General features: G+C 39.4%; 2 protein-coding genes across 3 annotated transcripts; one reads left to right on the forward strand and one right to left on the reverse strand.

Annotated features, from left to right (window-relative positions):
• Positions 1-45,567: 45,567 nt before the first annotated feature.
• On the forward strand, positions 45,568-72,527 carry Hsf2 (heat shock transcription factor 2). Of its 2 annotated transcripts, XM_021174980.3 has the most exons (13): positions 45,568-45,785; positions 54,974-55,082; positions 55,231-55,358; positions 56,545-56,669; positions 58,478-58,553; positions 60,440-60,501; positions 61,686-61,773; positions 63,609-63,757; positions 64,173-64,409; positions 65,028-65,133; positions 67,912-67,965; positions 70,252-70,336; positions 70,717-72,527. In XM_021174980.3, the coding sequence occupies exons 1-13, from the start codon at positions 45,693-45,695 to the stop codon at positions 71,010-71,012; spliced, it is 1,608 nt and encodes a 535-aa protein (XP_021030639.1). In that variant the 5' UTR covers positions 45,568-45,692; the 3' UTR covers positions 71,013-72,527. The 2 variants fall into 2 exon arrangements, with proteins under 2 accessions (XP_021030639.1, XP_021030640.1); XM_021174981.2 differs by lacking the exon at positions 67,912-67,965 and having other exon boundaries at positions 70,717-72,525.
• Positions 72,528-74,588: 2,061 nt separating this feature from the next.
• Serinc1 (serine incorporator 1) lies at positions 74,589-91,650 on the reverse strand. The gene is made up of 9 exons (XM_021174056.2): positions 91,478-91,650; positions 86,544-86,705; positions 84,172-84,341; positions 83,183-83,262; positions 82,815-82,952; positions 81,845-82,105; positions 78,526-78,670; positions 78,191-78,421; positions 74,589-76,103 (listed from the first exon to the last, which is right to left on the reverse strand). Exons 1-9 carry the CDS (start codon positions 91,514-91,516, stop codon positions 75,968-75,970), a joined length of 1,362 nt encoding a protein of 453 aa, XP_021029715.1. The 5' UTR covers positions 91,517-91,650; the 3' UTR covers positions 74,589-75,967.
• Positions 91,651-144,179: the final 52,529 nt, after the last annotated feature.

Raw genomic sequence — 144,179 nt, forward strand, 5'->3', positions numbered from 1 at the left:
TTGTAGTGTTAGATGTAAGCTCCATGGTGCTTTACTTTCTAACATACATAGCTGTGGTTTAGGAAGTCTCTTAGAGACCTGTATTAAACTGTAGGACACTAGGTTATTAAGATCTGTTTTGATAATGTGGTAATGATAATACAGACTGGTTATTTTCAGAAAAGCCAGTTATCATGAATTATTAAAGCTTTCATATTAATTCATATTACTGAATAGATAATTGATTCTCTCCCACTACCTTATTTCTGAACCTATTAATGTACAGCTGAATCATTTCCTACACAGCACTACGCTGCCCCCCTGTGGCGGATTCTGTGCATGACAGCAAGCGTCCTCTACAATAGTCACGGTAAACATCAAACTTTCCGTATGGTCGAAGCATTTCACTCTACTCCAAAAAAAATATTGCATACGTTAATATTTCTCAAATATATGACATAGCGTCGCCTCAATGATCAAATTATGAAAATATAGAAATAGATTGTATTTTATTCAGTTTCAGATTACAATATAAAAACGTTCCCCTTTTTCCTACTTGTGCTTTCTGCGCCACCTACAGGAAACGTGTAGAACTTTTATTAAACATAAGCAAGTGCATGCCTCGTATAGACAAACTGAACAAGCTCATCATTACTACATTTATAAAACAACTTCATCTCCTATGAGGGTCCTCACGTAGTCTTCTAGAAATGAAGTCAGATGTCGTCTTTCTTAGGAACACTATTGTTGTGGTGAACCACCATGACCAAAGCCAGGTACAGCCTTGGCTACCTCTGGAACACAGCTTCTATGTACTGAACTCTCAGGAAACACTTCCCAGATTTCACCTCAGTGATGCTGGTCTCCTCTAATCACAGCTGATTCCTCAGCTCCAGTGGACCAACATCCATTATCCCAGCAAAGCAAAGGTTTGACTTCAGTGGTTTTGGGTCTCTTGTTAGTCACAGCCAATTCTTCAGCTCCAGCTGAACAGACAGCACAGATTCTTCACATAAATGACCTGGCAGAGTGTCTGCTTCCCTCTGAAAGGTTACAAGACAGGCCTCCATCTTCTGCCCTGCTCTCAACATTCTTATCTTCCAAGCTCACAGAACAGCACTCAACACCCTAGCTTTCCTAACCCAAAGTTCCAAAGACCTTCTTCAGTCTTCCCAATGACATACATGGTCAGGTCTGTCAATTGAAGTGTAATATGTATGCTTACAGTTGCAGTTACTTAAAATTTTATTTTATTGTTTTGATACATACCCTACAACTACATTTTATTTTAGCTTTAAAACAAAGCCTATTTAAAAATTAAACAAAATACTTCTATTATCAAAAATGATTATTAAAAGGAAAGTCCATCTCTACTTGGTTTGCCCTATTAACAACAAAGCTTGTATTGTTGACAGAAAAATCCTAAAATATTGATTACAAAAATTTCTGAGCCAAAATTACCCCCAAAATGAGAAAAGATAAATTGAAATTTTCACCCCGTGTTTCTGGGCCTCAACACATCTATGTAGCAAGATACATTAAATGAATGTCTAAAGTACTTTCTGAGAGTAAACACCCTTAATATAAACCTCAGACACAGATATAGTACTTAATTTCTTACAATAATTATTATTTATGGAAACTATTTTATAAACATTTTGGATATTCTTTTTGATGGTGGTAGTGGTGGTGGTGGTGGTGTGTGTTGAAACAGATTGCTTTCTGGAATTCATTATGTAGCTCAGTTTGTCCTGAAACTCATAGCAATTCTCCTGTTTCAATCCCCTAAGTACTGAGATTACAAACATTATCCACCATGTCTGCCTCAATAAACACACTATTCTAAAACATATTTCTAAGCCTTGACTTCCCAAAACACACTATTTTCTTAATAAATCTCACTCAAAAGTGATATCCATAGTGAATCTATGACACTATGAAATTTGAAAGTCATCATAGAATACATCACTTTCCTTGTCTAACCCATGGTCTAGTCCACTGGCTTAATTTTTTAAAGATTTATTTTTAGTTTATGTGCACTGGTGTTTTGCCTGCACGTATGTCTGAAGGTGCCAAATGCCCTTGAATTGGAACTACAAACAGGTGTGAGCTGCCATGTGTTTACTGGGAATTAAACCCAGGTCCTCTGGAAGAGCAGCTCTTACTGCTGAGCCATCATCTCTCCAGCCTCCACTGAGTGCACACAGAAAATGGCACAAACTAACAATGTACAAGAAAATGGAACAACTCACTGTAAAATCACGTTGGGAAAACCAAGAGCTGGTGATGTCTGGCAAATACAGCAAAGGGACAGATGCAGAAACCTACCTGGACCCACAGATCCCAGGGCACAGAGAAGTTTGAACTTTGAAGTGCTGGTTAAAGCAGAGAGCAGATATGAGCTATGGGATGTAATAGATAAGATTGACTGAAAGATTTCAGACAGAACATATTACCTTCACCCCATCCAAGTTCTATCTCAAGAGATCTAATGGCTGCCGTTGACTTTATCCCAGCCTTGGGTGAAAGAAGAAAGAAAAAAAGCAATAAGAAAAGGAAAGGGAAGGAATGAGGAGGGAAGAGGAAAGAGGAGGGATGAGAGGGAGGGGAGGGCGAAATAAATGTTTCTGTTTTCTCTATAAAGGTATTGTTCATGTGGAAGTCAGGCACCTTGTGTGGAAGTTGAAATGCTGACACTTAAGAGTCCCAAATGACAGTGTTCAGTTCCCCAACCCCATATCCTGGAATAACTCCTGTCAGTGTAGTAAGGGCCCTAGACAAGACTCACTCAGCTTTTGTATCACCTCTTCCTTAAACACAAATGGACAAACAACAAACACAAGAGGTATGACAGGTAAAAACAAAGCTGCAACATGAAAGCCCAATGTCAAACTAAGAAAAAAAGACTCAGGAAAAACCAGGCAATTCACCAGCACAAGGAGAAATGGTTGGAGGGAAGGAAGGGAATACTTTTACTGGCATTCTTCTCTGGGGTATTTGAGAAGCTATTGCATAATTTGCATGTATAGAACAAACAAAATAAGGATAAGTTGTTATTAAGAGTGAAAATGAGACCTGGGTGGTGATGGTGCACACCTTTAATCCCAGCAATGTGGGAGGCAGGAGTATATGGATCTCTGAGTTGGAGGCCAACCTGGTCTACAGAGTGAGTTCCAGGACAGCCTAGGCTACACAGAGAGAACCTGCCTCAAGAAAGAGAGAGAGAGAGAGAGAGAGAGAGAGAGACAGAGACAGAGACAGAGACAGAGACAGAGACAGAGACAGAGAGACAGAGAGAGACAGAGACAGAGAGAGAAAGAGACAGAGACAGACTAGAAATAAGAAATAGAATGTTTCCTTATAAATTAAATATGAATATTAAGAATAGTAAAACTTTAAAAATAGGATCAAATAATAAGCTTAAAAGAAAGCAAAATACATCTGTGTTACTCAGTGATCCAGTATAAGAGAGGCCAGAGACTGTAAAGGCCAGGTGATACACAATGAGTAAAGAAATAGCTGAAGTGTTTCTTCAGTTGAAAGTTTATAAAAAGAAAGATACTCCACTATGTCTGGTACAATGAGTAAAAGGGAAACAATAGCTGAACACATTCACATAAAAACTAAAAACAGGACACCCAGAGACAGCTTGACTCCCAAGATGTCCATCATAATTAGGCTCGCAGGTGAGACACACCCCTCCACCCCAATACCAAGTATAACTGGGACCCCCAAGGGGCCTAGTGGAGGTAGAATCTATCTGCCCTGCCTGAGGCACATCATCCTTCTAGGCAGCAGCTCTGCCTGGCACAGAGGTGGTGCTCCCAATCCCCTCCCACTCCCAGGGACAGCTGGAATCCCAGGAGGTCTGTCATAACTAGAGACAGGTTCCAGTCAGAAACAGCAAGGCCAATTAACACAAGCAATAACCAGATGTCAAGAGGAAAGTGCAAGAACATAAGCAACAGAAACAAATGCCACTTGGCACCATCAGAACCCAGTTCTCCCACCACAACAAGTCCTGGATACCCTAGCATACCTGAAAAGAGAGATCCTGGCTTAAAATCTCATTTCATGAAGATGACAGAGAACCTTAAGGAGAACATAACTTCCTTAACGAAATACAAGAGAGCACAGGTAAACAGTTAGAAGACCTTAAAGAGCTAGCAGGTTAATCCCTTTAAAGAATTACAGGAAAACACAATCAAGCAGGTGAAGGAATTGAACAAATTGATCGAAGACCTGTAAATGGAAATAGAAACAATACAGAAATCACAAAAGGAGGCAACACTGGAGGTGGAAAACCTAGGAAAGAGATCAGGAGTAACATATATACAAGCATCACCAACAGAATACACGACAGAGAAGAGAGAATCTCAGGAATAGAAGATACCATAGAAGATATCGACACAACAGTCAAAGGAAATACAAAATGAAAAAACTCCTAACCCAGGAAGTTCAAAACACAATGAAAAAAGCAAACCTAAGAATAATAGGTATAGAAGAGAGTGAAGATTCCCAATTCAAAGGGCCAGAGGACATTGTGGACAAAATCATAGAAAAAAAACTTCCCTAACCTAAAAGAAAAAGAGATTTCCATAACCATACAAGAAGCATACATAACACCAAATAGATTGGACCAGAAAAGAAAATCCTTTTGGTCTTCCGGCACCGGGGTAGCTAGGGCGCAGGGTCGGCTGACACTCGCCAGCTACCCACAACACCCGCCACAGGATCTTAAGACTTCTGGTGAGTGGAACACAGCTTCTGCTACAATCCAATTGCGCACGGGACCTGAGACTGCATTATTTAGGGAAGCAGAAACCGGCCTGAGTAGGGCCACAGGCCTCATCCGGCCGGATCAGCACCGGTGTAGCTAGAGCACAGGGTCGGCTGACACCCGCCAGCTACCCATGACCCCCGCCACAGGATTTTGAGACTGCTGGTGAGTGGAACACAGCTTCTGCTCCAATCTTTAAACAGTGACAACGACAACAACTAACCCCAGAGATTACCAGATGGCAAAAGGTAAACGTAATAATCTTACTAACAGAAACCAAGACCACTCACCATCATCAGAACCCAGCACTCCCACTTCGCCCAGTCCAGGGCACCCCAACACACCGGAAAAGCTAGACATGGATCTAAAAGCATATCTCCTGATGATGGTAGATGATTCAAGAAGGACTTTAATAACACACTTAAAGAAATACAAAGGAACACTGGTAAACAGGTAGAAGACAGTAAAGAGGAAGCACAAAAATCCCTTAAAGAATTGCAGGAGAACACTGCTAAAGAGTTACAAATCCTTAAAGAAAAACAGGATAACATAATCAAACAGGTAGAAGTCCTTAATGAAAAACAGGAAAACACATCCAAACAGATGATGGAAATGAACAAAACCATACTAGACCTAAAAAGGGAAGTAGACACAATAAAGAAAACCCAAAATGAGGCAACACTGGAGATAGAAACCCTAGGAAAGAAATCTGGAACCATAGATACCAGCATCACCAACAGAATACAAGAGATGGAAGAGAGAATCTCAGGTGCAGAAGACTCCATAGAGAACATTGGCACAACAATCAAGGAAAATGTAAAATGCAAAAAGATCCTAACTCAAAACATCCAAGAAATACAGGACACAATGAGAAGACCAAACCTACGGATAATAGGAGTGGATGAGAATGAAGATTTTCAACTCAAAGGACCAGCAAACATCTTCAACAAAATTATAGAAGAAAACTTCCCAAATCTAAAGAAAGAGATGCCCATGAACATACAAGAAGTCTACAGAACTCCAAATAGACTGGACCAGAAAAGAAATACCTCCAGACACATAATAATCAGAACAACAAATGCTCTAAATAAAGATAGAATACTAAAAGCAGTAAGAGAAAAAGGCCAACTAACATATAAAGGCAAGCCTCTCAGAATTACACCAGATTTTTCACCAGAGACTATGAAAGCCAGAAGATCCTGGACGGATGTTATACAGACACTAAAAGAACACAAATTCCAGCCCAGGCTACTATACCCAGCCATACTCTCAATTAACATAGATGGAGAAACCAAAGTATTCCACGACAAAACCAAATTCACACATTATCTCTCCACGAATCCAGCCCTTCAAAGGATAATAATAGAAAAAAACCAATACAAGGACAGGAACCACGCCTTAGAAACAACAAGAAAGTAATCCCTCAACAAACCTAAAAGAAGACAGCCACAAGAAAAGAATGCCAACTTTAACAACAAAAATAACAGGAAACAACAATTACTTTTCCTTAATATCTCTTAATATCAATGGACTCAACTCCCCAATAAAAAGACATAGACTAACAAACTGGCTACACAAACAAGACCCAACATTTTGCTGCTTACAGGAAACTCATCTCAGAGAAAAAGATAGACACTACCTCAGAATGAAAGGCTGGAAAACAATTTTCCAAGCAAATGGTATGAAGAAACAAGCTGGAGTAGCCATTCTAATATCTGATAAGATTGACTTCCAACCCAAAGTCATTAAAAAAGACAGGGAGGGACACTTCATACTCATCAAAGGTAAAATCCTCCAAGAGGAACTATCAATCCTGAATATCTATGCTCCAAATACAAAGGAAGCCACATTCATTAAAGAAACTTTAGTAAATCTCAAAGCACACATTGCACCTCATACAATAATAGTGGGAGACTTCAACACACCACTTTCACCAATGGACAGATCGTGGAAACAGAAACTAAACAGGGACACAGTGAAACTAACAGAAGTTATGAATCAAATGGATCTGGCAGATATCTACAGAACATTCTATCCTAAAACAAAAGGATATACCTTCTTCTCAGCACCTCATGGTACCTTCTCCAAAATTGACCACATAATTGGTCACAAAACAGGCCTCAACAGATACAAAAATATTGAAATTATCCCATGCATCCTATCAGATCACCATGGACTAAGGCTGATCTTCAATAACAAAATAAATAATAGAAAGCCAACCTTCACGTGGAAACTGAACAACACTCTTCTCAATGATACCTTGGTCAAGGAAGGAATAAAGAAAGAAATTAAGGACTTTTTAGAGTTCAATGAAAATGAAGCCACAACATACCCAAACTTATGGGACGCAATGAAAGCATTTCTAAGAGGAAAACTCATAGCTCTGAGTGCCTCCAAAAGGAAACTAGAGAGAGCACACATTAGCAGCTTGACAACATACCTAAAAGCACTAGAACAAAAGGAAGCAAATTCACCCAAGAGGAGTAGACGGCAGGAAATAATCAAACTCAGGGGCGAAATCAACCAAGTGGAAACAAGAAGAACTATTCAAAGAATCAACCAATCAAGGAGCTGGTTCTTTGAGAAAATCAACAAGATAGATAAACCCTTAGCCAGACTCACTAGAGGGCACAGGGAAAGCATCCTAATTAACAAAATCAGAAATGAAAAAGGAGACATAACAACAGATCGTGAAGACATCCAAAACACCATCAGATCCTTCTACCAAAGGCTATACTCAACAAAACTGGAGAACCTGGATGAAATGGAGAAGTTCCTAGACAGATACCAGGTACCAAAGTTGAATCAAGATCAGGTTAATGATCTAAACAGCCCTATATCCCCCAAAGAAATAGAAGCAGTCATTAATAGTCTCCCAACTAAAAAAAAGCACAGGACCAGATGGGTTTAGTGCAGAGTTCTAAAAGACCTTCAGAGAAGATCTAATCCCAGTTCTTCACAAACTATTCCACAAAATAGAAACAGAAGGTACTCTACCCAACTCATTTTATGAAGCCACAATTACTCTGATACCTAAACCACAAAAAGACCCAACAAAGATAGAAAACTTCAGACCAATATCCCTTATGAATATTGATGCAAAAATCCTCAATAAAGTTCTTGCTAACCGAATCCAAGAACATATCAAAACAATCATCCATCCTGACCAAGTAGGTTTCATCCCAGGGATTCAGGGATGGTTCAATATACAGAAATCCATCAACGTAATCCAGTATATAAACAAACTCAAAGACAAAAACCACATGGTCATCTCGTTAGATGCGGAAAAAGCATTTGACAAGATCCAACACCCATTCATGATAAAAGTCTTGGAAAGATCAGGAATTCAAGGCCCATACCTAAACATGATAAAAGCAATCTACAGCAAACCAGTAGCCAACATCAAAGTAAATGGTGAGAAGCTTGAAGCAATCCCTCTAAAATCAGGGACTAGACAAGGCTGTCCACTTTCTCCATACCTATTCAACATTGTACTTGAAGTCCTAGCCAGAGCAATTCGACAACAAAAGGAGATCAAAGGGATACAAATTGGAAAAGATGAAGTCGAAATATCACTCTTTGCAGATGATATGATAGTATATATAAGTGACCCTAAAAATTCCACCAGAGAACTCCTAAGCCTGATAAACAGCTTCAGTGAAGTAGCTGGATATAAAATTAACTCAAACAAATCAATGGCCTTTCTCTACACAAAGAATAAACAGGCTGAGAAAGAAATTAGGGAAACAACACCCTTCTCAATAGTCACAAATAATATAAAATATCTGGCGTGACTCTAACTAAGGAAGTGAAAGATCTGTATAATGAAAACTTCAAGTCTCTGAAGAAAGAAATTATAGAAGATCTCAGAAGATGGAAAGATCTCCCATGCTCATGGATTGGCAGGATCAACATTGTAAAAATGGCTATCTTGCCAAAAGCAATCTACAGATTCAATGCAATCCCCATCAAAATTCCAAATCAATTCTTCAACGAATTAGAAAGTGCAATCTGCAAATTCATCTGGAATAACAAAAAACCTAGGATAGCAAAAACTCTTCTCAAGGATAAAAGAACCTCTGGTGGAATCACCATGCCGGAACTAAAGCTTTACTACAGAGCAATTGTGATAAAAACTGCATGGTACTGGTATAGTGACAGACAAATAGACCAATGGAATAGAATTGAAGACCCAGAAATGAACCCACACACCTACGGTCACTTGATCTTCGACAAGGGAGCTAAAAACATCCAGTGGAAGAAAGACAGCATTTTCAACAAATGGTGCTGGCACAACTGGTTGTTAACATGTAGAAGAATGCGAATCGATCCATTCCTATCTCCTTGTACTAAGGTCAAGTCTAAGTGGATCAAGGAACTACACATAAAACCAGAGACACTGAAACTTATAGAGGAGAAAGTGGGGAAAAGCCTTGAAGATATGGGCACAGGGGAAAAATTCCTGAATAGAACAGTAATGGCTTGTGCTGTAAGATCGAGAATTGACAAGTGGGACCTCATGAAACTGCAAAGCTTCTGCAAGGCTAAAGACACCATCAATAAGACAAAAAAACCACCAACAGATTGGGAAAGGATCTTCACCTATCCTAAATCAGATAAGGGACTAATATCCAATATATATAAGGAACTCAAGAAGGTGGACTCCAGAAAGTCAAATAACCCCATTAAAAAATGGGGCTCAGAACTGAACAAAGAATTCTCACCTGAGGAATAGCGAATGGCAGAGAAGCACCTGAAAAAATGTTCAACATCCTTAATCATCAGGGAAATGCAAATCAAAACAACCCTGAGATTCCACCTCACACCAGTAAGAATGGCTAAGATCAAAAATTCAGGTGACAGCAGATGCTGGCGAGGATGTGGAGAAAGAGGAACACTCCTCCATTGTTGGTGGGATTGCAAGCTTGTACAACCACTCTGGAAATCAGTCTGGCGGTTCCTCAGAAAATTGGACATAGTACTACCGGAGGATCCAGCAATACATCTCCTGGGCATATATCCAGAAGATGTCCCAACCGGTAAAAAAGACACATGCTCCACTATGTTCATAGCAGCCCTATTTATAATAGCCAGAAGCTGGAAAGAACCCAGATGTCCCTCAACAGAGGAATGGATACAGAAATTATGGTACATTTACACAATGGAATACTACTCAGCTATTAAAAAGAATGAATTTATGAAATTCCTAGCCAAATGGATGGACCTGGAGGGCATCATCTTGAGTGAAGTAACACAATCACAAAAGAACTCACACAATATGTATTCACTGATAAGTGGATATTAGCCCAAAACTTAGGATACCCAAGATATAAGATACAATTTGCTAAACACATGAAACTCAAGAAGAATGAAGACCAAAGTGTGGACACTGTGCCCCTTCTTAGAATTGGGAACAAAACACCCAGGGAAGAAGTTACAGAGACAAAGTTCGTAGCTGTGATGAAAGGATGGACCATTTAGAGACTGCCGTATCCAGGGATCCATCCCATAATCAGCTTCTAAACGCTGACACCATTGCATACACTAGCAAGATTTTGCTGAAAGGACCCAAATATAGCTGTCTCTTGTGAGATGATGCCGGGGCCTAGCAAACACAGGAGTGGATGCTCACAGTCAGCTATTGGATGTATCACAGGGCTCCCAATGGAGAAGCTAGAGAAAGTACCCAAGGAGCTAAAGGGATCTGCAACCCTATTGTTGGAACAACATGATGTACTAACCAGAACCCCGGAGCTCTTGTCTCTAGCTGCATATGTATCGAAAGATGGCCTAGTTGGCCATCAATGGAAAGAGAGGCCCATTGGACTTGCAAACTTTATATGCCCCAATATAGGGGAATGCCAGGGCCAAAAGAATGGGAATGGGTGGGTAGGGAAGTGGGGGGCGCTATGGGTGACTTTTGGGATAGCATTGGAAATGTAATTGAGGAAAATATGTAATAAAAATATTAAAAATTTAAAAAAAAAAAAGAAAAATCCCCCAAAAAAAAAGAAAATCCTTTTGTAACATAATAAACAAAACACTAAATTCACAGAACAAAGAAAGAATATTAAAAGTGGTAAGAGGAAAAGGCTAAGTAACATATGAATATAGACCTATCAGAATTACACCAGACTTCTCAAAAGAGAATCTAAAAGACAGAGTATCTTGGACATATGTCATACAGACCCTGAAAGAACACAAATGTCATCCCAGGCTACTATGCCGAACAAAACTCTCAATCACCAAGATATTCTATGACAAAACCAAATTTACACAGTATCTTTCCACTAACCCAGCCCTATAGAGGATAGTAGAAGGAAAACTCCAACACAAGGAGGAAAACTACACACAAGGAAAACCAAGAATGTAATCATGTCACAATAAACCCAAAAGAAGAGAATCACACAAACATAACATCACCTCTAAAAACAAAAATAACAGGAACCAACAATCATTGGTCTTTAATATCTCTCACCATCAATGCACTCAATTCACAAATAAGAGCACATAAGCTAACAGACTGGGCTTAAAAAGGACCCAGAAGTTTGCTGCATACAGGAAACACACCTCAGTGACAAAGACAGACACTACCTCAAATTAAAAAGATAAAAAAATAATTCAAGCAAATGGTGCCAAGAAACAACCTGGAGTAGCCATTCTTATATCCAATAAAATAGACTTTCAACCAAAAGTTATCAAAACAGATGAGGAAGGACACTTCATTCTCATTAAAGGGAAAAATCCACCAAGAGGAACTCTCCATTCTGAATATCTACACCCCAAATGCAAGGGCATCCACAACTGTACAAGAAATGTTACTAAAGTTCAAAACACACATTAACCTCACACAATAATTGTGGGAGATTTCAACACCCAACTCTCAGCAACGGACAGATCATAGAAACAGAAACTAAACAGAGACACAGTAAAACTAGCAGAAGTTATGAACCATATGGATCTCACTGATATATTCAGAACATTTCACCATAAAACAAAAGAATATTTTGTTTAGCACCTCATGGCACCGTCTCTAAATTTGACCATATATTAGGTCACAAAACAGGCCTCCACAGATACAAGAAGATTTAAATAGTCCCATGCAACCTATCAGATCATCATGGACTAAGGCTGGTCTTCAATAACAACAAAAACAACAAGCCAAGAGGAGTAGACATCAGGAAATACTCAAGCTCAGGGCTGAAATAAACCAATTAGAAATAAAGAGAACTACAGAAAGAATCAAGAAAAAGAAGAGCTGAGTCTTTGAAAAACTCAACAAGATAGACAAACCATAAGCCAAACTAACTAAAGATAGTTAAACCATAAGCCAAATTGACAAAACCAGAAATGAGAGATATAACAACAGAAACTGGAGACATTCAAAAATCATCAGCTCCCCCTACAAAAGCTTATACTCAACAAAACTGAAAAATCTAGAGGAAGTGGATGATTTTCTAGACAGATACCAGGTAACAAAGTTAAATCAGGACCAGATAAGTTATCTAAACATTCTCATAACCCCTAAGGAAATAGAAGGGTCATTAACAGTCTCCCACCCAAAAAAAGCCCAAGGCTGGATGGTATACCAGACATTCAAAGAAGCTAATACCAATACTTCTCAAACTATTCCACAAAGTAGAAACAGAAGCAATACTATCTAATTCATTCTATGAAATTGTACTTACTCTGATACCTAAACCACACAAAGACCTAACAAAAAAAGAAACTGAAATAATGCCATTAATTCTATCTGATCACCATGGACTAAGGCTGGATTTCAATTTTGCTTATCAATATTGATGCAAAAATACTCAATAAAATCTCTCAAACTAAATTCAAGAACCTATGAGAACCATCATTCGTCATGATTAAGTAAGTATGCTTCATCCTCTGGATACGGGGATGGTTCAATATAAAGAAAGCCATCAATGTAATCTACTATATAAACAAACTCAAAGGGAAAAAACATGATTATTTCATTAGATGCTGGAAAAGCCTTTAACAAAATCCAACACCCCTTCATGTTAAAACTCTTGGAAAGATAGGGAATTCAAGGCATATACCTAAACATTATAAAAGCAATATACAACAAACCAACAGCCAATATCAAACTAAGTGGAGAGAAACTTGAAGCAATCCCACTAAAATCAGGGACAAGATAAGGCTGTTCACTCTGTCCCTATTTATTTGATATAGCACTCCAAGTTCTGGCTAGAGCAATTAGACAACAAAAAGAAGTCAAAGGGATACAAATTGGAAAGGAAAAAGTCAAGGTATCACTGTTTGCAAATGATGTGGTAGTATACATAAACAACTCCACAAATTCTACCAGAGAACTCCTACACCTGATAAACAACTTCAGCAAAGTGGCTGAATATAAAATTAACTTAAACAAATCAGTAGCCTAACTCACTCAAAGGATAAATGGGCTGAGAAAGAAATTAGGGAACAACACTCCTCACAACAGTCACAAATAATATAAGATATCTTGGTTTAACTCTAACCAAGCAAATGAAATATCTATATGGCAAGAACTTAAAGTCTCTGAAGAAAGAAATCCAAGAACACCTCAGAAGATGGAAAGATTCCCCCATGCTCATGGATAAACAAGATTAACATAGCCAAAAATGGCCATCTTACCAAAAACAATCTACAGATTCAATGCAACCTCCATCAAAATTCCAATTCAATTTTTCACAGAGGTAGAAAGAGCAATTCTTAACTTTATATTGAATAACAAAAAAATAAAATGGGATAGCAAAAAACAATCCTAAGCAATAAAAGAACTTCTTGGGGAATCACCATCCCTGACCTCAAACTGTATTAGAGAGCAATAGTGATTTTAAAACGCATGGTATTGGTACAGAGACAGGCAGGTAGATCAGTGAATAGAATTGAAGACCCAGAAATAAACCCACACACCTATTGTCATTTGATCTTTAGCAAAGAACTCAAAACCATACAGTGGAAAAAAGAAAACATTTATTAAAAAAAAAAGTTGGTCTAACTGACAGTCTGTATGTAGAAGAATGCAAAATGATCCATTTTTATCTCCTTATACAAAGCTCAAGTCAAAGTGTATCCAGGACTTCTACATAAAACCAGATATGCTAAATCAAATAGAAAAGAAAGTGGGGGAAAACCCAAACAAACATGTTGACACAAGGGAAATTTTCCTGAACAGAACACCAATGGCTCAGGCTCTAAAATCAAAACTTGACAAATGGGACCTCATGAAACTGAGAAGCTTCTGGAAGGCAAAGCTACTTGGTTCTATTTTGTCAACAGAACAAAACGGTAACCTACAGCTTGGGAAAAGATCTTTATGAACCCTACGCCAAAAATATACAAAGAATTAAAGAAGTTAGACTCCAGAAAACCAATTTAAAATAAAATGGGATACAAAGCTAGAAATTCTCAACTAAGGAATCTCGAATTGCCAAGAAGCACCTAAAGAAATGTTCAGCATCCCCAGTCATCAAGGAAATGCAAATCAAAACAACCCTGAGATTCTACCTTACACCAATCAGAACAGCTAAGATCAAATATGTAGGTGACATCAGATGCTGGAGAGGATGTGGAGAAAGAGAAACACTTCTCCTTTGCTGGTAGGATTGCAAGCTGGTACAACCACTTTCGAAATCAATCTGGTTGTTCTTCAGCAAATTGGAGATAGTTCTACCTGAAGACCCAGCTACACCATGACTAGTCATATACCCAAAAGATACTCCAACATATAACAAGGACATATGTTCCACTATGTTCATAGCAGTCTTAACAAGGACACGTGTTCCACTATGTTCATAGCAGCCTTATTTTTAATAGCCAGAAGCTAGAAACAACCCAAATGTCCCTCAATGGAAGACTGGATAGAGAAAATGTGGTACACTTATACAAAGGAATAGTATTCAGCTATTAAAAATAAGGACCTCCCAAACTTTGTAGACAAATGGACGGAAGTAGAAAATATCATCCTGAGTGAGGTAACCCAGATCCAAAAGGTCACAAATAGTATGTACTCACTGATAAGTGGATATTAGCCCAAAAGCTCAGAATAGCCACAATACAACTCTCAGACCATATGAAGCTTAACAAGAAGGAAGGCCAAAGTGTGGATTCCACTCAGAAAGGGAAACAAACTAGTCACAGGCGACAGAGGGAGGGAGGAACCTGGATGGGAGAGGGGAGGGGGAGGGGAAAGGGGGCAGGACCGGGTACAGGAAGAGACAGGAGAGAAGTCCAGAGAGCCAAGAGAACAAATAGAAATAAGTAGCAGTGCAGGTGGGAAACAGGTTGGGGGCTGGAGTGGGGGATCTCTTGAAAGTCCCAGATGTCAGGCTAATGGCGATGATATTAGCCAAAATACTCAACAGAGGGGAGATAGAACCTGAAGAGACCACCTCCAGTACATATGCATGTTCCCCAGTGGAGGGATGGTAGTACCCACACATCTCAAAATTTTTAACCTAGACTTGTTCATGTCTAAAGGAAACACGAGGACAAAAAATGCATCAAAGACTGAAGGCCATCCAGAGACCTCGCACCTTGGGATCCATCCTATCCGGAGGCTCCAAACCCCCACACTATGGCTGATGCTAAGAAGTGCTTGCAGACAGGAGCCTGGTATGGCTGTCCTCTGAAAGGTTCTGCCAGAACTTGACTAAGACAGATACAGATACTCACAGGCAACCATCAAACTGAGCCAGAGACCCCAGTGGAAAAGTTAGGGGAAGGATTGAAGGAGCTGAAGGGAATTGCAATCCCATAGGAAGAACAACAGTATCAATTAAGAGAGCTCACAGGGACTAAACCACAAACCCAAAAGTATACACAGGTGGGTCCATGGCTTCCGCTACATATGTAGCAGAGGATGGCCCTATCTGGCATCAATGGGAGGAAAGGCCCTTGGTCCTGTGGAGGTTTGTTGCCCCCAGAGAAGGGGGATGCTGGAGGGGTGAGCTGGGAGTGAGTGGGTAGATGCGTGGGTGGGTGAGGAAGCACTCTCTTAGAGGCAAAGGGAAGGAGGCAGAGGTGGGGAGGTTGTGGAGGGGAGACTGGGAATGGTTGGCTAGTGCAAAGGTGAAAGCAAATTCCCTTAAAAAGGAATAAACACAAACTATCATCAGAATTGTAAGAACTATGTGGTTGCAGGAAAAAAAAATCGTTTCAAAATTCTGAAGGATGATGATTTTCACCTAGGATTCCGAATTGGACAAAGCTGTCCACGAAATACAAAAATAGAAAAGTATAAACATTTTCAAGCACATAAGCAGTGAGGAAGTTCAGCCCAAAATTTTATCATAAATTTCTTAAATGACAATTAATTAAAGAGTTGCAATATTAATTTTTTTTGTTTTGGAATTAAGTTTGGAGTTTTACGAAGGTATCACAGATTCTCCCCATATTTTCCTCACCCACATCCCTTGAATGCTATTTTGTTAGATTTGTCCATTATAATTTTTAAGATTTATATTTTTATTTATTATAAAACAAACTTTATTATAAAAATCACTTACAAAAGCATTAGCCAAACCTAAAGCCTATACTATTTAATGAACTTATGTACAATTTAGAATTGGTATTCGAAATGGAAACTATAAAGTTTCACATTAAATTTTACATTTTTCAATATTGAATATATTTTATGCACTTATATACCACCAATTGTATGAATGTGGGTGGATGCCCAAAAATAGATATGTGCATCACATGACTGGTTCCTGTAGTAGCCAGAAGAGTCAGATCAGCTAGAGCTGGAGTTACACAATGTTGGGAACTCACCCTGGGGATGCTGGGAATCAAACTTGGGTCCTATGGAAGATACTTAAGTGCTCTTAAAAGCTGAGCCATTCCTTCAGACCCTTATCCATTACTCTTAAACAAAGTGCAGTCCTCAGTGACATTTTTGTGGCATGCTTTCTTGTGACTCTTTTAACTCTAGTATCCATATAAATTCAATTTATTAAATGTTATAAATATATTACAGTTTTGTTTCCCAGTATCTCAAAGGTGACCACAATTTTCAATTCAAGAAATAAATTTTGTAAATTATCTACATACTACAAGAATATCTTGAAATCCCATTTCTGAAGACGAGTCGTGAGCATGGAACATCACCTAGGTAACTTTTGTAAAATCATATCTTCCCAGAGAAATGCATGATGTGTGTTTGTATTTATCATTATGCACAAGGAAACTGACACAAGGGGAGAAATTCTGACCTCAGAAAGCACAAATCCATACATTACCTTCTAAGCATAACTCTCATGAGAACATGAAATTCTGGAAGAGTTAAAAATAAGGAATTAATCAGATTAAGCACCATATTGATGCATCTGATATTGAAAAGTCGGGTTTCTTAGCACAGGGGCTTTTTCTGTACACGTTGATGGGTTCCAGCAGTAACATAGTATGGACAGTAGGGGGAGCGAGAGGCACAGCCATCCAGTGACCATCCACAAACTCTCAGTTCCTCTTAGAACCCAGTCACACACCAAGGATGATGTAGATACCTTACTGTGGGAAATAGTAGATTTCTATATGCTCCGTAGTATGAAGATGTCACTCTGTCTATGGGAGCCCATTCTTGCCAAATATTATATTAAGGCAAATGTGCTTAGGAAAAGGTCGTATATACGTTTATTTTAAAAACATTTTGAAAACACAAGTCTACCACCAGCGAACGCCAAGAGGGGAAGGGCCATGAGACTCCTTTGCATTCCTGCAGACTTTTAAGGAGCCCCTGTTACAGATCGTCCACATCAGATGTGGCAATGCTCTTATTTCTGCTTGCTTCCACTTGCATTTCAATGCACATTTTCTCAAATCTCCATATATCACACTTGCTCACTGCTTTTCTTTAAAATATATTTTCGCCAACAAACCCTCAGCCAAATTAAGTAAAAGGCAGGGAGAGATTATCTTAGAGTTTAGCCACTATGAACAGACACAATGACCAAGGCAACTCTTTTTTTTTTTTCATTTTTTTTATTAGGTATTTTCATCATTTACATTTCCAATGCTATCCCAAAAGTCCCCCATACCCTCCCCCCCACTCCCCTACCCACCCACTCCCACTTTTTGGCCCTGGCGTTCCCCTGTACTGGGGCATATAAAGTTTGAAAGTCCAATGGGCCTCTCTTTCCAGTGATGGCCGACTAGACCATCTTTTGATACATACGCAGCTAGAGACAAGTACTGGTTAGTTCATACTGTTGTTCCAACTATAGGGTTGCAGTTTCCTTTAGTTCCTTGGGTAATTTCTCTAGCTCCTCCATTGGGGGCACTGTGATCCATTCAATAGCTAACTGTGAGCATCCATTTCTGTGTTTGCTAGTCCCCGGTATAGTCTCACAAGAGACAGCTATATCTGGGTCCTTTCAGCAAAATCTTGCTAGTGTATGCAATGGTGTCAGCATTTGGAAGCTGATCATGGGAAGGATCCCTGGATATGGCAATAACTAGATGGTCCATCCTTTCGGCACGGCTCCAAATTTTGTCTCTGTAACTCCTTCCATGGGTGTTCTGTTCCCAATTCTAAGGAGGGGCATAGTGTCCACACTTCAGTATTCATTCTTCTTGAGTTTCATGTGTTTAGCAAACTGTATCTTATATCTTGGGTATCCTAAGTTTTTGGGCTAATATCCACTTATCACTGAGTACATATTGTGTGAGTTCCTTTGTGATTTGGTTACCTCACTCAGGATGATGCCCTCCAGGTCCATCCATTTGCCTAGGAATTGCATAAATTCATTCTTTTTAATAGCTGAGTAGTACTCCATTGTGTAAATGTACCACATTTTCTGTATCCATTCCTCTGTTGAGGGGCATCTGGGTTCTTTCCAGCTTCTGGCTATTATAAATAAGGTTGCTATGAACATAGTGGAGCATGTGTCCTTCTTACCGGTTGGGACATCTTCTGGATATATGCCCAGGAGAGATGTTGCAGGGTCCTCTGGTAGTACTATGTCCAATTTTCTGAGGAACCACCAGACTGATTTCCAGAGTGGTTGTACAAGCTTGCAATCCCACCAACAATGGAGGAGTGTTCCTCTTTCTCCACATCCTCGCCAGCATCTGCTCTCACCTGAATTTTTCATCTTAGCCATTCTGACTGGTGTGAGGTAAAATCTCAGGGTTGTTTTGATTTTCATTTCCCTGATGATTAGGATTGTTGAACATTTTTTCAGGTGCTTCTCTACCATTCGTATTCTTCAGGTGAGAATTCTTTGTTCAGTTCTGAGCCCCATTTTTTAATGGGGTTATTTGATTTTCTGGAGTCCACCTTCTTGAGTTCTTTATATATATTGGATATTAGTCCCCTATCCAATTTGGGATAGGTAAAGATCCTTTCCCAATCTGTTGGTGGTCTTTTTGTCTTATTGACGGTGTCTTTTGCCTTGCAGAAGCTTTGCAATTTTATGAGGTCCCATTTATTGACTCTCGATCTTACAGCACAAGCCATTGCTCTTCTATTCAGGAATTTTTCCCCTGTACCCATATCTTCGAGGCTTTTCCCTACTTTCTCCTCTATAAGTTTCAGTGTCTCTGGTTTTATGTGGAGTTCCTTAATCCACTTAGATTTGACCTTAGTACGAGGAGATAGAAATGGATCAATTCCCAATCTTCTACATGATAACAGCCAGTTGTGCCAGCACCATTTGTTGAAAATGCTGTCTTTTTTCCACTGGGTGGTTTTAGCTCCCTTGTCAAAGATCAAGTGACCATAGGTGTGTTCATCTCTGGGTCTTAATTCTGTTCCATTGGTCTACTTGTCTGTCACTATACCAGTACCATGCAGTTTTTATCACAGTTGCTCTGTAGTACAGCTTTAGGTCGAGCATGGAGATTCCACCAGACGTTCTTTTAACCTTGAGAAGAGTTTTTGCTATCCTAGGTTTTTTGTTATTCCAGATGAATCTGCTGATTGCCCTTTCTAATTCGTTGAAGAATTGAGTTGGAATTTTGATGGGGATTGCATTGAATCTGTAGATTGCTTTTGGCAAGATAGCCATTTTTACTATATTGATCCTGCCAATCCATGAGCATGGGAGATCTTTCCATCTTCTGAGATCTTCTTTAATTTCTTTCTTCAGAGACATGAAGTTCTTATCATACAGATCTTTCACTTCCTTAGTTAGAGTCACTCCAAGGTATTTTATATTATTTGTGACTATTGAGAAGGGTGTTGTTTCCCTAATTTCTCTCTCAGCCTGTTTATCCTTTGTGTACAGAAATGCCATTCACTTGTTTGAGTTAATTTTATATCCAGCTGCTTCACTGAAGCTGTTTATCAGGCTTAGGAGTTCTCTGGTGGAATTTTTAGGGTCACTTATATATACTATCATATCATCTGCAAAAAGTGATATTTTGACTTCTTCCTTTCCAATTTGCATCCTCTTGATCTCCTTTTGTTGTCTAATTGCTCTGGCTAGGACTTCAAGTACAATGTTGAATAGGTAGGGAGAAAGTGGACAGCCTTGTCTAGTTTCTGATTTTAGTGGGATTGCTTCCAGCTACTCACCATTTACTTTGATGTTGCTTACTGGTTTGCTGTAGATTGCTTTTATCATGGTTAGGTATGGGCCTTGAATTCCTGATCTTTCCAAGACTTTTATCATGAATGGGTGTTGGATCTTGTCAAATGCTTTTTCTGCATCTAACGAGATGACCATGTGGTTTTTGTCTTTGAGTTTGTTTATATACTGGATTACATTGATGGATTTCCGTATATTGAACCATCCCTGCATCCCTGGGATGAAACCTACTTGGTCAGGATGAAGGATTGTTTTGATGTTTTCTTGGATTCCGTTAGCAAGAACTTTATTGAGGATTTTTGCCTCAATATTCATAAGGGATATTGGTCTGAAGATCTCTATCTTTGCTGGGTATTTTTGTGGTTTAGGTATCAGAGTAAATGTGGCTTCATAGAATGAATTGGGTAGAGTACCTTCTGTTTCTATTTTGTGGAATAGTTTGTGAAGAACTGGGATTAGATCTTCTTTGAAGGTCTGATAGAACTCTGCACTAAACCCATCTGGTCCTGGGCTTTCTTTGGTTGGGAGACTATTAATGACTGCTTCTATTTCTTGGGGGATATAGGGCTGTTTAGATCATTAACCTGATCTTGATTCTACTTTGGTACCTGGTATCTGTCTATAAACTTCTCCATTTCATCCAGGTTCTCCAGTTTTGTTGAGTATAGCCTTTTGTAGAAGGATCTGATGGTGTTTTGGATTTCTTCAGGATCTGTTGTTATGTCTCCCTTTTCATTTCTGATTTTGTTAATTAGAATGCTTTCCCTGTGCCCTCTAGTGAGTCTGGCTAAGGGTTTGTCTATCTTGTTGATTTTCTCAAAGAACCAGCTCCTTGATTGGTTGATTCTTTGAATAGTTCTTCTTGTTTCCACTTGGTTGATTTTGCTCCTGAGTTTGATTATTTCCTGCTGTCTACTCCTCTTGGGTGAATTTGCTTCCTTTTGTTCTAGAGCTTTTAGGTGTGTTGTCAAGCTGCTTATGTGTGCTCTCTCTAGTTTCTTTTTGGAGGCACTCAAGCTATGAGTTTTCCTCTTAGAAATGCTTTCATTGTGTCCCATAAGTTTGGGTATGTTGTGGCTTCATTTTCATTGAACTCTAAAAAGTCCTTAATTTCTTTCTTTATTCCTTCCTTGACCAAAGTATCATTGAGAAGAGTGTTGTTCAGTTTCCACATGAATGTTGGCTTTCTATTATTTATTTTGTTATTGACGATGAGCCTTAGTCCATGGTGATCTGATAGGGTGCATGGGACAATTTCAATATTTTTGTATCTGTTGAGGCTTGTTTTGTGACCAATTATGTGGTCAATTTTGGAGAAGGTACCATGAGGTGCTGAGAAGAAGGTATATCCTTTTGTTATAGGATAAAATGTTCTGTTGATATCTGTCAGATCCATTTGTTTCATAACTTCTGTTAGTTTCACTGTGTCCATGTTTAGTTTCTGTTTCCATGATCTGTCCATTGGTGAAAGTGGTGTGTTGAAGTCTCCCACTATTATTGTGTGAGGTGCAATGTGTGCTTTGAGCTTTACTAAAGTTTCTTTAATGAATGTGGCTGCCTTTGTATTTGGAGCATAGATATTCAGAATTGATAGTTCCTCTTGGATGATTTTACCTTTGATGAGTATGAAGTGCCCCTCCCTGTCTTTTTTGATGACTTTGGGTTGGAAGTCAATCTTATCAGATATTAGAATGGCTACTCCAGCTTGTTTCTTCATACCATTTGCTTGGAAAATTGTTTTCCAGCCTTTCATTCTGAGGTAGTTTCTATCTTTTTCTCTGAGATGAGTTTCCTGTAAGCAGCAAAATGTTGGGTCTTGTTTGTGTAGCCAGTTTGTTAGTCTATGTCTTTTTATTGGGGAGTTGAGTCCATTGATATTAAGAGATATTACGGAAAAGTAATTGTTGCTTCCTGTTATTTTTGTTGTTAAAGTTGGCATTCTGTTCTTGTGGCTGTCTTCTTTTAGGTTTGTTGAGGGATTACCTTCTTGTTTTTTCTAGGGCATGGTTCCCGTCTTTGTATTGGTTTTTCTGTTATTATCCTTTGAAGGGCTGGATTCGTGGAAAGATAATGTGTGAATCTGGTTTTGTTGTGGAATACTTTGGTTTCTCCATCTATAGTTTTCTTCTATAATTTTGTTGAAGATATTTGCTGGTCCTTTGAGATGAAAATCTTCATTCTCATCCACTCCTATTATCCGTAGGTTTCGTCTTCTCATTGTGTCCTGGATTTCCTGGATGTTTTCTAGTTAGGATCTTTTTGCATTTTCCATTTTCTTTGATTGTTGTGCCGATGTTCTCTATGGAATCTTCTGCACCTGAGAGTTTCTCTTCCATCTCTTGTATTCTGTTGCTGATGCTAGCATCTATGGTTCCAGATTTCTTTCCTAGGGTTTCTATCTCCAGTGTTCCCTCACTTTGGGTTTTCTTTATTGTGTCTACTTCCCTTTTTAGGTCTACTATGGTTTTGTTCATTTCCTTCACCTGTTTGGATGTGTTTTCCTGTTCTTTAAGGACTTCTACCTGTTTGGTTGTGTTTTCCTGTTTTTCTTTAAGGACTTGTAACTCGTTAGCAGTGTTCTCCTGTATTTCTTTAAATGAGTTATTAAAGTCCTTCTTGATGTCCTCTACCATCATCATGAGATATGCTTTTAAATCCGGGTCTATCTTTTCGGGTGTGTTGGGGTGCCCTGGACTGGGCGAAGTGGAAGTGCTGGGTTCGGATGATGGTGAGTGGTCTTGGTTCTGTTAGTAAGATTATTACCTTTACCTTTCGCCATCTGGTTATCTCTGGAGTTAGTTGTTATAGTTGTCTCTGTTTAGAGATTGTTCTTCTGGTGATTCTGATTACCGTCTATCAGCAGACCTGGGAGACAGGCTCTCTCCTCTGAGTTTCAGTGGTCAGAGCACTCTCTGCTGGCAAGCTCTCCTCTTACAGGGAAGGTGCACAGATATCTGGCGTTTGGACCTCTTCCTAGCCGAAGATGAAGGCCCAAAACAGGACCTTTCCCAGAAGCTGTGTTGCTTTGTCAGGTCCCAGAAGCTGTCGGCTTCTGTGGTGCACACTCTCCCCTGTGCAGACTAAGTTCCTAAGTTTGGTGGAGTCCCAGAACCAAGATGGAGTCCGCCACTCCTGAGGCAAAGGGCTCCTGGGCAGACACCTGTCCTCTGGCCTGGAGGGTGGCTGGATGTCTGGGGCCTGAAAAGGGCACTGCCTCAGAGGCTCTGTGGCTCCGCCTGTCCCAGAAGCTGTCAGCTTCTGTGGTGCACACTCTCACCTGTGAAGACTAAGTTCAGCAGAGTCCCGGAACCAAGATGGCGCCTGCTGCTCCTGAGGCAGAGGGCTTCCGAGGCCAGGCGGACACCTGTCCTCTGGCCTGGAAGGTGGCCGGATGTCTGGGGCCCAAAAAGGGTGCTGCCTCAGAGGTTCTGTGGCTCCGCCTGTCCCAGAAGCTGTCAGCTTCTGTGGTACACACTCTCACCTGTGCAGACTAAGTTCCTAAGTTCAGCGGAGTCCCGGAACCAAGGTGGCCCAAGGCAACTCTTATAAAGGACATTATCATCAAGGTGGGAGCATCTAGAGTCCAGGAAAGCATGGTGCAGGCAGAGCTGAGAGTTCTACATCTTCATCTGAAGACTTCTAGGCAGCTGGGATGAGGGTTTTAAAGCCTGTGCCCATAGTGACACACCTACTCCAACAAGGCCACACCTCTTAATAGTGCCACTCCCTGAGCCAAGCATATGCAAACCGTCACAGAGATGATCCAAATTAACAAAATTAGAGATGAAAGGGGGGATTATACCAGACACCAAGGAAATTCTGAGAATCATAATGACATACTTTAAAAATCTGTAGGCATTAAATTGGAAAATCTAAAGAAATGGATAATTTTCTCAATGCAGACCACCTGACAAAGTGAAATCAAGATCAAATAAGCAATTTATACAGGCTTGTAATCACTAATGAAATGGAAGCAGTAAATAAAAGTTTCCCAAGCTAAAAAAAGAAAAAGAAATAGTCCAAGGCCAGATGGTTTGAGCACAGCATTCTACTGAACTTTTGAAGACGAGGTAATTCCAATACTCCTTAAATTAGTCCACAAAATAGGAACAGGGGGAACACAGCCCAGTTCATTTAAGCCACATAAAAATCTAATGAAGAGAATTGTGGAAAATTTTCCCAAATGTAAATATTTTTAATAAAATACTTCCAAACTGCATCCAAGAACATATAAAAAAGATCATCCACCATGATCAGTTAGGCCTTATCCCAGGGATATAGGGATGGTCCAACACACCTAAGTTGATAAATGTAATCCATAAATAAAGTGGAAGTCAAAACACACAGGATCATTAGATGCAGAAAAGGCCTTGACAAACCCTAACACCCCTTCATGATAAAAGTCCTGGAGAGATTAGGGATACAAGGGACATTCTCAACATAATAAAGGCAGTTTCTTGCAAGTCCATAGTCGATATCAACTTAGAGAGTTTTTTTAAAGCAATTCCACTAAAATTAGGAACAAGCAAAGTTGTCCACTTTCTCTCTGTACCTATTCAATATAGTACCTGAAGTCTTTACCTAGGGCAGTAACACAATTAAAGGCAATCAAGGGGATACGAATAGGAAAGGGAAAAAAAAATCACAGAATCTTTATTTGCAGATGAATTCCTAATATACAGAAGTGGCCCTAAACATACCTGAAGACATGATTAACTCACAAAAAACAGTTGCCTTCCTAGATACAAAGGACAAAGAGACTGAGAAAGAAATTATAACAACATCTTTCATATCAACCTCTCTCTCTCTCTCTCTCTCTCTCTCTCTCTCTCTCTCTCTCTCTCTCTCTCTCTCCTTGTTCTTCTTTTTCTTCTTCTTTCTTCTTCTCCTGCTCATGCTCATGCTCCTCCTCCTCCTCCTTCTTCAACTCTAACCAAGCAAGTGAAAGACTTTGATGATAAAAAATTTGAGAGAGTGAAGAGATTGAAGACAATATCTTTGGTGGTTTGGATATATTTGAATACTTAGTCACCAGGGAGTGGAACTCTGATAGAAGAAGAATTCAGGGGTGTAGCCTTGTTGGAGGAAGTGTGTCACTTGGGGTGGGTTCTGAAGTTTCAAAAGCACACACCCAGCCCACTGTTTTTCTTTATTTCAGCCTACAGATGGCTACTTCTCCAACTCCATGCCTGCTCAGCTGCTGCCATGCTCCTTGCTGCCATGATCCCTGCTGTAATAATGAACTAAGTCTCTGAAACTGTAAGCGAGCCTCCAACTAAATACTTTCCTTTCTTAGAGTTGCTGTAATCATGATAATAAAACTTAAGATGATATCGGAATACAGAAAGATCCCCCATGCTCTTGGATTAGTAGGATTACTATAGTAAAAAGTGTCATCTTACAAAAACAAATATACAAATTCAATGAAATCTCCATGAAATTTCCAATTAGAATCAATCTACCTCAAGATGCAACTACATGACTTATATCCAAAGGACACAATCCTACCACAAAAGAAAATAAAAAACACTTGCTAAAATTATATCCATTGCTGTTCTATTCATAATATTCAGAAACTGGAAACAACCTAGATGTCCATCAACTGGTAATAAAGAAAATGTAGTACAATAGAATGTTACTCGGCCATCAAAAAATGAAATCAAGAAATTTGCAGATAAATGGATCCCACCTCTACATGGCCATGGAGTCTACCCTTAATGGTTTGTATCCCCATTGATACTCAGTTGGAGAGAACTAATATTTTATTTGTGAGTGGTTATCAATTAGAAATAGCTTCTGGGTTAAAGATATAAGCTTGTACCCATTTCTTCTCTCCTTCTAGGACCCCATGTGGCCCAGGCCATTGTAGGCCCTGTGCATGCTGTATCAGTCTCTGAGTTCATATGTGTATTTGTCTTAATATCTTAGAGTGCCTTGTTTCCTGAGTCTCTTCGAACACCTTTGGCTCTTACACTCTTTACCTCCTCTTCTTCAGAACTCCTTGATCCTTAAGGGAAGGGATTTGAAGGAGACAAACCATTTAGGACTGTTTAAGGCCTATTTTTGTCAGATATTAAGATAGCTATTCTATCCTGCTTCATGGGAAAATCTTTTTCCAGACTTTTACCCCGAGGTGATATCTATCCTTTATGTTAAGATAATTTTGAGGGGTGCAGCAGAAAAGATGGCTCCTAATTTAAATTCCAATCTGTTAGTCTAGGTCTTTTCACTGGGCAATTGAGACCATGGGTGTTGTGTCATCAGCCAATGAACACTGGTTGTTGACTCCCGTTATTTTGTTGGAGTAGTTTAGGTTTTTCCTTCTCCCATTTTATGATTTGCTGGTTTGGGATGTTTGATTCCTTGTGTCTTCTTGGATGTGGTTAACCTGTTCAGGTTGAATTTTTCATCTTAGATCCTTGTGCAGAAGTAGATTTGTAGTTGCATACTGGTTACACTTGGTTCTATTGTGGAATGTCTCCATCTGTTGTGATTGAAATATTTGCTCACTATAGTAGTCTGAGCTGGCATCTGTGGTCTTTTACAGTTTGGGGAACACAAAGAAGGCCCTTTTTGCTTTTAGAGTCATTGGAAAGTCAAGTATTATTCTAATAGGTCTGCCTTTATAAGTTATGTGCGATTTTTCCTTACAGCTTTTAGCATTATTTGTTTCTTACATTTAGTGTTTTGATTATTGTCATTTGGAATTTCTCTTCTGGGCCAGTCTCTTTTGTGTTCTGTGTGCTTCTTGTACCCCTAATAGATGTGAGGCATTGGGCTCTGCACAGACAGGCTGGTCTCCAGTCAAGCTGAGGTCTGAACCCTGGTGATGATAATTCACCTTCATGACACGGTAGGCATTCCCTTATGCTCCTGGAACTCTGGCCCTTGCCTAAGTTATCTCCCCCCACAGCCCCCACAAGAGAAGCATGGTCAGTAGTCATGTAGGCAATGGTCCAAGCTTCTGACCTTCAGGCTACCCAGCAAGAGTGAAGACCATAAAAAGGGCTATTCAGCCCCACCTCACGCTCTTACTCTCTTGTCTCTCTCACTCCTTTGTTCTCTTACCTCTCACTTCTCTAACTCTTCTCACCTCTTTCCTTTCTCTTTGTCTTCTCCTCTCCTCTCCCCTCCTCTCCTCTCCTCTCCTCTCCTCTCCTCTCCTCTCCTCTCCTCTCCTCTCCTCTCCTCTCTTTTCCTCTCCTCTCCTCTCCTCTCCTCTCCTCTCCTCTCCTCTCCTCTCCTCTCCTCTCCTCTCTCCTCTTCTCTCTCCCTCTTACTCTCTTTCTCTCTAGCCTTTCCTCTTTCTCTCTCGTTTCTATCTTCTCTCTTTCCTGCATTTCTATAATAAAACTCTAAAACCATAGAATGTCTCTGCTCATCAAGGCCCACTGCACTTGGAGGACAGGCTTTCTCCTAATGAGCCGTTTCTAATCTCTGGTTAGAAGACCTTCCTGTGCTCCAGTCAAGATCCCTTGCACTCACTCTGATTGGTGTTGGGAACCTCTTCCCTCATCCCTCTCTCGTATAACCCTGGTGGCTTTAGCAAAGTAGCTCTGGGAATCCCAGGTAGGGCTGCCCCTTGGCCAGCCCCTGAAGAGTGGGTCAGAGGTTTGAATGCCCACTCAGGGATGAGTGGAAAGTGTATGGCAGCCCTCCCACACCTGACATACCAGAGATTAGGTAAACTCTGGCAGGGCGTGGGTCTCTCCTCCCCACTTCTCCTCAGGGCCCTTTTTTAGTTCACAACAAATAGATACCTCCTTCTTTAGCTTTGTCAACTTCTATGATTTTGTGGAAACGATTTCTGTGCCTTTGACCAAGGTGTCTTCTCCCTCCTCTCTTCCTATTCATAGATTTGTTATTGTCATAGTGTCTCAGATTTTCTGGGTGTTTTCTTCCTGATTTTGTTGCTGTTGTTTTTGTTGATTAAACATACTGACTGGGGAACCCACTTCTATTTTTCTTCAATGCCTGAAATTATCTCCTACGTCTATTGTATTCTGTTGCTAAGGCTTGCTTTTGAAGTTTCTGTTTGAGTTCCTAAATTTTTCATCTCCAGTTCTGCCTCTGTTTGGATTTTTAATTCCAATTTAATTGCAATTCAATTCCACTTTAACTCTCATGTCTTGAACTGTTTTCTTTGTCTCCTATTGCTGCTTCTACATTTTCATAGATTTCAATGGATGGATTTACTCAGATCCTCTTTAAGGTCCTTGAACCTAATCAAGGGTGACACTAAGGAATCAGAATGGGATCTTTGTGTGCCCAGAGAATCTGTGGCAATGGGGAAAGAGAAGAAGGAGAGGATACAGCTGCTACAAAGCTGGGAATAACACCCAGGAAATGGGACTGGAGGCCAGCAAGGAGTATGACAGTAGCCTTGACTTCTTGGCTGCAGTGACTTGGAGGGCCTCCTGGAGGTGGAGACTGAGACAACAGGCATACTCCACATTCTTGATCAGTGACTTTTATCCATTTGCCATGCTACCCATACATTTCCCTTCTCCTGTGCTGAAGCTATCAAATCTAAAAATGCATTTCCTTCATGTTTATTAGAAAGAGACTGCTGGGAACTAAAAGGAGGGCCCTGGAGGAGAGGGGGGAGGGAAAACCCACACCCCGCCAGAGTTTAACCTATTCTCTGGTCAGTCAGGTGTGGGAGAGCTGCCATACACTTTCCACTCATCCCTGGGTGGGCATTCAAGCCTCTGACCCACTCTTCGGGGGGTGGCCAAGGGGCGTACCTACATGGGAGCCCCAGAGCTACTTTCCTAAAGCCCCAGGGAGCCCCTGTGTTACTTTTCTAAAGCTAAGGGGCAGGGGTTATAGGAGAGAGGGATGAGGGAAGAGGTTCCCAACACTGTCATGAGTGCAGCAGATCTTGACTGGAGCAGAGACTATCTATGGTTTTAGAGCTTTCTTATAGAAAGGCAGGGGGGGAAGAGAGAAGGTAGAAAGAGAGAGGGTGGAAGGCTAGAGAGAAAGAAAGAGTAAGAGGAAGAGAGGAGAGGAGAAGACAAAGAAAGAGGAGAGAAGGGGTGAGAGTGAGGGGTAAGAGGTAAGAGAGTGAGAAGAGAGCAAGCAGGGGCTGAACAGCCCTTTTTATGGTCTTTACTATTGTTAGGTAACTGGGGAGGAGTTTAGCCTGAAGATCAGAAGCTTGGGACATTGTCTATGTGACTTCCAACCATGCTTCTCTTGTGGGGGATGTGGGGGTGGTAACTTAGACAGGAGCCAGAGTTCCAGGAGCATGAGGGAATGCCTACTGTGTCGTGTTCCGGGGTTCAGACCTCAGCTCAAATGGAGACTAGCCTGTCTGTGCATAGCTCAATGCCCCACAAGGGACTGTCCTTTTGTAAAAATCAAAAGTATATTTCTGTTCATTGATTTACTTTGTAAATGTTTATCTAATGCCACATGTTAGTATAGCATACATAAATGGTATGCTAGGATGTGTACCAGTCACTGTGACTGGTGTGCATGCATACAAAATAAATACATCAAATAAAAAATAAAAAGAGAATGATTTTCTCTAAATCCTATAGTAAATAAGAATAAATTATAATTAAAGCACCACCTTATAGCACCGCCAAAATACACATTTGACATTGCCATAAAAACCCTTATAAGAGGGAAGATGTTGAGGAACCTTAGGGCATGAGTGCAGTGCCAGTGAGAGTTATGAATATTGAATAAGAAAATGAATGAGCATAATGAAGGAAGTAAGGTGATAGCCATTCTTAGGCTGAAGGAGGGTGTTGATAAAAAGGTAGCATGCAGGACCAGTTGAGCCGCAGGTACATTGTGTGTGGCAAGGATAATGCTTACACAACATTCAAATCAGGCACAGCGATTTAGTAACCCCCTTTCATCTTCCGTAGTCTCAATGGAAAAAACTGGAAGTCCTGATTACCACAACTAATACTTCCGTGCTTCCTTTGAAAAGGTCAAAATTAGTACTTTCTTCTTAGGAACTGGGTGAGAATTTCCAGAGTTAACAAGCATAAATTACTCATAACTGTTCTTACAGCACACTGACTGTTGTGACGGTGTTTCTGACTGTTGATGTTGGACTTGCACTAAAGGTTATTTGCCAGGGACTCTTAGAATCTCTCCAACTCACTCGACTCTCTTATTTCACTGTACTCCTAGTCAGTGTGGCCTGGATAACATTTCATTATTCTCTAATTATTTTGTGTGTTTTCATTTTGTGTCTTCACTGGATGGTGAGGTGAGCTCTTCTTGGGCAGTATCCTGTTGTTGTTTAGCTTTCTGTAGAACGAATGCAATTCAGGATATACAGTAGCTAATGCACTCACCCAGCATTAGTGTTTCAAGAGAAGTGAACAGTGTGAGCTATTGATTAGTATATTAGTATATTAGTATATTAGTATATTAGTATATTAGTATATTAGTATATTGATTAGTGGAAGTGAAAATAATGCACAAGGCTGGAAGAGGACTGAGAAAAACTACCCTTACAGACAGAGTTTCCTGTTCCAAGGTTGCTCAGTTATAATGGAAACAGTTGCTTGACATCTACTCTTAAATATTTATCTACACAGAATTTATCATTATAATTTGTATGACAGCCTTGCAGGTTTTGTGAGAGAATGAGATTCACAGAGGTTCTCAGTCATAATGTTATCAGTGTCGGAGGGGCTATGATCCATATCTGCATCTATAAACTAAGTGTGTACTCATTCTTGTAGGCAGGCATCTTCTGCTGATATGAGCAAACTGGAAGTAATAATTCTCATTTTTAGATTAAGCCAATGTGTAAGCCAGAGCAATTGTTAAATGAACAGATAACATAAAAATGAAGAAAAGGGCACACTTACAGAGTTAACTGAGGAAATATTAGGGGAGCTATGAACACAAATAAAATGATTAATCAGAAGGCTGAAAATTCTTATGATTTGTCAAAAGTTCCAGAACACATCAACATTGACATTTTTCAATAGTACAACACACTGTCTCACATGTGATATCAACATTCATTTCTGAGAGTATCAAAGCTCTGAGAACAACAAAGCATTTGAATACTTATGTCATATTTCAAAAACCAGCATCCATCCTTTAGACCCCTGTGAAAGAATTATTTCTTAGCTCTTCCATATTAAAATAATTTTAAAAACCGCAGTCATGCCATGTTCTTCCCCAACCCCTGTCACTAACTTGATCAGATGCTCCATAAAGAAATCTGCTTTTATTTGCACCTCTATTGAGAACCTGTAATGTTCTGACACTTTTAGAATTTTGGAATACACTAATGAAAGAAAGCAATCATTCCTCTTTTCTTCTGAGTCATGGACCTATTATAAAGCACTGGCTGACCAGGATCTCACTAAGTAGACCATGCCAGTCTCAAATTTATAGCAATCCTCCTGCCTCTGTCTTTCTAGTGGTAGAATTGCAAGCATGCACACTGAGCTCAGCAGCAGTTCTGCACCTTAGGAATGGGTGGTCTGCCAGGCAGGACAGAGACTGAGTTGCAATTCAGAATGGGCAATTCAGGACAGACCTCAAGGAAAAGATGAGCCACTGGGACAGAAACTTAGACAAAAAACCCTCTGAGTAAATCTAGGAAAATGGCATGCTAGGTGCAGAAAGCCACCAGGGCGAATGCCCTAAGGCACAGTTCTTCTGACATGTTTGATGAACGATGAAGCACCCAGTACATCTGGACAGAAACAGACAAGACCAGGAAGAGATGAGCTGGCCTGGGAAGCATGTGGGATGGGAGAAGACAAAGCAGTTGGGTATGTGTGGACCTTGAAAGGACTCTGGCTTTACTTGGAGGGAGATAAACAACAGGAGTGACAGGCCCTGATATTATCTGTTGTTCTAAGTGAATAGCACCAAGCCATGCAATTGTTTTTTTTTCTTTTTTTATTAGATATTTTCTTTATTTACATTTCAAATGCTATCTCGAAAGCCCCCTATACCCTCCCCGCGCTGCTCCCCAACCCACCCACTCCTGCTTCCTGGCCCTGGCATTCCCTGTACTGGGGCATATGAACTTCACCAAGGGCCTATCCTCCCGTTGATGGCTGACTAGGCAGGCCATCCTCTGCTACATATGCAACTAGAGACACAGCTCTGGGGGGTTCTGGTTAGTTCATATTGTTGTTCCTCTTATAGAGTTGCAGACCCCTTTAGCTCCTTGGGTACTTTCTCTAGCTCCTTCATTAGGGGCTCTGTGTTCCATCCAATAGCTGACTGTGAGCATCTAATTCTGTGTTTGCCAGGCACTGCATAGCCTCACAAGAGACAGCTTTATCAGGGTCCTGTCAGCAAAATCTTTCTGGCATATGCAATAGTGTCTGGGTTTGGTGGTTGTATATGGGATGGGTCCCCGGGGTGGGGCAGGTTCTGGTAGTGCAGGCCGATAGGATTTGCTGAAGGAGACAGAGGCAAGAGGATCTGGAGTTTGAGGCCAGCCTGGTATTTTTAAATAATAAATCAAAAGCAGGCAATTAGGCCGGGCCTGCTGGTACGGACCTGTAATCCCAGCTATTCGTGTTACTCAGGCAGGAGTATGGCGAGTTCAAGACTAGCCTGAGCAATTTAGCAAAGTCTTATTTCAAAATAAAAAAAAAAGAAAAGAAAAACGGGCTGGAACTGCATCTCAGTAGTTAGGTGCTTGTCTAGCATCTGTGAGGTGTGTGGGTTCAAGCCCTAGAAAACAGCAACAGCAACAAAATAAATAAACTAAACCGAAAACAAAGAAGAAAATGGCCCATTATCCAAAACACCACGTTATTCCCTTAGATATGAAAATGTGTTGAAGCTTTTATAGTAGTTAATATCGAATGATTAACCTTAATTTTAACATGATGGAAAATGCTTTGCTTTATACGGACTTATCATAGTGCTTTCTCATTCACTTTCAGTTATTAAAATGAAAACATGAATAATGATCTTCCAGTGTATTTAGCCAGTAGAAATCAAGTGTCTTGGTAGAATGTGTTCTTAGAGTTGCTTTCACTCACAGAGCAGCCGGCCTCGTGGGATAACCAGACGTTTTGGGTTAACTGAAGGAGGCAAACCTCTGGGGGGGGAGGGGGCTTGTTAACAGTTTCAGCTGCAGGAGAACAGATCTTGGAAGAGTAAACTTGTTTCGCCAGTGTCAGAGGAGGAGCTGCCCTTCAGAGTAGCTGAGACTAGATGGCAAGAAAACCCAGTTGCCGCATTCAGAGGGCACAGAGGACTCTATCTGAGACGGATACCTACGACAGGGAGGTTGAAGGTAGCTGCACTGCTCCATTGCTCAGCTGGTAAGTATGCATTTGGACTGCCACCACAATTACCACTGTGTGTGCTAAACATTTTTTTCCACATATCTGGTTTCTTTGGGGGATATTTTATCGTGGCTTTGGAAATTGTTGCTGTTTCTGTGTCTACACATCCTGCCCCTCAGTCTATACTGCTTCAATCTCCTAAGATCGTTTTGAGAAGATACCAAACATATTGGATCAGGAGCTCCCACATTACCTCAATTGCTTTAATTATATATCCTAAAGGCCTTATCTGCACTACAGTCACATTCTGAGTTACCAAGGAAGAATTCTTCCCAAGGGGGCAGACAAATGAGTCTATAATGCCTACTTTCAGTATCTAAGACATCTGGTAAAAAGAGACTCCAGGTTGGGATACTCAGTTTATTTACATTGTAGATAGACAAAGGAACAAGTACAAGGGGTGGATTTGTTTATTGTAGATTTTGAGATTTTATAAATCATTAAACTGAAACCATCGAGGGGAAAGTAGAATCTTACTACAGTTTCTTATACAGTCTTAATTTTTGAGTGGGCTTTCAAATTTTCGAGTACATTCATTTACCAGCCCATGATTAAGAGCCAAGAAAGCTGACCAGCCACGTGGGTAGGTTTAGATGCCTGGTTAGCAAGGTGCACGGAAAATGGACTACAAATTAGAAAACTAGACATCAACGTATAAGTTTGAGAGGAGGCAAAAAGGGAGGCTTCCATTCTGGATGGAAACAGGCCTGGTAGAACTCATTTCAGATGCATTGGCTACAGCAGACCTGGAATATGAAGTTCATTTGCATTCCTTCAGAGCTGGAGGAGCTAAATCAAAAAGTAGTAGGAAGACAGGCTCTGACACTGCACACACAAATACATACACAATGCCAGTGACCCAAAGATAATGTGAGCAAACATCTCTGGATCTCGATTCTATGACCATCTTTATGAATGCTTGTTCACTTCCGTTTTATCTCATAGCTGTGGAAGATTATAAATTAATCTAATAAAAACTAAAGAAGAAAGAAACTGGCCCCCCAGCAACACAAAATTACATCGTCAGCAACCTGTGTCCAAAATGTTACAAGTAATAAAATTCAGTTATTGGCAGTGCAATAATATCTTATTAAAATAACTAAGAATTAAAGTACTTTCTTTCACTTGTAGCCAGTGATGAAATCTCCCCTGAATTCTCATTATTAGATTCTTTTTTGTGAAGCTTAAACATTGGCTATTGCCATAAAATCACGCTGTTGACATTTCTGGTTGCTAGGCACATCATATCCTTGGAAGCATATATAATAATAGCATTCTGTTGGCTCAAATGGGAGATTTTTTTAATCAGCAGGATTCTGTTTTTTGCCTGCTCTACAATATTAGATTTACCATTCAAATTATACACAAAGACCTAAACCCACTAATGCAGAGAAACATAAGTATTTAAAGACTTAGGTCCAAGAAAATGTTCTTGTATTCCTTGCCCTTAAAGAACAAAGTAAACCTAAGCCTTGAGACAAAGGTGTCCATTGGTAGCAAAACATCTGACGATGGTGTCCTAGTCACACTACAGAATTCCAAGAAATCATTAAAAGGAGCAATACACATATGTTAATTATAAGTAATATAAAAGTATAGATGTGTCAGCTTGAAAGAATTTCTACCATGCGCAGTCAAGAGAGGACAACAAATCCTAGCAAGCTGTGTATATTCGCCAGTGTTCATAGCCAATCATCAAAAATGGGGAGGGGAGCAACTAGTGCCCATCAGAGACAAGCTGAATGTACACTCCCAACGTGACGTTATCCTGCTTTAAATATGATGGAAATTCTGACCGATGCTACAGGTGAATGAATCCTAAGAACATCGTGCTAAAGGAAATAAGCAACTAGGAAAAAGAAACAAAGAAAGAAAAGTAGTGTATGATTGTAGTGGAACTATCTAGAACTGCCAACAATATAAATAATGACACAAAGGCTTATTAATATTTTAAAGCTTAGGCCTTTTGCTGGGCAGTGTCATGCCTGATTAATCCTGGCACTATGTCCCACCATATGGCCAGGTCTACCTCTCTGCTCAGCTCTATCTGTCACCTCCATGCCCACTGAGTGAATCTTCCACTTCTTCTTCTTCTTCTTCTTCTTCTTCTTCTTCTTCTTCTTCTTCTTCTTCTTCTTCTTCTTCTTCTTCTTCTTCTTTTCTCTCTCTCTCTCTCTCTCTCTCTCTCTCTCTCTCTCTCTTTCCTTTTTCCCCTTCTCTGCCCCTCTCTCCCCCTCTCCCTCCTCTTTTCCTTCCCCTCTCCATCCCCTCCTTTCCTCCTCATCCTTGCCCTCGCCCCTCAGAAGTTCTGCCCTCCACTTCCTTATCAGCTATTGGCCATCAGATTTTTACTACAACCAATCAGTAGCAAAACAATCTCTGAGGCATTCTAGATTGCTTTAGGCAGGCAAAGAAGAATGAATATTTACAAAATAGAAAGCCTGGTAATGGGCCATAGAAATGACAATAACAGAATTCTGCCAGCATTTAGCTGTTTTCTGCCCAGAGTTGACAACTGAATACACCTGTAGTCACTCTAAATCCAGCTTCCTCACTGAACTCATAGCTGAACGAAGACTCTTCTCTTCCACCAGTTTGGAAAACTTTGTCACGTTTCCACTCAGAAGAATGAGACTCAACTGATTTCATATTAACAATGACTGGATAGTTTTGGTCCCTCCCAAAGAATTACTGTTAGGGAAGAGGTCCAGTTGTTCTCCCACAATCTTGGGATAATGTGGAATGTTACCAGGCACATAAATCTCAGTTGGAATTCTTCTACGCTTACAAAGATGAGTCAGCCAGAGGTTACAAAACGTCATTTACTAGGTTGATGAACCTACTGAAGTGTGTGGCCTAGAAGACTTTAGAGTGACTACAGGTGTTCTTCCAAGACAAAAGACAGCAGGCAAAGCAGCGCTATTACCTCCTATGGTAGTATGACCTACATGGCCTCCAGTATTTGAATACTTAGTCTCCAGCTGGTGGCATTGTTTGGGTAAGTTTAGAGGGTGTGGTCTTGCTAGAGAAAGCATGTCACCAGGGACAAGCTCTGAGGTTTCAAAGTGTTGCACTATTCACAGTGTGCTCTCTCTCTCTATGCAGAGAAAGATGCAATAAGCCCTCAGCTTACAACTCTAGCTCCCATCTGCTCTGTCATTGTGAAGTCCTATTTCTCTAGAACGGTAAACGCAAGTATACTCTTTATTCTGTACATATTCTTGGTTCATGGTGTTTTATTAGAGCAATAGAAACGTGGTGATTACCCCTTCATATTCTGGAAAGCTGGGTCTCTGCCAGGATTTAGAAAATATCAAAGCCACATCTGAACAATTAGCAAATCACTTAGTAAAGCTTTAAAATGTATGAAGAAACAAATGGATACCCTTCACTTCTTGAGATCATCACTCAGTACTAATGACCTGACTGCTCTGTCCACTCCAGTAATGCAGGACGCCAGGAAAAGTCTTGAGTCTCAAATGCCTCGAATACAAAGGTTACAGGCTATGCAACCTGCAGGGGTCAGAGTGGTTTCACTATAAGGAAAGAATTCACTTCTGTAAATATTTAATAAAATTCGATTATATTCTCAGAACATTAAGTTTAAAGTATCAGGTTTATGTAGATAATTTTATTTTAAAGTTTGAAGTTATTAATTTTATTTATATTTAGTTTGAAATTTTGTAATTCCGGATTTTTATTCACATGAACATAACTTTGTAATTTTCAATGTTCAATATTTACTTTTATATTTTAGGAAGATGTATTTACTTTTTTGTGCTTTGAAAATACTGAGTTTTTAATAATTTGATCAACATAACCAACAAAACACCAGTTTTGTGTTAACTTTAATAAGGACAAACCAGCCAGTGACTGTACTGAAATAAAGATTTACAGCAATAATTGTAATCCTATGACCATAGAACAATAATTATATAACTATAACCTATAGTTATATAATTTAAATTATGTAGTTGGTAATTACATAATTCACAGACAGGTATGGTGGAGAATGACCATAATTCCAGCACCTAGGGAAGCTGAGGTAAAATTCACAAGTTCCAGGCCAGCTTGTTCTACATACTGAGTTCCAGACCAACCAGAGCAACATAGAAAGATCCTGTCTCAAAAAGAAAAAAAAATATTATGAATATCATATAGGGATAGAATAATTAGGATAACTTGTCTGATCGAGGTGGACAGCTTGTATCATATATATATATATATATATATATATATATAATTACATATATATGTAATCCTTTTTTATTTTTTATTTTTTAATATTTTTTATTACATATTTTCCTCAATTACATTTCCAATGCTATCCCAAAAGTCCCCCATACCCTCCCCCCCACTCCCCTACCCACCACCCATTCCCACTTTTTGGCCCTGGCGTTCCCCTGCACTGGGGCATATAAAGTTTGCAAGTCCAATGGGCCTCTCTTTCCAGTAATGGCTGACTAGGCCATCTTTTGATACATATGCAGCTAGAGTCAAGAGCTCCAGGGTACTGGTTAGTTCATAATGTTGTTGCACCTACAGGGTTGCAGATCTCTTTAGCTCCTTGGATACTTTCTCTAGCTCCTCCATTGGGGGCCCTGTGATCCATCCAATAGCTGACTGTGAGCATCCACTTATGTGTTTGCTAGGCCCCGGCCTAGTCTCACAAGAGACAGCTATATCAGGGTCCTTTCAGCAAACGCTTGCTAGTGTATGCAATGGTGTCATCCTTTGGAGGCTAATTATGGGATGGATCCCTGGATATGGCAGTCTCTAGATGGTCCATCCTTTTGTCTCAGCTCCAAACTTTGTCTCTGTAACTCCTTCCATGTTTGATTGTTTCCAATTCTAAGAAGGGGCACACTTTGGTCTTCGTTCTTCTTCAGTTTCATGTGTTTTACAAATTGTCTCTTATATCTCGGGTATACTAAGTTTCTGGGCTAATATTCACTTATCAGTGAGTACGTATCATTGGAGTTCTTTTGTGATTGTGTTACCTCACTCAGGATGATGCCCTCCAGGTCCATCCATTTGCCTAGGAATTTCATAAATTCATTCTTTTAAATAGGTGAGTAATACTCCATTGTGTAAATGTACCACATTTTTTGTATCCATTCCTCTGTTGAGGGACATCTGGGTTCTTTCCAGTTTCTGGCTATTATAAATAAGGCTGCCATGAACATAGTGGAGCATGTGTCCTTCTTACCGGTTGGGACATCTTCTGGATTTATGCCCAGGAGAGGTATTGTGGGATCCTCTAATAGTACTATGTCCAGTTTTCTGAGGAACTGCCAGACTGATTTCCAGAGTGGTTGTACAAGCTTGAAATGCTGCAGTTGGTTGCTGATGGGGCGGGTCTAGAGGCAGAGGCCCAGGGACCAGGCTGGGGCAGTAGCAGGGAAAGCCTGCCAGTCTTTTTAAATATTTCCCACAACACCCCAAAGGTGTGGCTAGCTTCACAAGGTCATAGGTTGTCACTCAAGATATTAGACTCCCTACTGGGCCAGCAATTTAAAAGAAAACACTGTTTTTAGTTGATATAAATAATTTGAACTTTATTTGGACTACCAAAAGGTAAAAATTCATTTCTACATTCATCATCAGAAGTAACAAAACTTTTGATGTTCTTTAAAAAAGAAGAAAAACTAAGATAAGCTTTCATATGGTAGGCATTTGATCCATCTTGCTAATGCTAGTTAACTGACAGAAAAGTATGCATTTATCGTTACAACATTTCAAGTCTTAACTTACACTAGAGTACAGATTACAAGGAGCTATTACACTTCATAATATTATTTAAATGATATTTTACAGCAAAGTCGAGTAACTCTAACAGCCATCACAGAGGTATAAACCTTAAGATTTCTGCTATTAATCAGCAATTATTTCTCATGTCCTACAAGGTCATGATTAAGACAATATCAAACTCTGATTTGATGGTTGCCATTATGGCTAAACAACAAAGTGTTAGGCAGGTTCCCGTCAATGTTACCCTCCTGTTAACACCTCTCAGATCATGACATATACACAAGAATAGTTGTGTCTTCCAGAAGCCAATATTTACATAATTTTCTGGGTATTCAAATTAAGAGTATACTTCTGAGCTCGATCCATACACAAATAATTTAATATTTGAGGTGGTTCAAATAGCTCTGTTTTCAGAGATGTGTGTGATAAGATTATTTGGAATAAAAGATCATTTAAATCCTATTGTTTAGGAAGATGAACTACAAATTCCTTTATCTTCACCTGCACCTTCAATTGGAAAGAAGAGGAATAAAAAATGTAGCCTTAGTCTGATTCTATTCTGGTGAAAATAAGAGAAGGCTTAGATTTCAAGTCACTTACCATCTACCTTTTCCTGAGGCTTCCAGACCTTTCACTTGTCTGGACCTGTTCCTAATCAGCAAACCTCTATCAGTACTTTAAGTAGGACACAGAGATTTCATCTTTATCTGCAGCCCGCAGAAGTGTCTGTGAAAGAGCCCAACCCCTCTGTTTCCAAAAAGGCCAAAGCCTATGTTCTAGTTAGGTTTCTGTGCCTGCGATGAACACTATCATCTAAAGCAACTCAGGGTTGGAAAAGGTTTATCTGGATTACAGGTTATAGTTGGTCATTAAAGGAAGCCAAGGCAGGAACTGAAGCAGTAGTCACAGAGGAATGCAGCTTGCTTCCTTTAACCTTCTCAGTCAACTTCCCGACAGAACCCAGGCTGGCCTTATCCACAGTGGGCTGGGCCATCCTAAACCAAGCAGTAATCAAGAAAATGCCTGACAGACATGCCTATAGGCCAATGTGATGGAGGCATTTCTCCATATGACTCTGGCAGCTCATATTAAAGTGTTTATATCATCTATCCACACTAGATGTTTTAGAGTGAAGGTGATTATGTGGAAGAGTCTAGCTTACTATGTGCAGTGCCACTCCAGGGCTGGGCTGTATAAGAAGACTGGCTGAGCTCACCATAGGAACAAACAAGTAAGCAAGACTTCTCCATGGCCCTGGCTTCAGTTCCTGTTTCCAGGTTCTTTGCTTTGAAACTCCTGCCCTCACTTCTTTTTAGGATGGACTACAACCAGAAGTTGAAACAAAACCCTTTCCTCCCGAAGTTGCTTTTGGTCCTGATGTTTCATCATAGCAGTAGAAAGCAAACTAAGGCAAAAGTTGGAACCAAGAGCAGGGAATGACTTGACAGATCTGGCTGTGTTATTTAGGGGAGGGTTATGGAAGGAGTTTGAACTCTAAGGCTGGCAAAAACAATGTGTGAATGAGTGTTTAGGGATTAATGAGCTGTTGTGGAGACTTGGAAGATAACTGTGAGAACAGGGCATTGTCTTGGAGACAATGGAGGTCTGACTTAGGGCACTTCAGAGGGAAGTTTGAGAATCCCTCAACGTTTCTAGAGGAGCCGTTCATGTGAGGTTTTGTATTAAAAATTTGGTGCTAAAGAATCAGCTGTGATTAAAAAGAGACCAATACCACTGAAGTGAAACTTTACTGGAACAAATGACTCCGGTTAGCATGGGCTAAGTCAGCTGTGTGATTAAGAAGACACCAGCATCATTGAAGCGGAACTATTTTCTCCTGGTCAACACAGAGCCGCTGTGGTCCAGACAGGGCCAAGGCTGCAACTCATGCTGTCAGGTGGATTTGGGACTGTGTAAAAGTCTCCTAGGTGGCATTGCTTTTAAAGGCATGAAGGGATTCTGGAGAGTAGCTGAGCCTTGGCACTGTGAGAGGCCAGGGGGAGGGCATTGGTGAAGGTGCAGCCTCAGTTTCAGTGGCAACCCCAGGATTTAAAGGGTTAGAGAGAGGAGCTGAGGCTTGGCACTCTGAGGCAGGTTCAGAGTCCCTGGAGAGGGCCCACAAGTGGCTATTCGTGAAGGTTCAGCTAAGGTGCAGTACAGACCCAAACATACCGGACACTGCAAAAAAGCAAGTGTCAAATGCTGTTGGCCTATGTTCCAAGGGAAGCTGTATGCTCTGTGAAGGGCAGACCCTGACAGGTGGAGCTGCCCAAGCTCTTTGGAGCCCAGAACATCGTAAGGAATCCGCAGGTGCACGACATTGAGCTATAGGATTTGATTTATACCATTGAAGCTTGGTTTTGTTTTAATTTGATTGTGACTGGACTTTGATTTGTGTCCCTCTTGAAATTGGATGTTTAACTTCTTTTTGATTTTCATGCACCCACAATTAATAAACTTCGAATATTTTAAAGAGATTGGACTTTTAGAATGTTTGAATTTTTTAAACACTGGGGGACGTTTAAAAGTTGGGATGTTTATATTATTATATTGATATTACTATGGGATCTTAGGGATAAACAAAAAAGGAGAGATTACTTTTTTTTAAACTAGATATTTTCTCTATTTACATTTCAAATGCTATCCCGAAAAGTTCCCTATATCCCTCCTCCCCCCGCCCTGCTCCCCTACCCACCCACCCCATTTCTTGGCCCTGGCATTCCCCTGTACTGGGGCGAGTTGTTTTGGTGTGCCAAATTGACAAGGGGCCAATCACTCTGGTTGGTTTTATTTTATTTTATTATTTTTTTTCATAACTTGACACAAGTTAGACTTAACAGGGAAGAGGATTTATCGGCTGAAAACATTCCTCCATAGGACTACGTGTAGGCATGTCTGTAGGGTATTTTCTTGATTAATGATGAATGTGGGAGACCCCAGCTCACTCGGTAAAGTGCTACCTCTGAACAGGTGGTCCTGGGTTCTCTAAGAAAGCTGGTTGAACAAGCTGTGAGGAGCAAGCCAATGAGCAGCATCCCTCCATGGCCTGTGCTTTGGTCCCAGCCTCCAGGTTTCTGCACTGAGCCCCTGCCCTGACTACACTTCAGAATGGTCTACAACTTTAAGCTGAAATGAACTATTTTCTCCCAATGTATCACAGTGATAGAAAGTAAAGCAAGGCATCAGTCTTCTTGAAATTTTTTTTAGTGAACTTTTCTAGTCTTCTTTTGAGTTCTCCACGTGCAGAAATGCCTCCCTAAGGGTGCTTAAGCATTTTGCTACTGGTATTGTTTTGACGTCACAGATGACCTCAAACCTAGGTTTTAATGACATTCCATAATTATCTAGCCTTTTCAAGAATCTGATGTTTTCTTGCTGCTAATAGCTCCTTAGCCATAGAACTCCAATTTGAACTAATCTTAACCACCCCTCCACTCCCAGTTCCTTCTTTAGTCAACAAAAAAGGTTTGTACTGACTGACAATAAGTTAAAAGGGCTTTTCTGGTGATTAGGTAAACTATATCCTATCCAAATGACTTCTTAAGGCTGAGATTATTAATGTGATAAATATTATCAAGCAGTTCCTATGTTATTAGCACTGTGTTTAGTGCTAAATGCATGGGGTACACAAGATAAGTAGTCTACCAGACTAATGAGGGTGCTGCGGAGTAAATGAGCAACTGCAGTATGACAAACTATATGGAGCCAGAGCTCTACAAGCTATGGGAGCCCACGGGAGGAACAGCTAATCCAGAGTTGGAGGTCGTGGAAGACGAAGCAGATGGTCAGCATTTGTCTGCTTATGCATTCATTGATTTATTTAACAAAAAATAGAGAGGTGGGTATACATACACAAGGCATTACAGACACTATGTTTCTATTAAACATTTTCAAAATCTGGTATAAATTCAATAAGTTCTGATAATCTAGCACAAAAAGTATATGGACAAAAAGGTGACATTATGTTAAATGGGATAATACAGCATTAAGGGAGGTTTTACAAAAATATGTATTCTGTAACAGCCGGGGTTCTCTGGAGAAATAGAATTGATAAAATGAATTATAAATTTCTATGCTTTATATACATTATATTATGTATGATTTATGTATGTATTTATGAATATATGATACACACAAGCATACATATGGGATTAATTAGAATTGCTTACAGGCAAGTCCAACAATGGCTGTCTATGTCTGTGGAGTCCAAGAATTCATTAGTTGTTCAGTCCTTGAAGCTGAATGTCTTAGCTGTTCTTCAGTTTATTTTGGACTCCAAGGTATGAGGTTGCCAGCAAAAGCAAGAGCAAGCAGGGAAAACAGCAAGTGCTTCCTTCTTCCATAGTCTATTCAGGCTGCCAGCAAAAGTTTTGGCCCAGATTTAAGGTGGATCTTCCTGCTGCAAAAGATTTGGATTTAGGGTGCATCTTTCCACCTAAGATTATTCAATCAAGAAACCTCCCTCATTGGTGTACCCAGCCACTTGGGTTTTTATTAAATTCCAGATGTAGTCAACCTGACAAACAAGAAGAGTCGTCATAAATTCTGTGTGGAATTATGCTTGTCCCTGCAGGCTAAGCACATGACAGAGCTAACAGCATGCCAGAATTAATAGAGACGTGAAAGAATATGAATTCTTCTTACCTGCAGTACAGCTATCAAGTGTGACAAAGACATGAACAGAGATTGACAATGAGTGGACAGAAAGATGGTAATGGCATCACAAAAGATCTGTGCCATTATAACAGGGCAGGACTTATTCTAGAAGCATGGGACACCATTGGGTAGTTTCCAGTCTGCAAGTGGCTGTTTAGATTTGTATTTCCATATTTGTAAGCATGCAGTGACGGACCAGAAGAGGAAACACTTTCCTAGGGCTTTACCTTGTCATGTAACTACAGCAGGATTTTCACTGCCATTTTATCTGTGAGGCTCTGGGACTGAAACTATTCCCAAACTGAGATAAAGCAACCCACCATCGCATTGGAATGTGCTTGGAAACTTCTAGCTAACCCACTCTGGGAATCTGGCTAGAGTTGGTTCCGATTAGCTTTGTGTAACTGGTTGAATAGAATTTGTACCAACCTGAATCAGGCCCTTTGAAGCTTCCTCTTTGGGTTGCTGTGAGGATTAAATATGATAAGACATGCAAAGCCCTTGTCACATAAGAACTCATCAAATATTAGTCTTTTTTTTAATCACAGTTACCCCATCATATATCCGATTTTTATGTAGCAAACAGTGCTTTATATGACTATGTTCAGTATATGCTTACTGGAAAAGTTTTATATGTGTGTGTGTGTATATATATATAAATATATATATATTATTAATATAGCTACTCTTCATGGGTAGAAAGTCTTATTGTCAATGAAGAAATGGGAAATTGCGCTCAAGAAGCTGTTCCGAATCACATTTTGCCCGAGGAAACCTCTGTGAGGTACATGCAGAACAATCATTTTGACTCAGATACTCTAAAACTAGACTAGTTGCTTTTGAACTGGGCTTATGGCAGGCACCTGATGCTTGCTGAATTGAGAAAAGCATGTAAGATGCTTTTAACAGATGCTGGCTTCTAATAGTACACACACACATACACACATAATAGCAAGTACTTCACAAATAGGGAACTATTATTCATGCTTCAGGTTTTGATAAAAGTGTCATTAAATGAGCTATTTTTCTCCCCATGAAAAATGTATAGAAAAGCTCATTGTCTTTAAGATAGTTTCAACCAGGGGCCTAGCACATCTGCTCACAAGCAGCTCACTGCCCCATGTGATGTATTTCTTCCTTTAGACTGGAGCAAATTACTCTTCGCCGGCCAAACTTATGAGTCAACTGCCCTTGGGCGTCTCTGCACTCTGCCAGCCACAGCCCATGCACCCAAACCCTTTCCATGCGAATCCACTAAACAAGGTTTCCTTGGACCCAATATCATTCCCTTAACAGAGTACCCTGCCTAAAAGGTAACAGAGAAGGCTGAACCACTCTTGGGCCCACCCTCCTCGCGGCATCAGCCAATCGCTTTGCTCCGTGGTGCATCCGAAGCCTTGGATTGGACTCGTTGAGGCCGGGCGCGGGAGTAGAGCTCAGGGGTGGAGCGCGAAGCCTTGTCCATCACGTGCGGCCGCGGGGTCTCTCCGCCTTCACCGCGCGCCCCGCGGCGCCGAGGGGGCGGAGCCCGAGACCCGCCGCGCCTGCGTGGTGTGCGTTTCCCCGGAGCAGCAGCTGCTGCCACCGCCGCTGCTGCCGCCGCCGTCGCCGCCGCCGCCGCCGCCGCTGCGACCTCCGCGTTCGGGAGTAGAATTCGGAATCCCTTGCACCGGGCTAACAATGAAGCAGAGTTCCAACGTGCCGGCTTTCCTCAGCAAGCTGTGGACGCTTGTGGAGGAAACCCACACCAACGAGTTCATCACCTGGAGTCAGGTAGGGTCGGGGACGCGGTGGCCTCGGGTCCCCCTTGTCGAACCGACTCGGCTCGGCTCGGCTCGGCTCGTTTCGGCTCGGCTCGGCTGGACTGGGTTGGGCTGGGCTGGGCTGGGCTCGGCTTCTCCCGCGGCCTGCGGCGGCGCGCGGCCTCCCCACCTCGCGCGGACCCCCGGCTTTGTGTGCGCGGCGAGCCGGGCCCCGCAGGCTCCGTTCTCCTCCGGCCGCGCGCCGTGGGGGAGGGGCGCCCTGGTAACGGTCCCGCCGGCCCGGGGAGCTCGGAACCGGCCCCGGCGGCGCGTTCTGCACACTCATCCTCCCCTTCTGCTCGCCGCGGGGCGCAGAGGTCGCGGAGCCCCGGCGACCCGGCTAGTGAGCGAGCACCGGTCTTATCTAAAGAAATCACCTCCGCGGGGATTGCTTGCCCCGGCGTCTGGGATCTTTTATGATGATAATGGGAAAATGTGCAGACTCAGACTGCTCTTGCCTTGAGCTTTTAAATTTTATTTATGTATTTTATTTATGTAGGTTTAACATAGAAATTTCCCAGTTATTGTTTTGAGGCAGGGTCGTTTCTTTAAAATAATTCAAGTTAAAGTGCCTCTAGACTATGCTTAGTAACTTAGCGGCTTGGAGTTAAAAAACGAGTCGTTAAATTTCACAGAATAGTTGCCGGCATAGTAGTTTGTGGTTGCCTTGATCAGTTTGATCCAGATCCTCCTTATAAATAAAGATGACCTTAATCAAGCCCGGTATCTTGCCTGGTCTAAGTTATGTGTTAGATTGATGCGTTGCCTAGGTGACCCAAGACCCCCCTCCCCCCAGTTCCACACAAAGATTCTTTGCAGAGTGATTATTTACATCACTTGTGCCTTTCCTTTGCTAGACGCGCAATGCTTGGATTGTTCGAATCACTTCATGAAGGGGATCGGCTCCTCTTACTGGAGTTGATGACTTATTCAGGGTATTTTCATGTTCACAGTTTTTGAGATGAGTAAGTGGGAAATACCTAGCTATATGTCAAATAAATGTTATCTCCTCCGTTTCATTTGTGCCCTTTTCTGTTGTTAAAACTAGTTTTCACCCTTGCCTGCTTTTAGTAGGTAACAGCAATAGAATATACCTGATATTTGGACAACTATGTCACTGAATTTTGCTGGGTATTAGTGCCAATTTTTAAAAATTTCTTTCTAGGATTTAATTTTCGTGTGTATTGTTACATAGGTGCCCCACCCCGAACCCCTGCTGGTTGTGTAGACTAAGCAATTGATTAATTTGATACATTGGTACAAAGAAGTGAAAATAGGAACGGCAGCTACTAGCATGAACTTAAAATAAACAGACGGCTCATGCTTTTCATCAGGCAGAAGGATTAAAGGTTGACGAGGCTGGATCAGTGCAGACGGCTCCTCAGCTGTCTTTTAACATTAGAAACTGGACTGAAATATATTCTTTCCCCCCAACCAAGCTGAGGTCATTGAACTTGAATTTGCAAAAGGCCATTTATTTGTATTGTCTATAAATTCTATACAAATGTATTGTTCTAATTAAACAGTATTGTACAAGTGGCCTGGTAACTTCAATTAGCCAAAACATTTTAATAACTTTCTTGCTTTTTTGATCGGTAAGGACTGTGGAGAATTTAAACTTGTGCATAAGTGTGAATTCTTAATTGTAAATGAAACAAGCTACTTAATGATTTTTAATTATCGTATTAAGTCTCAGTTTATATTTTTAATTGCCCATTTCTAATACACCAATAGGACAGTCAACGTGTAATTAAACTCAATGGGGTATTGGTTCTAGAGACACAGTTGGTGCCTTAATATTTGTGTCACTGAAACTATTATATTTACAATGTAATGGGTTTGATTGGAATGGAGAAACAGGTGTTCTGAGATAGATATGAATGTGGCCCAAAACATTTGTAAATGACAGAGTGTTGTATTGTCAAAGGTGGGACACCCCAGATGGGATACTATTTGGAATGCCAGTACTGAAAGGTACAACTTTAAAGCTAATGTTGATGGAAAGCCAAAATAAGTCTTTTTTGTTGTTGTTATCTTTCTAAAAAGATTTTATTTTTAATCATGTCCTTGTCTGTGTGTGCATATTGCATATTTGAATGAAGGCAGAAGAGGGAAGCCAGACTTCCAAGTCTTGGACTTTGGACTGTTTTGAGCCTACCCACATGAGTGGTGGGAACCAAACTGGGGGCCTCTGTGAGCAGTAACTCTCTCTTAACTGCTAAGCCTTCCCTACAGCCTTGCTGTGCTCTTCTAAAAGTTTGTTTGTGTGCCTAGCTTCCTTTACATTTGTATTGAGTTGTAGAGGTGATTTTTAGCATTTACATTGGCTCAGTGGCTATTACTTTAAGGCCTTTTAAAAGCAGAAGCTCTTGGGGACTAAGCAAACTTTTATGCATCCCCTATCCTCTACACTGATAGACAATCATATACTCCGTTAGCTTGAGTTTAAAGGTTTCTTTTGAAAGAAACCTTTTCACCTGTATTCTGGAAAGCTTGACTTAATGGTCCTACAGCTCTGTATAAGTTCACTTTTCCTAGAAATTTATTATGTGACGAAATTGAACAAAGAATATTCTCAATTATCCTTAAATGCAAAAATATGATAGTCTGAGTTATGAAAATTATACCGAATGAGTTATCAAGTCAGAATAGTAGGTATTTTATCCAGACTATTTTTTTAATGTATTTATTTCAGTCTTCCCCCAAAAAAGTTTCTTTTATGGTGTTTTTAACATTTTCTGTAGCTTCAAACTTTTACATAGCTGTTTGTTTCTTTTCTAAACAGAATCTAGGACAGAGATAATACTTTTAGACCCCCTGAGGATGTTTTAATGTAACACTGTCTCAAAGAGAGCACATGTTTAGCGTGAAAACAAGTTGAGAAACTTGATACAGAAAAGGGTTTATGAAAGTTAGAAATTCATATTGACAAAGAAGAGCTTTTATTTTTATTAACGTTTTCTAAGTGGAGCTCTCTGAAAGAAAGTAATGAAATCTTGGGTGGTAATACATACACAAAAAGAAAATAAAGCAGGGTAAACAGAGTATTCACAATGAAGATGCAGCCACATCATAGAAGTCATATATTTTCAACTAGAGAAGTTTAATAGAATTACCCACTACATTAAGCATATGGAAATAGCCAACTCAGAAGAGTAAAAGACTAGTTAGAGCAGCCACTGTTGAGAGAGATAAGATCCCTTCTCACAAGACTAAGATGCAAACCTTTGGGGAAAGTATGTTTATGTGTTACTGAGTGACAAAAAAGAGTCACTTATGCGATGCTATTGGAACAGAACTGGAGATCTGCAAAACAGAGGGGTTGTTTCCTTAGTGGGTTTCTGTTGCTGTGATGAACAAAGGCAACTTAGGGAGAGGATTTGTTTGGCTTCTGTATCCCTGGTGCTGGCCATTCATTGTGGGACTTGCACAGGAACACAGGCAGGCACCTGGAGGTAGGAACTGAGGCGGAAGCCTTACAGAAACACTGCTAACTGGCCTGCTCTCTGTGGCTTCCTCTTCATGGTCTCTTACAGCAGTCAGGGCTGTCTGTCTGCCCAGGAGAGGCATTGTCCTCCCTCAGTAAACTGGGCCCTTCCATTTCAAAGGTCAACCAAGAAAATTCGTACAACTTGCCTAGAGGTCATTCGAGGGCATTTTCTCAATTGAGGTTCCCCTGTCACAATAAAAAAAAAAAAAAAAAAAAAAAAAAAAAAACCAGAAAACTAGTCAATACTCTGGTCAGCTGCCTGATGAATACAGTTTAATTGGGACATACCTATGCCCATTTGTTTGTACTATTATTTTTGTGGTACTGGAGATGCTAGGACTGATAAGCTTTAAGCCATACCTTAACCCTTATGCCCAAATATGTTTACATACTGTCCTAGCTGAGTTTTGGATAGAAGTTGGATCGTTGATTTGGAGGATTAGCAGATCAGAAATACTGATTTGATTTAGAGAAAAGTTTGACATTCTCCAACTTAGAGCATCACAGAAAACAATGAGGAGGTGCCTTCTTAGAAACATGGCTTTGAAACCTCCCAAGGGAGAGGAGTTACAGAAAAGATGCTGTCTTAGCTCCTCTTAGCCACCACACATGAGACATGAGCCTATTTGTATTGCAGGAGACTGTCCCAAACACACTGGAACCAAGAAGAACCCATGAGAGTTTATCGATAGTATCCCCTACTGACTCAAGGGTTAGATTGTGACCTAAAAAGATATGTTTGAGTCTCTGTTGTTTGCAGATCAGATAGTATGAATGAGTTTACAGCAAGAAGTTGACAACCTGAGTGAAAACTCTGGAGAGATTAAAAAAGGTAAGGGAAAGACCAGTCTAAAAGAGCATTTAAGTAGAGACCAGGGTGGTTAGAAAGGATGGGTGAGGCAGAGGTATTGAAAACAAGTCTTGCCGCTATGCCCTACTAGGGGAAGCAGACAGATTTGAGGTTGTACTGTCTTTAGGAAGATGAGGTTGTGGTGGGCAAAAGCAGAGACATTAGGGCCTTAAGGACCTTTCTGTGTTCGAAGGAGACTGAAGGTAAAGGGAGCCAGTTGGAGAGGATCAGTTTTTCGGACTAGTTGCAGTAGTAGTGAGAGACGTTCTTTGATTGGATACCTATTGTAAGGCAAAGCTTCAGAGCTTGGTGGGGAATTCACTGGAAAAGAGACAGAATAGAATTAACAGGGGCTCGTGGGGAAGGGCATAGGTCAGTAGTAAAGGAGCTTGCATGGCATGCTTTAGACCGGAGCCCATTCTCAGTACCATTCTTTTACTTCCCCACTTCCAGAAAGAAAGTCAGAAGGGAAGGGCTACTCAGATTTGGCCTGTGGAAGATAGGGGAAGATTAGGAGGCATGTTAGTTGCAGATTATATATGGTCACATTTTATGTTTGAAATTAAAAGAGATCACTATAGTGTGGAACAAGAATGCCTTCTCTGGAATCTGGTATGTAATAAACTAAATAGGTATTTTTGTAATATGGCTGTTGAACTGAAGAGGTTTTACAAATGGTTGAAACTCTTCTGATGGCAAACATTTTGGAGAAGGTATACCAACTCATATTTGAGAATCGTCTTGTTTTGCTTACACTTGCTTAGCCACCTTTAGTCATACGCACATACCTAGTATCATAAGGAGTGGCGATACGCAGTACTAGAAACAGAAATATTTCTGAACAGCATGGCTTCTGTACTTCAAGACATTCCAATGGAAGTAGTCAATAGGTTGTTAGGTCCAACTTTGGCATTGGGGGTCCTGTAGAGCCTTTGAGGATAAAGTCATGTGGTTGAAAGAAAGTACTTGGGAAGACAAACACAAAAGGTGTAGTGTGTAGTTTTGTCTACCCTGCTCTGAATTCCTGGTGAGTCGCACCCACCTGCCCAGGGGCTATCTCAGATCTGAGGATTAGAGACATTCATTGCTCATTTTTAACCTGCCTTATGGCCCAGTGGCTGGGCTCTTCTAAGCCTTCCTCAGGCTAGAGTGCCCTTCCTTTTACTCCTTGCTCAACACCCTACATCTGCCCTCAGTTGTGTTTCTGATCTCCCGCCTTGGGGAACTGGCCAATGGCCACTCCACCCAAGATCTCATGTAGCTTGTGACTCTCCCTCCTCCTGTGTCTACTAGCCTGCTTGAGGGAACCTGGAAGTTCCTCTCTTCCAACCAGCCATTGGCTGCTGCTATCTTTATTGATCTATCAAGAACCAGATGGGGAACAGGGTCTTCAGCATTCATATGCAGATTCATGATGGAAGCATCAGAGCCACCCCTACAGAAAGGAACTAAATAGAGATTACTTAGACTGGAAGGAACAGGGAAAATGAGTAACCATGAGAGTGAGACCATAGAAGTTAGTTCACAGGCTGCTATCAAATGTTTCAAATTTCTGGTGTATATAAACAATTTATGAAGTACAAGAAAATAAGATGTTGATAATTTAACCACAGATTGTGTACATTGCTTCCCAAAGACATAAAATCAGCTTTTTTTCTGGATAGTTGTGCATGAAACGTTCAGTTACTTCGCCTCTTTAAAGAGAATATTACCATTCTTAGGGGCTACCAGTGGAGTAAATAGAAAATATTATCTCAAAAAGGCTTTGCCTTAATTTCTATTTCTGTATAGTATTTAGTGAATTCTAAAGTTCTCTTCTGTTATTAGCTATATAGCTTCCTGTTCTGTGGGAAATTTGTATTGTAGACTTTTTAAAAACCAATATTGTTATTACTTATAGCAATTCCTTATAGTAAGTATTGAATTACCTACTATTCGTTGTAATTGCATTTCATTATCTTTAAAACTCTTGCAAAGTAAGACAGTTAAAAGCTAAGGCAGTTTAATGCATTGGTTAAGTTAAAGGAGAATAAGTGACTTTACAGTGCTAAATTTGTTTTCCTCAGATCCTTTTATCTTAATACTTAAAGGTCCTGTGTGTTTTGGTAATTTATTATTGGGACATTTTACTCTATTGTAGTTTCAAATTGTCTTTTCTTTCATGTTTTATGGAGATAAATGTGCTTTTTCTTTTCTCTGTCTTAAGTCTATGTGAAATAAACTTTTGTGGGTAGTTTGATGGGTCCATCTCGCCTTTTTATTTAAAGTTGTCCAGCATCTTTATTAAATAATCCTCCTTTTCTGGATGATTTATGCTGCTACCTCTGTGGGTTTTTTGGTTTTGTTTTGTTTTAAATTAACATATTTTACCAATGATATCAAATTAACCATTTTAGGTATTTTTAAGTGTATACTTCAGTTACACTACAGTTTATCTTTTCAAACTGAAATTGTGCCTTAACTTGTGCTGTGACACAAGGAGCCCTTTTGGGTCTTACAGTGAAGAACGTGAGTCCATGACCCTCAGCATGGGGATCTCGGCATCAGAGCAGTAGCTAGGAGTTTACATCTAATCTACAAGCCAGAGGCAGGGCGAGCTACGTGGAAATGGTGTAGACTTTTGAAACTTGAAAGCTGGTCTCTAGTGAGAAACCCCTCTAACAAGGCCACACATTCTAATCCTTCCCAAACAGTTCCACCAAGTGGAGCCCGATCACTCAAGTCTGTGAGCCATGTTCATTCAAACAGCCACAAAGTGCCCACCTGCCTGTTAGCAGCAGTAGTCACCTCTCATCCTGAAGACCCACACTCCCATTCTACTTACCTAGGAAATTGGCTTTTAAAAATTCTTTGTGTAAGTGGAATCCTACAGTATATATTGCTCTTGGACTGGCTTATTTCACATAGTGTAATGTCCTTATCATTCATCCACTTTGTAAAACATGTCAAATGAATCTGATTATTTCATTGTATGGGTATACCACATTCTGATTATCAATTGATCAGATGATGGACACTTAAGTTGCTGTTACTTTTTGGCTTGGTGACTTACATTACAGGGATCATGTGGTACCCATATCTCTTCAGGTTCTTTTTCTGTTTTATAGTGTTTATACAGAATAGGAATTATTGACTGATTTCGTAATTACTTAATTTTTATGTGTTTGTTTTTAGCAGCTTTGTACTATTATTCCTCGAGAGCTATCCTATATTCTATTCCACTAGCAATTCATAATGGTTCAATTTCTCCTTTAATACGTTTTTGATTAAAGCCATTCTGACTTGCTGGGAAGTAGTACCTTACTGTTTCAGTGTCCTAACGATTGGAGGATGTGGGGCATCTTTTGTATGTTTATTGGCAATTTATGAATCTTTGGAAAATACGTCTTAAAGTCCTGGCTTATTAATGAGCTTTCTTGTTTTTTGAATTGTAGGTGGTGTATATCCATTGTGAATGTGTGTCACACATATATGTCACATATATGATTTACAATCAGCTTTCTCGTCCTGTGCTTACTCTTTTCATTCTTGCTGATGTCCTACATACAATACTTTTTAAACTTGATACAGACCCATATTTCTGATTTTGCTTATGTTGCCCATATTTCAGTGTTATATTTAAGAGATCATTTCCAAATCCACTGTCAAGAATTTTTTTTTGTCAGAAGATTTAGGTCTTTGATACTAATGGGTTTAGGTTTTTGATCTATTTTGAGTTAAATTTTGTAGATGATGTCAGGGAAGTATTCTTTTACATTTGTGTTTCTTTCTTTCTTTTTTTTTTCCCAATGCCATTTGCCAAAAAGACTTGTCATTTTTCCATTGAGTTGCCATGAAACTTGAAAATTCTTTGACTTTATTACTGAGCTGTTTTGTTTTTGTTTGTTTTTTTCTGTTGCCCTGTCTTCCTCCAGTTCCATGGTGTTTTGATTATAGTAGTTTTCTAGAAAGCCTCTAATTGTTTTAATGTTTTTGGATGAAAAACACTTAGTGATTTTTAATACTAATCTCGAAACCAGCCTGGCCTGATGGTGGTGGTTGCAGCTCCTTATAGGCTGAGTCATGGGTATCACCAACTTGAGGCCAGCCTGGGCCACAGAGTAAGTTCTAAGCCAGCAACTATTGAGACTGTCACAAAAACTAAGGGCTGGAGAGATGACTTAGTGGTTAAGACTACTTTGGATCCTAACATTCCCATGCTGGCGTACATGTATGTTGCTCCAGGTCTAGGTTATCTGAAGCATTCTATTCACCTCCGTGGATGGCAGGACATACATACAGGCAAAATACTTACCTACAATTAAGGAAATCTTGTTTTAGAAATTAAAGAGCAGGCTAGATGCATATTTCCGTAGGTCAGTGCTTGCCTAGCTCTATGTTCAGGTTCCTGTATACCACACTCTACTGAATTACTTAATCTTGTAACCAGAAAACTTTCTGAATTCTTTTATAGTTTTTCAGTGTCCTGTACTAAAATATAGTATCATATGTTATGGATAGTGGTAAAATAGTGATTTAGGAATTTATTTTTGTCTATTTACTTTAACTTTAAAATAACTTAATAGTACCTGCTAACATGTTAGGCCGTTTGCTTTCCTAATAGAAATTGTTCTAATATTTCATCACGGAATATGATGAAGCTTTTGGTTTGAAGCTGAAGTTGAAAAACGTTCTTGTAATTTGACTTGTAATTGTAGAGTTTTTTTGTTAGTTTGTTTTGTTTTTCCATTCTGAAAAAGAGTGTTGGTCTAGAGCTGACTTGGATTTTTGTCAGCGGAACTTAACTAATTGACATTTCTGGGCTTTGTTTGATTCTTAGAATGGACAAAGTTTTCTGGTCTTGGATGAGCAAAGATTTGCAAAGGAAATTCTTCCTAAGTACTTCAAACACAATAACATGGCGAGCTTTGTGAGACAACTAAATATGTGTGAGTATGACCAGTGGTTTGCTTGGAGAGCTGCTAACAGCGACTGATAAGCCAGCTCTTCTCATGAAAATAACAGTGTATTTCTGTACAAACTTCATTAATTTTTGACTTGTCTAATGTTAGTCCTGTAAATTTTAATCTTTGTCAGATGGCTTCCGAAAAGTAGTACATATCGAATCTGGAATTATCAAACAGGAAAGAGATGGCCCTGTTGAATTTCAGCATCCTTATTTCAAACAAGGCCAGGATGACTTGTTGGAGAACATTAAAAGGAAGGTGAGCTTCTGTTGCTGACGTTAACTAACTAGTGAGGTGTGACTTTTTTTTTAAGCCACTCAGAAGGGCTGGAGAAATGGCTCAGCGGTTAAGAACACTGACTGCTCTTCCAAAGGTCCTGAGTTCAAATCCTGGCAACCACATGGTGGCTCACAACCATCTGTAATGAGATCTGATGCTCCTCTGGTGTGTCTGAAGACAGCTACAGTGTACTCACATATAATAATAAATAAACTAAAAAAAAAAAAAGAGTGTACAGAAAAGGACGGGTGTGGTGGTGCACACGGAGAGGCAGGAGGATTGCTGCAAGTTTGAGTCCAGCATGGACTATGGAGTGAGACACTGTCTCAGTAACCCCCAGTAATGACAAATATATCAATGAAGAAAAGGACAAGCTAGACTGACAGCATTCTGACTCTTCCCATCACTTATTTTCTAAGCTCAGTGGTGCTGAGAGTGGTACAGTCTTCCCTTTACCATGTTGAGCCAGAGGGTAGCTACACATAGGGTCGTTTATTCCTGAGCTGCCCAAGGGGAAAATCAAAACCAAGTATCTTCTGCTGACATGGATGTCTTTACTAAATCCATGAAAGGTGGATAGAAGGAATACGGATATATAGTCCATTAGTAGGACACTTGACGAGCACCCTGAAAACCCTGGCTTCAATTCCCATCACCAACAAGTGGGAGGTGGTGGTGAAAGGGTTGGGGAGCAAAGGAATGCGTGTATATATAGCTAGTGGCTGAAATATGTAAGTCTCATCAGTATGCACAAGTCCTCCACTTCAGTCCTAAAGCCTGCAACATAATAACAAAAGCTGAAGAGCCCGTGGGACAAAGTTACCTACTGTACAACTGTATTACTGCGTACTGTGAACTAAATGTGGGATATGATAATAAAGAGGCTTGGAAATGATACGGAATTTGGCAGAGACTCTCATATTCCTGCTTGTTCCATTATAATGAGATAGATTACTCTTAAGTAAGCTAGGGAAAAATAAAGTGATCATTCCTTGCTTTCTCTTGTATTGAACTATGAAGTGTATTCTTGTTTTAGAATTTATCTAGAGATTTGTAATCACATCTCACTTTAATAAGCTACAGAGACTTTTTATAACGGGAAGTTTTGATTTACAATCATGGAAGTTTAGTATATATTTAATTTTCTAAATTTGTATTTTGGAAGGTTTCATCTTCAAAACCAGAGGAAAATAAAATTCGTCAGGAAGATTTAACAAAAATTATTAGTAGTGCTCAGAAGGTTCAAATAAAACAAGAAACTATTGAGTCCAGGCTTTCAGAATTAAAAAGGTAAAAATATTGTTTCCAAATATAATCCTAATATTATGGAGGTTGGAGTATGTGTGTTGGAGTGTGGAGGTTGTCTGTGTTGTTATGGAGGTTGGGATATGTGTGTTGGAGTGTGGAGGTTGTCTGTGTTGTTTTAAGTAGTCTTCAGTAGCCAAGATCATTGTGGTTTTTTGTTTGTTTGTTTTGCCTGTAAATTTTAGTTTGCTTTACTTTTAGTTTGTGCTTGTAGACTTTGTCCTAATGTTTTAATTATGTTGTGAGAAGAATATATAAATCTAGCCATGAAGCTAGTCTTGTTTATGATCTTTAAGATAGTGTAGTAAATTATACATAGATTAGTTTTCATATGTAAATGACTTGTTAGAATGCATGTCTCCCTGTAGCTTAGGAAAAGTCGGGCATAGGAGAGTTGAGTTACTTGGTACTGCACAGAGATGCAGGAGATGGCTCCACAAACCTCTCATCTTCAAAAGCATGCTTTGTTTTGTTTTCACTGCACTACTCAGTAGCATTTTCTTAACTGCCATACTCTGGCAGAGCTGGGGTTTGACCCTAACCACAAGAGCCTGAGAATAGTTGGCTTACACGTTCTATCTTACATTTCTGCTGTTAGTTTTTAATTCAAATATATCCACGACGAGTGACTTTGGACTTTGATTCCTTGTTTGAAAAGGCCTTAAACATTCCAGTTTTGCTTATTTTGTCTAACTAGCCGTGTTATTTGCTCTGTTTGTCTTCTGTCAGCAGTGTCCTTTAACCTAATTCAAGAACTTCATCATTTAATCATCCTGTAACTCTTAGTGGTAACCAGCTTGTATCAGTAGACAGCTAGCAGCAGTTTTAAGTTTGGTTTTTTTGAAAATAGTGATAATAGAGTAAGTACTTAAAACAATTTCCTTTTCTGATACCTACATATGTGAACCTGCCCTCTCTCTTTTTTATACTAGTACAGATTGAGGAAGATAACTTTTTTCATATAAGTACTTGATAGTTGGCTCATCCTTCTATATTAACTCTGCTAATAGTTGCATATTACAAACTCAGTTTTACAAGGCAGGAAAGAAGTGAAAGGAATTATGCCTATTGGAATTATGTCTACTGAATTTCCTTCTTTAAAAACACTTAATGGTTTTCCTGTGCTTCCTTAGAGGGTTTGAGACAGACCTTCAGATAGCTGTAGAGTCTGATAGACTTTCATATTACTCTAATAGTTGTAGATTTATCCCAATGGTAGAGGGCAAAGTCCCTTCTCTTTTCCATACTTCAGTGTCTTCATCTATGCAATGAAGAACATGAGATTCTTTTCTTGGCTGTGCTTATGGAAGTGTAGTGAATCCTACATGTAAGATGATAAGCACAGTGCCTGGAGAACAAGTGCTGGTCAGTGTTACTTTCCTTTGTTCCCTGAAGCAATTAGCAGAGTCTAAAGATACTTGCTATCCTGTTGAAACTTAGTATATGCTTAAGCAAATATTAACAAACCCAGTTATCAAAGGGAGGAAATTACCTACTACTATGTACATGTAAGTATGTATCTTTTCCCCCTGTATTGTGTGACTAGTAGATAATACAGTTAAGAATTAGTTACAGTATAGGAGAAGTAGTGTAGTTATCCAGTATTGTTTCTTTAGACAAGGTCTCACTGTTTAGCCTAAGTTTGTCTTGAACTTGAACCTGTACTTCTACCTCTGCCTGTCTCCTCTCACCTCTGAGTTCAAGTTCTCTGAGTTTGTTGATTAAAAATTACTGAGGTTTGATCTTCTGACCCAATCTTTTTTGTTTTGGTTTTTAAATTAATGTTACTACAGTGAGAATGAATCCCTTTGGAAGGAGGTGTCAGAACTAAGAGCAAAGCATGCCCAGCAGCAACAAGTTATTCGGAAGGTAAGAAGCTGCCAGCCTGCCCTGTGCTCTGCATTTGCTTGTTTGTATTCTGTGTTTGCGTTTGACTGTTCTGTGAACTTTTTCCTGTTGCTTTTGACTCTGATAGGTAGAGTTAATTTTTAAGTCATTTGGCCCAACTAGGAGTTCAGTGGTGCTCTTCTCAGTGTGTGCTGTAACAGGCATAGTCTATAAGTCGTTACAGTAAAGTAGTAAATCGATTCAGCACACTGAGCTGAATCAATGGAGGCCCTAATCTGCCCACGGCATTGTGTCCTTGTCATTTCATCTTTACATTCCAACTTCCATTTGTTAGTAAGTAAAGAAACATGAGAGCAATAAAGGGATCTATTTTTTGCTTATGAGTAAACTAGGCTCATAGCAACAGGTTCTTCGGAGGGGGTGGGGGGTGGGGGGTGATGAATCTTGTTCTTGCCTGAAAAGGCACTTGAGCTAAAAATAAGCTGATGACTGACAGGGTTTGGGTGGAGTGAACCAGCCTTAGGGCAGAGATGAAGAGCAGTTGTCGCATGTGGCCTATGATCAAAACAGTATACCTGTGTTATGAAGTAAAATATCATTAAGGTTATAAATATTATTGAATTCATTTCCCAGTGTTTCAAGTATTTGTTTGTTTGTTTGTTTAACTTCTGTACGCAGTTCTAATGCATTAAAGTAACAGCTGTTCTTAATTTTGTACTTGATGAAAAGACTCTGTTACTATTTTTCATAAGATAGCATTTTGCTTGAATATTTACTTCATCTGCACTTTCTTTTTTCAAAAAACAAAGATAATTGATTAACTTACAACAGGACTTCAGTTTTTAACCAGCACTTTTTCTGTTCAACTTTGAACTTTGAATTTGATGTATAATACTTAGTTGATATATTCTTTTTTTTTTTTTTTTTTTTTTGGTTTTTCGAAACAGGGTTTCTCTGTATAGCCCTGGCTGACCTGGAACTGACTTTGTAGACCAGGCTGGCCTCGAACTCAGAAATCCGCCTGCCTCTGCCTCCCGAGTGCTGGGATTAAAGGTGTGTGCCACCACGCCTGGCTTGATATATTCTATTTTAATCATGTAATTACATTTCATAAAGCAAATGAAACTACAGAGTTTGAAGGGTCCTCCAACTACTTTGGCCTTCTTCAGACACCAGAACACTTTGGTCATTATTACTCACAGGCTTCACTTCTCCTTGGCATCTATGGTAGGAAGCTGACAATATAGTTTCAAGTCATACTGTAAGCCGCAGTGGCTCTCACAAAGGCTACCTAGAAGGTTCCTAACTGCCTAGTTAACACATACGTTGCTGGACTCCATCAGAATTCAGATAGAGCAGTTTTGTAGTGAGGGTGAGGATTAAACATCTAAGAAAATACTGGATCAGCGTAGCTAGCCATGAGTCTTACATAAAGAAACAAGCCTATAAAATAAGAATAGGTGGGTAGGTCTATTTGTTTAATAAAGTTTCCTCTAAATTTAGCAGATATTTAAAATTTACTATGTCTGTAGCTTGGGTAAGCTTGCATAGATGATAAAACTGGCCAGTATACTCTTTGAAGCCTTAATTGTATGATCTGTTCTGAGTTAGTAATTCCTTTTGCTTCTAATTATATTACCTCTGTTAGAAAATGGTTGTCATACAACAGTTTGTCTTTTTTGCTTCACAGTGCTGTCTTCCTGGAAAAACAAATCTCGTATGTTAAGATTGTGGGAAATATAATGACTTAGCATTAGATATGTGTGTTTTAGAGTCATATATTGAGCACACTGCTTGAAGGCAGAAAGCTGGGTAGTAACTAATGTAATTTAATATAATTTGCAAAGTCTTTTTTTAAAATTTACACAGTCTTTGATGAAAGAATTTTATTTACATTTTCCTCTCAGATTGTCCAGTTTATTGTTACATTGGTTCAGAATAATCAACTTGTGAGTTTAAAACGTAAAAGGTAAGTTTTTTGAGTTTTGGCTTAAAGACACTTAAGTGTTGAATCATGAATACCTATTTGCTGAGTGTATGCCTGGTACCAAAGAACAGCTTTCCCTTGTTAAATTATGTTAGCATTTCAAGAATAGTCTTAACAGGGTGAGGATCCCTTTCCACAATACTTAGGATAGTAGAAATATTTGAGAATATTTTGGGGGATAGTTACAAACCTATGAATCACCTGTGATGAAATTTATGTCTGAGTTCAAATGTTTGTGTTTTGTGTGCATGCATTCTGAAAGTAATTACATATAATATCTTTAATAGTTTTGTACATAAGGTAGTTTAGTCACACAGCTAAAAGGGCTCAGAAGATTTTCATCTCATAGGCCCTTAGCTCACCATGGCCCATCACATAAATATGAGTGAATTTTCCATCTGTGCAGCAGCATCATCATACGGTTACGCATTTTGGATATATGCACCCTATTTGTCCTCTCATTGTCATCCTTGTGATGATCTATTGTCATCTCCCCCACCCGCTCCCCTGCTATAGGGCCTTACCTAGATACCTGGAAGTCACCTCACACTCACCAGCTTCCTAGTCTGCCTCCTGGGTGCTGGGGTTGCAGACAGCACCGCACTCTCGGCTTCCTGATTATGTTTGTAAGATAGGCCAGGTGCCCACTTTTAGTAGGCTTGCAGAAGTTACTGAGTTTTCATTCATGTTACCAGTTTAAAGTAGCATTGAAAGGCCCCAGTGAGGAGAACTCTTTAAAAATAATGTTGTGAGGAAGGGAGAGAATCATATATTTGGTTTACTTTAAATTTAGTAGACTTGGTAATTTAAAACCTTAATGATAGGTTGTAATGCTTATAAATATGTTAGCTATTGATGACATTGTCATATTTGAACTAGAAGGATAATTGACAAAGGCATAGATGGAAGGAGGAAAAGGTGAGCTATAAGGCTAAGATTTTGACAGTTTATACATAATAAGTCTGTGGCTTTAATTCTATTGCCTTTTATTCTGTGATACTACTGTTTTAAAAGCTAGGTATACTTTGTATGGAGTTGAATAGTTCTAAAGAATTTCTATTGCTTTCATTCACTATTGAAGGAAGTATATGAGTAAATTATTAGAAACCTTTTATTCTTTCATTTTTGGGGTGAAATTAAATAAATATTACAATTCTTATTTACAGGCCTCTACTTCTAAACACAAATGGAGCCCCAAAGAAGAATCTATATCAGCACATAGTCAAAGAACCAACTGATAATCACCATCATAAAGTAAATTTTAATGCATTTTATATTTATTGTCTCAAACTAAATTTTATTGTGACAGTGTTTCATGCAGTCAGAGCCGTTTAGTGAGAATAATGTATGTGCTCAGTCCCCAGCTCTGCCACGTCGTGACAGTGTGACAGTTCCGTTATTTGCTGTCGAGTATTTTAAGAAACATCGTTACAATACAGTTGCTTATTTCCGAGCTTTCTAGTTGTCATTGCCATGCTGTTTTGTGTGGTAAATTCAGAACTATGCCAGCGGTGATGATATTTCAGTGCAGTGTGGACTGCATGAAGTTTACCAGGGAGCTCTACCTCAACAGCGTGGCCTTATTTTAGTTTTTGTGGTGCTGTATAAGTTGCGGTCATCATAGTGTAACGTGATTATGGAAATTTCTGCTACTTTTTCTTTTCATCTACTATGTGCCAACTAGAGTGCTTTTCTCTAGCAATTTCAAAATATTTGTGCATGATTTTGTTTTTGCTATAGACTATAATTTGTTAACATCTAATTGCGATTAGTCTACCATCAAACAAGTTGTGTTTTTTTTTTTATGATACTGCTCTCTCTCTCTCATTGATAATCTTCTTTTTCTTTTTTGATGTACTAGAGATCAGAGCTGAGTTTTTGAACAGCTAGGCAAATGCTGTCCTACTAAATTACTCTTGTTATTTTGAACTGTTAGAATTTTCAAATATTATGTCACATTAACTGTTGGGCTGTTGAAGTTTTGTTTATTTTACCCCCCAGGACAGTGTTAACTTCATCATCTCTCAGTGTTCCGCCCCTTTCTCTTTTTAAACCAAATATATATATTGTAAACCTGTGTAGCGTGGGTGTTGGATTGAAAGCTTATATAAAGTAGATGAAGGTTTGCTTTAGTGTAACTGAAATTTATGTATTTTTAAAGTGTTTCATATATTTTAGATTTTTTTTGTTTAACTAGTATTTATACATTTAAAACATTTTACTTCTCTTACCTGCATCATCTATTGTTGAAACTTAAAATTCTTTTACATTATAGTAATTACTTGCTTGGTTAGAGAACTTGACTTCTTAATGTAACTGTCCTGAATGCACGCATACATTTTATTTTCCTCTTGGTGTTACTGGGTATCAATCCTAGGCAAGCATTGTATACTGAATTCTATTCCCAGCTACCTTTTTTCATTTTGTGATGGGATTCCACCAAGCTGTCTAGGCTGCTCTTGAACACTCTGTAGCCCAGGTGGGCATTGAACATTTTCCTGTGCCAGCCTCTTGAGTAATTGGGATTATGGGCCTGCACTGTCAGACCTGTGTATCTACATTATAACATCAAAACATTATAACACAAAGCAGCTGCTGGTGAAGTAGCCAGTGGCCTCTAACTGTGGAGTTGTTGAAGTGCTGTGTCTCTCCCAGTGAAGGTCTTTAATGACTAAGAACAAAACCTCATTAGACACAGCAGGTTCAGATAGAACAGTCACTGCCAGTGATAATTGCAGTGGCTGTGCGATTATAATTGAAATTTCTGAAGGCCTGGACTTGTTCATTGTTTATCTATTTAAAAAATACTTAGGAATTTGAACATCTCCATGGAAAAACACACTTTGGATATGTCATTCATCTTCAGGGTCTCTTACAATAAGGTAATTTGTTAAGTACAATATGTGTATATACTTAATAGCTCTGTAAAATGATATTATATGTCATTAGACTGTGAGTCCCAGAAGGACTGAGGACAAGCAGTTTTGTTTACCATTGAATCCTCAACATTTAGTAGATAGGATGAGTCTATTCTTTTGCTGATAAATTTTGTAGTAGTCCATGTGTTTTGTTTTCTCCCAATTCTTTAGGTTCCACACAGCAGGACGGAAGGTTTAAAGTCAAGAGAACGGATTTCAGATGACATAATTATTTATGATGTTACTGATGATAATGTGGATGAAGAAAATATTCCAGTTATTCCAGAAACAAATGAGGATGTTGTAGTTGATCCCTCCAAGTAAGGAATCATGAGATAAAATTTGGGAAAATATTGGCCATTTTTCTTAAGAAATAATAGAAAAGCCCTGTTTTTGTTTGTTTGTTTGTTTTTAAACTAATTTTTCTCATATTTGGTTTGGAGTACTAATCTTTTTCACATATTTGGAATTATTGATCCAGATAACTACCTAAAAAAAAAAAAAAGAATGAAAATTGATGACTTTTATTTGGAGTTAACCATTTTTTCTTAGTTCTCTGTGGTTTCTATCTTACGGATTGTCAAAACCTGTGCTTAAGCTACTCACTTCCAGAAAAGGAGACCTTTCAATAGATTTGGGGTCCTCCAGAGAATGAAAATGAATTTACCTTGTCTAAAGCTGGCATGGTTTTGTTTTGTCTTTTTTTTTTTCCTCATATTGCTAATATGGCTGTAGCCAGTATCCTGACATTGTCATTGTTGAAGATGACAACGAGGATGAGTATGCTCCTGTCATTCAGAGTGGAGAGCAGAGTGAACCAGCCAGAGAACCCTTACGTGTGGGGAGTGCTGGCAGCAGCAGCCCTCTCATGTCCAGTGCTGTTCAGCTAAACGGCTCCTCCAGTCTGACGTCAGAAGACCCTGTGACCATGATGGACTCCATTCTGAATGACAACATTAACCTGTTAGGAAAGTGAGTGTTCACACAGATGTTTACATTGCTTTCTTATAGTCAGTTCAGTAATCAACCTAAAGTGATATTTACATTTCTATAAATGTGAAGTAGCAATAGTAGCTTAACCTCCTTTTAGATGTAGACCCTTTCTGTTGATCAAAGGTGAACTCTCTAGTGGACGAGATTTAATTGTCCAGGAGTAGTCTTGGAACTTTGGTGAGCAATTCTTTAGATTTTTTAAATGAAATTCTTGTTTTAACTGTAAGATATTCTTGATTTTAACTACCAGTGGTGTATAGTGGTATAGTTTCTGTTAAGGGACACATTGTATTCAAATGCAGTAATTCCTGGTATAGAAATCACTTGATTATTTGGAGTGTTAGTGTAGTGAGGTGGCATAGAAGGAAAAGGGAGCGCACACTATCATTGTAGCACATCTTTCTGAAGGTAATACATTGGTGTAAAGGTTATGAGTTTGTCAATTTTCAGAAATTCTAAATCTTAAATGGAATGTCTTAAGAACTGTTAAGGACTTAGGACTCACCAAGATTATTTTATAGCACTACCTAGGTTACCAACCGTGGTTTGAAATGTAAGAATGAGAATACCTAATGAACTGTTCCTTTTTTTCTTTAGGGTTGAGCTGTTGGATTACCTTGACAGTATTGATTGCAGTTTAGAGGACTTCCAAGCTATGCTCTCAGGAAGACAGTTTAGCATAGACCCAGATCTTCTGGTTGATGTAGGTATTTTGGATACTCTTTACTGTACTGCTGGTTTGTGTACTTACATGTGCCATTTAAAACAATACTCTTGTATTCCACACTTCCTGTATTTTACTAATAATTTACTAGGAAGCATAGGCAGACAGGAACGGGACACTGACGTGTGGTCGCTGTCTGCCTGTGAAGAGTAGTGGCTCCCATAACAACGTGCCACTCTTTTCAGCATTACTGCTACTGAATACAGGTTTAATCTGGACTTGCTGTTGTGTTACTGTTTGTGCATTTTCTCTAGGATAAAATTGAATAAAAACTTTTGTGGATTAGTAATAGAAGTGGAAATAGTATAAAGACACTTATTCTTAGGGAACGAATGTTTTTCTAGCAAATACATTTCATTTTATTTGGTATATTTTTAATGTCCATTCTGATTCCCTGTCTCAGTCTTTGTCCCCAGCTGTGTGAATGGAACTCCAATGTTGTCTGTGCCTTGTGGTTTTTGGGTCATATCAGTTCCACTTTGAACATTTACTAAATTGCTATTCAAACCTGCATACTTGCTGAGAGTAATTCACTATCTCCAGTCCTGTCAAATATGGCAGTTTTGTATCCTATCTTGGAGGTAATCCTTAGCTGCCTCCTTCTACCCAATTCAAATTTCCATCCTTGGGGTGTGTGTGTGTGTGTGTGTGTGTCTACCTCTCTTCCTCTATCTCACATTCTACTCTGAGTGTTTGGAATATCCTGCTTTATCTGCAATTCCTTAGATTATTTAAATTCTGTGCCCAAATGTTTTTTATCCCTGAAACTATGTACCCATTAATAGCATTTTCCCCTTCTGCTTCCAGTCTCTTTAGACATGGACGCCTTTCTGTAAAGGCCACAGCTGTCATAGAAGTAGCCTTGGCTTTCTTTCCATTTCATTTCCCTATCTTTTCCTATCCCCTAATGGCCGCTGAAGAGGAGCAGAGCTCATGTGTATAGCAGACTCCCTTTGCTTTCCTTATCTCATCATTAGGTACTATTTTTCAAAATAACATTGACAAACCACCCTAATTTTGTATTTGCACTTCTCTCATCTAAGACTTACATCACCCATGAATTAGATTGATGTGCCATAAAATTGAAAATGTAGTCCTGGCTCACCTTATTCTCTGAAATGGTGAAGGTGCTCAAGATATAAACCAAGTGCCTTGAGAATTCTGGCTGCACTTTATAATGGTCAGGTCTCTGTACCAGGGTGGAGTCAGCAGGAGGGCATTGGGCCTTAGAACTTAAGCTGCATCAGTTCCTTATATATGAATTGGTTGTGTATATTTTGCCCCATCTACCTTCTGGGAGTATATAAGACATGTTCCCAAGTCTGAATAGGATGCTGAGGCAAAAAGAAAAGAAAGAAAAAGAAAAAGGGAAGCTTGCTTGTGGTGCTGGCCTCACTCGGTGTCTATAAGTGTAGAATTACTTTGGGGTTCTCTGAAGTAGTAACAGGCTGAGTCGGCATACAGAGAGTAGTTGTCTACCACCAAGGATTTGAGCTCCGCTCCTCTTCAGCTGCCAGTGGGTGATCAGAAAACACGGGAAAATGGAAAAGAGCAAAGGATAGATGCATCTATGACAGCTGTGGTCTTTAAAGAAAGGACTCCATGTCTAAAGAGACTGGAAGCAGAAGGAACTAACCTGCATTGTGTTGTTTTCTTGCTTTGCACATTCTCATCCAGTGCAAGCCTCCGGTCTGTTCTGTGTTCAGGTGGTTCTCGGGGGTCTGAGCTAAGCCTGATGGCATGAGGCCTGGACCACTCATGGCTTTGCTCAGCTTTTGTTTCTGGTTTTAGTGATTGTATATAACTGCATAAGTTAGTGGATTGGTCTTAACCATTTCTAGAACATGCTCTACCTTCTTGGTAATACTATTCTTAAGCACTCGTCTAAATTCCAAATTCCCGATGTTCTCTCAGATTGATGATGCATAGCACCTAGCTTTATTAGAGCCCTTTTGTTTCATCCTGTGTCTGCCTGTGTTCATGCTTTCCTCTTGTCTGGGTCTCCAAACTCCTTAGTGCTCTTAAGCTCTGTAATTATAAAACTGGATTGTATCTAAGTTGGCTATTTAATGTCCATATTCCCTTTTAGATTGTAAGCTCCTGGAGAGCAGAAATAAATGTTATCTTACAAGCCTTACCCTGTGGGTAGGACTTGCTAGGACTTTGAAGCTCATGACTTGAAAGCTGCTTTTATCAATTGGCTGGACTGTGAGTACAGCTCATTGGCATTACCTTAGCACGTAGGAACTTCCTTAGCTACGTAGGAAATAAAGTCGGTATGCCAAATTGTCAGAGGCCCCACTTGATATGAATGCTAAGTTACACTGTCAATAGATTTGATGAATTTGTCATGTAATCAGTAAGTAGGTATTCAATAAATGTTTAACGTCAAGACATGGGACTCACTCAGCCTTTAGCGCTACGTATGGCTAAGAACAAACATTTAGAGAGAAATAAAAGATACTAACTTGAATAGAGATTAATGGACGGATAAGAATTATGGGGAACTGTCCCACTGTGGAGAGACTTACAAGATAAAATTCCATCTAGCGCATGGGCCAGCTTGCTCTGCCTTTGTTTGTTTTTCTTTCTGCTTTCTTGCTTTTCCAAACTTGATTGAATCTGTGGAAACTTCCTCATGTAGGAGGAAATAAATGAGTGGCATCTTCACTCACCATGATTGTATAAAAATTTTTAACACACAAATCTTTTAAAATATTTTTTAAACTTATCATCTTTTTTGTTTGGTCTTTTCAGCTTTTCACTAGTTCTGTGCAGATGAATCCCACAGATAACATCAATAATACAAAAGTAAGTTTTAATCCATGTTGCTCAGGACCCATAGCTATACAAGTATGGAAGAGTCCTATTAAACATACATACAGAAAGCATTTCCTATTCTTACCTAAGTGTGTGATTGAGATAGTGCAGTGCTAGATGGAAAAATTGCAGTTGGTTATGGGGTTAGTTTTTCCTTGTCCAGTTCTCCTGGCACATGTGGGATTCATTCTCAGTATGAAACCAGCCTCTTAGTGCTGAGAAACCAGCAAGCCTCGGCTTGTTCAGATATTCCTTTAAAATGAAAATGACTAAAATATAATTTCTGCATTGTATATTTTTTCTTCCCACAAACAATTTCTCAATTTCAGTTGAAAATCACTGGTCCTTACTACCTCTGTAAGTTCCTTCACTTTGTTAGTATTGAGAGCAGTAAGTGAAGCAAAGGTCAGCTTTATTAGGTAGAGGCAGCTTTATAGTTTCCCTGTTTTTCTAAGTTATAAGGATTTTTTTCAACAAATAGCATCCAGTTGGACTTAGCAAGTGGACAGGAGATCCTTAAGGATAGTCTGTAATGGCAGATGCTTATAAAATATGTGTTACTTTTGTATAGCTTAATTGTCCTGACTAATTTACTCCTGTATCTAATATGGATACCAAATTGTTTCATCTTTATTTTTTATTAGTTACAAAATAAATTAAGCTCAATTTCTGGATTAATGAGGTCAGTTACATGCTTGTCCTTTGTAATCTAAAAATAAGACATAAATGTGAAGGATTATATGGGTGATGAGTGGGAATTTCCTGTTGTCAGGTGTGAGGAGGTCTGGCCAGTGGCACAGTTCATCTTGGCTGACTCAACACTTTATGAAATTGTAGACTAGAAGTTCATTGTTTTGTTAGGTTATTGGCATACGTATACTATTTCTATAAATGGCCAAGTGTAAATATGTTTGGTTTTATAAGCTGTATGTCCCAATAGTGAATGCTATAATTGTAGATAAAGCAGATATGGATAATGCATAAAAGAATGTGTGGCTGTGTTTTGATAGACTTTTAATAAACGGGCAGTAAGCTGAATGTCACCATCGTTTACCTGTGTTTACAGTGTAAGATTTTGTCAATATATTGAGTATTAAGTCACATCATACTTTAATTTAGTGAATATGCTTTGCTGTTTATTACTAAAACCGACTCCTTATAAGAATATATTTAAGGGTGATGCTTTATTACAGTTCTGGGACTTGAAAACTATTGTTTTTTTTTAATCTCTTTTGTTCATGACAAGCATATATAACATGTATCAATATTTTCTTAGTCTAGGTACCATATAGTGTAGCAGAGTGGCCACTAGTAATGAACAAGAACATACACGGGAAAAATGCATTCCTAGTCTTGGTTCTCATGTTTAGAATATCAACAGTGGTATTCTTGGGATATTGTTATTTTAAGATTTGTAAAAATGTATTAACATTTATGTATCATAACTTCTAAATGATGAATTCTTTTTCCTTAATTTGGGATGATTTACTTTTCATCTTGGAATCACTATCTTTTTAGAATCTTGAAACTTTTACTGCTTCACTTTATGACAGCTATCAGAAGACTGTAGGATTTACACAGATGTTCACTCTTCCATACATACTATAGCAACGTGTAGGGATGCGGTAGTTGGTGATATCTGATATGCAGGGTTATCTGAAACAGTTGAGCCCAGTCTGCCCTCAGAGTTCGGGTACTGTCCGGCTCACAGCCATGTCAGAAGCATGGTGGATTTCATTCCACACGGTGACCAGAGGGAAAGAAGACGGCAGCTGAGGAATCGACCAAGTGAAGGAAAAGATCTAAGAAGTTACAGAAAAGAAGAAACCATCACAATTGAGGCTTTCAAGAGCGGGCACTTTGAGAAGTGTCCCCATATCATTCCTGGTGGCCTGAGCATGTTCATCTCTGTAGGCTGCCCTGTTCAGAAGAGCAGTGTGTGATGCATTTCTAATCAAAACTGTTTAAAGTGTGGATTATATCTTCACTAACATGCGAAGCCATGTCTGATTTACTCCCATCTCTGACAGCTGTCTGTCATTATGGAATGCCCTCTGTTACTGAAATGCCCTTCCCTTTATCCTACGTTGGGAACTTAATTCTGGTCCTTGAGAAGTTTCTTAGCTGGTCTGCCCGATTCCAGTGAGATTTCTCTTGTTCATCTTTTCTGATGTTTCCCTTTTGAATATATTCAGATGTGTTGAAGTTATTTTATCAGTTTTTAATTATTTGATACTTTTAAGGAATGTAAATAGTAATTTTACATTTTTTTTATAGTCTGAGAATAAGGGATTAGAAGCTACCAAGAGCAGTGTTGTTCAACAAGTTTCAGAAGAGGGAAGAAAATCTAAATCCAAACCAGGTAGGAATGGAGGTCGTCTTAATTTCTTTAAATTGTCCTACTCAACAGCTGGATGGACTGGACTTTGGCATAGTATGTGTAGGGAGAGTCCTGGGCTGAGACCCAGTGCTACACAAATCCATGTGAACAAGTGAGAGAGCTGACTAGGTTCTGGATGGTGTCTCAAACTCCTAGTACTTAAATAAAACTTACATGGTAAAGTAAGGGGTCTTACAGTTTGAAGCGTTTCCCCTTAATTTAACATTAAAAGAAGAATCTCACAGTTAAATTGTTGAAATGAAAGGCTAACTTTCTTTACTTACATGTTTTAAAACGTAGTGACATAAAATATATAATTTCTTATTTGGGTTTATAAACATACTTATTTCTGATCTTTATAGACAAACAACTTATCCAGTATACTGCCTTTCCACTTCTTGCATTCCTTGATGGGAACTCTGCATCTGCTATTGAACAGGGGAGTACAACTGCATCGTCAGAAGTTGTGCCTTCTGTAGATAAACCCATAGAAGTCGAGGAGCTCCTGGATAGCAGCCTGGATCCAGAACCGACCCAGAGTAAGCTTGTCCGCCTGGAACCATTGACTGAAGCGGAAGCTAGTGAAGCCACACTCTTCTATTTATGTGAACTTGCTCCTGCACCTCTGGATAGTGATATGCCACTTCTAGATAGTTAAACTCCCAAGGGACACTGTATATATTCATCAAAATGATGAAGTATTTATTTTAAAGTATCATTTGGTACTTTGTTTTGTAAATTACTTTTTGTTTAATCAGATGCTGTGGAATCAAAGCACCTTTGGCTTTTCTCACTAACCACTCTCACATAGCGTTCAGATGCTACTTACTCGACTGCCTAGGCATATACGTTCTAATGCACATTACTGGCAGATCTTAAGTTCAGTTCAAATGGCCATTTTCTCCAGTTGTAATTGGAATTTTTTTTTTTACAAATATGACCATTAATCCCAGCTAAACTTGTTTATTTTCAATTGAGTTTAAGTGTCTAGAACTAAAGTAGAAAACTCTGGCCCAGTTACTTTTATTAAATATTTTTCACTTGGCTTATTTCTAAAACTGGGAACATAAAGTGCCTGTATCTTGTAATATTTCATGTCTTTGTTGGTTCAGAGAAATTTATTCCTGTTAGCAGAAACGGCAAAGTGTACACGAGTACTCAGTCACTGATGTGGTACTAGCTCCAGATACATAGAGAATGTGGAGACCGGGTGTGCTGAGCCCCACCCATTTAGACTAGTTTAAGTATGTTTTCTGGGTTTTGTTCTTTTGAACCATGGTATTTAGTAAAATAAATATGATGGATGTCGAGGACTATTGTTTGTTGAGTCGTCTTTGGAAGTGATCCCACATGAAGTGATTTTTCCTTCTCATAGGAAGAAGGTGGCTTTAAATTGTGTTGTCCATTATCACACTGTGAGTCACATCAGGGTCTTTGTGCTTTACCTGGGGTGGGAAAAAAAGACTGTGTATTGCAGTATGGGAGGAATATGATGCTTCTGACCTTAATGTGTTTTAATGTTCTTTGTTTAAAAAGTATACTGGCTTGCTTTCTATGTTTCTAATAAAGAACCAAGAGAAAAATTCCTTCTCATTGTTGCAAATAAGATGAGAACATTGTCACTGGATGCCACCAAATGCCAACGTTTTCTACTGCAATATAGGACAAGAGAATCAAATCAAGTTGTCCCTTTCAAGAACTGGAGAGGCTTTAAGGCCAGGGTACTTTAAAACTTGGATAAGTCTATTCTGGCAAAGGGCTAGAAGCAGTGTGGTTAATACCTACGTTGTACAATTATGCGATAAGGTGTTTCCAGAATGCTTCTTTGGGCCATATTGTGCCCCAGGTATTAGAATTTTTCTTCTAAGTGGTAAAAGAGTTATAATAAGTTTGCAGGAGAAATGAAGACTAGCATTCCTGACTTTTCTGACCTTCCTCACACAGTCCTCCAGTCTATATTTCTTCACTGGCTTGCTTCCTTCCTTGACTGGAGAAGTACACACCTTCTAAAATTACATTCACAATAGGAACTGACTTGGCTTTCAAAATCAGCTTATAGGAGAGCCACCCATCCCTCCTGCATACTTTAGACTATAATCATCTTGATTATGAGCTTTTTAGGTTGGTCTGTTAAAGCTTTTAGTGCTCACTGGTAAAAGAATTATCTGGGTTGTTTAACAAAGGATTTTTTTTTTTCCACAAATACTTCTTTTACTGGGATAAACAAGATTCAAAGTTTAATAATGGCTCTTGAGCATCAGTTTTGATTTTGCTATCACAAACAATATGAATTTTGTTATAGTAAATATTATTTTAAGTCTTTCATAATTCTGTATTAAAATTCTATTCATCAGGTCTTGTTTACTCTTTCTGAAACGAAAATGTCAGAAAGATACAGACATGTATAAAGTAACAGACAAGAAATGAAAGTAACCCTCGGTGCCATCAATCCAAGTCTGGGCCTGGTCTGTTGAGAAGAGTTCAGAGCTTTCCTCCTGTATAAAGATCATTACTATTGAACAGCCCAGCAAGTATAGAATGTGAGTGAGATTAAGTTGGAGAGCGAGTGTTCTTTCCAAGTGACTCCAAGTTAATTTAAACCTATTAAATCAGCTTAGCAGGTTTCTACTTCTTCCAGGCAGCTGGGGCTTATCTGATCTGATCGAAGCTTGACTTCCTTTTAATTGGGTACTCTAGCAGGAACAGGCCTAGTGAATCTGGTCAGTTTCAGGAACTTCCTGAAGCTATTTTGAGTCTTCCTTCCTACTTAAGAACTTCCTACTATAGGATGTAATAGTTTGATCTCTGAGGAAAATGTTTATTCCATAAAATATGTATTTGTGAAAAAAAAAACAACCCTCACATAAAATTAAGTATTGCTTTCATCTCTAGTTGCTTCCAGCAAGTAATCTGGTCTAGCTACCACATCCTATATACATGTATGATATGCTGATTCAAGGGATGAACGGGCCACAAAGGAAAAATTGGGAATGTGGTACATATCAATGGGTACCAAAGCATAGTAAGATTAATCTTAAACTGGCTTGGTAAACATGATCAGAATGAGTACGTGGTTCTAAATGTTCTCAAAGTCTATTATTAAATTGGACACAGGTTAAAGTTTGGTTTGTAAAAGCAAGCTACAAGTAGTAGTATTTTACAGATAAGCCATTTCCACATTTCATGACTGTTTTCACTAACCCAGGATTTGAGTTAGCTATTTCCTTACTACTTAGCTTACACCCCATGTTTAGTCATTCACCCAAGACATCCATTGTCTAGGTTTGGCTGTTATAAGCAGTTGTAATGGCTAAAAACCAGAGTTCAGTTCTCATCAGGCAGTTCACTAACTAGCTCCAGGTACTAACTCCAATGCCCTTCTCTGGCCTCCTCTCTGTCTCTCTCACACACAGATTGCTTGCTTATACACTCTAGAAACTCTTTTACAAATAAAATACACCAAAGTTTGGCAACTGCTAGAACTGAATGTCAAATGTTCCCATGTTGACAGACAGCATGTTCCCAGAAAACTTTAGAAGGTGCGAATGGGTACAGGCAGACCATTGAAGATTATATAATCCTAGTATATTGTGAGTCCAGAATATTGCTCTGCTATGAATTCTCACTGGTATGATACTTTGACACTGCAAAGAAATAAGGACACTTAATTGTGTACTGGAACCTTCAGACTTATGAGCCAAAATAAACTTACGTCTTCTCTTGTGATCTATTATGGAGATCAAAAGTTAATATAGTGATTCATGGATAGGAATATCTTATCAAATAGGCTAGAGTCATTTGGGAATAGAAGTTCTCAACTGAGAAAATGTCCCAATTACATTGACTAGTAGGCAAGCTGATGATCAGTTTCTTACATCACCTTGATGGAGAGCCCAGCCAATTGAGGTGGTTGTCATCCCTCCTACTCCCCAAGCCTGTGGTTCTGGAATGCTATATAAAAATAAGCAGACCAAGTCATAGGCATCAAGCCAATAAGCAGCACTCCTCCGAGGCCCTGCATTAGTTCCTGCCCTAACTTCCCTGGATGGTGGACTTCAAACTGTAAGATGAAATAAACCTTTCTTTCCCAATGACTTATGGTCACTTTTATCACAGCAATAGAAATCCTGAGACAAACTGTTGGCCAGAGAAAAATGCTGGCCACAACCTTAAAAAAAAAAAAGGCGTGTGGAAGGAAGAAAGCCACCTACATTTGTAATGCTACCACCACACATTTTCTTTGAATGCATTTATTTAACAGAACACAGCCATTCAAAATTGTGAAACAGTATTAACACAGAATAAGGTGGGAACATGAAGATGAACTGCTATAGTACATCTGCACAATAAATATTTTTAAAGAAGCATGTAGTTCTTTAAAAGCTAGATACTAACATAAATAACTAAGCATTTTTATCTAAATTAAGTGGCATACCAATTTTCAGGTTGAATTACTATATCAATTGCATGGCAGTGAATACAAACATTTTAAGCATGATTAAATGTATAGTGTAAGTTGTCTATTCCTCAAGTTAACCTCCTGACCTCATGTTTGGATAAAAAGAAGAAAAGCATGCTGGACAGCAGCAATACATTTTACACAAATTTATCTACCATTAATAATGTATAAAGTGAATTGTACATTTTGAACACAAAGTTTTTATGTCACAGTGTTGGCTATTTTTGGTATCCAACTTCGTCACTAACTAGCTTTAGAGCTAGTTGACCTTTAAAATGAGAACTGGACTAGACTTTATCTTAGTGCCTAACCCGAGCCTAATGTTTTATGTCCTGTAAGGTTTCCCATTTTGTTTGGGAAGCTTTTAGTTTCAAATTTTTCTAACACAATATCTTTTGCAAAACCTTGTCTAGATGCAGAATTGTTAACATCTCCATGAAATTCATAATTGTGTGTTCACAAAGAGCAAATCATTTTTTTTTTTGGCGGAGGCGGGGGGGGGGGTAAAGGCCATATTTTCTTACAGAGAAAATCATGATCTAAGTACTTGCTTTAAACCCATATTACCAGTGACTTTCTGTGAAGGCTCTTGTCTATTGCTTAGCTTCCCTCTACTTCCTGTACTGTTTTCCACTAACTATGGAACATCCTGGGCCTACCTAGTAAGAGAAAATTCTGACAAAATTAAAGTGACTTAGAGTTATCAAATAACTAGCCTGTGACTTATTTAGATAATTTTAAAACCGCTATTTGCTTTATACTTATAGTCCTCTGTAAGGCAACAACATATCAAGTACTTCAAAGGCAGCCATACACTTAATTAATGCTTCTAAAATAACATAAATGCTAACACAATTTTGAAACCCAATTGTCAAGAATATTTGTTTTCAGTTTTAATACCATATGTACAGAGCAGATGATATGCCTATCAATGTCCATTTTTCCCAATTTCTCACCATATTCAAAATTCACCCTTTCCAATTCATATCATCAATACACTTAGCAAGAACATGGATAAAATTGGCAGAGTAAATCTATTTCATGCAAGAGAAAAATAGTGTTACACAACAGCACATACAACTTTACAAAAATTGGGAATACTGTTACTGTCAAATAGACAATGGCCAAAGTGGGACTCATGCCAGACGTCCCATTCAGTCAAAATCCCGATTTGTAAGAACAAGTGGTGCCACTAGTGTCCACACGTACAGCACAAGGCCAATCCAACTGGAAGAGATTTTCACCCAGACTGCTGTCCACTGACTCTTCATCTCACGAGAAGGCTCATACCTACAATTTGAGGAAAAGTCAAAGTGACTGTAGGTCAATGCTTGTGTTACTAAGCTATCAAGCTACTAGGCCCCTTAATTTAAGCTTCCTTTGTATGGAGTTTGTGATAATGTGCAGTAGCTCCTGGAATCCTGATGCTGCCATACCCTCCATAGGTGCAGCAGATCTTTCACATAGTTTGAAGCAAGGTATGCAATCTGTACATGTTATTAAATAGGAATAGATGAGAATTGAGTAAAGTCTCATCTGACTATTCTGTACATGGTTGCAATGTTTATGGGCTTCTCTTCTTTACCTCACCTCCGTACCCTTCTAAGATTTGACAGATGGGGAAGGAACTAGATCCTAAAGTCAGCTGATTTTTGTACACACACACACACACCCTCATATTTATTTTTGCTTTTGTTTTTTTAACACACGGATTTCTCTGTGTAGTCCTGGCTTTCCTGGAATTCACACTATAGATTCAGGCTGCTTCTGCCTCTCAAGTGCTGGGATTGAAGGTATGCTCCACCACTGCCTGGCTTAGATCTAAATTTTCAATATTTGCTATATAGTAAGTAAGTTATAAATTTCTGATAATACTCTTTCATAATAAAAATGAGTAAATACTAGCATCAAATACATCAGAAAAGGATGATTTTTTTTTCTCCATCTCTGCTGGTTCTATAATATTTAAAGACATGTATAGCCTGTCCAACCGTACAGGTGAATATCAATCTTAACCTCTTTTGGCAATCATTTTAGTCAAAGTCATTTTAAAAGCAAATTATAAAGTTACTTGTATTTTATCAGAAAAATGTGTATTAATTAATTTTGAAGGGATTAACAAGTATTATAGTTAATAGCTTAGTCTTCTTGTAGGACTCATAAAAGTGGGAGCAGGGGCTAGCTGTCTCTGACTCCTTTGTTTGCTTTAGGGACCTTTTCTTCATACTGGGTTATCCAGTCTTACAATGAGGGGAGGTGCCTAGTCTTACTACAACTTGATATGCCATGGTTGGTTAATAACTTTTTTCTGAAGAGAAAAAGAGAGGAGTGGACTGGAGAGGTAGGGAGGGGATAGGAACTAGGGTAAGAGAAAGGAGGGCAAACTGTTTAGGATGTGTAGGAAAAAATACCAAAGAGCAGAAAATAAATGTACATATAAAAAAGTTCTACCAAAAATCAACTCACATTAACATCTGCATCAAAAATTCTCAGATATCTTTTTTAAATTTTTACTTGATGTGTTATATAGTTATTTTACTTCTATGTATGTCTGTGCATTATATATATGTCTATGCTTATGGTGCCATTGTCTAGACAAGGTATCAGATGCTCTGGAGATGGAGTTAAAATTGTGAGGTGCCATATGGGTGCTGGAAATCGAACCTGGGTCCTTTGGAATAGCAGCCAGTGCTCTTAACCAGAGTCATCCGTCTCTCCAGCCCTGTTTTTCAGATCTTTTAATGATATCATTAAAAAAGAATCCTCTTTTAAACAACTGTATGAAACAACTATATGTTGTTATTATAGTATGTTAGGAATAAATTTACAGTATTAAAAATTTAAAAACTAAACAGTATATTAAACCAACTTATAGTTAACATGAATTTCCTTTAAAATGGGCTTAGTGAAGTTTTCCATTTAACGATTCCTCAAGAACTGTTTGTGTAATTGTCAAAGAAGTAAGTCTGTACTTCTCAGAATTCATTTTAACTATTGAAACACATCAGAGGACTAAAAAGTACTTTGAAGCTCAAGAAATGGCTCAGGAGATAAAGTATTTGCCTTGTAAACATTAGGACTGAAGTTTAGAACCCACGTTTTATAAACGCCAGGTATGGTGGCATGGGAAAGGTGGGAGCAGAAGAATCACTAGAGTTTGCTAGCTAGCTAGTCTCCAGAGCAGTGGGGAAAATGGTCAGTGCCTGAAGAATACATATGAGTGCCCTCTCTGGCCTTCACACACCAGGTACGCACATACCTACATACACACAAATGTACACACACATGTACACACACATACACACACACATGCATACTCAAGTAGTACCATATACCATGAAAAATCCACAAGAATTATCTGAAGTTATCATTCATACCTGTACCAATTGGTGAGGGTCATCATGATGTAAAGTGAAGCCAAGAAGAGCATGAAGTGAAAGAAGGAGTAACTGTACGTGACTCCATCCCTTTCATTATCTACAGCTCGGTGGATGCCATCACCATCATCTAGTGATCCGTCACTTCTGCCATTTCCATCCTCTATCAATGTTGACTCATCACTTGTTAGAGTCAGCTTATTAACCTGACTGTTGTTGGAGGTACGGATGCTGCATGAAGAAATTCATAGAGAAAGAAAGAAACAGTTTTTTAAATGATTCCTTAGTCTATATAAATGCACTTCCTATAAAAGTGGATTCATAGCCTGTCTTACCTGGAATAAAACACACACAGCAGGAAAAGAACAAGTCCTATAATTCCTTGAGGATGCCACCACTGAACAGACTGCCCGTCCTTTGGAATGGGCCTTGTGGTATTGAAGCCAATGATGCTTAGTAGACTTGGATTGCAATTTGTTTCTATAAAGCACATTTAGGTCATTAAATGTTACAGCAATATAAAAAAAATTAGGACATATTTAACCCTTGGGACCTTGAAAAGAGTTTTAAAAGGCACAAATTAACAAAATATTTAAACATAATTTGTGTGTATTAATGAGACTTTAGAAAAGTGTTTAGAAAACTAAAGTTACTTTCTTTCCAATCTTATCTCAGAGCCAAGGTATCTTGGTCAACAAATGAGTAAAATTTAGATATCTTATCCAAAGTTAGTACATTTAGAAATACAATGCACGTTGTAGCCATTTTAGTATCTAACAAAATAGGTTTCAAACCAAAATTAATCAAGTGATAGGGAAGGACACTATATACCCATCAAAGGAAAAGTCCACCAAGGTAACACTTTGGTCCTTAACAGCTATGCCCCAAATACAAGGGCACTGTAGTTTGTAAAAGAAATATTACTGCAACTTAAATCACATATTGACCCTCACATACTAATGGAAAACTTCAATACCCCACTGTAACCAATGGACAGGTCATCCAGCTAAAAACTAAACAGAAGTAGTGTAGCTGACAGACATTACAAACCAAATGGACCTAACAGATAGGTATAGAACACTTCACAGAAACAAAAAACAATACACCTCTGCACCTCATGTAACAGTCTCCAAAACTGACCACATCCTTGAAGATAGAGCAAATCTAAACAGATACAAGAAAATTGAAATCCCTACATCCAATCAGACCATCACAGATTAAAGCTGGATATTATCAACAAGGACAACAGAAAGCTTACAAGCTCATAGACACAGAACAACTCTACTGAATGAGAAAACAGGACAAGACAGAAATAAAGAAATTAAAGACTTTTTCTATAATTAAATGAAAAATAACAGCATATCCAAACTTCTGGGACACATCAAGAAATAACCAAACCAAAGGCAGGAATAAAACAGAAACAGGCTACAAAAAGTCAATGAAACAGAGTTGGTTCTTTGAGAAAAATCAACAAGATAGGCAAACCCTTACCCAAACTAACCAAAATGTGGAGGCGATCCAAATTAATAAAATGAAAAATGAAAGGGTACATAACAGACACCGAGGAAATCCAGAAAATCATAAAAACCTACTAAAACCCCATATTCTACAAAATTGGATAACCTAAAAGAAATGGATAATTTTGGTAGGTAACATTTACCAGTTACCAAAGATCAGATTTTTAAAAACCTATAATCCTTAGTGAAATAGAAGCAGTCATTAAAAGTATTCCAACTGAAAAAATCCCCAGGACCAAATGGGTTTAGCACAGACTTCAGCCAGACTTTCAAAGGAGAGTTAACACTAATACTCCTCAAATTATTCCACAAAGTAGAAGCAAAAGGAACATCTGCCCAGTTCATTTTATGAAGCCACAGTTACCCTGATAACCAAACCACATAAAGGCTCAACAAAGAAAGAGAATTACAGATTAATTTCTTCTTTGAACACAGCTACAAAAATAATACTTGCAAACTGAATCCAAGAGCACATCAAAAAGACCATTCACCAGTAGGCTTCATCCAAGAAATCTCAGAGATGGCTCAATTTACAAAAACCAGTAAATATAATGCACCAAATAAACAGACTGAAAAATAAAACTCACATGATTATCTCATTAGATACAGAAAAAACCTTTGACAAAAATTCAATATCCCTAAAGTTCTAAAGAGATTAGGGATACAACATAACAAAGGCATTTATAGCAAGCCTATTATACATAACCAACATTAAATGGAGAGACACTCAAAGCTATTCCACTAAAATTAGAAACAAGGCAAGGTTGTCCATAAATATCTACTCGATATAGTACTTAAGTTTTACCTAGGACAGTAAGACAACTGAAGGAGATCAAAGGGGAAAAAATGGAAAGGAAGAAGTTAAAGTACTATTATTTGCAGATGGTATGATAGTATACACAAGTGACCCCAAAAATTCTACCAGTGAACACCTATAGCCAAAAAACTCAACAAAGTAACTGATCAAAAAAAAATTAATTTTTTCAATAGCCTCCCTATATACAAATGACAGACTGAGAAAGAAATCAGAGAAACAACACCCTTCACAATAGCCACAAAAAATATCTTGGAATAACTAACCAAGCAAGTGAAAGATCTGTATGATAAAAACTTGACATCAGATAGTAAGATTTTTCCATGCTCATGAACTGGTGGAAGTAACATAATAAATATGGCCATCTTATCAAAATGCAATCCCCACCAAAATTCCAACACAATTGTTTACAGACCTAGCTAGACAGGAAAATTCTCAACTTCTTATGTGAAAATGAAAGCACCTATACAATAAAATAGCTAAAACAATCCTATACAATAGAAAAAACAAACAAACTTACAGAGGTAGCACCATCTCAGATTTCAAGTGCTACATAGAAAGCTGTAGTAATAAAAAGCACCTGGTACTGACAAAAACAGACAAGATGATCGATGGAATGGCATCAAATCAAAGACCCAGCCATAAATCCACACCTACGGACATCTTATATTTGATAAAGACACCAGAAACATAGAATGGAAAAAAAAAAAAGCATCTTCAACAAATGGTGATGGTCTAACTGGATGCCTGCATGCAGAATTCAAATAGATCCATTATCTATCACCCTGCACAAAACTCAAGGCAAAGTGCAACAAAAACCTCAACATAAAACCAGATATATTGAGCCTGATAGAAGAGGAAGTAGAAATAGCCTTGAATCCATTGCCACAGAAGATAAATTCCTGAACAAAACTCCAATAGCACAGGCACTAAGATCAACAAGAAATGGAACTCATGAAACTGAAAAGCTTCTTATAAGGCAAAGGGTACTGTCAATCAGACAAAATGGCAGCCTACAGAATGGGAAAAGATTTTTAGCCATTCCATATTTAGCAGAGGACTAATATCTAACATATATAAAGAACACACAAAAGTAGATCTCAAAAAAAAAAAAAAAAAACCCAAATAATCCAATTAAAGAGTGGAGTACAGAGCTAAACAGAATTCTCAATAGAGGAAACTCAAATGATTGAGAAACATAAATATTCAACACCCTTAGCCTACAAGCTTTACCTCTTTACTAGTAATTAAGTAACTTCATCTCTTAAAATGACAAGTTTTAAATAAAAAAGCAACACTTCATGACTCATAAATAAAACATACCTGGCTCATTGGTCATAGCAGACCATGTCAAATACATTGTGTAGACTGTAATTACTGACGACTGTAACAGGCCAGACCTTGGTTGTGATTCCTGGATCTTGGGCAGAATGGACATTACTGAGGCGCCAATGCAGAGGAGCATGTTGACACTGATGAACGCCTTGTTCTCTGCACAGCTGGCTGGGTGAGTGTAGTAGACAAAGAATAGCACGACGGCAACTAAAGACAGCAAGTAATTCAGAGCTGTAGCTGACAGTAGGGCTGTGAAAGAAATACGACGGAATTATTAGATTTTATAAAAATATTAGGGATTCAGCATGGCACCTGGTTCTAAATAAATCTTACATTTATCATTACATAATCAATTCAAGCTTGTTATTATAATTATACTACCATAGAAATCCCCTTAGCTGTTAGGCATCCTTTATACGTTTATATAGTGTTCCAAAGTTCTTGTTTGAGCTGCGTATTGCTGCTGACCAATTACACAACTCTGTGTTTATTTCTAGTAGTCTTCTCTTTAAACTTTTAATGTACTGGGAAATTTGGGTGCAAAAATATAGTTTTAAGAAATGGACTTTGAAGCCGGGCGGTGGTGGCGCACGCCTTTAATCCCAGCACTTGGGAGGCAGAGGCAGGCGGATTTCTGAGTTCAAGGCCAGCCTGGTCTACAGAGTGAGTTCCATGACGGACAGCCAGGGAAACCCTGTCTCGGAAAAAAAAAAAAAAAAAAGAACTTTGAGCGTTGTTTTGGCTATTCAAGGGTCTCTGGTTTCTTTACTGGTCCCTGGATAAATTCCCAGTTACTAAGAACAAAATTTTCAACAAGTTGCTGATAGTCACTCATAAACTTCAACCAAAAGCCTCTTCAGAGAACATCAGAACACAAAAATCCTAAGTAATTTGCCAGCAGCCTATTCTATTCTCCCCAGCATTCACTATACTGAAGATAGAAGAAACAAAAGCTTACCTGCATACCAACATCTTGAGTTCCCTTCTTCCATTTTTTCAACCCACGATTCATTCCAAGAATGGGCAAAATCAATAAGTAAGACTAGTTGTATAAGGATGAAACAAAAGGCGCCCGCCATGCCTACATAAAACCACACTGAAAGGAAAAACAGTGCATTTTAAGCAAAGGAATGACTGCTTTCGTTTTTATTATTTTTCTTAGTAATCTTAATACAAAAATGGAAAACAAAATTATATACATAAATTGATTTTGCAACTGGGGTAAAAAAGGAAATGCCAAACAAGAAAAAGAGTTCCAGGTAGCAGTTTACTACGGTTTCCTATACAAAACAAAAGATGATCACAGAATTTTAAAAAGCTCCTCACCAGTTGTAAAAGTGCCTTCTGGGATGAAGAATGCGCCAATAATAATTGCAACTGCTGTAGCAAATTTAAAGAACCAGAATCTAAGACAGAAACAAATGTAGTAAGAACCCTAGAAACAACTCAAATAGCAAAGCTCTGAGGAACCACTTAAAAGAACAGTTACACTTTATGTAATAGTTCTTAGCATATACTAAACATAAAAAGAAATCATCATGTAGGGTACTGTAAAGACGGTCTTATGAAGATGTGCCACCAATTCATTTAAGAATATTGGCTTCATTTCAAAGCACTGAGCTGCATAATGTGTTTATATATAAAGCACAATTTCATTTCATGAATAGCTTTAATAAATTATGACAAATGCTTATATCCAAAATAGTAATTTAAGACAGCTAATGGTAAAAACCTGTTATAGAACAATTTTTATTATCCTAATATTACATTTTTACTCTCTGTCTTTGGCATAGCATGTCAACAAGTAAACAATAGGACATATTTAGAAAAACTAGTTTATAAAAAGAAATAGATAAAATTCAAATCATTCAAATAAAATACCAGATTACCTACTCAACATTAAAGGACACTGATTAAATTAGCATTTTGTTTTCTTTCTAGGCTGTGGAAAACAATCATCTAGATAAGCAATGCCTGTTCAGTAACAATGGCTGCTTATGGATCTAGGAACTCAGAGTTCTATATGATAGGACTGGCTCATCAAAAGCTAAAAGAAGGGGCACCAGCACTCTTCCTTCCATCACACATACAGCCTCTTTTGAAAGTAAAATACATCATCAGATGTGGTACCAATAAACGACCCACCACTAGTGTTTAATATCCAAAACAAGACTTTCTCTAGTAAAATCAACTATTTTTAAACCTTTTTTTTTTTTATGAAAAAGATAAATCTGCTCTGAAATTTCTTTAGATAATATCAAAATTCCTGAGAGGAAAAGGTGATATAGATGTTCTCTCCCGTAATCAAAGCTTACCCATTGTGGACTGCCGCTCTAGGGTCACTGCTGCTTTTTACCTTGATCATTAGCAAAGAGAGGAGAAGATAGAACATGGCCAAACCAAAGCACAGGCGATACACAGCTTTGTAGCCAACCAGGATATTACAGGGGACAACACCTTTCTCATTCTCACAGAACCCAGGAATCTAGAAAAACAGAACGGGTTTATGATCAATACTTTTCATTAACTAAAAGTTCCATGTTAACTGTAATCTGCTTTAAAGGCCATAATACACACACACACACACACACGCATGCACGCACGCACACACACACACACACACACACACACACACACGCACACATACACACTCAGTATAAGCATTTTAATCAGGTAAAATCCCCGGGTGACAGGCGGGCATTTATTCAATCCTAGCGTTTGTGGAAGTAGAAGTAGGCAGAGCTCTACGATTTCAAAGTCAACCTGGTCTACACATAGATCCAAGCAACTGGGGCTACATAGTGAGACCTTTTCACAGACACACACACATTAAAACTTCAAGGCAAGCAAATAATAAACTAGCAATTGTCAAGTCTAAGGTGATTACTTTGAGCTTGATTTATTTTTATTCTTTAAGTATGTATTTTAAGTTACATAAATTGTACATATTTATACTGTTATCATAATTCTAAATTTCCTAAGACTTGCATTCTACTGCAGTATGCTGAATTATATATGCAAAATAGGTGGGAAGAAATTAACAAAAGCTTAAAGAATTACATAAAACAGTCACGTCTAAGATGGAAACAAAATGGCTTTTTAAAGTCAAGGTTATTTATACCAATTTTGAATATAAGACTTTTAAATGTTATTTGTGACCATAAGGAGATTATTGACTTAACTTGAGCTGACAGCATATTCATATTGTAATTGGGAATGTAGAGAAACAGCAGGGACTACTTCAGAAAGGTATAATCGACTGGGGAAGAGAGGCACAGTAATACTACTGTTGCCAGGCAACAGGGATGGGGCCCAGGGCTTGATCTCCACCAACATACACTCACAGACAGAAAGTTACACTGAACTCAGAATACAAAGAGGAAACTTTTTTTTAAAGATTTATTTACTATTATACATAAGTACACTGTAGCAGACTTCAGACGCACCAGAAGAGGGTGTCAGATCTCATTATGGGTGGTTATGAGCCACCATGTGGTTGCTGGGATTTGAACTCAGGACCTTTGGAGGAGCAGTCAGTGCTCTTACCCGCTGAGCCATCTCTCCAGCCCCCAAGAAGAAACTTTTGTGAGGTTACTGACAGTATTATTTAGAACTACACATACTGTTCATATGTATAAGAATAAACTATTTCTCCCACGCCTAAGTGCAGTACTCCAAGAATACTGCACTTTAGATATCAGTTTTGGAGCAGTTATATCCAGCAACTACCTAACTGCATGTGAATTCTAAGAGGCAGAACCTTGTGAGCGCCTCTCTTCTCCATCACTGATGTCAGTGGTCCAATCACGTGTACCTCACAGATGCTGTGAGTTTGCAGGTAGAATGTTAAGTCAGGATTTGACACCATTCTTCATTTTCCTCTGACTCTGACATTCTTTCTGTCCCTTCATAAACAGTGTTCCCTGAGCCTTGGATACAGTGACACAGATAACCCATTTAAAGCTGAGCATTTAACCATCAAGTTATTTTCAACACTAACTAGTTTCTAAGCCTCTGTAGGTATTGGTGTCCACTGTAAAACACAAGCTTCTCTGACCATGGCTAAATACCACTGAGCTGTGTATCTGAAGAACAGTCACTTAGAAGGAAATGTGATGGTAGGTAGTCCATTTGGTAGAACAGTCGCAGGAGCATGCTGAGTAGGACCACTACTCTCTACAGGCTTTTGATGAGGCTTACAGTCAAAGGGTTTACAATAACAAATGTAATTCCTTCCAGTGTAGTGGCCTCTCTGACGGGCTTGTCACTACTGTACCCTTGGATATATCTTGCCTGGCTAGTAGGTACTGTTATGTGCAGAGTCAACAACTGATGAAGACTACACAGGACAATGCTTCCACAACAGCCGGCATAGCAACTACTGACATGATGAGAGCCAGTCTCAGGAAGGAAGCATCCAGACCACTTCCAGCCTCATTTCTTTATGGCCTGAGACTAAAGCACGTTGTATCTTCAGTAATGCAATCTACCATCTGTTCTGGTGGGAACTAACAATCATAGAAACTGCGAAAGAACATTTTCTGTGCTGCCATCATAAGACTATAATCTACTAAAGCTGGGATTACACATTACTGTACTTTTATATTACCTTATTTTTAATACCCCGAAAGTCATTTCATGCATTTTCTATAATCTTAGTTCATTAACATTAAAACAAAAGCCTGACCTTATTCAGTTGTTCTTCCATTCCTGGTATTAACATTACACAAGCTACACATACTCCGACGAGCAAGAAAAGTGCGTAGATCAATCTAGTCACAGTGGAGTTGTTCCCACTGGGGCAGCATCGGCACAGCAAACACGGGGCGCTGCCACACAAACACGGAATCTGGGAAAAGTATTAAACATCAGCATAGTTTAAAATCGTCTAATAAAATGCACATTCTATTTGTTGAAGGGATAAACAGTGACATCAAAAAGCTTAAATACATACCTTACCTACATGCATACATTACCCATACATTACCTACATGCTCTAAAAACCTAAGGCAAAGATGGAACAAGGAAAATAGTAAATAGCCTTTGTCCTCTACATCAAGTGAAATTATTTAAAAATGTGGGAAATAACCATCGGCAACCAAGACTTGTCTAAGAAATGGAAGATTCATAAATAGCACAGCTACTCACCTCACCTCCAGGCCCACCTCCCAGATAATAGAGTAGAGCCATAGAATTCTGGGAATTCTCAACCCTAGCAGGCAGCGGGGGTGGGGGGAATGATCCACCACAACCCTGAAGTGAATTGGTGTTCTTACTTTTTTCCTCTTCTAGCTTTCTGTTAATAGCAATAAAACTACCACTAGAACAAGGTTTTTTGTTGTTGTTGTTTTGTTTTTTTAAGGGTAAGTCAACAACTAATCAACAACTAGTTAACAACTAGCTAACTTTCTCTAATGAACTCCTCGCTGAACTATGAGTAGGGTTTTGACCAGGAGAGCGTAACATGCATAAGCATTAATAAGGAATATCTCAAGAAGGCAAAATTTAAGTATCCTCATAAGGGTTGTCCATAACCTAGACTGAACTCCATCAGTCAGACCAGGGTATTCCAGCTCTGGGGAAAAGAACCACAGATATTCCTGGAAAATAGCGCTGTACTAGACAAATTTCTATAGCAAGTGTAAGTGTTAAGGCGAACACAAAGCAGCTGTACATTATGTTTCAGGACCAGAAATTGATGGCATAGCTATTATGCAAACATACACAGAAGATTTCTATGGTTACAAAATTAAAAAATAGAACATTTACATAAAGATAACTCAGTGTGAAAAGGACAAATCTTACCAATGCACTTCATTTGAGCTAGAGAAACAAAATCCAGAGAGGGAGGGATGGGTGAGGGAGGGAGGAGAGGGCTAGAGGAGGGGCCCCTGAAGGGCAGGAGGGACAGAGACTGAGACACTAGCTCAGAAATAAAATGAGAAAATAGCAGATCAGAATGAAAAAGGAATCATGGGGATAATGAAGAAAAAAAAAAAAAGCAAAAACAAAAGAACAAGCAAGCTACCCAGGAACAAGAAGACACTGCTGATAACAGAATTACAGATGGAAAATGTACTTGGGATAATTACCTAAATGCAGGCCAAGAAGTAACAGTGATCGGACTTACCTTTTGCTTTAACAATGGAAAAAATAACCAAGCAATTATTTCAGATACAGTATGAACTAATAAAACTGGAAAGAAGAAATGCAAGGCAGTGATTCTGGAAAGCAGATGGTGTAGACCCTAGGAGTTGCCCATCTTTCTAACTAGAATAGGTCAGCACAGCAATTTGCCTGAGGAGACAGAGCTGGGAATTCACAGACGTGAAAGCAGCTAGCATTCCCAGGGCAGAATCCCAGCTGTCTAAAACAGGCTGAACTCATTTTACTTGTAAGCAAGCATCAAAGACATAAACATAAGTAATTTACTTATATCCAAGAACATAGCCCAAGAATAGTTTTTAAACATCGAAGTATATCCAGCCTTCATCAAGGTAAAGCCTGTATCTGACATCTAACAGAGACTCAGAAGACATGCAGAAGAACAGGAATATACAACCCATGAGGGAGGACGGAGTAGTCAAAACCAATGTGCAAGGTAACATGTACAAATGTCCTTTGATACTGTTAACTACACTTTACACAGTCAAGACAGTGGAGGGAGCCTAGAGCACGGGAAGGAGACATGGAAGACAATTTAGAAGAACCTACTAATATATGGAAACAAAAACAAGATATGTCAACTCAATACCATAAAGCAAAGACATGGGTTTTCACATTTACACTGATGAGCTTAGCCAACACAGGAGACAGGAATAAAAGATGAAAAACTCAGCCAGGAGGTGGTGGTGCACGCCTTTGATCCCAGCACTTGGGAGGCAGAGGCAGGTGGATTTCTGAGTTCGAGGCCAGCCTGGTCTACAAAATGAGTTCCTGGACAGCCAGGGCTACAGAGAAACCCTGTCTCACAAAACCAAAAAAAAAAAGACGAAAAACTCAAGAGCAGAAGACAAAACTGAAGAGAATAAAACAAGGCTCAGATGACCAGCAAGAGGAGTCTACAATATACTGACTACATAAAAGTAGACTTTACAACCAGGCGACACGTCACCACACTAGACTCCCCAAATATCCTAACCAGACAGGAACCTGCAAGTTTTCTCTGGGTGCACCAATAGCCTCAGATGAGCTTTCTGCTGCAAATGGCAAAACTAGATCAGTTCATTATAAAGTCAAAGCTGACAAGTCTACTAAACTGCCTGTGTCTGATAGCAATCAGGGATGATTTCTTAAAATAACAAAATTGTGTTACAAAACAAAAATGCAGCAGAGCTTGGCAGTGAAATGGGTGCTTGGTAATTCCTACATCTTTCCTCTTAATTACTTAGCTACATTAACTATCTGGGGTAAAGAAATAATCGTGATTGTTTACAAAGTCTAGTTATTAAAAAAATATCTATTCAGAATACCAATGCTGACCTTATATTGAGGAAAGATATGTTAGTGGCTGGCAGTATTACAGTTAGATAAAAGGTCCAGAGATGCTCACAGGTAAATTTTCTTTCATACATTTTTGTAGTTCAGGAGTAATGTTTTATAGTTACTTTATGAACAAGAAGCAAAGTGTTACTAAACTCAACTGAGTCTTCAGAAATCTGTTCAAAAATGAAAGCCTTTACATTATGGCTTACTTGCTGTACTTAATTATTTCAACCAGAGGAACAGTTGAATAAAATTTCACCCCATCAAAGTTCCCACGCAAGTGAGAATATTAAACTTGGGAGTTGGAAAAGATGGAGTTGTACCTCACAATACAAATTCTACTTACAGATATACACTGAAATTTAATAGTTAAAAGGAGCACACTGAACAAAAGGTCTGATTCAAACTTCACACCGTGAACCTCCAGATGAGTCAGAAGAAAGGTGCATCATGATGAACAACTTGCCCCCTGGTTTCAGTCATACCTAACCCTGCTATTGTTGCAACCTCTTCAGTGTACCTAGGTATAAAAAATGATGCTGGCAAGACAGCACCAGTTTCATCAAAAACATTCCTTTCGTGAACAAAAGTGTCAATCTAAGTTGTAGATGTAGTCATGCAATTTATCCAATGGTGTTCTCCAAAGCTATTTTGACTTAAAACACACATATACAAAAATTCCTTAAAACTTAAAAAAGCAAAAAATATTGAAATACCGACCCTGAGACAAAAAATAAATAAACAACAACAACAAAACAGTGCTCAAAACTAAACTGGAAAATAATAAAATGGAGAATTCATATCCCTCTAACTCTATGGTCTCAATGGAATTGCTGTGTGCCCACACCACAACCAAGCTAATTCTAGTATTACAAATTAAATAACTCAACATCCTAACAAACAAACAAACCAAGGAAACATTTTATAATAACTACTTACAATTGTTATGTGTATGCATATGTGTCTTATGTGTGGGAGTATGTGCCCATGGGAGCCAACTGCCGGTGGAGAGTAGACAGGGGGTGTGAGATTCCCTGGGACTGGAGTTATAAGCAGTGAATTGCCGAATGTGTGGGTGCTGGTAACTAAACTCCATAATCTAGCAAGAGCAGCAAGCTGAGTCATCTCCCCAGCTCCTATTTATTAAGTTTTACTACACTTAATTTTGCCTTCTGTATAAAGGGGTCAACAGACTCAATTAGACTCTCCGAGGTCAAATTTCCATATCCAACTGCAAATAGAAAAATATAAGGGAATAGCTCATTGGACTTACAAACAGTATTTTGTAAAAACTAAGCATTTATAATTCTCGTCATATCATACCAAAGCAGTTTTCAAATGATGAGGCATGTAAAACTAGCCAGTACATTGGTTACGTATACGCAATGGGATGATTTCGTTAGTTAAAAAAATTGTTAGAAATCATAGGCCAAAGAATAAGATTTGAATCCAAATACCTCACCCAAAGCAATGAAGCTTTTTATTATAAACTGCTCTGCCAATGTTTTGTCTATTGGAGAACGGGGTCATTTGTGCCATCTGGATTACGAAATCTTGCCACTGTTCTAGAGGATTGTACTGCCTCACGAAAATGCAACATACCCTTCCTATAGCATCAACTTTCAGATTGCACGTTCATGTTTTACGTCAAAAAAAAAAAAAAATTCAGTACCCACAGACCTGAACACCCTTTCTAGAAACATAAATTTGGAAATATAAGAATCAAAGCAAACGAAGCCGAAGAAGGTAGGTAGTAAGGGAATTTGACTTCTGTATTAAAAACAAGAACAAAAAAACCCGATAAGACTACATCGACACTAGTCAAGATGTCCCAAATAACGGGCCCGATTCCCTGGCGGCTGCGTGTCAGAACAAAAGAGGCCTCCGGGAATGACAGTGCCGCAGTGCGAGGTCGCCGGAATCGGGGTGACAAGGAGAAACTCGGTGCCCGCGGGAGGAGGAGCTGGAACGGCGACGGCCGAGGCTCCCACGAGAGAGAAAGCCATTGCTCGGGAGACGCCCCGCTCCGCCCGGCCTCGCCCTCAACTGGGCTCCAGCCCCAAAGCGGAGCCGCAGAGACCGGAGGAGGGCGGATAAACCCAGCTCACACGGGCCGCGAGCCCCAGGCCGCCTTACCCAGCTCGCCATGGAGCACAGCCCCAGAACGCTCCCCATCGCCGCCGCGTCACCAGCCCGGCGCGTGCCGACAAGATGGAGACAGCTTCTTTCCTCCTTTTTTCTGGGCTTATTTACTGTCTGGCAGGCACTTCCGGCGCAGACGCACCAGCCCCTCAGCTTCGCGTGCGTCACTTCCGCTCAGACCTGGGCGGGGTGACTGCTGCCGGGCGTGCGCAGTGCGCTTGCCGGGAGGAAGGGCGTGATCTTCAGCGATGCTACCTCCGAGTACCACAGCGAGAAAATAGATTTGTGGCTTCATGGAGTGGGCCTACTTTGCCAAGTAAAGAAGACTGTGTTAGGGAAGGCCTGTGTCATTGTCTTGAATTTGGACATTAGAAGAGCTACTGTTACTGGTTTTTGGTTCCTCTTGGGATTTAGCCATCTCATTTCTACTAAAGTCCCCTTTTTAGTTTTGTGTTCTTTGTTGTTGTTCTACTAACAAAAGTATTTTACTCCTGCAGCCACTATGTGGAACAAGTTTCACTGGTGTATATATATACATATATATACATATATATATATATATATATATATATACCAGTGAAATATATATATATATGTGTGTGTGTGTGTGTGTGTGTACATGTATAGATAGATAGATAGATAGATAGATAGATAGATAGATAGATAGATAGATAGATAGATAGATGATAGATTTCCCCCAAGTTTGGGCCTTTCCGTTCTTTTGTTTACTACTGATATACATTTTAACATCTTTTTTCTAGTAAGAAAATACATGGTTTGTACTTGAAAAAGGCTTCACTTAGTTAAGACATTTATAATAATATAGGGGTTTATTGACAGCTATCCGGACATACAGTTGACATCCTTGTTTTGATGTGTATGTTTGGGCTGTGTTCATTGGAAAGTGTTGATTCTTATTTTTCTGTAATTTGCCCTTGAAAGCATTCCATGAGAAGAGTTTGGTACACAGACATCACTTTGAAATACCCATTACTATAAATATTTTAAAAGAAAGATGTCTCATAAAATTGACAAAAATCACATATAGAGGGGTGGAGTAACCCTTATCAATCTGGCAGAACTACAGCTGTTAACTAACACAGACCAAAGAGTGGGGATGAAATTGCAAACAGAAGATAATCAGCCTGCATGTTTTGAGCATGCAAATCTGTAAAGTCTCTGGCATGAGTCCCCTAGTATTTGGAAGTTCAAGATTGAAAAAAAAGAAAAGAAAAAAACAAAACAAAACACAGAGCTACAAAATGTTCAGTGAGTCCATTTGTAGTTGGAGATAGATATGGAAGACTGGGAACCATTGTAGTTACAAGAGTCCTGAAAGTAGAGCCCAATGTTTCAAGACATAACTATCACGTAGAGGCTATTTGTACCTCCTCTGATTGATAATGTGACCTCTATACTCTTTCGCCCAAGTGGGAAACTCTGTTTTCGGTATAAGTTGTGAAGACCCTAGCTGTTACAGTTAGTATTGTCAACTTGACAAAATCTAGGGTCATCTCTGGCCATGCCTATGCAGGATCATCCTGGTTACTCTAATTGATATGGGCCTTAATTGTGAACAGAGCTGTGATGAGCTATAACCTTGACTTACGAGCTAAAATAAGCCCTCACTCTCTAAGCTTCTTTGATGAGAGTATTTTATCACTGCAGCAACAGAAGGAAGGGAGGGAGGGAGGGAAACCAAGACACCATTAGTAAGATGCTTGGTTTCTCAAAAGCTTAGTGTCTTTATTAATATATATGGGTATAAGAACCAACTACAGAACTGTAAGGGTTAAATTATATGACACATGTTTCTGCAAGTGCAAATGCTAGCACCATATACAGGAATCCATAGAAAATCAACACAGGTTATTTTCTCTACTTTCTTCCCTACCAAAACTACTACTGTCTGTGATTTGCCAACCTAGGTTGGATACAGCCTCCACCTAATGGGTTGCGTCAGCTTCTCAGGTGATGTCTCCATGTTCCTTTATATTTTCTTGTCTATATCTGTGGTATGGATATAATCAGCTAACTTATAAAATGAAGTTTTCTTCCTAGACATTTGATACTCTTATGAAGGAGACCCAGATATCATTTAATATGTGTTGCTCATGTAGAGACCTCCTATTCAGTTGTAATTTCTGGTATCTGTCATGTCTTTTCCTCAGATGTATAATAATTTATGTGAGAACATTGTTTGCTATGTCTGGTAATAGAGTGATATGTTAATTATAAAAAGTATGACTTCTATGAACAAGTTTTAGAGATTCTGCAATTATGTAGTACCAGAAGAGAGGTAGCAGGGGAGAGACTGATGGCATGAGAATATTTTTTTTCAAGAAAGAACTTTACACACACAAAATGATTCATATGGATGCCTACTAGATACTTAAATATCAAAAATATCAAAAAATGTCAAAAAGAGGAAATTATGTGTTACTAAAAAACTAAACATTTTCAAAACATTTTAGAAGCATAGTAAGATGAGAAATGTCATGACCATTAACTCTTTTTGTCCTCAAGAAATAAAACATTACAAATAAAGTTGTTTCTGGTTGTATTTATGCCTGCTCTCTTGTTAGAAACGAAAACAGCTAGCGTACAGCCAACAATCTATGCTGTTATAGCTTCAGTTTGGTGCCATCACATTGAAAATTGTGCTTAAAATTAGCTTTCTCAAAGCACTCCTCTCCACTTGTGTTTGTGTTGCCCTGCTGTTGGATAACACAAATTTATCACATTTACTATGGAAAAGATGAAACTCCATTTGCCCATTGTCCATGTTGTCCATTGACACCCTTGATCATTGATAATGTTGACAACTTTTCTTTGCTTATTGAACAATGAGATATACTCTTCTAGATAAAGTTCCTTTTTAAGCCTTTAAAAACATTACAATTGTTGAAAAACCAAAAATAAATTAATTAATTAATTAATTTAAAAAAACGAAAAAAAACATTACAATTGGACTATCTACCTATTTTTATTATTTTAATAATAATTTATACATTTAATAATAATTACATTGTGGATATGAATATTTTAGAAAAAATATAGTGAGAAACTCATTCCTTGGTCTGAGCTTACTTTTTTTTTCACATTGTAAAATACCATTCTTCAATCACTACTGTGACAAAATTTTTAAAGTCATTTTAAGTGTCATAATGAGCACATTTGTCCTTTGAGTTACATGACTTTATTTATTGTTCAAACCTTGTTTCCAATCCCAAGACATTAGAAGACATTTTCCTCTGTATATTTGCTTCTAAGTCTTGGATTTTAGTTTTCACACTTAAATGTTTAAACCATCCAGGTATGATGTAAGCTAGAAATTCCACCAGTGATATGCTGATAACCCCACCCACCCCGGAAAGTGGGAATGCCTTGGTGACCAACAATCAGTCAAAGGTTCTCCAGGGAGGGAGTAAGAATTAAAAAGAAAAAAGGCAATTAGACAACACTGTATAGCATGACCCCAGACAATTCTGAGGCTGAAGTGGTTTTATTTTTTTCCAGTCTGCTTTTATATCTTTCTAAGTACATGCAAAGAATATGGTCAGTCCTAAGTCATAAGCACAGTAGTTAAGGAACAAAGCATAGATAGGGTAGGTAAGGAGCAAAACATAGACAGAAGGTCCCAGGATTACTACAACCAGAGTCTTAACAAGACCCATCAAGATACAAAGAACACATTATTCAGCTATATTCTTGAGCCTACTTCCAAGCCCTAGCCCAAAGTCAAATTCCTGCCTCAATCTACTTCTGTATTACAGCCCAAAGTCAAATTCCTGCCTGAGCCTACTTCTGTATTCCAGCACAAAGCTAAATTTCTGCCTGAGTCTACTTCCACATCCTATCCCATTATCAAATTCTTTCCAAATTCCTAGAAGGCATGCTCCAAAACTCTCCACACCTTGGTATGTGGTGTTTACTGTTTTCCATTGTATAAACTCTCTCACGGGATGATTTCAAGGTACCAGTGGTTTACCAATATACTTTTGAAATTCTTCAATATTTAGCATGTAGTGAGCTGGAGACACTTCTGGTACATGCCTAAGTAAAATTATATTTTAGTTTTCATATAGATAATAAATCTTCCTGCTAAAAATTATAGAATATATAGCTTCATCTCACACCTGCAATGCGTCTACTGTGATATGTAATTTTCCCACATAAATAGGTGTTTGTTTCTAGATTTTACATTCTGTGTCTGAATTGACCTATCTACACTTGTGTCTCTTGTATGTACTTTTAATTGTGGCATTTGGAAATGAGTTGTGATATTTGTAAGGGAAATTGATTCTTTTCTTCAAATGTATTTTTGCTGATCTTAGTTCTTTATATTTCTATGAATATTTTAGGATCCTTATCAAATTTCAATGACAAGTTATGTAGCCACACTAATCCTGAGGCTTTGCTCATACTTTAAAAGTATGTCTTAAGTATCTGTACGAACTTCTTCATGGTTAATAACTTTCTCCAGGAAAATACTTAATTTTGGGCTGTAAAGTACTTTATTAAGTGAGATCGCATTTCTACTGGACAACTTAGTGAGCAACCTTGAATCTCATCACTATTATTAGCCACTCTTCAGTTATTATTACTAGGCACGCCTAATATGATAAAAATCAATGGGACATTCTTGCTTCTGTTTATTAGTGGTTTAGAATCAGTTGAAGGAAAACTACCCTTAATGTTTTAATTGCAGGAGAGTGTTATTTCCAGTACTAAAAATGATCTAGGTGTCAGAGAATACAATAGGAAACATTCATATACTAGTCATTTTAGAGCCTCAAAGAATAATTGATTAGGCTAATGGAGAAAGACAGGTCTTTGTAAATTTAAAATTTGTGTCTTTTCATGTGTGCAAGAAGATCCCTGATTAATCATATGTTTTTTTTTAAGCTTTGTTGTTTTTTTTTTTACACTACTCACCAGATAGGTTTCTTTCTGAGACATCAATGTTAAAGTTTTAATTTTAATTCACTAGGAGTACACAAAACACTCTAGTTCACTTACTGTATCAGCTGTAATATGAAATAGAATTTTCTTTACTTAAGTAGTTGCACACTGAATAATTGAACACAGCAATGCATAAATTTGAAAGATTATTTGTTAGAATAGTTGTGGACAGCAGTCTTTTTGCTTCTTGCCTGATGTTCAAGAGAAATAAAATGAAAATTTAATCAAATTTGAACTCAAACATATAAAAACAACACAAAACATACTTTTCCAATGTGTATAAGCTCTTATATGGGAATATGGTTTCTTTTGGTTTTTATTTCCTTATTTCTAATTTATTTTTCAGTGTCCCATACTTTAGGAAATTAATTTTCTTCTTTGTAAAATGTGTGTTACACCAGAACTTAAATTCAATCCCAAATTTAAACATTTAAATAGTTAATTAAATATTTGAATAGTTAATCAAAATTTCTGTAAGAATAATTCAGAGATTGGAACATAATAACCCATAGGTGTCACTATTAACTTAGAATTTGAAGATACCACATTGTGATGCGCTCTTTTCAGTGAGTTAGTATAAAGAAAAAATAAACTCAAAAATGAATAATTTCAAAGGTACAAAAATTCTCCTTTTTATCTTCATTTAATCTTGATGTTAAAATAGCAAAAGAACAATATTCCTTTCACATAGGTTTTCTTTTGCTGAAGACTAAGCCATTGTGTTCCACAACTAGATACTTTTTACACCAGTGAAGTAAATGTCACAAGAATTCATTACATCAGGAAAACCTTCCATAAATTCAGGAAAAGAGTGCATAATCACAACGTAAATAATGACATAGGCTGAGATGCAAACATGTGTATAAGGCTAAACATGCTGCTTTCTAAGAATTAAGAAGAGAGAGAGAGTGACTACTTAAGAAATACTAAGGAAATGTCCAAAGCAGTTGACATCTTAATGGCAGTTAGATAAAGTGTTTATGACTTCATGCCAGCGAGATGGTTCAGCAGGTAAGGCCTCTTGCCACCGTGGCAACCTAAAATGCACGATGAAGGAGAGACTCAGCTAAGCTACTGCAAGTTGTCTTCTGACTTCTTCTACACGTGCTAATAGTACATATATCCAGACGCATGCAGGAATGCACTCGAGAAAATGGATAAATGTAATTTTAAAATGTAAAAGTATTTGTTGACTTTACATAGAGTCCTACAAAATATAAGATAATCATACTGAAAACTTTATATCGAAATAAAGCATTAATTGAGCAGAACATTATATGATAGGAAGAAACTCCTCCCTGGTTATTCATCCAATTTCTGAATTCCTATGAAACATGATATAAGAAGATCCAAGTTACCACTTGTCCATATAAATATGAACCACTTTTGTAATTGGAAATGTCTAATATCCATCTTAAAAAGAATAAAAGGAACAGATGAAGTTATTTTTGATTGAATATTAAGTAAACATATTGCTGATTCTCGTGCACGTTTCCATACCTCATTCCGTTGCCTGCAAATCCTTCGAATCCAATCATAAAGCTGTGATGTGAGTGTTCAAGGACTGTGGGAAATCTTTTCTCCCAATTTGTTCCTACTAACTCTCCATGCAGAAACAGATGAACTAAACTTATTAGATGGGAATGTGTCAAGCACATAGTTAAATATGGAAAGAGGCTGCCTTTGCTTAAGTGTTAGTCCACTCCAGGTTATCTATGTATGAATCAACAGATTCCACTTCCTGAGTTTCATGTTACCATATTTATATATTTATGTGAAAAAGGATTGAAAGCATGTACACAGATTAGTGTCTGACCCAAGGGAAATTTTCTCTCAATGCTTATCTATGCAACAGGGTTTTCCCTTTCTTTGGTTCCCTTTTTATTAACTTCCATCTCATTTTCTTTTTTTTTAATTTTTAATATTTTTATTACATATTTTCCTCAATTACATTTCCAATGCTATCCCAAAAGTCCCCCATAGAGCCCCCCACTTCCCTACCCATCCATTCCCATTCTTTTGGCCCTGGCATTCCCCTATATTGGGGCATATAAAGTTTGCAAGTCCAATGGGCCTCTCTTTCCATTGATGGCCGACTAGGTCATCTTTCGATACATATGCAGCTAGAGACAAGAGCTCCGGGGTTCTGGTTAGTACATCATGTTGTTCCAACAATAGGGTTGCAGATCCCTTTAGCTCCTTGGGTACTTTCTCTAGCTTCTCCATTGGGAGCCCTGTGATACATCCAATAGCTGACTGTGAACATCCACTCCTGTGTTTGCTAGGCCCCGGCATCATCTCACAAGAGACAGCTATATTTGGGTCCTTTCAGCAAAATCTTGCTAGTGTATGCAATGGTGTCAGCGTTTAGAAGCTGATTATGGGATGGATCCCTGGATACGGCAGTCTCTAAATGGTCCATCCTTTCATCACAGCTACAAACTTTGTCTCTGTAACTCCTTCCCTGGTAGTTTTGTTCCCAATTCTAAGAAGGGGCACAGCGTCCACACTTTGGTCTTCATTCTTCTTGAGTTTCATGCGTTTATCAAATTGTATCTTATATCTTGGGTATCCTAAGTTTTGGGCTAATATCCACTTATCAGTGAATACATATTGTGTGAGTTCTTTTGTAATTGTGTTACTTCACTCAAGATGATGCCCTCCAGGTCCATCCATTTGGCTAGGAATTTCATAAATTCATTCTTTTTAATAGCTGAGTAGTACTCCATTGTGAAAATGTACCATAATTTCTGTATCCATTCCTCTGTTGAGGGACATCTGGGTTCTTTCCAGCTTCTGGCTATTATAAATAGGGCTGCTATGAACATAGTGGAGCATGTGTCCTTTTTACCGGTTGGGACATCTTCTGGATATATGCCCAGGAGAGGTATTGCTGGATCCTCCGGTAGTACTATGTCCAATTTTCTGAGAAACCGCCAGACTGATTTCCAGAGTGGTTGTACAAGCTTGCAATCCCACCAACAATGGAGGAGTGTTCCTCTTTCTCCACATCCTCGCCAGCATCTGCTCTCACCTGAATTTTTCATCTTAGCCATTCTGACTGGTGTGAGGTGGAATCTCAGGGTTGTTTTGATTTGCATTTCCCTGATGATTAAGGATGTTGAACATTTTTTCAGGTGCTTCTCTGCCATTCGGTATTCCTCAGGTGAGAATTCTTTGTTCAGTTCTGAGCCCCATTTTTTAATGGGGTTATTTGACTTTCTGGAGTCCACCTTCTTGAGTTCTTTATATATATTGGATATTAGTCCCTTATCTGATTTAGGATAGGTGAAGATCCTTTCCCAATCTGTTGGTGGTTTTTTTGTCTTATTGATGGTGTCTTTAGCCTTACAGAAGCTTTGTAGTTTCATGAGGTCCCACTTGTCAATTCTCGATCTTACAGCACAAGCCATTACTGTTCTATTCAGGAATTTTTCCCCTGTGCCCATATCTTCAAGGCTTTTCCCCACTTTCTCCTCTATAAGTTTCAGTGTCTCTGGATTTATGTGAAGTTCCTTGATCCACTTAGACTTGACCTTAGTACAAGGAGATAGGAATGGATCGATTCGCATTCTTCTACATGTTAACAACCAGTTGTGCCAGCACCATTTGTTGAAAATGCTGTCTTTCTTCCACTGGATGCTTTTAGCTCCCTTGTCGAAGATCAAGTGACCGTAGGTGTGTGGGTTCATTTCTGGGTCTTCAATTCTATTCCATTGGTCTATTTGTCTGTCACTATACCAGTACCATGCAGTTTTTATCACAATTGCTCTGTAGTAGAGCTTTAGGTCCGGCATAGTGATTCCACCAGAGGTTCTTTTATCCTTGAGAAGAGTTTTTGCTATCCTAGGTTTTTTGTTATTCCAGATGAATTTGCAGATTGCACTTTCTAATTCGTTGAAGAATTGATTTGGAATTTTGATGGGGATTGCATTGAATCTGTAGATTGCTTTTGGCAAGATAGCCATTTTTACAATGTTGATCCTGCCAATCCATGAGCATGGGAGATCTTTCCATCTTCTGAGATCTTCTATAATTTCTTTCTTCAGAGACTTGAAGTTTTTTTTTTGATTTTTAATATTTTTATTACATATTTTCCTCAATTACATTTCCAATGCTATCCCAAAAGTCCCCCATAGCGCCCCCCACTTCCCTACCCACCCATTCCCATTCTTTTGGCCCTGGCATTCCCCTATATTGGGGCATATAAAGTTTGCAAGTCCAATGGGCCTCTCTTTCCATTGATGGCCGACTAGGTCATCTTTCGATACATATGCAGCTAGAGACAAGAGCTCCGGGGTTCTGATTAGTACATCATGTTGTTCCAACAATAGGGTTGCAGATCCCTTTAGCTCCTTGGGTACTTTCTCTAGCTTCTCCATTGGGAGCCCTGTGATACATCCAATAGCTGACTGTGAACATCCACTCCTGTGTTTGCTAGGCCCCGGCATCGTCTCACAAGAGACAGCTATATTTGGGTCCTTTCAGCAAAATCTTGCTAGTGTATGCAATGGTGTCAGCGTTTAGAAGCTGATTATGGGATGGATCCCTGGATACGGCAGTCTCTAAATGGTCCATCCTTTCATCACAGCTACAAACTTTGTCTCTGTAACTCCTTCCCTGGGTGTTTTGTTCCCAATTCTAAGAAGGTGCACAGTGTCCACACTTTGGTCTTCATTCTTCTTGAGTTTCATGCGTTTATCAAATTGTATCTTATATCTTAGGTATCCTAAGTTTTGGGCTAATATCCACTTATCAATGAATACATATTGTGTGAGTTCTTTTGTGATTGTGTTACTTCACTCAAAATGATGCCCTCCAGGTCCATCCATTTGGCTAGGAATTTCATAAATTCATTCTTTTTAATAGCTGAGTAGTACTCCATTGTGTAAATGTACCATAATTTCTGTATCCATTCCTCTGTTGAGGGACATCTGGGTTCTTTCCAGCTTCTGGCTATTATAAATAGGGCTGCTATGAACATAGTGGAGCATGTGTCCTTTTTACCGGTTGGGACATCTTCTGGATATATGCCCAGGAGAGGTATTGCTGGATCCTCCGGTAGTACTATGTCCAATTTTCTGAGGAACCGCCAGACTGATTTCCAGAGTGGTTGTACAAGCTTGCAATCCCACCAACAATGGAGGAGTGTTCCTCTTTCTCCACATCCTCGCCAGCATCTGCTGTCACCTGAATTTTTGATCTTAGCCATTCTGACTGGTGTGAGGTGGAATCTCAGGGTTGTTTTGATTTGCATTTCCCTGATGATTAAGGATGTTGAACATTTTTTCAGGTGTTTCTCTGCCATTCGGTATTCCTCAGGTGAGAATTCTTTGTTCAGTTCTGAGCCCCATTTTTTAATGGGGTTATTTGACTTTCTGGAGTCCACCTTCTTGAGTTCTTTATATATATTGGATATTAGTCCCTTATCTGATTTAGGATAGGTGAAGATCCTTTCCCAATCTGTTGGTGGTTTTTTTGTCTTATTGATGGTGTCTTTAGCCTTGCAGAAGCTTTGTAGTTTCATGAGGTCCCACTTGTCAATTCTCGATCTTACAGCACAAGTCATTACTGTTCTATTCAGGAATTTTTCCCCTGTGCCCATATCTTCAAGGCTTTTCCCCACTTTCTCCTCTATAAGTTTCAGTGTCTCTGGTTTTATGTGAAGTTCCTTGATCCACTTAGACTTGACCTTAGTACAAGGAGATAGGAATGGATCAATTCGCATTCTTCTACATGTTAACAACCAGTTGTGCCAGCACCATTTGTTGAAAATGCTGTCTTTCTTCCACTGGATGTTTTTAGCTCCCTTGTCGAAGATCAAGTGACCGTAGGTGTGTGGGTTCATTTCTGGGTCTTCAATTCTATTCCATTGGTCTATTTGACTGTCACTATACCAGTACCATGCAGTTTTTATCACAATTGCTCTGTAGTAGAGCTTTAGGTCCGGCATGGTGATTCCACCAGAGGTTCTTTTATCCTTGAGAAGAGTTTTTGCTATCCTAGGTTTTTTGTTATTCCAGATGAATTTGCAGATTGCACTTTCTAATTCGTTGAAGAATTGATTTGGAATTTTGATGGGGATTGCATTGAATCTGTAGATTGCTTTTGGCAAGATAGCCATTTTTATAATGTTGATCCTGCCAATCCATGAGCATGGGAGATCTTTCCATCTTCTGAGATCTTCTATAATTTCTTTCTTCAGAGACTTGAAGTTTTTATTATACAGATCTTTCACTTCCTTAGTTAGAGTCACGCCAAGATATTTAATATTATTTGTGACTATTGAGAAGGGTGTTTTTTCCCTAATTTCTTTCTCAGCCTGTTTATTCTTTGTGTAGAGAAAGGCCATTGATTTGTTTGAGTTAATTTTATATCCAGCTACTTCACTGAAGCTGTTTATCAGGCTTAGGAGTTCTCTGGTGGAATTTTTAGGGTCACTTAGATATACTATTATATCATCTGCAAAAAGTGATATTTTGACTTCATCTTTTCCAATTTGTATCCCTTTGATCTCCTTTTGTTGTCGAATTGCTCTGGCTAGGACTTCAAGTACAATGTTGAATAGGTATGGAGAAAGTGGACAGCCTTGTCTAGTCCCTGATTTTAGAGGGATTGCTTCAAGCTTCTCACCATTTACTTTGATGTTGGCTACTGGTTTGCTGTAGATTGCTTTTATCATGTTTAGGTATGGGCCTTGAATTCCTGATCTTTCCAGGACTTTTATCATGAATGGGTGTTGGATCTTGTCAAATGCTTTTTTCGCATCTAACGAGATGACCATATGTTTTTTGTCTTTGAGTTTGTTTATATACTGGATTACGTTGATGGATTTCCGTATATTGAACCATCCCTGCATCCCTGGGATGAAACCTACTTGGTCAGGATGGATGATTGTTTTGATGTGTTCTTGGATTCGGTTAGCAAGAACTTTATTGAGGATTTTTGCATCAATATTCATAAGGGATATTGGTCTGAAGTTTTCTATCTTTGTTGGGTCTTTTTGTGGTTTAGGTATCAGAGTAATTGTGGCTTCATAGAATGAGTTTTGTAGAGTACCTTCTGTTTCTATTTTGTGGAATAGTTTGTGAAGAACTGGGATTAGATCTTCTTTGAAGGTCTGATAGAACTCTGCACTAAACCCATCTGGTTCTGGGCTATTTTTAGTTGGGAGACTATTAATACCTACTTCTATTTCTTTGGGGGATATAGGGCTGTTTAGATCATTAACCTGATCTTGATTCAACTTTGGTACCTGGTATCTGTCTAGGAACTTGTCCATTTCATCCAGGTTCTCCAGTTTTGTTGAGTATAGCCTTTGGTAGAAGGATCTGATGGTGTTTTGGATGTCTTCAGGATCTGTTGTTATGTCTCCTTTTTCATTTCTGATTTTGTTAATTAGGATGCTTTCCCTGTGCCCTCTAGTGAGTCTGGCTAAGGGTTTATCTATCTTGTTGATTTTCTCAAAGAACCAGCTCCTTGATTGGTTATCCCGAGCTTTTGTCCCTGCCAGCAAGAACACACTCAGGACAACCGGAATCTTCTGCGGCAAAGCTTTATTGCTTACTTCTCAGGAAGATCCTGACCCCAGAAAATGGAGTCCCTTATATAGCACTCAGCCATGACGTTTCAGCACCTGATGTGGCGTGACAGCTCTTGATTCGTTGCTTGCTCATCACACCACTATTACACCCCGAGAATAGGCAGTGACTAGAAGTGAGTTCACTCTCGCACTTGCGCACAAGGCTTGTTTACTAGTTTGTCACAGCGGAGGCCAGCGCCATCTTATAATGGTGATTGCTCGCGGCACACGCACGGCTCTCCACAGCGATTGCTCGCTGCATGGCTTTCCACATCTCCCCCTTTTTATTTTATTAAATTGAGGCTGGACTAGGTCTGTGTAATTATGCCCATCCGCTGTGGCTCCTGTCTTAGGTCATTCCTCCAATGTCACAGCTTTTCCTGTCAGAGGGTAACCCTATCACCACTGGGCCCCGTGTCTTAGGATGATCCGTGCATGAGGAAAGTTGCCCATCCCTGGATACAGCAGTGCTATGTGACAGTAACTACTAAATGACCTAGGGCGAACTCTACAAAAGAGGCCAGCCATCAATGTCAACTAATTTTTGAGCATAGATAGCCAGATTTCGGGGGAGGCGCCTTGCTCAATGGCAGCAAGTGCTTGAGCTATCACAACCTTGTCACGTGTTTGTTGGGTTCTGAGCTTGCAAACCAACCAGAGCATGAACACAAGTCCACAGCAGGTGGCAACACCAAATAAACCCACCCCCACCCATTCCTTAAAATAAGAAAATGCAGATGAAATCCAGGAGGAGAGGCCCTCTGTCAATGACAGGTCCACTCGCGTTGAGTTGATCTTTAAAACTGCCACCCTCAGGGCCTCAAGAGTCTCATCGAATCCCTCAGACCAATTTCCTGCAAGATACAAGGAAAGCTGTCTAGACAGATTAGCTGCATAAGTAAAATTTTCATATTGGACACTGGTAATACACAGAGCTTCCAGTTTTCTTTCACAACCCAACTGGGCCATCTGGTATAGAACTCCTATCTGTTCTTCTGCCAGGTCAAGGCGCTGATTCAATATCATCAGCCCTCCCTTTAACTTGGTACTAGCAGAAGTTTGGACAGTGATGGCATCAGCCAGATCTGCTGAAAGCTGATTTAATTTTGTGCCTGATTGAACCGTACTAGCCATAGCATACCCTGCAGCTGTAGCAGCAGCTGCACTGGCTGAAATTGCTATGATCACGGCAGCAGTAATTCCAAAATCTCTTTTTTGTCGAAACAGGGATAAAGTGGAGGGTGTTTCCACCGGAACAGGGATCCAACGTGGGATCCGTGCTACCATGGCACGGGTGTTCTTTGTTATGTCCCAACATTGAGAAATCCAACAAGAATCATTGGAACAGACTTCAAATGAATCATTTGAAAGAATAAACAAGAAAGGGGGGTAAACACAGACTGGGGTAGATGGATAATTAATCTGGTTTACCAAAGTTTTATTGAACCCAGTGATCTCTACACTGGTATTAGTATATCCATAAGAATCCTGGGAGGCAGCATGTATTCCCCAATACTGAGCAAATCTTGAGATGCCAGTAAAAGAAGCCTTTCCAACTGCTCCTCCCTGGATAAAGATCAAAGGATTGAGTTCTGTACAACTGCCATTGACTCCACAAAGCACCCACTTGTGAAAGGGATGCATTCTAAAGTCCTGTATGAAAAGTCCCTCTTTCATAACAAATTCCTTCTCTGGATCATCTATCATGTTGGGAGAAAAGGAAAAGGTTTTACTCTGATCTGCCCAACGAGTGATGGAGGATTGACAATCAGACCAAGGCAGCATCAGCCCTTCATCTTCCAAGCTACAATGAGGGGCTATTTTTGGTTGGTGGGGACGTTCTTTGTCTGAAAAGTTAGGTGGTAGAAATGTACCATTAACCCAAATTGCCTCCTGCCAAAAGGTCCGATTTGTAAAGGTTATATCTGCATTGGAAGTATCTTGGGTTGTGCTTACCCAACCTCCTCGGTGCTCATTAAACTTCCCCAAAGCTCGAGCTGTGAGGTTGATACATTTTCCTGGTCCATTAATTTGAAAACATAAAGAACCCTGTTCTAAAAAAGAGCGATTTTCCCCTAATGGTGCTCGGGTGGGATCATAGGGTAGATATGGCAAATCTAATGTTTTATTAGTAGTAAAGAATTTTGGAAAAACTATAGCATTATGGCGAACTGGCATTGGTTTAGGGAAAGTCGAGAGAATGGCCCATCTCTGTTCGCCCCTCATACTAGGAACCTGAGACAAGTTCAGCATTGTCAGGATCAGGAGCAGTCCTCGGGAGGTCAGCATCTTCTGCACCATCCTTGATGAATATCTTGCGGGTGAGTCATTCCGGCAGCCAAAATGGGTTGTCTTCACTCTGTGGAAAAACACAAACAGCTCCCCTGGATCTTATCAAAATAGGATCCGGGCCTTTCCACAGACCAGTTAAGACATCCTTCCATTTGACCATTTCTTTTGGTCTATCAGGGTCTGAGCTATGTCGATCAGCTGCAGAGCGACCTTGCTCGTCAAGATTCAAAAAATTGAGTGTAAAGAGTGCCATAGATACAGCTACTCTTGGCACTGAGGACAGAGTCTCATCAACTCCCCCTTTTTGTTTTATAAGATAAGACTTAAGTGTACGGTGGGCACGTTCCACAATGCCTTGTCCTTGAGGATTATAAGGAAGGCCAGTCAAGTGAGTGACATCCATTTGATGACAAAATTGCTGAAATTTAGTAGAGGTATATGCTGGCCCATTATCAGTTTTAAGAATTGTGGGCTTGCCCCAAGCACTCCACGCTTCTAAACAGTGCTGTATAACATGAGAGGCTTTCTCACCTGTTAAAGGTGTAGCAAACATAACACCAGAGCAGGTGTCAATGGAAACATGTAAATATTGATTTCTTCCAAAGGAGGAAATATGAGTGACATCCATTTGCCAGACCTGTAATGGTCTGATGCCTCGGGGGTTTACCCCTACATGAGGAGTAGGCAGAAATTGACAACAGTTTTGACATTGGGTGACAATGTCATGAGCTTCTTTCCTAGTTAAAGTGAAACAGCGGCGTAATGTTTCAGCCGTCACGTGGAAGCGTTTATGAAACTCCCTTGCAGCCTCTGCCTGCGAGGACAGAGCAGCAGCCACGATTCTAGTAGCTTTGTCTGCCAAGTCATTTCCATGAGACATGGGGCCAGGAAGGCCAGAATGAGCCCTAACATGAGTAATATACACAAGATGTCTTCTATGTAACAAGGCTGACTGAATTTGCTGAAAAATGTGAGCAAGCTTGCTAGAGGGTCTAATTAAGCCAGCAACTTCAAGCATATTAACTGCATTGACCATATATGAAGAGTCAGATACAATATAGAGCGGTCCCGGAAAAGTTTCAAGGACTTCTAGAACTACCAAACACTCTACAATCTGGGGTGATGTCTCATTATATTGTTTAGATGTTGCTTGGCCATTTACTACATATGCACCTATGCCAGATTTGGATCCATCTGTATACACTACTACCCCATCCGGAAGTGGGTGTTTGGCTGTTATTACTGGAAACACTATGGCTTGGCTTAAGGCAAATTGTAAAATTGGATGTTTTGGATAATGATTATCAATTTGTCCTGAATAAGAGGCAACCAAGACTGCCCAATCGTTAGTTGTTGCTGCCAGGGTTTGAACTTGAGCAGAAGTATAAGGTACGATTAGCATATGAGGTTCTTTCCCAAAATAAGTAATAGCTGCTTTTATCCCCCTAAGTGCAAGTTGAGCAATTGCATTAGGATACCACTCAATAATTTTTGCAGGGGAAGCATTAGGATGGACCCACAATAAGGGTCCTTTTTGCCATAAGACTGCTGTTGGTAACTGTGCAGTTTTTAATATGCACAATTCAAATGACTTTGACTCCTCAATGCGTTGTAATTGAGCATCTTGTAAGGCCTTTTCTATCGTTTGTAAAGCTTGACATGCAGCTGGGGTAAGTGCTCTGTGGGAGGAGATGTGGGTATCTCCCTCTAATATGTCAAATAAGGGCTTTAATTCTGCTGATGGAATTTTCAAAAATGGTCTTAGCCAATTAATATCTCCTAGCAATTTTTGGAAATCATTCAAGGTATGTAGTTGATCTTTGCGAATCTCTAATTTTTGAGGAACAATTTTGTCAGGATAAATGAGTGACCCTAGGAAGGCTCCCATTTGAGCAACTTGCACCTTTTCAGTGGCCACCTGCAATCCCCATTGCCCTAACGTTTTTATTAATATAGGGTATGCATCTTGCAACAATTGTGAATTTTTATGGCAAATCAAAATGTCATCCATATAAATTATCACCTGTAATGATGGAAACTGCTCTCTAACTGACTTAAGTGCCAATTGCACATACAGTTGACACATGGTGGGACTATTCGCCATCCCCTGAGGTAGGACCTTCCATTGGTATCTTTGATCCGGCTCTAAATGATTAATGGCTGGGATGGTAAATGCAAATCTTTGCCTATCTTGAGGGCATAAAGGTATAGAGAAAAAGCAATCTTTAATATCTATAATTATAATTTCCCAATTTTTGGGTAAGGCAGAAAGCAATGGTAGCCCTCGCTGAACTGGTCCAAATAGACGCATTTGTGCATTAATAGCTCTAAGATCATGTAATAATCGCCATTTGCCAGATTTTTTCTTAATTACGAAAATAGGTGTATTCCAGGGTGAGGTAGAGGGCTCTAAATGACCCAAGCGTAGCTGTTCAGAAATTAGTTTTGTAGCTGCTTCTAACTTTTCAGAGGAGAGAGGCCATTGAGGAACTCATACAACTTTCTCTGTAAGCCATGGTATGGGCATGGAGCCCTCAACGGCCCCTAGAAAAAACCCAAACCTTGTCTCCCATTATTACCTTTTTGAGGGATAGGTTCAAGTTTACCCTGCTCTCCTTTCCCTAATCCCCTTCCTTCTTTATAGCCCATTTTCTTCATTATTTGAACAGCTTGTGGCGAGTATTCATTAGTCAAGGTCAGTCCTAGTGCCTGTAAGATGTCTCTCCCCCAGAGATTTACTGGGAGTGGTAAAACATAGGGAGTGAATCGTCCTGTTTGACCTTCAGGAGCTGTCCAGCTCAAAGAACGGGAACTAATAGTGGGACAGGACTGATAACCTAAACCTTGCAAAGAACGTGATGACTGAGTAATGGGCCAAGTTTTTGGCCACCATTGGGAAGAAAGGATACTTTTATCTGCTCCTGTGTCTAAAATCCCTTTAAATTGTTTTCCTTCTATAACTAATTCTAAGAATGGCCTGGAGTCAAGAGGCATCACTAAGTAAGCAGAATCATTTCCAGTAGAACCAATCCCTCTGGTAGCTCGAGGGACACCAGAGGAAGGAAAACAGCCATGTAGGCTTGGCAAAATTATTAACTGAGCTATTCTATCCCCTTGTGAAATAGAAAAGACACCCTGAGGACAGGAACAGAGAACTTGAAGTTCCCCTTCATAGTCTTGATCTACGACTCCAGGGTGAACAATAAGACCTTGTAAGGTAAGGGAGGCCCGGCCCAATATTAGGCCAACACTCCCGGATGGCAGAGGTCCTTTATAGTCAGTAGGAATAGGCTGTACCCCCATTTGGGGCATTAGCATGAATCGGGTGGTGGTACGGAGGCCCAACCCAGCTGATCCTTCTGTTGCCCTGCGGACTGTGGGGTCCACCTTTTGCCTGTCGAGGTCCCATATGTTTTTGGGCCCTGAGACCTGAGGGCCCTGTACTGGTTTTTTGGAATGGTCTCATTATCTACTGCTTGAGGGAATCCTGGCTGCAGGGGCCTGCCTCGAATGTCCCTGACTGAACGACAATCTCTAGCCCAATGATATCCTTTTCCACACTTAGTACACAGTCCTGGTGCTCTCCTTTTGACAAGGGCTTTACAGTCCTTTTTTAAGTGTCCCGGTTTGCCACAATTATAGCAGAGTTTGAGCTCAGCCATGTCAGGGCGTTTTTGGCCTTGTAGAATGGCAGCTGCTAAACCTGCATTAGTGAGTGGCCCTCCAAGCTCACGGCAAACCTTCAACCAGTCCTGCAGTCCCTTGCTCTTTCTAGGTGTAATAGCCGCCCTGCATTCCTGGGTAGCCTGTTCATAGATCAACTGTTCAATTAAAGGCATAGCTGTCTCTGGATCCCCAAAAATTCTCCCTGCCGCTTCTGTCATTCTAGCCACAAAATCTGAGAATGACTCCTGTGCACCCTGGGTAATCTTTGTCAAATGCCCACTTGCCTCTCCCTTCTTAGAGAGTGCCTTCCATGCCTTAACTGCAGCAGCTGATATCTGAGCATAAGCTCCCCAATGGTAATTTGTCTGGTTATTAGCGTGTTGTCCCTGACCTGTAAGCAACTCAAAAGTCCATGTTCCTTGGTCCCCTTCAACATTGGCATTGGCCCTTGCCTGTGCTTGGCAGGAGTCTTGCCACAAAGCTTTCCATTCTAAATACATTCCCATGTTAGGAGATGCGGCTTTTACTACGGTCATCCAATCGCCAGGGGTCATTGCCAGAGTCGCAAGCCTTTCGACTTGGGCTACAGTAAAGTTGGCATTGACTCCATAGTTACGAACTGACTCTGCTAATTCTTTAATCTGTATATACTCCACTGGGGCAAGAACGCGTCCGCCCTCTGCGCCTTCAAAGACTGGGAACACTTGCTGCACTTTTCTCTGTTCCTCTTTTGAAATGAATGAGTCTGATTGATACCTCTGCACGTAGGGCGGAGGTGTACTAGGACCCAGAGGTTGAGGATCTGAAGATCGCATAGTGATTTGACATTTGTCTCTAGCTACTTTTGCTTTCTTTATGTTATTCTGTGACTGATTAGCTCGTCTTTCATCTGGCTGGTATCTTTCTTCCTCTAAGTCTGTCTCCTCAGAGGAGCTAAGTTCCTTATCCAATTCTGAGCTACTGACAGCTAGTGCCTTAAACTCATCTAATTGCGGGTAGAGGCTCCTTTCCTTATGTGCCTCTCCAGTTCTTTCTCTCTTCTTCTCACCCTTTCCATCCCTTTTTCTAATCTCTCCCAAGGCATTCTTTCCTTTATATCTCTTTTCCTCGGGCTCAAGGCCCGTGGAAAGGCCTAAATTCTTCGGTGCACCTTGTTTCATCCCAACTTTCAATCTCTCTCCCCACTCTGCCTCTGATAGACTGTCTTGAATTTTGTCCAAAATCTTCTGCCCTGCTTCTACCATTTGCTCACAATCCTCATCTGTTAAGCACGATCTCACCAATTTCCATAACGGCATGATCCCTGCTTTAAGTTTGCCGTTCTGCTGTTCCCTAACTAGATCTCCTTTCAGTTTGTCCCAAGAAGTGACAGTTAACGAACCTGAGCAAGCATACCATGGTGCCACACGGTCTACCTCCCTGACAAATGCCTCTATACTCTTAGTGGCGATTTTTAGGCCACACTGCTTCAGGACCGACCTTAACGCCACTACTACAGAGTGAGAAATTCCCATACTGCCGCTATCCAGTCCTGACCATGACTGAAACTAATCGCTGTCCAGGCACTGTCCAGGTGCTGTCCGAGCCTGACTGCGACTGGGAACCAGTCAGCAGTTCCAGTGGTGGAAGCAAAATGAAACCAAAAGGGAAAGTACAATCGCCATGCAAACAATCAAAAGGGCATCTAACTCTGGAGAAATTTCAAGACTATACTTACCTTGCAGAGCTGTAGTGTCCCGCAGTTCTGGTTCCGCCCCGCGAACGAGGGATCTTCCTTGTGCAGGTGTGATGGTATAAAGTCCCCGGGTCTTCGGCGCCACGTATCCCGAGCTTTTTTCCCCGCCGGCAAGAACACACTCAGGACAACCGGAATCTTCTGTGGCAAAGCTTTATTGCTTACTTCTCAGGAAGATCCCGACCCCAGAAAATGGAGTCCCTTATATAGCACTCAGCCATGACATTTCAGCACCTGATGTGGCGTGACAGCTCTTGATTCGTTGCTTGCTCATCACACCACTATTATACCCGGAGAATGGGCAGTGACTAGGAGTGAGTTCACTCTCGCACTTGCGCACAAGGCTTGTTTACTAGTTTGTCACAGCGGAGGCCAGCGCCATCTTATAATGGTGATTGCTCGCAGCACGCGCACGGCTCTCCACAGCGATTGCTCGCTGCACGGCTTTCCACAATTGGTTGATTCTTTGAATAGTTTTTCTTGTTTCCACTTGGTTGATTTCGCCCCTGAGTTTGATTATTTCCTGCCGTCTACTCCTCTTGGGTGAATTTGCTTCCTTTTGTTCTAGTGCTTTTAGGTATGTTGTCAAGCTGCTAATGTGTGCTCTCTCTAGTTTCCTTTTGGAGGCACTCAGAGCTATGAGTTTTCCTCTTAGAAATGCTTTCATTGCGTCCCATAAGTTTGGGTATGTTGTGGCTTCATTTTCATTGAACTCTAAAAAGTCCTTAATTTCTTTCTTTATTCCTTCCTTGACCAAGGTATCATTGAGAAGAATGTTGTTCAGTTTCCACGTGAAGGTTGGCTTTCTATTATTTATTTTGTTATTGAAGATCAGCCTTAGTCCATGGTGATCTGATAGGATGCATGGGACAATTTCAATATTTTTGTATCTGTTGAGGCCTGTTTTGTGACCAATTATGTGGTCAATTTTGGAGAAGGTACCATGAGGTGCTGAGAAGAAGGTATATCCTTTTGTTTTAGGATAGATTGTTCTGTAGATATCTGCCAGATCCATTTGATTCATAATTTCTCTTAGTTTCTCTGTGTCCCTGTTTAGTTTCTGTTTCCATGATCTGTCCATTGGTGAAAGTGGTGTGTTGAAGTCTCCCACTATTATTGTATGAGGTGCAATGTGTGCTTTGAGATTTACTAAAGTTTCTTTAATGAATGTGGCTGCCTTTGTATTTGGAGCATAGATATTCAGGATTGATAGTTCCTCTTGGAGGATTTTACCTTTGATGAGTATGAAGTGTCCCTCCCTGTCTTTTTTAATGACTTTGGGTTGGAAGTCAATCTTATCAGATATTAGAATGGCTACTCCAGCTTGTTTCTTCATACCATTTGCTTGAAAAATTGTTTTCCAGCCTTTCATTCTGAGGTAGTGTCTATCTTTTTCTCTGAGATGAGTTTCCTGTAAGCAGCAAAATGTTGGGTCTTGTTTGTGTAGCCAGTTTGTTAGTCTTTGTCTTTTTATCGGGGAGTTGAGTCCATTGATATTAAGAGATATTAAGGAAAAGTAATTGTTGTTTCCTGTTATTTTTGTTGTTAAAGTTGGCATTCTGTTCTTGTGGCTGTCTTCTTTTAGGTTTGTTGAGGGATTACCTTCTTGTTGTTTCTAGGGCGTGGTTCCTGTCCTTGTATTGGTTTTTTTCTGTTATTATCCTTTGAAGGGCTGGATTCGTGGAGAGATAATGTGTGAATTTGGTTTTGTCGTGGAATACTTTGGTTTCTCCATCTATGTTAATTGAGAGTTTGGCTGGGTATAGTAGCCTGGGCTGGAGTTTGTGTTCTTTTAGTGTCTGTATAACATCCGTCCAGGATCTTCTGGCTTTCATAGTCTCTGGTGAGAAATCTGGTGTAATTCTGATAGGCTTGCCTTTATATGTTACTTGGCCTTTTTCTCTTACTGCTTTTAGTATTCTATCTTTATTTAGAGCATTTGTTGTTCTGATTATTATGTGTCGGGAGGTATTTCTTTTCTGGTCCAGTCTATTTGGAGTTCTGTAGGCTTCTTGTATGTTCATGGGCATCTCTTTCTTTAGATTTGGGAAGTTTTCTTCTATAATTTTGTTGAAGATGTTTGCTGGTCCTTTGAGTTGAAAATCTTCATTCTCGTCCACTCCTATTATCCGTAGGTTTGGTCTTCTCATTGTGTCCTGTATTTCTTGGATGTTTTGAGTTAGGATCTGTTTGCATTTTACATTTTCCTTGATTGTTGTGCCGATGTTCTCTATGGAATCTTCTGCACCTGAGATTCTCTCTTCCATCTCTTGTATTCTGTTGCTGATGCTCGTATCTATGGTTCCAGATTTCTTTCCTAGGGTTTCTATCTCCAGTGTTGCCTCATTTTGGGTTTTCTTTATTGTGTCTACTTCCCTTTTTAGGTCTAGTATGGTTTTGTTCATTTCCATCATCTGTTTGGATGTGTTTTCCTGTTTTTCATTAAGGACTTCTACCTGTTTGATTATGTTATCCTGTTTTTCTTTAAGGATTTGTAACTCTTTAGCAGTGTTCTCCTGCAATTCTTTAAGGGATTTTTGTGCGTCCTCTTTATTGTCTTCTACCTGTTTACCAGTGTTCCTTTGTATTTCTTTAAGTGTGTTATTAAAGTCCTTCTTGAAGTCCTCTACCATCATCAGGAGATATGCTTTTAGATCCGTGTCTAGCTTTTCCGGTGTGTTGGGGTGCCCTGGACTGGGCGAAGTGGGAGTGCTGGGTTCTGATGATGGTGAGTGGTCTTGGTTTCTGTTAGTAAGATTATTACATTTACCTTTCGCCATCTGGTAATCTCTGGGGTTAGTTGTTGTCGTTGTCACTGTTTAAAGATTGGAGCAGAAGCTGTGTTCCACTCACCAGCAGTCTCAAAATCCTGTGGCGGGGGTCGTGGGTAGCTGGCAGTACCCCGGTGCTGGTCCAGCCGGAAGAGGCCTGTGGTCCTACTCAGGCCGGTTTTCTGCTTCCCTAACTAATGCAGTCTCAGGTCCCGCGCGCAATTGGATTGGAGCAGAAGCTGTGTTCCACTCTCCAGAAGTCTTAAGATCCTGTGGCGGGTGTTGTGGGTAGCTGGCGAGTGTCAGCCGACCCTGCGCCCTAGCTACCCCGGTGCTCTTCTGACCGGAAGAGGCTTGTGGCCCTATGTAGGCCGGATTTATCCCTCCACAACCAAAGCAGTCTCAGGTCCCACGTGATTGGACTGGAGCAGAAGCTTTGTTCCACTCACCAGCAGTCTCAAAATCCTGTGGCGGGGGTCGTGGGTAGCTGGCGGGTGTCAGCCGACCCTGCGCTCTAGCTACCCTGGTGCTGATCCGGCCGGATGAGGCCTGTGGCCCTACTCAGGCTGGTTTCTTCTTCCCTAACTAATGCAGTCTCAGGTCCCACGCGCAATTGGATTGGAGCAGAAGCTGTGTTCCACTCACCAGAAGTCTTAAGATCCTGTGGCGGGTGTTGTGGGTAGCTGGCAAGTGTCAGCCGACCCTGCGCCCTCGCTACCCCGGTGCTTTTCTGACCGGAAGAGCCCATCTCATTTTCTTAATCTTTTGAACTATATAGCCAACAGTTAGCCAAAGACTTCCATATAGTTTTTTTCCAGGATAAATTGGTGTGAGATAGGGTAGTGATTTCAGATGATTCTAAGTGACAGTACTACAAGAGAATCTCACTTCTACTTTATGTTAATTTAAGAAAGTACAACGCCTATCTTTTGTGTAAAAAATCAAACTCCCTTCCTCTCCATATTTCTTTCTCTTTTGCCTGACTGCCTTTTCCTCTTTCCTTCCTACCTTTTTTCCTTCCTTCCTTCCTTCCTTGCTTCCTTCCTAACTTCCTTCCTTCCTTCTCTCACTGTGTCTCTGTCTTTCTATTTCTTTCTCTTATTTCGTCTCATATCTTACTTTACTTAACCTTACTAAAACCCTATACTCAAGAAGAAAAGGAGACTGAAACATGTACAGCTGATCTTATGTTAGAGACAATACTGTTGCAGAATGACTAACTAAATCATTATCATTTTGAAAGAAAGACACAAAATGGACTACTTCCTCATAAACAACTTTCTTCTACAATGAGAAAAGCCTTGTCCAGGTGCAGCCTCACCCTCCTGTCCTTTGCTTGCCACATTCTTCTTAGGCCCAGTGCCAAAATCATGTTACATGTTAGTTCTTAAAGCACTAGCTGGACATAGGAAGCTCTGATAGCTTTCTTATGTGCACTCTCACACAGGCACAGCCTTGGAACAAACCAGGACACATTCCAGATCTCTTTGGGACCTACTTCTCTAATCTCAATGCTACTACTCCTTCCTTAAACAAATTTTACAAATGCCTTGTCTTCTCAACAATAAAAAGTACAACAAAATACTATTCTATACAAATTATACATATTAAACATGCTAAAATCAGAAAGTTAGAATTTATCGTCACAATAATTAAGATGAGTCATAAGAACATATTATATTGTTATAAAACAAGAAATCTCCTTTTTCTAGGAAATAAATTCTTTGGATTGCATCAGAGCTAACTTGCACTAATTGTTCTTTTTTTTTTTTACAGTAAAGATTGCTTAAGCTTGAGCATAAATTGTTACTCACAGTGACACTATACATCTTAATTACTTAATATTTTTCTTAATTTTTATTATTTAAATGCATTTTAAATCTAACATATCAATAATATTGAGTATTTTGAGAATCAAAAAATACATAAAAATTGTTCAACTTTCATATTCATATCCTTTCATACCCTAAAACACCATTAATGAATATTTAATACTATTCATAACTGAGGATCTAATGTTGAATACTAAATTATGTCAAAACATACAAAATATTCTTTGGGAGTTAAGCATAGAAAAAGAGCATAAAATATTAAAAATGAATCATTCAGAAATATATTCAGAAGCCTTTATATGATACCACCTGACATAGTGAGAGAGTTTTTAAAACATATTATATATCTGTGTACATTTTCTAATAATCAGTTTATTTTAAAAATATCAGTGTTTCTAGGAGAGAAATTATTTTATCAGTAAGTATATTTTAAAAATATCAAAATAGCAAAAACTCTTTGAAGTTAAACATTAAGAAAATGCTAGGGCTGGAGAGATGGCTCAGCAATTAAGAGCACTGACTGCTCTTCCAAAGTTTTTGAGTTCAAATCCCAGCAACCACATGGTGGCTCACAACCATCCATAATGAGATCTGATGCCCTTGTCTGGGGTGTCTGAAGACAGCTACAGTGTTTTTACATATAATTTTTAAAAATGCTAATTTCAAAGTATAGTGAGAAAAGTTATCAGTAATATTTCATGATGTTTATGGAACATGGTTTCAATATTTTCAACTGTTAATATTCAACAAACACAATAATTACTTTGAGGTATATTTCATTGTTATGTCTCCCTTTTCATTTCTGATTTTATTAATTTGGATACTGTGTCTGTGCTCTCTGGTTATTCTGACTAAAGGTTTATCTTGTTGATTATCTCAAAAAAAAAAAAACAGCTCCTGGTTTTGTTGATTCTTTGTATTTTTTTGTTTGTTTGTTTCTATTTGGTTGAATTCAACCTTGAGTTTGATTATTGAATAGTTATCATTGAGTAGAGTGCTGTTCACCTTTAATGTATATGTGTGCTTTCCTTTGTTTCTGTTGGTATTTAAGACCAGCCTTAGTTTGTGGTGATCTGATGGGGTGCATGAGATTATTTCAATCTTTTGTATCTGTTGAGGCTTGTTTTGTGACTAATTACATGGATAACTTTGGAAAAGGTACTGAGAAGGTATATTCTTTTGCTTTAGGATGAAGTGTTCTGTAAATATCTGTTAGATTCATTTGTTTCCTAACTTCTGTTAGTTTCACTGTGCCTTTGTTTAGTTTCTGTATCCAGGATTTGCCCATTGCTAAGAGTGGGGTGTTGAAGTCTCCCACCATTCAATAATAGTGTGTGGGGTGTGATGTGTGCTTTGAGCTTTAATAAATTTTCTTTTACGAATGTGGGTGCCCTTTTATTGGAGCAGAATGGAGAGTCAATCTTGGTAAATTTTTCCTGTGATAAGTATGAAGTGTCCTTCCTTATCTTTTTTGATAATCTTTGGCTGAAAGTCACTTTTATTTGATATTAGAATGGCTACTCCAACTTGTTTCTTGAGACCATTTGCTTGGAAAATTGTTTCCTAACCTTTTACTCTGAGGTAGTGTTTGTCTTTGTCACTGAGGTGCATTTTCTGTATGCAACAAAATGCTGGGTACTGTTTGCATATCCAGTCTGTTAGTCTACATCTTTTTTTATTGGACAATTGAGTCCATTGATGTTAAGAGAAATTAAGGAAAAGTGATTGTTGCTTCCTGTTATCTTTGTTGTTAGAGGTGGAATTATGTTTGTATGGCTAATCTTCTTTTGGGTTTGTTGAAAGAAGATTACTTTCTTGCTTTTTCTAGAGTATAGTTTTCCTCCTTGTGTTGGAGTTTTCCATCTATGATCCTTTCTAGGGCTAGATTTGTGGGAAGATATTGTGTAAATTTGGTTTTGACATGTAATATCTTGGTTTCTCCATCTATAGTAATTGAGAGTAGTTGCCTGGGCTGGCATTTGTGTTCTCTCAGGGTCTGTATGACATCTGCCCAGGATCTTCTAGCTTTCATTTTCTCTGGTGAGAAGTCTGGTGTAATTCTGATAGATCTATCTTTATATATTACTTGACCTTTTTCTCTTACTGCTTTTAATATTCTTTCTTTGTCTAGTACATTTGGTGTTTTGACTATTATGTGATGGGAGGAATTTCCTTTCTGGTCCAATCTATTTGGAGTTCTGTAGGCTTCTTATATGTTTATGGGCATCTCTTTCTTTAGGTAAGGGAAATTTTCTTCTATAATGTTATTGACGATATTTACTGGCCCTTTAAGTAGGGAATCTTCACGCTCTTCTATACCTATTATCCTTAGGCTTGATCTTCTCATTGTGTCCTGGATTTGCTGGATGTTTTGGGTTAGGAGCTTTTTGCATTTTGCATTTTCTTTGACTGTTGTGTCAATGGCTTCTGTGGTATCTTCTTCACCTGAGATTCTTTCTTCTATTGCTTATATTTTGTTAGTGATGCTTGTATCTATGACTCCTGATCTCTTTCCTAGGTTTTCTAACTCCAGGGTTGTCTGCTTTTGTGATTTCTTTATTGTTTCTATTTCCATTTTTAGATCTTGGATAGTTTTGTTCATCACCATCATGAGAAATTATTTTAGACCTGAATCTTGCTTTTCTGGTGTGATGGTGTATCCAGGACTTGCTATGTTGGGAGAATTGGGTTTTGATGATGCCAAGTAACCTTCGTTTCTGTTGCTTATGCTCTTACCCTTGCCTACTGCTTGATTATCTCTAGTGCTACCTGCCCTTGCTATATCTGACTGGGCCCTGTCCTTCCTGTGATCCTGGTTGTGTCAGAACTCCTCAGAGTTCAGCTGTCTCTATAATCTTGTGATTCTGGGATCCAGGGTTCCTGAGATCCTGGATGTGTCAGAGCTCCTGGGAGTGAAGCTGCCTCTGGGACCCTGAGATCCTAGTGTGACCAAGCTCCTGTGATCCTGTGATCCTGTGGTCCTGGGCATGTTAGAGCACCTGTAAGTGTTGTGGGACTGGCTGTGGAGTTCGTGCCCAAGGTCTTCTCAGGGCACCAGCTCAGACTGGAAGGAACCTGTGCCACTGGTCAGGTGGAGTTCCTGGGTGCCTGGGTCCTGCTGGTCCCAGTCACTCCTGGTGTTGGAGCAAATGTTGTGTCCTCCTCACCTCTGATCATATCTACTTAATACTTTTTAATTTTGGAAGTTACTTTCTACACTGGCAAATAATCCTACTAAAGGCCCCCTTTGGACCTAGGGCAGCATTGCAAGAAGAATCATCAACCATGCTCAGCTATTAGAAGCATGTCTCCTGCATAGGTTGAAATACTATGGTATCTACTAGGTCCTATTTTCAAAAGACAATTACTACCCAAAACATTTTGATTCAATGTTAGGGAAAATAAGTAAGCAAATTGCCCAGTACCAGAGATGGTGACATATATATCATATTTAAACATTTGTATTAATGAAATGTCAATAGTATGTGTCCAGTGTTTTCTTATTAGGAGCCACACTGTACAGTATCTTTCTTGAGCTATTATAGCTGGCAGCCCACTTGGTTATCAGGAACGATAGAGACTTGACGGGTTTCAGATGAGTACCCAGCAGTGCCTAACACCATTGCAAACTAGTTAGTAGTTCACAAATTAGAGAGGAAAATGACTGAATTAAACCTCTTTCGGTTAAACATTACATTTCCCCTGCTCTTTAGTTTTGTGGTGTATTCACCAGAGGAGACTGCTCAGACATGGTTTAAGTCAATAGAAAGTATGAGTTGGTCAGTGATGATTCCATTGGCTGCTTGCAGTCCAAATGTAGTACTGAGGCTTTTTTTCTGGGGGAAATTTTAAGCATAAAAAAGTATGTTTTAGGTTAACATATGTTGGTTAACAAGAACAGTTAGCCAGAAGTAGAACTAACAAAGCTAAAAAAGGCAGGTTTAGTATATTTTGAGACTTTCCCAGAACTATATGGACTTTGATGGATTAGGCCTTCATTTCAGTTTTGCCAGGTGGCTTTGTCTATGTGTTCAGTTTTATAGCTTGAATAGTATTTCGATCAAGGAGTCAGATATGCTAAGATCTCGGTACCTACTAAGTCTGTGCCCCATTATATTTAAACCTAATGTCTCATTGAGTAATGATTGCTTCAGAGATTGTGTTATATCTCATCCACTATGTCTGGACTTTGAACTGACTAGTGGGGGTGTGGAGGAATGGAGAAAGAACACATAGGCAGGCATTATGGAGAAAAGCTTTGTCAGGTAGGCTGTGTGCACGCTGATGGTGTGGCACTGACTATTGTGACAGCCAGGACCCTTCCTATGTTTATGATGTATAGCATGGAAGGAAAGATTGAGCTAATCTCATCAGAAGGTGTCTGTAGGTGAGCAAGCTCAGACTAACCATTCAGGATGATGAAGTTAGTTTTCACACATAGTCATCAATCATTCATAAGCACTCATGACTGTACAGACGGTCAACATTCACACTCTGACACTATAGGCAAGTTTTGCCATCTCTCTGAGTTGGGGGGAAGGCTTTGCTATTTCCCATGGGTCAGAGACAAAATGTGCTCTGTGTTTACCCCAATTGCTTGCTGTAGTTTATTGAGTGATGTTTTGGGTTAGATCTTCCAAGAAAAGGCTCAGAACAAGTTTTTTAAACAGTTTTTACTTTATTTGATATGAGGGCAATAATGGGCCTGGGATTACATCATTTTCTCTTGGTGACTTTTAATGTGTTTCCAAATCATTTCTTTATGGTTTTTGTGGGGTTTTTTTTCCTGTTTTATCAAGTATTTCTGCAAAGGAACCTTCTGCTATGTAACTATTTTTATTTTGGGGTTTTTTTTTAAAGAAACATTACATTTATTTAATTACTTACTTATTTGCAAGTGTGTCACAGCAGATGTGTAAAGGCCAAAGGACAACCTGAGGGAATTGGATTTTTACCTCTACCATGTTGGTCCTAAGTATTGAACTTAGGCCATAAGGTTTGGTGATGAGAACCTTTAAAGACCTACTCAACCACTAAAACTGAGCTTAGTTTCCTCTCCAAGACCTAACAACTTGCTTTTGGGCTTGTCTCATCTCCAATATTAATATTAAATTTCAATACTTATGTTTTATGATATGTGTGTGTAGTTTTAGGTGACACAAGTCTCATTGCTGTATTGTTATTTTGTAATTCTTTATCATAAACTAGACTCAACTTGTAGACCCTACTGTTACTGTCAGTTTTTACTTTTGAGCTAGGAAAATTTGGACTATGCTACACAATGGACAGAACCCTAGAGCCATCTGAAAGAGGCTACCTCCATCAGACTACCTGTAGGGAAGTCTGTAGGGCACTCTCTTGATAAGTGGCCGATGTGGGAGGGCTTAGTCCACTGTGAGGAGTGCCAACCTTGGGCAAGTGGTCCAGGGTGTTACAAGAAAGCAAGCTGCAAGCCACAGAAAACAAGCCAGTAAACAATGTTCCTCTGTGGTTTTGTTTCAATTTCTGCCTCCAGGCTCCTGCCTTGAGTTCCTGCTCTGCCTTCCCTTTATGATAGACTCTAATCTGTAAGTTGAAATAAACCCAGGAGAGGTATTGCGGGATCCTCCGGTAGTACTATGTCCAATTTTCTGAGGAATCACCAGACTGATTTCCAGAGTGGTTGTACAAGCTTGCAATCCCACCAACAATGGAGTAGTGTTCCTCTTTCTCCACATCCTCGCCAGCATCTGCTGTCACCTGAGTTTTTGATCTTAGCCATTCTGACTGGTTTGAGGTGGAATCTCAGGATTGTTTTGATTTGCATTTCCCTGATGATTAAGGATGTTGAACATTTTTTCAGGTGCTTCTCAGCCATTTGGTATTCCTCAGGTGAGAATTCTTTGTTTAGCTCTGAGCCTCATTTTTTTTAATGGTGTTATTTGATTTTCTGGAGTCCACCTTCTTGAGTTCTATATATATATATAGAACTCAATATATATATATTGGATATTAGTCCCCTATCTGATTTAGGATAGGTAAAGATCCTTTCCCAATCTGTTGGAGGCCTTTTTGTCTTATTGACGGTGTCTTTTGCCTTGCAGAAGCTTTGCAATTTTAGGAGGTCCCATTTGTCGATTCTCGATCTTACAGCACAAGCCATTGCTGTTCTATTCAGGAATTTTTCCCCTGTACCCATATCTTTGAGGCTTTTCCATACTTTCTCCTCTACAAGTTTCAGTGTCTCTGGTTTTATGTGGAGTTCCTTAATCCACTTAGATTTGACCTTAGTACAAGGAGATAGGAATGGATCAATTCTCATTCTTCTACATGATAACCGCCAGTTGTGCCAGCACCATTTGTTGAAAATGCTGTCTTTTTCCCACTGGATGGTTTTATCTCCCTTGTCAAAGATCAAGTGACCATAGGTGTATGGGTTCATTTCTGGGTCTTCAATTCTATTCCATTGGTATACTTGTCTGTCGCTATACCAGTACCGTGCAGTTTTTTATCACAATTGCTCTGTAGTACAGCTTTAGGTCAAGCATGGTGATTCCACCAGAGGTTCTTTTATCCTTGAGAAGAGTTTTTGCTATCCTAGGCTTTTTGTTATTCCAGATGAATTTGCAGATTGCCCTTTCTAATTTGTTGAAGAATTGAGTTGGAATTTTGATGGGGATTGCATTGAATCTGTAGATTACTTTTGGCAAGATAGCCATTTTTACTATATTGATCCTGCCAATCCATGAGCATGGGAGATCTTTCCATCTTCTGAGATCTTCTTTAATTTCTTTCTTCAGAGAATTGAAGTTCTCCTGGGCATATATCCAGAAGATGTTCCAACAGGTAAGAAGGACACATGCTCCACTATGTTCATAGCAGCCTCATTTATAATAGTCAGAAGCTGGAAAGAACCCAGATGCCCCTCAACAGAGGAATGGATACAGAAAATGTGGTACATTTACACAACGAAGTACTACTCAGCTATTAAAAAGAATGAATTTATGAAATTCCTAGCCAAATGGATGGACCTGGAGGGTATCATCCAGAGTGAGGTAACCCAATCACAAAAGAACTCACGCAATATGTACTCACTGATAAGTGGATATTAGCCCTGAAACTTAGAATACCCAAGATATAAGATACAATTTGCTAAACACATGAAACTCAAGAAGAAGGAAGACCAAAGTGTGGACACTTTGCCCCTTCTTAGAACTGGGAACAAAACACCCATGGAAGGAGTTACAGAGACACAGCTTGGAGCTAAGACGAAAGGATGGACCATCTAGAGACTGCCATATCCGGGCATCCATCCCATAACCAGCCTCCAAATGCTGGCACCATTGCATACACTAGCAAGATTTTGCTGAAAGGACCCGGATATAGCTGTCTCTTGTGAGGCTATGCCGGGGCCTGGCAAACACAGAAGTGGATGCTCACAGTCAGCTATTTGATGGAACACAAGGCCCCCAATGGAGGAGCTAGAGAAAGTACCCAAGGAGCTGAAGGGGATCTGCAACCCTATAGGTGGAACAACAATATGAACTACCCAGTACCCCCCGGAGCTCGTGTCTCTAGCTGCATATGGAGCAGAAGATGGCCTAGTCAGCCATCAGTGGAAAGAGAGGCCCATTGGTTGTGCAAACTTTATCTGCCTCAGTACAGGGGAACGCCAGGGCCAAGAAGTGGGAGTGGGTGGGTGGGGGAGTGGGTGGGTGGGGGAGTGGGTGGGTGGGGGAGTGGGTGGGGGACTTCTGGGATAGCATTGGAAATGTAAATGAAATAAATACCTAATTAAAAAAAAGAAATAAACCCTTTCCTCCCCAAGCTCTTCCTGGTAATGGTGCTTATCATAGCTTCTGGAAGCATCAAAAACCACACTTTCTCCTTGAAGGAAAATAAGTTTGCTATGAAAATCTGTGAGATATATAAGACCTTAATCATTATGCTCATAAGCACACCAATCGATATTTTCTGAGCTGAACTGGTGTGATACAGCCATGTCTATCTAATTACTTTTCAAATTTTTTCTAAAACCACTTAAAACAAATACACTCATCTGTGTTTAGGAAACAAATGCAGACATAAATTATATATCTATATCTATATCTGTATCTGTATCTGTATCTATATCTATCTATCTATATATACATATATATATACACACACATACATATACATGTATATATACATATATTGCTGTTGATAAAGTACCTGCTTAGTAAGTATAAGCCCCTCCACCTCTATTTGATCCCCAATACCATTGTGAAAGTGGGATTGTGGCTGCATTGTTTCTAACCTCTTCAGTGCTGTATTAAAGAGATGGGAAGATTGCTGGGGCTCAGTGTTCAGTAGCCTAGACAAATCAAGGAGCCACAAGTTCAATAAAAGACTTTGTTTCAAAAACTAAGATGGAGAGTAACTGGGGAAAATATCCTTGTCAACCTGTGACTTCCATGTATATGTGCACAGGCATCTGAACACACATGTGCATACGCCCACATTAACACATATGCACACACCCCATATACTTGCAAAAAACGATAGGTGAATGAATTAAAAAATGCTTTACTTTGAAACACCTAAAAGTCTTGCTTTGATGATTTTAAATTTCCAAAAATTTTGTTTTAAGATACAAATGAATATGTTTGTTGTTTCAAAAAAGTTTGATAAGTAATTGTGTGGATATGGCAACCAGTTCAGCTCAGAAAATGAAGATTGGTGTAATTAAAATCATATGACTACAATCTTTATATTTCTCAGAGATTTTCATAGCAAATTTGTTTTTCTCCTAGTAGAAAGTGTGACTTTTTTCTGTTTCCGGAAGCCCACGCACCACCTGTGAGCTGTCAGCAAATAGAGCTATTTCTGTCTTTTGCTTTCTCACCCGTAACAATTATTCCAATTTCATCTTATCTGTCAATTCTCATTCTTCTTCCTGAGAGAAATAATCTATTATCCTTCCTGCAGTAAACAGCTAGAAAAGCTAGATTCTTGGTAAGAAACAAACAGCAAGGGTTGGTTTTATATTAATAGAATCATTTATCAAGGGCAAGTGCCAGGCTATAGTGATGCATATTTAGCCCTTGGGAGACATAGCTCAATAAAAAATTAAAATGCACCTTGTTAGCTTACACATAAATGAAAATGCACTGGATATTATAATCAGCTAATCTATAAATCTCTTGGAAATGAAGGCAAATAAGCATTAAATACAAATATTATTATTTGCTCTGTTTTGGAAAGGATAGAGTGCCAAGTAAGTTTCCTATTATGAGTGGTAAAATAAAGGCCATTTTTATTTTTTAACCACATAAAACATAGAATAAAAGTAGTTTAATATGTCTGCACCCTGGAATTGACCCTGTGCCAAACTCTCTATACCCAAATCCCACCGGAAGGAAGCTGGTCCCCCAAGAGTGCTGACGTACTTGAGATCTCAGGTGAGACCACCATTTCTGCTTAAATACCTGGCCCAAGTGGAACCTGCCCAGAGTCATCAGGACACAGGAACCAAGGAACATCTGGGGAAAGGATCCTTCCTGTTTCTGTCTGTGCCTGGAGCTGACCCTGTGCCACAGCTCTCCATACCAAAATTCTACCTGGAGAGAGCTGGTCTCCCAGAAGGGCTGACATGCAGGCTTACAGTGGGACAAGCCACAATCAGAGACAGCAAGACCAGCTAACACCAGGGATAATCAGATGGTGAGAGGCAAGGTCAAGAAAATAAGCAACAGAAACCAAGGCTACATGGCATCACCAGAAACCAGTTCTCATATTATAGCAAGCTCTGGATACCCCAAGACACTGGAAAAGCAAGACTCTGATTTAAAATCACATCTCATGATGATGATAGAGGATGTTAAGAAGAATATAAATAACTCTATTAAAGAAATACAGGAGAACACAGGTAAATAGGCAGAAGCCATTAAAGAGGATACACAAAAATCCTTTAAAGAATTATAGGAAAGCACAAAGAGGAGAAGGAAATGAATATTACCATCCAAGATCTAAAGAATGGAAATAGAAGCAATAAAGAAATCACAAAGGGAGAAGCAAAAGAAATCCTAGGTTTCCTGGAGATAGAAAGCCTAGGAAAGAGATCAGGAGTCATAGATACAAGCATCACCAACAAAATATAAGAGATAGAAAGAATCTCAGGTGAAGAAGATATCATAGAAACCATTAACACAACAGTCAAAGAAAATGCAAAATGCCTCTTCCGGTCAGAAAAGCACCGGGGTAGCTAGGGCGCAGGGTCAGCTGACACTCGCCAGCTACCCACAACACCCGCCACAGGATCTTAAGACTTCTGGTGAGTGGAACACAGCTTCTGCTCCAATCCAATTGTGCGCGGGACCTGAGACTGCATTAGTTAGGGAAGCAGAAACCGGCCTGAGTAGGGCCACAGGCCTCATCCGGCCGGATCAGCACCGGGGTAGCTAGAGCGCAGGGTCGGCTGACACCCGCCAGCTACCCACGACCCCCGCCACAGGATTTTGAGACTGCTGGTGAGTGGAACACAGCTTCTGCTCCAGTCCAATCACGCGGGACCTGAGACTGCTCTGGTTGGGGAGGGAGAAATCCGGCCTACATAGGGCCACAAGCCTCTTCCGGTCAGAAAAGTACCGGGGTAGCTAGGGCGCAGGGTCGGCTGACACTCGCCAGCTACCCACAACACCCGCCACAGGATCTTAAGACTTCTGGAGAGTGGAACACAGCTTCTGCTCCAATCCAATTGCGCGCTGGACCTGAGACTGCATTAGTTAGGGAAGCAGAAAACCGGCCTGAGTAGGACCACAGGCCTCTTCCGGCTGGACCAGCACCGGGGTACTGCCAGCTACCCACGACCCCCGCCACAGGATTTTGAGACTGCTGGTGAGTGGAACACAGCTTCTGCTCCAATCTTTAAACAGTGACAACGACAACAACTAACCCCAGAGATTACCAGATGGCGAAAGGTAAACGTAATAATCTTACTAACAGAAACCAAGACCACTCACCATCATCAGAACCCAGCACTCCCACTTCGCCCAGTCCAGGGCACCCCAACACACCGGAAAAGCTAGACACGGATCTAAAAGCATATCTCCTGATGATGGTAGAGGACTTCAAGAAGGACTTTAATAACACACTTAAAGAAATACAAAGGAACACTGGTAAACAGGTAGAAGACAATAAAGAGGACGCACAAAAATCCCTTAAAGAATTGCAGGAGAACACTGCTAAAGAGTTACAAATCCTTAAAGAAAAACAGGATAACATAATCAAACAGGTAGAAGTCCTTAATGAAAAACAGGAAAACACATCCAAACAGATGATGGAAATGAACAAAACCATACTAGACCTAAAAAGGGAAGTAGACACAATAAAGAAAACCCAAAATGAGGCAACACTGGAGATAGAAACCCTAGGAAAGAAATCTGGAACCATAGATACGAGCATCAGCAACAGAATACAAGAGATGGAAGAGAGAATCTCAGGTGCAGAAGATTCCATAGAGAACATCGGCACAACAATCAAGGAAAATGTAAAATGCAAACAGATCCTAACTAGAAAACATCCAAGAAATACAGGACACAATGAGAAGACCAAACCTACGGATAATAGGAGTGGATGAGAATGAAGATTTTCAACTCAAAGGACCAGCAAACATCTTCAACAAAATTATAGAGGAAAACTTCCCAAATCTAAAGAAAGAGATGCCCATGAACATACAAGAAGCCTACAGAACTCCAAATAGACTGGACCAGAAAAGAAATACCTCCCGACACATAATAATCAGAACAACAAATGCTCTAAATAAAGATAGAATACTAAAAGCAGTAAGAGAAAAAGGCCAAGTAACATATAAAGGCAAGCCTATCAGAATTACACCAGATTTCTCACCAGAGACAATGAAAGCCAGAAGATCCTGGACGGATGTTATACAGACACTAAAAGAACACAAACTCCAGCCCAGGCTACTATACCCAGCCAAACTCTCAATTAACATAGATGGAGAAACCAAAGTATTCCACGACAAAACCAAATTCACACATTATCTCTCCACGAATCCAGCCCTTCAAAGGATAATAACAGAAAAAAACCAATACAAGGACAGGAACCACGCCCTAGAAACAACAAGAAGGTAATCCCTCAACAAACCTAAAAGAAGACAGCCACAAGAACAGAATGCCAACTTTAACAACAAAAATAACAGGAAACAACAATTACTTTTCCTTAATATCTCTTAATATCAATGGACTCAACTCCCCGATAAAAAGACAAAGACTAACAAACTGGCTACACAAACAAGACCCAACATTTTGCTGCTTACAGGAAACTCATCTCAGAGAAAAAGATAGACACTACCTCAGAATGAAAGGCTGGAAAACAATTTTTCAAGCAAATGGTATGAAGAAACAAGCTGGAGTAGCCATTCTAATATCTGATAAGATTGACTTCCAACCCAAAGTCATTAAAAAAGACAGGGAGGGACACTTCATACTCATCAAAGGTAAAATCCTCCAAGAGGAACTATCAATCCTGAATATCTATGCTCCAAATACAAAGGCAGCCACATTCATTAAAGAAACTTTAGTAAATCTCAAAGCACACATTGCACCTCATACAATAATAGTGGGAGACTTCAACACACCACTTTCACCAATGGACAGATCATGGAAACAGAAACTAAACAGGGACACAGAGAAACTAAGAGAAATTATGAATCAAATGGATCTGGCAGATATCTACAGAACATTCTATCCTAAAACAAAAGGATATACCTTCTTCTCAGCACCTCATGGTACCTTCTCCAAAATTGACCACATAATTGGTCACAAAACAGGCCTCAACAGATACAAAAATATTGAAATTGTCCCATGCATCCTATCAGATCACCATGGACTAAGGCTGATCTTCAATAACAAAATAAATAATAGAAAGCTAACCTTCACGTGGAAACTGAACAACACTCTTCTCAATGATACCTTGGTCAAGGAAGGAATAAAGAAAGAAATTAAGGACTTTTTAGAGTTCAATGAAAATGAAGCCACAACATACCCAAACTTATGGGACGCAATGAAAGCATTTCTAAGAGGAAAACTCATGGCTCTGAGTGCCTCCAAAAGGAAACTAGAGAGAGCACACATTAGCAGCTTGACAACACACCTAAAAGCACTAGAACAAAAGGAAGCAAATTCACCCAAGAGGAGTAGACGGCAGGAAATAATCAAACTCAGGGGTGAAATCAACCAAGTGGAAACAAGAAAAACTATTCAAAGAATCAACCAATCAAGGAGCTGGTTCTTTGAGAAAATCAACAAGATAGATAAACCCTTAGCCAGACTCACTAGAGGGCACAGGGAAAGCATCCTAATTAACAAAATCAGAAATGAAAAAGGAGACATAACAACAGATCCTGAAGACATCCAAAACACCATCAGATCCTTCTACCAAAGGCTATACTCAACAAAACTGGAGAACCTGGATGAAATGGACAATTTCCTAGACAGATACCAGGTATCAAAGTTGAATCAAGATCAGGTTAATGATCTAAACAGCCCTATATCCCCCAAAGAAATAGAAGTAGTCATTAATAGTCTCCCAACTAAAAAAAGCCCAGGACCAGATGGGTTTAGTGCAGAGTTCTATCAGACCTTCAAAGAAGATCTAATCCCAGTTCTTCACAAACTATTCCACAAAATAGAAACAGATGGTACTCTACCCAACTCATTCTATGAAGCCACAATTACTCTGATACCTAAACCACAAAAAGACCCAACAAAGATAGAAAACTTCAGACCAATATCCCTTATGAATATTGATGCAAAAATCCTCAATAAAGTTCTTGCTAACCGAATCCAAGAACACATCAAAACAATCATCCATCCTGACCAAGTAGGTTTCATCCCAGGGATGCAGGGATGGTTCAATATACGGAAATCCATCAACGTAATCCAGTATATAAACAAACTCAAAGACAAAAACCACATGGTCATCTCGTTAGATGCGGAAAAAGCATTTGACAAGATCCAACACCCATTCATGATAAAAGTCTTGGAAAGATCAGGAATTCAAGGCCCATACCTAAACATGATAAAAGCAATCTACAGCAAACCAGTAGCCAACATCAAAGTAAATGGTGAGAAGCTTGAAGCAATCCCTCTAAAATCAGGGACTAGACAAGGCTGTCCACTTTCTCCATACCTATTCAACATTGTACTTGAAGTCCTAGCCAGAGCAATTCGACAACAAAAGGAGATCAAAGGGATACAAATTGGAAAAGATGAAGTCAAAATATCACTTTTTGCAGATGATATGATAGTATATCTAAGTGACCCTAAAAATTCCACCAGAGAACTCCTAAGCCTGATAAACAGCTTCGGTGAAGTAGCTGGATATAAAATTAACTCAAACAAATCAATGGCCTTTCTCTACACAAAGAATAAACAGGCTGAGAAAGAAATTAGGGAAACAACACCCTTCTCAATAGTCACAAATAATATTAAATATCTTGGCGTGACTCTAACTAAGGAAGTGAAAGATCTGTATAATAAAAACTTCAAGTCTCTGAAGAAAGAAATTATAGAAGATCTCAGAAAATGGAAAGATCTCCCATGCTCATGGATTGGCAGGATCAACATTGTAAAAATGGCTATCTTGCCAAAAGCAATCTACAGATTCAATGCAATCCCCATCAAAATTCCAAATCAATTCTTCAACGAATTAGAAAGTGCAATCTGCAAATCATCTGGAATAACAAAAAACCTAGGGTAGCAAAAACTCTTCTCAAGGATAAAAGAACCTCTGGTGGAATCACCATGCTTGACCTAAAGCTCTACTACAGAGCAATTGTGATAAAAACTGCATGGTACTGGTATAGTGACAGACAAATAGACCAATGGAATAGAATTGAAGACCCAGAAATGAACCCACACACCTACGGTCACTTGATCTTCGACAAGGGAGCTAAAAGCATCCAGTGGAAGAAAGACAGCATTTTCAACAAATGGTGCTGGCACAACTGGTTGTTAACATGTAGAAGAATGCGAATCGATCCATTCCTATCTCCTTGTACTAAGGTCAAGTCTAAGTGGATCAAGGAACTTCACATAAAATCAGAGACACTGAAACTTATAGAGGAGAAAGTGGGGAAAAGCCTTGAAGATATGGGCACAGGGGAAAAATTCCTGAATAGAACAGTAATGGCTTGTGCTGTAAGATCGAGAATTGACAAGTGGGACCTCATGAAACTGCAAAGCTTCTGTAAGGCTAAAGACACCATCAATAAGACAAAAAAACCACCAACAGATTGGGAAAGGATCTTCACCTATCCTAAATCAGATAAGGGAGTAATATATAAAGAACTCAAGAAGGTGGACTCCAGAAAGTCAAATAACCCCATTAAAAAATGGGGCTCAGAACTGAACAAAGAATTCTCACCTGAGGAATATCGAATGGCAGAGAAGCACCTGAAAAAATGTTCAACATCCTTAATCATCAGGGAAATGCAAATCAAAACAACCCTGAGATTCCACCTCACACCAGTCAGAATGGCTAAGATCAAAAATTCAGGTGACAGCAGATGCTGGCGAGGATGTGGAGAAAGAGGAACACTCCTCCATTGTTGGTGGGATTGCAAGCTTGTACAACCACTCTGGAAATCAGTCTGGCGGTTCCTCAGAAAATTGGACATAGTACTACCAGAGGATCCAGCAATACCTCTCCTGGGCATATATCCAGAAGATGTCCCAACCGGTAAGAAGGACACATGCTCCACTATGTTCATAGCAGCCCTATTTATAATAGCCAGAAGCAGGAAAGAACCCAGATGTCCCTCAACAGAGGAATGGATACAGAAACTATGGTACATTTACACAATGGAGTACTACTCAGCTATTAAAAAGAAAGAATTTATGAAATTCCTAGCCAAATGGATGGACCTGGAGGGCATCATCTTGAGTGAAGTAACACAATTACAAAAGAACTCACACAACATGTATTCACTGATAAGTGGATATTAGCCCAAAACTTAGGATACCCAAGATATAAGATACAATTTGCTAAACGCATGAAACTCAAGAAAAATGAAGACCAAAGTGTGGACACTGTGCCCCTTCTTAGAATTGGGAACAAAACACCCAGGGAAGGAGTTACAGAGACAAAGTTTGTAGCTGTGATGAAAGGATGGACCATTTAGAGACTGCCATATCCAGGGATCCATCCCATAATCAGCTTCTAAACGCTGACACCATTGCATACACTAGCAAGATTTTGCTGAAAGGACCCAAATATAGCTGTCTCTTGTGAGACGATGCCGGGGCCTAGCAAACACAGGAGTGGATGTTCACAGTCAGCTATTGGATGTATCACAGGGCTCCCAATGGAGAAGCTAGAGAAAGTACCCAAGGAGCTAAAGGGATCTGCAACCCTATTGTTGGAACAACATGTTGTACTAACCAGAACCCCGGAGCTCTTGTCTCTAGCTGCATATGTATCAAAAGATGACCTAGTCGGCCATCAATGGAAAGAGAGGCCCATTGGACTTGCAAACTTTATATGCCCCAATATAGGGGAATGCCAGGGCCAAAAGAATGGGAATGGGTGGGTAGGGAAGTGGGGGGCTCTATGGGGGACTTTTGGGATAGCATTGGAAATGTAATTGAGGAAAATATGTAATAAAAATATTAAAAATAAAAAAAAACCAAAAAAAAAGAAAGAAAATGCAAAATGCAAAAAGGTCCTAACCCAAAACATCCAGGAAATCCAGGACACAATGAGAAGACCAAACCTAAGGATAATAGGTATAGAAGAGTGTGAAGATTCCCAACTTAAAGGGCCAGTAAATATCTTCAACAACATTATAGAAGAAAACTTCCCTAACTTAAAGAAAGAGATGCCCATAAACATACAAGAAGCCTACAGAACTCCAAGTAGATTGGACCAGAAAATAATTCCTCCCATCACATAATAGTCAAAACACCAAATGCACTAAACAAAGAATATTAAAAGCAGTAAGGGAAAAAGGTCAAATAACATAAAAGCAGACCTATCAGAATTACACCAGACTTCTCACCAGAGACAATGAAAGCTAGAAGATCCTGGGCAGATGTCATACAGATCCTGAGAGAACACAAATGCCAGGCTAGACAACTACACCCAGCAAAACTCTCAATTACCATAGATGGAGAAACCAAGATATTCCATGAAAAAACCAAATTTACACAATATCTCTCTAATCCAGTCCTAAAAAGGATTATAGATGGCAAAAACTCCAACACAAGGAGGAAAACTACACCCTAGAAAAAGCAAGAAAGTAATCTTCTTTGAACAAACCCAAAAGAAGATAGCCATACAAACATAATTCCACCTCTAACAACAAAGATAACAGGAAGCAACAATCACCTTTCCTTAATTTCTCTTAACATCAATGGACTCAATTCTCCAAGAAAAAAAGACGTAGACTAACAGACTGCATATGCCAACAGTACCCAGCATTTTGTTGCATACAGAAAATGCACCTCAGTGACAAAGACAAACAGCACCTCAGAGCAAAAGGTTGGAAAACAATTTTCCAAGCAAATGGTCTCAAGAAACAAGCTGGAGTAGCTATTCTAATATCGAATAAAATTGACTTTCAACCAAAGATTATCAAAAAAGATAAGGAAGGACACTTCATACTTATCACAGGAAAAATTTACCAAGATTAACTCTCAATTCTGCTCCAATACAATGGCACCCACATTCATAAAAGAAACTTTACTAATACCAACAATAAAACTAATGAATCACATGAAGTTCAAGACTAAGGAAGGCCAAAGAGTGGATGCTTCAGTCATTCTTAGATAGGGGGACAAAATAATCAAGGGAAGCAGAGACTAGGAGGGACTTGGGAGGAAGAAAAGAGGTGGAAGAGGGGCAGAATCAGGTATAGTAGGAGATGGAGGAGATGTACAGAGGGTCAGAAAATTGAACAGAGGTGTGCAGCAATGGGGGATTGGGAATTGGAGGTGGTAAACAGAAAGTCCCAGATGCCAGGAAAGCAAGAGCCTTCCAGGACCCCACGGGGATGACATTAACTGAAATACCCCACAAAGGGGAGGGAGAACCTGTCCAGACCACATTCAGAAGTTAGACCTGCCCCCCCACACACACACCAGTTAAGGGATGTGTCCCATGGACCTGCCTCAGTCGGTCCCCCTAAATCCGTGAGAGAAATAAGGGTTCTGGTAGAGATGGGCAGGGAATCTGTGAAAAGGGTGACAAACAGACATGGACACAAGGGAGTGTAGTATCTGAATGTAATTTTTCAAAGCAAGCCCCAGACTTTTAATACAGAAGAAAATAGGGAACTTAGGTGACACATTGCCAAGGTACAATGAGGTTACTGTATGTGGGAGAAATCAAGCAAGAGAAGAGAGTGATAGGATAGCTGGGAATGAAAAGAAGATCGAAGCTGCAGGATAGAACTTGGCTCTCAGGAATATTCTCTATCTGAAATTAGTAACAAAACCAGAAAAGCACACGGAGCTCTAACCCTTAGAAGAGAAGATGAAGTATGTGACAATGGGATATTATCTTGACACATGCTTTTCCTGGTGTGGCTCAACTGTCAGTACAGAGGCTACCTAGAACAGTGCAAATGCTTCAGTGTTGAGCAGATCTTGATCAGCTATTTTACATTCTCTAAGTTATAAGGACAACCAGCATACCGACAGGTCCAGGCACATGGTAATGATCATGTCTTTTCTCATTCACAATGGTTCCTTAACATCTCCTTTCTTCAGGCTACATGAATTCCCCTACCAGCCCACAACAGGGTCCATACAGGCAGTGCAAGTCTAGATTGCCAATCAGTAGTTAGAAATGGATATCTTGAACCTGATGGATTCTACTCTACAAAACATCAAGCATCTGTGAGGAATGAGTGACAAAGAGAGGACTCCATGAAAATAATACTATATGTACTGTGCTATGTGGGAGTGTGGCCTGTAGGGTGGGACAGGCATCCCTAGCATCCTGAATCCCTAGCATCCTAAAGGAGTAGTTCTAGCATGAGAGTCACAATCAGCCCTAGCAGACACCAGCATGGAGGTGGGGAAAAGAAATGTTCTCAGTGATCAGAGTCCTACCAAGGTGGACTTCAGGTCAATTCCTGGATCATACATAATGTACCTCTTACCTTTGCACAAAATGGATATGGTTCTTTCCAAGCACAAGACCTGCTTTGTTTAATTCATGGGATTATAAAGCAATACTATGGAGGAGAAGAAAATCATCTGGGACTGAAGGGTCAACATGTAGCTGTCCCTGTGCCAGTCTGCTTTGGGGTGTTAGGTACAGCCCTTTGCGGTTCTGAGAGCTGTACTATGAACTATCAGGGCATTCTAAAGACTTCTACATCAAAAGCAGGAGTAGTTACCAACTTTATGGTGTGTTATTCACTCTGAAAAATCTCTTGGCCATGGTGTCTATGACAAAGTCAAAGACCACATGAATTAGAAAGGCCTGCACAGTAATTCTATGGTTGTAAATGGTAGCTCAAATCAAGCACAGGGCTTTGCACATTGAGCTGCACCCCTCCACTCTCCACCCCACTGAACACTTTTGGAAACTAACATGTATATTTTGGATGAATGCCTTAGTCACTTGATGAACTCCCCATATATGACTGTACCCAAAGTGAATTACGTAAAAGTAGAAATTGTTTCCTCTTAAGAACAGCTGCTTCTTTAAAGTGTGCACAGCTTGATGGTCAATTCATTGCCAAGTCATTTTTCTGTGGGGGGAGAAGGAAAAGGCTATCTGTGACTCACAGCATCTTGTCAGCACACTGCTATTAACCAGAGGCACCAATTGAAAGCCAGAAACGCCTAAGGCTATTCAGGAAAGTATTTAGGTCGGATAAACCAATGCAACTCTGGCATGGTATCTGTACCAGGTTTTAACAAGCTGAAGTAATTGGCCACCCCATCTCTTCATTAAAAAAAAAAAAAAACCCAGAAATTGATCCATGTAAATGGCATAAAACAAAAATATAATCTGCAAAAGCAAACAAGTAATCCTAACCCAGGCAGTCTTTTCTGGCTTTTCCCTATTGGTAAAATTGGACCCAATATTAATTTTCTGCTCCCATGTGAGTCTTGGGGATGTGCTCTGGAACACTGAGTTGGTAGGCCAGAAAAACAGTGCAATGCACTGTGCCACAGGTATTTGCAACTGTTGTTTTCTACTGTGAACTCAAACACAGCCCTAGTAATCATGCTCTGGACTTTCTCAAAAGACAGATGAGACGATGGGAGGCTAAATCGTTTTCTTATTTGAGAGAGGGAGGCATGCAGGGTGCATCTACCATAACTGAGTAAGTCTCTACCAACCTCATGGTAACTTTCATTATAGTAGTAGGCCAAGAAAGGAACTAATCACACTTTGAATTTTATCTTGCTCTCTTAAACTGTGGAAAAGACATGCCATTCCTAACAAAAGATGTAAAAACTGGCTTGAAGTAATGAGTACCAGAGGTCTATAATGGGCTTCCAGAAACACATGGAGGTGTGGGAGGAATGACCGACCCATCTATTAAAAGAGCATTCAGTCTCTTCAATTACATATGCCAACGCCATTCCAAGTGTGTTGGTGACCAGGGAAAGCTCTCTGAGAAATTGACCTTTCTTTCAGTTGTGCTCCCAGCCTCCTGGTTCCCATCAAACCAGCTCTGATGTTACTGATAGCCAAGATGCTCATTCACCAGGCTCTGGAATCCAAATGTATTTATGAGTTACCTGAGCAGTTTGATGATGCTTCTGGTCACAGGTCTTTGAAACCGCACGTTTTCTCATCCTTGCATCTGATATACAAGAAGCTATCTGTAGTTTGCAATGAGTATAAAAATGAATTTGGTAGTATGGAGAAGTAAATGAACAAGGGCTTGAGGTTAAATGGCTTTGTACACTCCAGTTCCCTCTTTTGCTACTTTATAGATATTATAATGAAAACTGTTTTTTGGAACCCCAAATTTCTGATGTCTTTCTTTTTTATCTTTTTATTTTTTTATTTTTGGTTTTTTTGAGACAGGGTTTCTCTGTGTAGCCTTGGCTATCCTGGAACTCACTCTGTAGACCAGGTTAGCCTTGAACTCAGAAATCTGCCTGCCTATGCCTCCCAAATGCTGGGATTAAAGGTGTGCACCATCACTGCCTGGCTCTGATGTCTTTCAAAGAAGTTTTTTGGGGGGTGTTATAAGCTATAAAGGCCAAGAAATCAAATTTATTTTCTTAGATATTTAATATTTATATGATAAAAATGCTAAGCAAGTATGTTGATGTTTCTGAATGAATAGCTATCACTAAACTTTATAATGCTTAGTAACATTGGAGAAAGACTGTCTCTGACATCCATTGAGAAAACTCTGGATTACTTTTCTGCCTCCTATTTCATATCTCATGTCTGAAAAAAATAGAAAGCCTAATACAGAGCAACATTCAGTTGAATTGTCAAACAGAAGACAAACTTTTACATTCTATAATAGTTTTCTTTCTTAGCCGAAGTAATAACTGTGCAACATTGTCATGAAATAAACAATACTAAACTAAAAACAACAACCCTTATGTCTACTGCATAGGACCTGCAAACCTATGTTATCTATAAATATGTGGAAAAGTGGTGTTTCAGGAATAAAAGGTGAACCTATGACACTTTTTAGAATCTAATTTTTAAAAGTAGAAAGATGAGTTACCACAAGTTGTTGCTAATTAAAATTGTTTTCTTTATGTTCTAGAAATATACATGGAACATGTTTGGTTTGAAACATTAAATGATAGGATTAAATATTCCAAAATGTATGCCTTTTTTACCTGTTTGTTTTGAGAAGGGGTTTTTAAATTTTTATTTATTTTACTTATGAATATACTGTAGCTGTTTTCAGACACACGAAAAGGGGCCACCTGATTCCATTACAGATGGTTGTGAGCCACCATGTGGTTGCTGGAAATTGAACTCAAGACCTCTAGAAGAGCAGTCAGTGCTCTTAACCTCTGAGCCATCTCTCCAGCCTGAGAAGGGGTTTTTAACTGAAGCCCAGGCTGACTGACCTGGAACTCATTAGGAAGCCAAGGCTAGCCTTGAACTAATATTAACACTACTGTTTTAATTTCCTCAATGCTAGGATTATGACTGTGAGCTACCACCACTTAACAAGTTGGGACTAAAGAGATGGAGAAGGTAGGTTTTAGAGGAAAAAAATGACCATTTTTAACAGGAGATACTTTCATTCAGTGGGAATAACTGATAAATTAATTGGATGGATAATCACACCTTATCCATCATGTGATTTTTAAATAACATCATCACTGATGGCATACTTTGTCATTTACGCCTCAGACTCTGAGGGGACTTTTAACTTAGAATTTTGTTTGAAGTAAAAAAAAAAATAGTAATTGGGCACATCTGACACTCTTCCAAAAATGTCCATGGCCTGTTTTAGCTGCTCAGGGATTGATTTTGATTCTTTAAGAGTTCTACAATGCTTCTTCAATAAAACTGTCTTCTGCAGGCCCCTGCCATTTGACAATATAATTGTTTTTATTTGCACAGCTTGCTCTTTCTGTTTCATTTAAAGGCAGAGCATGGGTTTTATAAAATGCAAGCATTCTAAGGCCCGGGAGATTTGTGTAGGTATTATTCCTGTCAGCCAATGACTAGGAGCGATTTTGTACAAATAAAGGCAAGGTTTTGTTTGAGAAAGTAGAGCAGCTGAGCGGAGCGGTGGAACAGCTCTGTTAAAAATAGGCTGCTGGATATGTGTGCATTTACCTCTGCATTCTGGTCCAGATAAAGACTTTAGTGATTATAGATGCTCAAATTTCACCTGGAAACTGCATGTTCTTGTGGGTAGAACTTAGATTATCCAAATTTAAAAAGGTGGATTTGTTTAAGTCACTGTTTGATGTGTGCCATTTGGTGTAGCCTGAAATTTAAAAGAGGTGATATAGTATACTCTAAGTACTTGATATGAGCGATCTTTAAGAAACTCAAAGAGGTATTTACCTATTTATTTTATTTAGTTTTTGGGATTTTGAGACAGAATTGCATTCATAGCTCAGACTGGCCTCAAATTTGCTGTGATCCATTTGTCTCCATTTCTGTAGGGCTGAAGGAAAGGCATTCTTGTTTTTGATCAGTGACTGATCTCTTTGTAAAAGATGCTTGGTTATAAAATGTAATATTTGATTTTTCATATCAAATTAAGAGAGCTGACACTATTAAATGCTGTTCCATTTCAACTGTAAAAGCCAACATGATTTTGGTGGTGGTGGGTTTTGGTGCCTGATGCATCTTAGATAAACATTTTTACCACTGAGCTATGTCCCCAACTCCGACAAGAGTATTTAAATTATTTTTCTTACGTTTAATTTGTAGGTGCAGGCATTTTTTTTTTCCAGAGCAAGGGGAAAAGTCACCTTATCCCCTTGTCTCCATTGCATTTGGCAGTACTTATGTTACCTGCCACCCACTGTTACACTCTTGGTGGACAGCATCACTATCATCTCGAAGGGACTGAAGCAGTTTACTCCTAAGCCAAATGCGAGTGACCATGACTGGGTAACATGGATTTGTATGTCCTCAAGTGACACATTCCATCATGGAAAATCATAAATCAGGGCATTTTCAAATGTGGGATGAGAACATCAGCTACATGGGTTACCCAGCAAAGGGGAGGGAGGGTATACTATGAGTCTCAGTTGTTACTTAATGGTATCTTAGTTTTCAGGTTGGTAGAAGCCTGTGGACTGCTAAGTCCACATATTTTAAAATGTTTTATTCGATAGTCACAAAGGATGTTAGACCAGACACAGAGGTGGGAAATAATGGCTGTTAACTACAGATAGCCCTAGATACCCGTAGTTAACACATCACAAAATTATAACTAATCAATTAGCATTGTCGAATATTTAACCTTGTTGTCCACTCCACAACCCCACAATAGCAGTTCACAACATTTATTAATGATTTAAATAAAAAGTAATTTTTTTCGAAATTTAGAATAATGGGTAATTTTTAGTTTATGTACCATGCAATAATTGTGTTATACTTACATTAATAAATATTTTAACTTTTAAAAAGACTGGAAATTCAAGACAGATATGGTACTATATACCTGTAAGTCTACTACTCAGGAAGCTAAGGCAGGAGGATTATAAGTTCAAAGCCAGTCAGTGTAGGTTACACAGTGAATTCTAGGCCAATTTGGGTTATATGATAAAACCCTCATTTAAAAACATAACAAAACACGTTGGAATTAGAATTTTAAATGTAACTGGTTTTAATTGTTTGTTTTTAATTTGCTAAATGTGGCAACCAATTTGTTTATCCTTTGGCTCAGTCTTAATTTCCACTTAAGTACTTTGAACATTATATTTCATAATAGTCCCACGAGATGATTTTTATTTCCCTTCTTTAAAAGTCCTTTTAAAGTGACTAGCCTAACCTACTTTTCTAGGTTGGAGACTAGATGCAAGGAAAATAAGCAAACATCATTCTTGTTTTCTTTCTCAGTTAAAAATAATGTTATGAAAAAAATGGCAGTCTGGCAAACTGCTGTGCAGTGTGGAGACCAAAACTGAATGTGAGTACTGTTGGATACCAGAATTGATCTGGAAGCTTCCTCCATCCTCGGATGACAGCTACATGTGGGATTCCTAGTCTCACATTTGCTACAGTGACTCTTCCATCTCAGATCAGGAATAAAGCCATCTGCCTCTGAGACATGCCCTGGAAGAACATGTTTCCCCCTCACTGCTCCACTGAGACAGGGTTGCTATGGGCTTGGCTAATGTCCCCGGAGCACATCCTAACCTTAGAGGTATAGATGGCATCACGTTTAACAAACTCTAAGAGTGCAACGAGCTCTGTAGTATATTATACAGCAGAACCCATATAATAGGCCCCAAATGCTATCACCAAGAGCAAGGTAAGAAACCAATATTGACTCAAGACTCCCAAGACCAAGTTCTCAGGAGATTTATTCACCCTAGAGGGACAAAGGGCAGGGAACAAGGCACAAAGACAGAAGATAGAGAATGTGAAAAAGGGGGAAGGAAATAAGGGAGAGGGAGGATGGAAGTTTGTCCTTGGTGGACAACAGACTGCTTTTGGATAGAGAGGAGACTGACATGGCCCATAGGAAAAGAAGATTTATAAATATATGTAGAGGAGTTTCTCTTAATTATCTGATTGGCTAATAGCCAACTGACGACAAATAGCCAGTTGCCAGGCGAAAATGAAGAGGTTTGTTTTCCAGGCAAGACAGTAAGAGAAGGGGAGGAGGAGGAGGAGTTGGAGGAGATGGCAGATGGAGGAGGACAGAGGAAGAGATGTTGGAAGGAACATGGGGCAGAAACACATGGCCTGAGGGAACTGCAAGTAGCAAGGGGGATTTATAGCTGGAGAAAAAAGTGGTATAGAGGCATATCTGCCCAATATAGGCTTGCATTTTCCTTGCATGGGCTTATTGTGGTTAGAGATTTACCACAACAAAGATACTGTGTTAAGATAAAGTATTTTATTTTATTTTTATGTATTCACCATTGCTCTCTCCTTATTTTATGTATTCACCATTGTTGGTTGGTTCTTTATTTGTTGTTTGTTTTTTAGCATGGTAGAGGTGATGGGGGAGAAGAGCAAGGCTGCTAGAGCCACACACTCAGGTGGGCTATTTATTGTCTCTACAAACAGAATTAGAGAAAGTGGGTCCTATGGTTAAGATCTGTCCAGGGGTGGAAGAAACCCTCCTCCTGGCTGCCTGCAGAAGATCATCTATCCTGATCGCCTTTGGATCAAGATATAGAACTCTCTGATCCTACAGCACCTCATCTGCCTGGATGCTGCCATGCTTCTGGGAATGAGAATTGACTGAACCTCTGAAACTATAAGCCAGCCCCAATAAAATGTTGTCCTTATAAGAGTTGCCTTGGTCATGGTGTCTCTCTTCACAGCAATAGAAACACTAAATAAGACAACCAGGAAAAAAAGCAGGTAGGTTATTAACTGTGTGGCTTAGGATCAAGAATTAGCTTTAGACCCTTAGTAAAATCATCGCAGACAGAGGTGAGAATCACACATTCTGTTAAGGGCACTTACACATTACAAATAGCTCACTTCCTTTTCCTCTCTCCAGGGAGTTTATTTAATGCTGAAATCAATTTCACAAGTTGACTCCGTTGATTTCTTGTCCTTGATATATTTAAAACTTTCCTTCTCTGCCAGGGGAGATGGCCTGGCTGGTGAAGAGATCAGAATTAGAATCTTCCAAAGGCCAAGCAGGTTAACCTGTGTCTGCAGCTGCAGCGTTGGGAGGATGGATGGTAGGGGACAACAGACCAGCTGGTGCCCAGAGGAGTGGCTAAGGAGTCAGTCAACCAGTGAGTTCTGGGTTCAGCGAGAAACCCTATCTCAGGGACAAGTGGAGAATTAGAGAAAGATACCCTACATTAATCTCTTGCCTCTACACACCAGTGTGTACACACATATACACATGCATACATGCACACCCACATATACATACACCCTATTCCTATTATAGAAAAACACACTAACATTAATCTCTTGCCTCTACACAAATGAATGAATGAATGAGTAAATAAATAAATAAATAAATAAATACACCACACACAACAGCAATACAGTCTGCAGTTGTTCTGTGTACACATTAGCTTCTGTTAGAGACTATGCAATCAGAGGGCGGTTCTTGCTTTTGACTTATAAGATGCACAGTTCCATCACTTAACTGTGGAGAGATAAACTACCGTGTGAAAAGGAAAGTGTTCGTGAAAATCAACTTTGTCCTCTGACTGACTAAACTGATTTTGAATAAAAATGCTACAGTTACTATGGTCATCAGTGAAAGCAAATTGTGGATGTTCAGTTCAATATACAGTGAGATATTTATGAGTAAAAGACATCATGTTTGAAATTTGTTCTTAAAAGGCTTATAAAAATATGCATATGTGCATATAAATATATATGAACTATAATGCAGGCAAGAGGAAATCTTGATGTTTGGAAAATGAAAACTAAACATTTGATACTTGGAACTTCCCAGAATCCTGTAATTAATTCAAAAGAAAAATGTATGCACTGATTTTTTCTTTCTTTCTTTTTTTTTATAAACATTTATCATGTACTGTCCATTACAGTGGCCAAGAACTGATTATTTATCATTTTACAATTTTAATAAGTAATACATACTGTTTCATCAGTACAAGCAGCAGCATTGATAGTATTTGGATGGTTGAAGATGAGAGCATATGTTGAGCAATTAACTGATCTGAGTTTATACAGTAAAAGAAAAATGTGATTCAAATAAAGATGCAGATGACTCCATAGTTATCTTTGCTGTACTGGCACCTGACCAAAATATTCAGGTTAATACTTTTTACCCCAAAGCAATTTATGTGAGATATGAACACATACACATGGGAAAGAAGACATTAAAATGAGCTGGGGAGATAAATATGGTTTCATCTGTGTTCTAAAGTTTTACAGCCTGTTGAATTTTCTCTGAGATCTGGCATACTCTGTAGGTATCCAGTGGGTCACAGTGGCTACCATACAGCTATCAGTTTCTAATACCTAACAGCAGGAGCAACTCTGCAGTGGCCTCAAAGCCATTGCTATTCCTCTTTGTGCCACTGAGCCAGGAAGGGCTTCTTTAAACTCTTTTTGCATCTTGGGAGATTCCAACAGCTGGCTGCTTTAAAAACCTGCTTTACATGCAGCTGGGCAGAATGAGGAAGAAGAGACCAGAACCTGCCTGCCTTGTTTTGAAGTCTTCCCTGCAGTTTTCCCTGAGCCAGATCCGATTTTGAATCTGAGAATGTTTCAAACCTGA

Source organism: Mus caroli, unplaced genomic scaffold, assembly GCF_978045245.1.
Source record: "Mus caroli unplaced genomic scaffold, Mus_caroli_1 scaffold_9, whole genome shotgun sequence".
Lineage (NCBI taxonomy): Eukaryota > Metazoa > Chordata > Mammalia > Rodentia > Muridae > Mus > Mus caroli.

Bases quoted from the DNA above. Each gene is read 5' to 3' on its own strand.
- Hsf2 (XM_021174980.3), top strand. From the start codon at position 45,693: ATGAAGCAGAGTTCCAACGTGCCGGCTTTCCTCAGCAAGCTGTGGACG. The intron at 58,554-60,439 runs GTAAGAAGCTGC...TTTTCCTCTCAG, and splicing joins AGCAACAAGTTATTCGGAAG to ATTGTCCAGTTTATTGTTAC. The intron at 60,502-61,685 runs GTAAGTTTTTTG...TCTTATTTACAG, and splicing joins GTGAGTTTAAAACGTAAAAG to GCCTCTACTTCTAAACACAA.
- Serinc1 (XM_021174056.2), bottom strand. From the start codon at position 91,516: ATGGGGAGCGTTCTGGGGCTGTGCTCCATGGCGAGCTGG. The intron at 84,342-86,543 runs GTCAGGCTTTTG...CTGTTTTTCTAG, and splicing joins TGGAAGAACAACTGAATAAG to ATTCCTGGGTTCTGTGAGAA. The intron at 76,104-78,190 runs GTATGAATGATA...CTCAAATTGTAG, and splicing joins ACCCTCACCAATTGGTACAG to GTATGAGCCTTCTCGTGAGA.